The following is a 144,179-nucleotide window of genomic DNA, read 5'->3' on the forward strand; positions in this document are numbered from 1 at the left end:
GTTAACAGAGAGTTGTAAGAACTCTGGCTTCTGGAATTTCCTGAGTTTTGAGTGCTTGACTTTATGACTTGGTACTGCACCAAAACTAAAACTTCTTTATAAAGAAAAAGGCAACAACATGTTTTCTTTGGGATTTTTCTACATGCTTTTGACTTCCTCAGTACATCTTATAAATTGCCTAAGCACAACCTTACACCTCTGTCTAACACTGGCTAAACAGAGAGATAACAAGAAGGCCTCAGCAAACAATAATCTGTCATACACCATATTGCAGAGTACAGTGTGTTCCAGCTAGCTAGACCACTACTTTTCACCTACTTTCCATCTGCTGCTCTCTCTAATCCTCATGCATTAGGGCATGCCAGTCTGCTCTCTAAGTCTTAGTAGCTCCTTGCTCCTATAAAATTCAGACTTAAGTACAAAATGCCTTTAAAAATGTGACATACAAAAGTGGACATATGGCTTTATGAATCTGGACAAGGAATTTATACTTACTGTACTTACCTTTGTATTCACTCTTGCCTCTTGTATGTTTAGACATGAGCTTTCCACTGCAAGAGCTCTGTGCACACTCCTGATTAATGCTAAATCATAAGGTTACTTCAAAGTTGGTGCGCAGACTACAGGTGTCATAATCTCCTGAAACTCAAATCCTACCAGCTGTCTACTTATCCTAGCAGCTTCCCTGACGTTCAAGATACTGAGAGGCGATGCACGCAAGCCTCATGTACTATTATTTATTCCTCTGCTTAACAAGGAAGGAGGCCCAACACAGACTCCTACAGTGCAAGAAAACAAAGGGGCGTGGGGCGTCTTAGTTTATGGCCAGACTAATACACATTTAGTCTCACCAAGGACAACATCAGTGTGAACACAGATTATGTGCTTGTCATGCACCTTACAGAAAGGAGCCCCAGCTGCTGCAGCACAACAATGAATCAGAAACACACTCAGAAGCAAGGTGGGGTTGGAATTCTTTTAATGGATTAATAGAAAGTAAAAAACCTGCTTGCCCTCGTTATTTTTTACTTATATTTTTTTACTTTATCAAATAGCTTCTGTTGGATTTCATACATATAGAGCTCAGACAGACAACCAAAGAAAACATCATTGTTACTGCTGTTTCCATATACATGCAAGGCAATTTTAAAATTTATTTTAAAAGTGTTCCAGGGCTTCTCTCCTTGAATAGCATCAGAGTCCTTACAACAATACTGTGTAATTCTCAAATGTGCTTTGTTTCACTGACATAGAACATATAAACCAGACTAGAAAGTAGTCTATTGTGCGGGTCCCATATAAAGATATGAAATATATCTGATGCATGATATGAGAGTAAATAGCAAACAAAAACTAGAAGATTGCTTCAGTACCCAATCAAAATAGTATAGAGAGCTACCAGAAAGAAAATAAGCCAGGTTGAAAAGAAACTTCACAAGCACAAAAGCTATCCTGCACAAAGAAACAAATTAAGCATGTGTGCTTCTAAATCTCATCCTATTTTGAGGAATTTAATCATGGATAAGCCTTTTGCTGCCACCTGTACAGAAATCAATGAACAGAGTACTTCAGGGCAGTGAAAATAAGTAGGATACCAAACAGCTGAACTAACAGACATTAATCAAACCAGGAATCCAAACTTTTATGCAGTAAAGGCTTTATCCATGCTCATTCTTGCAGATGACAAGTTTAATTGCTATTCAGTAACATTCATTTTCATGTGAAATTTTTTTTATTTTAACTTTGGCCTCTCATCTACCCAGTATAGAAATTACACAAGTCTAAGTGGCAGGTGTCAGAGAACAAACCTGTGGTAGAACCACTCAGTTGTTTCCAGAGCTCTGGAGAGACTGCTAATGCGATGAGGGTGCTCACAACCCTCTTATGCTGAGATGACAAACTTTTTCTCTGTGAAAAGTAGAGTTTTCCTGAATGCCAGAGAGGCCTGCCAGAGCAGAGTCCTGGAGGACCACTGACATCTGGTGGTCACTTCACTCTAAAGAAGGCTAAGTCATATATATTTAAATTTACTATGACTTGACAAAATAACATTTTACAGGTGGTCTGACAGAAATGCATGCCAGGGAGGAATTAAGTTACAGGTCTTACTCTGTGTTTATTTACTTAGTGGAATTTGATAGCTACAAGTAAATGCAACACACAAACTCAGTTAAAGCTGCCAGTACATTAATAGTATTGTTGGATTAAACCCACTCTAGAGATAATAAAGCTTTTCCACATAGAGACATTTAATTCAACAAGTTCTTGAGAACCACTGGATCATGAAATAGAATTATATAAAACTGTCTTTTTTACAAATAAAAAAGTGCATTGTTTCCAAGGTAAAATGTTTCTTATTACTGGGAAGGAGTAATGAGATTTAGGTCTACTTTTGCTGGACAACTAGCACAATATTAAATAATAAGCAGAAGTATCCAGTAATTTTATCCATATTGATATGCATTAGAAGGTGAGACTGCCCAGACAGAAACTGCCTAAGTTCTTTCCAGCAAACTTGAGATGATCTCCTTCACACCTAAATGCAATTCTGCAGGGAGACCACAGACACCAGCACTGGACCAAAATGTACTTAGGTCTGTTAGCACTGATTGTTGATAGGCAAACACTTAAAGATATGCTTTGTTTGTTGCATCTATGTACAACTTGTAAACAAAACTCTGAGGCTTTCAAACATTCATCAAGCATACAAAAGTCTTACTAAACTGTCATGAGAATTTTCAGCCCTTCCAAATGCTTTTTTTGCTGCAAAATGATTCAAAGTCTTCTTTCAGGTAAATGTACATTTCTTGTTGAAATGGAAGATCATTTCAAAACTAATAAAATTCACAACATCTGCTGAGTAATAGGAAGTAATCAAATTGTTTTTCTACACCTTTCCTGCACGCTACAAGAGGGCAGTTTTGCAAAAAATCAGCAGTACAAATTGTTTCCAAACTTTCTGTGTTTTTCACTTATCATCAACATGACCCCTATCCATAAGTAAAAGGATTACTAAATTACAGCTTTACCTTAAATCTAGGCTACCTAACCAGACTGATAGATAGTGAACTATTTTTAATTACTTATACAAAAAGGCATTGCTCTGCATATGTTTTCTAGTTGGCTGTGGCACGTTGTGGACAAGCATTTAATAGAGACACGTGCAATTGCTAATGTTGCCAAGAAGTGTGCAAAAATAGCCAGTGCTCAGAGTGAAACACGAAAGGGTACACAGGACACTCACACGGAGGCAACTGTATCAAAGAAACCCAAAGAAAGCAGCAAATGTGCACCAAGATAGTTTGATTTGATTCTGCCAGAGTTTGAGGCTGAGTCTGGAAGTCTTTCAAAAGACAGGTTTCAGGTGTTTTGCTCCTATTTGTATTTCAGCAAAATTCTAGTAACTGTTGTCCAGTGATGCCTCTGGAGAATTTCACTTGTGTGGTACATAAATCACTGATGTTCTTACCTGTTTCAGGTCTTTTCCTGTACTGATGCATGAACATACGCTTACAGAAGTGGCTTCACAAGATTACTTTTTAACATGTTCCTAAAGGTCCAACTGCAAATCAACAGACAATAATCAGTACAGAGAAAGTTGCTCTTGTACACAACAGGCACAATGTTCTAATTAAATCTTACTCTGAGTATTTAAAGTAAGAGCAATTTTCAGTATTTTAACAATGCTGGTTTCTGCACAATAATGCATTTCATCTACAGTGAAAAGCTGTCACATTGCTGCATATCTATTCAATAAAAGCATTTTAATTAGGTCAGCTACTGGGTAAAGGAGACAATAACCACTTAAATGAAGCACTGTCACAGTTATAGGCCCTTGGCTGAAAAGTACATCTCTTCTTTCCTTTGTCATCCTCCCAACTCATATTTTTGAAAAATATCTCAGCATCGCCAACCCAATTAAACATCAGCAGGAGATGATTACTCTGTGGCAATGTTCTAATTCACAGACATAATCGTTCTTCTATGCTTATATTTTATTGAAGATATTTTCCTGGGGGGCAGAGATGCCCTCCACTCACCACCAGGGACAGACAAGGTCTAAAAATAATTTTGCCTGGTTCTAATTGATAGCACCATGTTGGCAAATCTCTTCCGAAGACACAGGAAAGCAAGATAGCCCACCCCTGCCAGCATGCTGACCAGCAGGGTGGTGCCAAGAACCCTGGGAGCCCTTTTCTTGGCCACACGGAATGCTGTTGGCAGGACAGCTGAGATTAATATATTGTTGACGTGTCCCAAAACTTTGTAAAATGCTTTTCTCTTCATGACACGCTCATAATAAGCTTCCAAGTTGGGTCGCTTTCCATTTCCCCAGTTTCTTCTTGCTAATCCCAGAAACTTCAGGCGATGTAATGTGACAGCAAGTGACACATCTGCCAGACTGAAGAAATCACCACAGAGCCAAGGCTGATTTCCATCTTCTAAGCAGAGATAAAACATAAAGCATACTAATAAGCACATTTAGTTCAGTGCTACTTCAAAGTACCATCTAATAAAGAGCAACAGCGCTTCAGCTAAAATATGACTTTAATGAATAAACATTTTCCTAATCCCTGTCCATTCTTTGTACAATCTTGTAAAGTCTTAGGCTCAGCAGCCCGGCCTACATTTGTTAAGGAAAAAAAGATCCCCATTCCAGGTTCATAAATTAAAACCCACAGTAAACACTTATTTTCCTCAACTAGATTTCTCAAATCTGGATTAAATTAGACAGGATTGGAAAGGAGGAAGGCAGTTTAGTTTTTACTGAAAAGCTACCACTTGTCTGAAGAATTTATCATCTTGCCTGCGTCACTCAGCTCTGTGGCATTCACTCAGGAACTAACTCCAGCTAACTTTTTGGAGGCTTTCAAGCCAAAATGAAATGAATCAAATGACTGACTTGCACCAAACACATCAACCCATTGAGATGACAGAATTTGTCGCCCTGTGTCTCTTTTGTGTCTCTTAGACCCCAAGTTATGGGGGTTTTGTACTGAGATGTTTGAGAAAGGACAAATATTCACACAGCCACCGCTAGTCAGGTGCACAGATGGAGACCCCAGGTACCCTCCCCAGTCAAAGGAAAGAGGTCAGTCTTCCTGGGATGGCTCAGAGCAGGCACCGCCAGACAGTGCCACAAGTCACTGTCAGCAATCTGAACCACCACCAAAGCGCTGACATGTAATGACTATACCAAGAGCTCTTGAAACCCAGGATATGAAACTTGACAGCCAGTATAGCTACCATAGTTGCCAGCATAAGTACCCTGCTCTAGCCTAGATCTCGAATAGGGAGGATTGTGGTAGGGGACTTGGGAAAAGCTCCCCCGAACATGCCTTGGGAGGAGGCTGTTGCGTAGATTCCTGCCTCCAAGCTGCCCATCAAACCTACCACTCCCCTCATGTTATGTAACCGTCAGTTATGCCCACCTTTATGTCAATCACTTTTGTACTTGCCCTTAATTCTAGAATGTTCTTAAGTTCTTTGTCTGCAATTGGTTCTTCCCCGGTTACCGCCCCCTTCCCTTATTCCCATTTGTTGTACCCCTATTATCCCATCCCAACTCCTCCTCCTAACCCTATTCCTATTGGACCCTTTGTACCCTGTCCCTCCTACTTGCTACCTGATATAAGTCCTACCCCGCCCCTTATTCGGGGCTCTCGGAGCCAGCTCCCTTTCTGTGAGCTGTCTACCTGCACCCCTTCGCTCAGTCCCTGACACTTAGCCCTCAGAGATTAAAGCTGCTTCGAAGCCAACCCGCCTTCGGCTGGAGATTTCTTTATTCCACCGTCCCTGCTCCCCGGGATCTCCATTCACTGGAGAGCAACCTGACAGGGGACCCCAGGGACAGAGGACTATGCTGTTCTCATCTCATTTGTAACTTAAGCAATTCATCCCACACAGCATGCATGGAAAAATGCTGGCACTAACACTCAGCAGCACCTCTCTGGAAACAATTTTGCAATCTCCTTTCCAACACATTTTCCACCAGAGAAAAGCAACAGTTTGGCACAAAGCTGGTACCAGTCCATTTTAACTGGTTATGTAGGTCTGGAAGAAAGACTTCTGTAGAAAATGAGTTTATCCTAGGTTGCTGAAAGCATACCTGGGAATTCATCCAGTGCATTAAATAAGATGATGGAAAAGACCTAAGAATCTATCCTGCATGAAAGAAAGATGCCTGCAGTGGCAGTAGTAGTAGTTGAGGGATTCAAGCAACTGCAAGAGAAGCAGAAGCTCTTAGTTTTACCAGGACCTGAAGAAGTACAGATCACAAACCTCCAAAGTAGTAATACCTCAGACAAAATTCCAAGAAGCAATAGTCCCATGTTTCACAAAATCCTGTGATCCAAGAAGCTTTCATAAGCTCATCAATACTATCAGTTGACTCCTTGGAAAGGCTACTTAGCAGAGAAATGAAAGGGGTTGCTGGAAATGGTGGCAGACATAGTTTGCTGAACAAAATCCTTCCATCCTTTACGAGTTAAAATATTTTATGTGATTCTTTCACTGTTGAGTCAGTAGAAAACTTAATCTAGATTTTCAACTGCTGATTCAAACCTACAGTTGTGATAGTAACCAGCAATTATTACAACAGCTATTTATAGAGCTAAATGCAAAAAGTTATTGATTTGAGCAGATGCAGTTGATATTGACTGATGCTTCATGCAGTTCCCAGTGAAGTCAGGGGAAGGACTCCTATTAGCACCACTGGGAGCTGAACACACTGTGAATAAGCAGAAGGCTAATCCCATTTAAACAGAATTTAGGATGCTGACATGGTTAAGTGCCTGTGGGTATAGATCAGGGGGAAGGTCAGCATTGCAGATGTCCTTGTAAGAGTGTGTTACAGACCTGCTAGCCACCACAAAGAAGCAGAGGATGCATTATTGTAAATGCAGGCAAACCCAATGGGAAGAAATGACGATGTCTGACCCAATTCAGAAGGCTGAGTGATTTATTACAACTATGCTAAAATACGTTAATATACTATATAAAAAGGAAGATACTAAAACTACATACTATTTTCTCTAACTCTAACACAACTCGTGACCCTCTCTCAAGAGTCCAGACACAGGTGGATTGGATTGGCCATCAGGCTCAAACAATCCTCACCAGAATCCAATCAAGCACTCACTCCAGGTAAACAATTCTCCAAACACATTCCCCATTGGAAAAACAAGGAGCAGAAATGGAAATTGTTTTTGTTTTCATTTCTCTCTGTGCACTTCTATGAAAAATCCTGAGAAGGAGAGAAAGGTGCTTGCCACAATGCACTCTACAGGAGACTGGCAGAAGTCTCTCAGTTTCCAGCCCTTGTACTTGTGGGGAATTTCAGCTTGCCAGATGCCTGCTGAAAATACAACACAGTGGAGAGGAGCAGTCTAGGAGATTTCTGGAGTGTGTGGAAGAAAACTTACTCACAACTGGAGGACTCATGGGTGATGTGGTGGTCAGTGCCCATCTTGGGCATAGCAACCATGAAATGATGGAGTTTTCAGTTCTGGGTGAAGTAAGGAAAGGCACCAGCAGAACTGTCACCTTGGACGTCTGCCAGGCAGACTTTGGATGTGGGAGTCAGTTGTCCTGGGTTGATTGTATGATACTTTTATCCCCAATTGTCTGTTCTGTTTATGCTGAATAATAAGTTTTGTACCTTTAAGACTTGTTCCAGAAGTGAAGAGGGGGGAGAAGAAGCGCGGAGTTTGTTTTCAGAAACTGCACTCACTCCTCATTTCTGCTCCTTCTGTTGTCTGCAGACAGACAGACAGTGAGACAGAGCTTGCCTTTGCTTTTCTAGTTAGTTCTCTCAAGGAACTAACTAGAAGCAAAGTTCCCTGGACTGTGGCTTTTCCTTTTCTTCAGACCTGCTCAAACCTGCTCTGGACTGATGACTCTAGGGTGATGAGGGAGCTGGCAGATGAGTTTACGAAGACGCTCTCCATCATTTATCAAGAGTCATGGATCACTGATGAGGTTCCAGATGATTGGAAATTGGCCAATGTGACATCTGTTTATAAAAAAGGTATGAAGGAGGATCCTGGTAATTACAGGCCGGTTAGCCTGACCTCAGTACCAGGTAAGATAATGAAGCTGCTCATACTGAGTGCTATCACACAGCACTTACAGGATGGCCAGGGTATCAGACCCAGCCAGCATGGGTTTATGAAGGGTAGGTCATGTCTGACCAACCTGGTCTCCTTCTATGAACAGGTGACCCATCTGGTGGATGCAGGAAAGGCTGTGGATGTGTCTATTTGGGCTCCAGCAAGACCTTTGATACTGTCTCCCACAGCACACTCCTGAAGAAGCTGGCAGCCCACGGCTTGTACAGGAGCACTCTTCACTGGGTTCAGAACTGGCTGGTTGGCCGGGCCCAGAGAATGGTGGTGAACGGTGCTGCATCCAGATGGGGCCAGCCACCAGTGGTGCCCCTCAGGGGTCTGTGCTGGGACCAGTTCTATTTAAAATTTTTAGAGATGACATGGATGAGGGCATTGAGTCCTTCATTAGTAAATTTGACACTAAGCTGGGAGCTTAGTCCCTTGACAGTGCCCAGGCAGAAAGGGACCTGGGGGTGCTGGTTGACAGCCGGTTGGATATAAGCCAGCAATGTGCCTCAGTGGCCAAGAAGACCAGTGGCATACTGGCCTGCATGAGGAATTGTGTGGCCAGCAGGAGCAGGGAGGTCACCCTTCCCCTGTACTCAGTGCTGGTGAGGCCACATCTTGAGTGCTGTGTCCAGCTCTGGGCCCCTGAGCTTAAGAAGGATATTGAGATGCTTGAACGCATCCAGAGGAGGGCACCAATGCTGGTGAAGGACTTGGAGCACAAGCCCAGTGAGGAACGTTTGAAGGAGCTGGGGTTGTTTACCCTGGAGTGGAGGAGGCTTAGAGGTGACCTTATTGTTCTTACAGCTTCCTGAAGGGAGGTTGTAGACAGGTGGGGGTTGACCTCTTCCACCGGGCAGCAACTGACAGAACAAGAGGGCACAGTCTCAAGCTGCATCAGGGAAGGTACAGGTTGGATATTAGGAAAATAATTTTCACCAAAAGAATAATAAAGTACTGGAATTGTCTTCCCATGGAGGTGGTAGAATCACCATCTCTGGATGTTTTTAAAAAAAAGACTGGACATGGCACCTGATCCATAGTCTGGTTGAGGTATTAGGGCATAGGTTGGACTTGATGATCTTAGAGGTGTCTTCCAACCTCATTATTCTGTGATTCTGTGAACACCCAGAAGAGCTCTGGCAGCTCACACCTGTGGCCCAGCAGGCCAGGCCTGGGCTGTGGCATTTCCAGCACTGGAGGCACTGACGATAAGAGACTGAGTGAGCTGAGCTGCAGCCTGGGGAGGGAACTTTCTGAGTCTGTCTCTCTGCAGCAAGAAGTTTTATTGTTTAACATTGTTTAGGTTTTCTTGTTTAACAAACGTTTTTTTCCACTTTTCTCCAAAGAGGTATTTTTCTCAAACCAGTTGTGGGGAGGGGCTGATTGAATCTGCTTCCTAGAGGAACCCCTTTGAGTATTCTTGCCCAAATTTGCCCTGAGTCAGGACACAGTCCTGAAAGACAAAGTAGTACAGGAAGGACAGGCAAGATTTAAGGAGGAATTCTTAAAAGTACAGCAACAAGTTGTCCTCATATGCTGTCAGGGAAAAAGACCAGCCTGGTGAAACAGGGAATTTAGGTTGGAATTCAGGGTAAAAAGGACTTTGTCTCACCTCTGGCTGGAGTGGCGTACTACAAGGATGGATGTCATGAGGTTGTGCAGAAGAAAATTAGAAAGAAAGCAAGACTTGAATTTAATTTGGGCACTGCAATTAAAGACAACAAAAACAGTTTTAGTAAATACACTGGCAGCAAAAGGAGGGCTAAGGAGTGTCAACCCTTTGCTGGATGAAAGGGAAAACATAGTGGGGGATGAGGAAAAGCCTGATGCACTTAATACCTTCTTTGCCTCAGTCTTTAACACCAAAACCTGTGGTTCTCAGGATATCCAGCTCTCAGAGATGGAAGTTGGTGATAGGGAGCTGAGTGAAGCCCCTACAACCTTGGAGAAAATGGTTAGTGACCTGTTATGCCACTTAGACACCCACAAGCCTATGGGTAAAGATGGGATGTGCCCAAGAGTAAGAAGGGAGCTGCCAAGACTTTGCCAGTTATTTCAATTATTTACCAGCAATCCTGGTTAACCTGAAGTCTCTGTTGCCTGGAACTTAGCAATTGTAATACCCATCTACAAGAAGGGTCAGAAGGAGGATCCAGGAAACTACAGACCTGTCATCCTGACCTTGGTACTGGGAAATGTCATGGAGCAGATTGTCCTGAGTGTTACTACCTGGCATTTGCAGGATAACCAGGGGAACAGGCCCAGCCAGAATGAGTTTACAAAGGCAGGTCTTGTTTGGCCAACCTGAATTTCTTCCACAACCAGTGACATGCTTACTGGATGAGGGAAAGACTGTGGATATTATCTAGACATCTGTAAACTTTTGACCTGTCTCCCAGAGCATTCTCCTGGGTAAACTGGCTGGGTGGGTACATTCTTCATTAAGTGAAAAACTGGTTGGATGTCCAGGCCCAGGGAGTGGTGGTGAATGGAGTTATATGCAGTTGGTGGCTGGTCACTAGTGGGGTTCCCCAGGGCTCAGTATTTGGGCCAGTCCAGGATGAGAGGAAATGGCCCTAACTTACACCAGATGAGGCTCCAATTAGATATTGGAAATATTTTTTACTGAAAAAGTGGTCAGACATTGGAATATGTTGCCCAGGGCAGCAGACAGCAGGATATGGTTTAGGTGTGTTTATGATGGTGCTGGGTTGACAGTCAGACTAGATAATCTTGAAAGTCTCTTTCAACATTGATGATTCTGTGATTCTGAAAAATTTGACTTTCATTTGGGTGAAGGCAGGTAACAGGACCGCTTTCCAAGAGGTTGAGGGAAAAGATTTGCTTAATGATTAGAGCAATTATTCAGATTGCTTATTCTGCATATACCACAAGTATCAGCAGAGTAGCTGCACAAGATTATAATAAATCTGTATTAAACATTAAGGTTGTAATCATTATAGTGAGCTGAAGCCTACATCTATTACCAAAAACCTAATCAGCAATCTGTAGTGGGTTTTTTTTCTGATTTTGTTGATTAAAATACTAAAAAATTGTGTAGCTAATTACACTCATTTTGCTGAAACAATGAGAACTCTCTGACTGGAACAGTTAAATTAAGCTAGTATTTAAAACTGTATTGATCCCTTCTGTGAATTATAGATCACTATATACTAAAAGTATCAAATCCAATGCATTAAAAATTGTTTTATGATGGTGCTGTCAACAAGTTTACTCAGTATCCTCAAACAGAAATATTAACAGGATTTAGCAAGAAAGATTCCTTACCTGGTGTTTCCTCATTTCGCCGCTGCAATTCAGTCTCAACCTGATCCAAAACTTTTTCCAGTTCATCCAGTATTTTCTTTAGGTATTTTATATTGTCGTGATCCAGCAGTTTAGACTAAATAGACATACAGGTTAGTGTTTTAATCATCATACAGAGTTTATGCTTTTATCAGAGAAGCTTATAGGATACTACTGTGTTTGTTCATAAAATGTGATTATTTTCTCTACATAGTCGGATGGATACTACATGGATACTGGCGACAGTTCAGAAAACAGAAGAAAACTTGAGAGATGCTAGATATTAAGGTTTGCCTACCTCTGCAGGGTGCTCAACAGCCCGACACCAGCACTGATGTGTATTTACCTTTTAAGTCAGTGGGACCAGTCCAGTACTTCAGCACACACTTGTAGTGTGTAGCTGATCTGAAGACAGACTGTTTCATGCCTTGAAGGGTTAAACCACTGCATGACATTACTGATAATGACAAGTGAAACAAATGTTTATATTGTGACCAAAAAATCTAACACTAACAAGCTCATAATAAAGGGGTCCATACAAAGGGGTTTAATACCTTAAGGCGCTTCTGTTTTGCTATATAGGCATCTTGAAGGTCTGGATTTTCTTCTGCAAGTTTCTTCAATTCTGATTCTGTGTTACTTATTTGGCCTAATTAAAAAAGATTTTAAAAAATAAAAAAACACAAAGCAAACACAAAAAAGAATGACAAATATTAGATATCCAAATATACTCATAATGCAATCTACAGGAACTGATTGATCGCCTGTGTAAAATATCATACCAAGAAAATTGGAAGTGCTGCTTCAATACAGCATCTGCACCAAGCTAGGATTTAAATACATTTTGGAAAATGTGAATGCTTTTAAATTGACCCACCACACCTTCACCTCATCAGTTTGTAATGTGACAGTGCTGGTAGGCCCACACTGAGATTTCTTGTCACTGTAGGTCATAGGCATAATTTCACAGCAAAATCCTAAATGCCACTGAATAGGGAGCCAAGGTGTTTTCATTCAGCTAAAATCTGATGCCAGTCTGTGATCCTTTTGGAAATGTTCTTAATGAATTGTGTGCATGTCCTAGAAGAACATTCATTACATGATTTAAAGAAGGAATGATGTGAAAAGTTTAAGTTAATTGTACTGATTTCTACTATGTGTGTATAGTCTTTTCCTTAAAATGGGGCTTTGCTTGAAAATGCCATACTTATAAACCTAGAATACCAAAAGACAGTGGTTTATAAATCTTCTAAAAAAAAGTATTTCTAATCATAAAATGAAAACAAAAGAATAATTATAGAGCATGAATCACCTCTCACTTGTATTTGATAATAAATTTAGTTACAATTAAGCCTGATAAATTAAATGGATAAAAATTCCTTCTAGAGAATAACAAACTCACTTTTTTATATATTCATTTCAACATGACTGTGAAAGCCATCCTTCAATATAGTGTATGAAGAATTTGAACAATGTACCCATACAACTAAAATTTTATGTATGCAATTAATTACTTACTTGGATTTGGTATGCATAAACATAATACACAACTGGCTCATGCCTTATTATATCTAGCAGTCTGGAAAAAAATGGTGTTTCAAGCTGAAAATGAAACCATCTCCAACCAGGAGAAGTTTGAACATGCAAAGAAATTTTTAAGAAACATCCACAAAAAAACCCATCCATTTCAAAAACTGCTTCAAATCAAAAAATGTACGCTATGCTTTAAGCATGAAAATATAAGAATCCATCCCAATTTAGATGAGCAATAATGTTAGCTCTGCCAGTATGAACATGTGCAAACTGAGAACAATTTATTTAAACTAGAAGCTAGAGCGGAAGAACATATACAGAAAGAAAAGCAGAAGACAATGTTGTGAAGTGAACTGTAATAAAACCACTGATTATTACCATGTGAAAACAGAAAAACTATCACAATGCCTATGAGTAAAGCACAACTATTCAAAAAACAGTTAGCATCCACATTTAGGAAAAAAACCAAATCAAAACCACAAAACCAGACAATGCACTGAAGTAAGAGAATAATTCATGTTCTTGGACAAGGGGCAGAGGGTTTAAATCAGAGATAGATTTAGATTAGATATGAAGAAAAAATTATTTTCTTTGAGGGTGGTGAGGGACTGAAAAAGATTGCCCAGAGATTCTGGACTCCCTATCCCTAGAAGTGTCCAAGGCCAGGATGCACGGGGCTCGGAACAGCCTGGTCTAGTAGAAGGTGTCCCTGCCTAGATCAGGGACATTGAAACTGCATGATCCTTAAGATCCCTTCCAACCTAGGCTATTCTATGATCCTATCATTTTATGACCCTATGATTCTGTGTTACTTAAGTAACATCAATCATGCAACTATACGGAAAATTAGCTGCCTGCCTTCACTTCTGACAACATAACATTGTGGCTAGTAAGAGAACTGACTTACCAGAAATTTTAAGGAGGAGGATAAGACATTTTGTTGGAAATTTGATTTCATAAGCTAACAATATCACCGTTTATGATATAATGGATTTACTAATAGTATAGATGTATTACATTTCAAAGACACTGCAGTATTTGGCTTTGTTCTACAGAGCATTCTAAAACACCATACAAAAAAAAAATCAATGCTATATAAACCACTGACACTGACAAAAAAATTTCAGAGATCTCAGAATGTAATAGTAAACAGGGAATCATCATCCAGTTGTGCTGGCAGGAGTTGATACTTGTCCTAGAACTACTTAGTTCTTTTGTGATACATTGAAGGAAACATAAAGACATCAATTAAAAGGCAGCCATGGTACAAAAATTATCTCCATAGACACCTCAAAAATAACACTTCCTCTTTCCCATTTTCAAATCCCAACAGAATAAAAAAGTAAAACAAAAAGTATATGCACAAATCATCACAGACTGCAACTAAAATTCATAAACTGTGCTCAGTATTTTGTGTTTAAGGTGGACTTAAGAAAGAAGATTAATGTAATACAGCAACCTAGTAAGTCATGGACATTCAGAGCTACACCAGTACATACTACGGATTCTGCTGGTAGCATAGGCTGGAATCATGGAGTCCACTGTTAACTCAGGGTGCAGGATGCAGCCGTGTGTGTAGGCATCCATAGGCAAGGAGTCTAAAAGCTCCCTGTAATGTTGCACCCTTGGATAATACATGCTCCCTTCTTCTGGCATCAATCTTGGTACTTCCTCTGCAAAACAAAGTAAAAAATAAAGATAAGAAGAATCATATAATTGACCAAATTTCATTCAGGCATGTCCAGCTGGGACAGGTGACACAGCCACAGGTAAGAAAGCTTCACTTGCTCCCAGGTATATAACTCAGTGGTGTGATTGCAGCTCAGAGAAATGTTTATTTGTAGTTAATTTTTAAATGTTTTATAATTCCAATTCCTATCTAGCAATCCACACAAACATGTATTTAAGAGGCTTTCAAATCAGAAAACCACTCTCAGCTCTGTTACATACATCTAGGAATGAGTGACCATGACATACAACCCTATAATGCTCTCACAGTTGGGGACAGCTGAGATCCCAGGAAATTTTTATGGCTGAAATGTTTCTGTTCCTGCAATGACGTAAAAAATACAGTACAGGAATCCTACACAAAGCATGTCTGGAAGGTTTCCTGCACATCCATCAGTTTTACCCTACCCTTGATCTACCTGGGCCCCAACTACTTTTTTGACTAAAATACAGCACAAATTATGTTCACTCAACAATGAAGTTTTCTTCATGCCTAAAAAATTGCAGTGCTAAATCCCTGAAATACAAAATGCTGCCATCTTCACACCTATACAAAATACAATTCTGCATTTCCTTCAAAAAGTGAGGCAGGTTTTTTGTTGGTGTTTGTTTTTTTGGTTTTTTTTTTTTAACAGTACAGGCACAAAGAAATTCAAAACCCTGCACATGATCACTTCCAAGTCTTCTCTTCCTTCTTTTTTACCTCTTCATTCCATTTTGGCTCCAAAAAAATGTTGTTCATTCTACTTCCATTGTTCTACAGAAGATTATTCTGAAATTAAGCATGTTTCTTCTCATCTCACAGAGAATCTGGACCTCCTTGACAAAGGCAGTCATGCAGCTCTGCTCAGTATGTTATTTTTCATGGCAGTGTCATGCCAGGGTTAGTGCAGCATGGTGCTGCTCCCATTCCTTGCCTCTCCATCCTTCCTGAAGGGCTAAGGAGGACAGTTATAGGTTTTACTTATAAAGGTTTACTCATGAAGGTGCTGGAAAGCCCTCCACTAATTTTAGAGGAACACGTTTTCAACCCAAACTGTTAGCTATTAAGAGAGCCCGTTTACTTTTATTCTGCCCTGAACGAAGAGCCCCTTCAGCGACATAGAGCTGCCCCCAGCATTGCTGCAGCCGACAGGGTGAGGGGAAGAACGACATACTGAAATGCCTGTGCGATTACCATCTACAAACGTCGCTTCGAGGTAATCAATAATCTGCGTTGCCTCACAAATGATGTTTTCCCCATGGATCAGGACGGGTACTTCTCCAGAGGAACTCAAGCGCATGAACCACGGCTCGTTGTGCTCGCTCAGCGGCAGGTTCACATCGCGCTCCTCGCACTTCAGCTCCTTCTCGGCTATTGCCAACCGCACCTGGAACGGCACCGCCGGGGTCACCCGGGCAGCATCCCCGGCGGGGCAGCATCCCCGGCGGGGCAGCATCCCCGGCGGGGCAGCATCCCCGGCGGGGCAGCATCCCCGGCGGGGCAGCATCCCCGGCGGGGCAGCATCCCCGGCGGGGCAGCATCCCCGCCGGGGCAGCATCCCCGCCGGGGCAGCATCCCCGCCGGGGCAGCATCCCCGCCGGGGCAGCATCCCCGCCGGGGCAGCATCCCCGCCGGGGCAGCATCCCCGCCCGGCGGCTCTCCCGGCCCCGCCTCGGCTCACCCATGGCCGCCCTCCTCCATCCTCCATCCCCATCCCTCCACGCCCCACGCCGATGTCGCCGCGGGCGCGCAGGGGCTGTGGGCACTGCGGGAGGCGGCGATCCGGGGCCCCGCGCCCCCGCCCACCCCTCACCTTCTGCGAGGAGAAGGACTGCGTCCAGTGGTACAGCACCAGCGGCGCCATGCCCGGCCCGGCCCGGCCCGGCTCGGCCCGCGGCGCCGGGCGGGGCAGGAGGCAGCGCGGGCGCGGAGCGGCGGCCGTGCCCGCCCCGCGCTGATCCGCTCTTGGAAATTACCCGAAGGGGATGCCCAGGGGATGCGGGGGACAGCGCCGTCTGCCCCCCACCCTCAGTGCTCGGACAGCCCTTCCGGAGGGGAGACCGCCTGCAAAGCAGTCTGCAGCATCCCCTAAGGAAGCGCAGGAAGATGGATGCGCAAGTAGAAAAGGTCACATGGCAGGATTTAGCCTTTTATAATTATTTGGGTTTTGTTTGGTGGGGGTTTTTTTTTGTTTGTTTGTTTTTTAAACCAGTGCTTCCAGTATGAATTTCAGGGACATCGGCAACACATGCCTGGAGAAAAAAAAAAAAAAAAAAAAAAAAAAAAAAATTACCATAAGTCATCTGAATTGGACCCTGCTGGCTAAATGAGTTTATTGCAAAATGAGTCATAGCAAGAAGGAACAAAGCTTTTGAATAACTTCCTGTGCCTCCAGATGTATTCTTTCAATCTCAAGACATAAAGTTGTTTGGTTTTTTTCTAGACAAAATTACAAAATCTAGCCGTTTTGTAGGGCTTTTTTAATTTTCCCTGTGTGTAGCAAGGTCCTTTCTGAAAAGCATTTGATAACGAACACTGGCTTACATCATCAGGAAATGCCTCCTCTGTATCTTATGCTGGAGATAGTTTAGAAATGTGATTGCTGAGAGTAACATTAGACATTATCAGCAACAGCAGGCAAATTTTAGCATAGTAAAAAAGCACAGTGAGATTACAGAGTGCAGAGTATTGTTCTCTTCATTCTGACTGCTCAATTTCCAGTAAAGGTGACTACTTCAGATAGGCCTGATAATTCGGTCTCATGTGCCATTTCTATATAACAGATGAACCTCATGATTAGTATCTTAAAGACCTGAACCTAATATGTTGAGAGCTGTATCCCAATAACAAGAACATATAAGGGAAATTTTTACTAATGTTAAGCCAGGGAATGGATTTAAGTCACTGAAACAAGGTAATGGACAAATCTTATAAATAAAAAGGAAAAAAATAAAAAAGCCATCTTCCAGTCCTGTACAGGTCATGGAAGTGGGCACAAAGGTAGACCCATGCCTTCCTCAGAGACCACTCCCTGCTAGAGTCACAAGCCAAAATAATCTCTTTAGGTCATGTATGGTGAGAGGCTTCTCACAAATCCCAGCTGATGGCAACCAGTGTTACTGATGGTAAATCCCACATTTAGGGGAATTTAATTTAATTGTTAGTCTTCAAAAAGTTGGAGAATATTCTTAGAACTGAAAACAAGAATGCAGTTGATGGTCTTATGGCTGGATTTACTTCTCTTTAAGATACATGTCTAAGGTAAGAGTGCTGGAACATCCTCTCATGCACAAGGGCTTTAACCTGTGACTCACCAATATATGGATATTCTCACAGGTCCCTGCCTAGGCTGCTGTACAGCTGTTCCTCACAGCTAGATCTTACTCAAGGGAAAGAACTGGGAACTCTTTTTTAAAATTTACACGAACTAAGCACTCTTTCAGGTGTCTGTTTTGCTTTATTTTTTCCCCTTAATTTTGTCTTTAAATCAAAATGCTGTCATTTTGTCAATTACTATATAGACCACTACTCTGTTTCTCTTGGTACAGCTAATTAATTTAATATCACACATGGACTTCTGTATTTGAGTTACATTTTGTAACCTGGTTTAAATGCCTAGAAAGGCAAGGAAATGTATGTATCTTATAACACAATAAACAAAGAAGGACCAGTGAGAACAGTATTTCCTTCAGACTTGTTCAGACAGAGCACCTGCAATCATATACAGGTGATCCTTCTTCCTAACCTAGTCATCCATATTGCTATGAAACACAGAAAGGAATACTGACCAGTTAGAGCAGGTCCAGAGAACGAGATGATTAGGGGGATGGAGCACCTTTCCTATGAGGAAACACTAGAAGGATTAGGATTGTTCACCCTGGAAAAAAGAAGGCTTACAGGTTGCCAAATCGGGGCCTTCAGTACCCGAAGAGAGCCTACAGGAAAGACTAAGAGGGACTTTTTACAAGCACATGTAGTGACAGGACAAGAGGGAGTGGCTTCAAACTGAAAGAAAGTAGGTTTAGATTAGTTATTAGGATGAGATTCTTTACTGTGAGGGTGGTGAGGCACTGGAACAAGTTGCCCAAAGAAGCTGTGAACTCTCCATCCCAAGAAACTTTAAGGCCAGATTGGAAGTGGCTCTGAACAACCTGGTCTAGTTGAAAGTGTCCTTGCCCATGGCAGGGGTGCTGGAAGTGGATGATCTTTAACCCTAAGCCATTCTATGATTCCCTGATAAATACCACCCGATGTCCATGTTTATATCCTGGTTCTGCTGAAGGAAGGGGTGCCTGCGGCTGGGAACCCTCCAGCCCGACAGGGATGTTCCCACGCCTGACCACACGAGGCCTCCCTTTTCCAAAATACGGTGCACGGAACCTTCCTTCTTCCAGAGATGAAGAAAAAGGGACGAATGATTCCTTTCTCTTCAGAATGAGCCCCTATCCATCCACCTGTGTCTGCCCCTCTACCTTCTCATACCCACAGAAAAGCAAGCAAAAGGGCCAGATCATGAAAAAGCTCACCACAACCTGGGAACACCTTTCTCCACAAGCATTTACACAAGGCTTTACATAACCAAAAGTCTCCTTAAAGGAATGTTTAATTTGTGCCATAAATACACAAGCAGCACAAATGCAATTCTGGCTGGCAGCTTGTGGCTTCAAGCAGACCCCTAGCTCTGTGTGATAAATCATTTTTCCCACCACACTGATGTTCTTGCCCTGTTTCTTTGCATGGCCTCTCTTGGGCCTTTTTTAGCATCCTATAAACATCTACAAAAATATGCGTATATATGCATGCCCCTCTACAAGTTTTTTTAATGCACATATTTTTACACCATGGAAAGAAAATAGCATTTACATCTAATGATAAAAATAAAAACCATTCTGATAAACAGTTATATAAATTGGGTCAAAGATCTAGAAATCAGTATTCTGTTAATCAGTTTTCTTTCTTCCCTTTTCACTCCATGTTATTAACAAGATAGACATAGGTCAGATGTGTCATTAAAGAAATTGATGCAAGTAAAAAAAAACAACTGTTTTTTTATATCAGATCAATTCATTCTGCATATTAAAACCCAAATTTATTAGACTACAGGGGCAAAAAAAAAAATCATTTTTTTTTCTCTATGCAGCCAGAGCCATTATAGCTGAAAATTAGCTGGATTCTGTGTATGAATAATTAACAGATGCATTGGTTCAGTTCCAAGTGCAGAACCAGCCTAATTGACAGCGTTACAGGAGTTAAGACTGGTTGGGAAAGTAAGGCAGGTTCTGTTCTGGACCTTCTGTCATCAATGCTTATTGACTAAATTCCACTGGCAGATGCTGCTTTACTGGTGATGATATGAGTCAAAACAACATAGCACTGAACTCAGGTACACAGCTGAGACTTAATACTGACACAAGAATGCACAAGAACTTTCTTTAGCGTGACTGAAAAATTAGATATGCAACTATATAGAAAGTGAGAACAGCATTATGTCTTGATAGTCACAGATGAGACTGTGTCCTAATTTAACTGTATATACAACCACGGAGTGATGGCAATTCTAGATAGCTGATTCATGTTCTCAGGAAGTATAATTACTCAGTTACCATTTTACATCCAGCAAAATCAACTTATAACAGAATATATTTAGTCACTTTCAAAGTTACTTAATATATCATACTAGGTTTTCTTCAGGGATTTCACCACAAAATTCTGCCAAATTTTCCCTAAATACTAAAGTATTCCTGTTCCATGCAGGAGTTTCATATGTAAATGCTTCAGAAATACTGTTTAATAATTAATTTCTATATAAAATTTTTAGAAGTTTTATAGTAAGCTATTTCAAAATAATTATTAGTAATTTTGATGTAACAAAAATATTAATAGCTCTAATGATATATTAGAACTCAAACTCAACAATTTTGATGATTGGAATGAATTTTCCTGAAATATGAGGCATTTAATGCACACACAGAAAGATATTTAACATATTTTCATAAGGAGAAAAAAGTGTGGTTTCTTAGCTATAAACCTTAAAATCTAGGTATTAACATTAAAGCTTTATCAAGTCTATTCCTCCTCAAGCTTTTATGTAAACAACATCTTTACAATAAAATCTAACATATCAGCCAAATTCAAACAATGACATTTTTTTTATACTTGCCCAATGTTTGTTGCCTCTGTGCACATGTGTAATATGATGGCTCACAAACTTGGATCATTACCAAGCTTTTAGGAACAATTCTGGATCGTCACTTCACATATTTCTTCTTCCCTCACACTAACTTAGATGAATAACCCACAACAGTGAAAACTTTTTACCTCTGTGCATACCATTCAGGTGTTGATTTTTATATTGGTTTTAATCTAACAGTGATGACATTTTGTTTGTACAGCACTCTCTGGCACACTGGCTTTTGGTTGCCCACTAAAAATCACATATTACCACAACACAAACTATGAATGTAAGAAATATTCCAGCTTCCAGCTATTTTTGCCTGTGGGCAAAACCAGAGTGCACAACTTTGACCTTGTAACATAGATTGGACAGATGCTGAAGGAAAGTCCACCAAAATTAGAGGGGTGATTTGTACTGGCTTCAGTGGGTCCTATACCAGCTCTTAGGCCAGTTCAGATACTATTACAATCCCACTGTAAAATATAAATATCCACTAACTGGATGACACCAAAACACAGAAAGCCTTAAGAAAATCTAAGGAGTTAAATACAATTTTGTAAAATGTCCTTGAAGTCTCGTAGTATTTCTGACTGGAAAACAGTTTTAAAAATCTTTCCTGAAAAATTATAGAGATCTGATTCTTTCCATCCCTAAAACAAACTCAAACTTTAATAATTTACAAAAATTTCTAACTTTCTATTGGAAATGTGAACACTTTGATAAATTAATTTGTAAATAAGTTTAAACATTTAATATTTTTCCAGAAAACTGCTCAGAAAAATAGCTTTAAGATGCTTTAAAGCATAATCATGTACTTCCACACCTTGTTATTGACAAGTAAAAACTAAGGGCCACGAAGGAAGATCCATTTTTTTAAACAACATTAATCACAGTGACAACATAGAAATATAGCAATTATTTGAATGAGAAAATGCTTGTTTCTTCAGCCTCTTGCTGTTTGCTCATTATGTTTCTGCAAGCTGGACTAAAACTTAAACACACAAAATATTTCAATTAGACTCCTTGAAATCTCACTTCATTTCAGACATCTGTGTTAGACAGAAGTAAAAAAAAAGGTGTTTTGAAAAGCTTAGATCATCATCTGTCCCAGAGAACCCTGCATCAGCACAGCAGCAGGGATGGAGGCTGCTCTGTCCTGGGCCACCATGGGCTCCACATCACCACAGGAAAATCATGGTTGCTGCCTGGGCAATGCAGCTCACAAGTGCTCAGGTGTGGGGTGGGAGCCATGAGTGTAGATAAGATATTTTCTTTTGCTAAGACTTTTTTCCCTTCAATCTAAATCGCATAATTTATGCATCACTATTGCATTGTGTTTTCAAATTACAGTACAGCAGAAACAACAAGGAAATCGTAGTGGTCAATTATGATACATCAATTTACTGTACATTTACTGAATTTTGAAAACTAATTAATTCTTACTGCTTGAAATAAAAGAACAGCAGACTATAAAAGAGGTGATTAAATTCACTATCAAATAGCATGCAAACATAACATTCACCTAACTCCTCTCAGTAAGGAAGACCCTCATTTGTGAAAGTAAAAATAGGACAAGATACAGTTTTGGGCAGCAAGAGATCTGGGCACTGAATCACTGTCCATGTTCTTTTGGCACTGACTGAAACATGCTGGCATGATTTTTTCTCAACTACATAACGTCACTCACAAATAGAGAACAAATACCAGAGCTACTGCTCTGAAAACACACATCCCCTATCACATATAAAGAAATCTCAATGAGATTTTCTTAAGGAATACAGAGGTAGGATATTAGCGCCAGCTGAAGGCAGGAATACTTGTTATTGAGTACTATTACTATTTATTGAGTTATCTGGAGAGGAAAAAAAAAGCACTATACAGAGAGAGGGATGAATTTAAATCCCCTGTGTGTAACTGATACAAATGAAAGTATGAAGTTGTCCCTGTGCCCTGTGCGAGCTGAGGGGAGAAGTGAGGGCAGCAGGTGATGGTATGTGTCTGAAATAACAAACCCTCTCCACTAACACCCGAGCTAATGCACCAGTGCGGGGGCAAAGCCAGAGGAGAGAAGTTGCAGAAGCTGAAATGAGCTTTTCAAATTTTACACAGACGTGCAAACTGGTGGGGGGTGGAGGAAGACACAGTGTCTTAATTCCTCTAGTGTCCTGTCAAGTCCATGGGGCAGAGCATAAAGGCAGAAGGTGACCTGTGTGTTACAGTCCTCAGAGCAAAACACTATAAAAGCACAAAAGTTATATTAACTTGAGTCAGATATGAAGAGAGCTTTGGGACAAGGCAGTAAGAATATTTGTTTGGCCCAGCAGGATAATCTATCAAGATGAAGAAATTGACAGTGTTTAATTCTTGGCCTTGAATAATTAAAATTTCCCCTCTAATGTGCTAGATAGGCCACTGCCACAGACCTTCAGAGCTATCTTAATTCATTTCAATATATTGCACAAAGTGAGAAATAACTGAAACTTGAAAAAAAAAAATTAATCTCAGCTTCTCTCTGATTTCACTTTACAATACATTTCAATTCCAGTTTTGACATTGTGTGTGACCCAAGACAGTTGAACAAAGAGCTGGTTTTCAGTTCATGTTTCCTCCTCTACAAAAGCTTCATGCTTTAGCAGTTCTAAGTCACTGGAAAACATAAGGTAACATGAAACAGCAGTCTTAACAAATACAGGGTTCATATCTCGGAGCAGTGTTTTCATACTGTGATTAAATTTGTATTCCCCCTAAACTGTGTTTTGTTTGAACTCCATGCCTTGTGATCCCGTTTCCTCCCATTTTCTTGATGTCAGCTATTTCAGTGCTGGCAGAAGATCCCTCTGAATTGCAGCTGCATTTGTAAATGTTTCATCAAAGGCCTGAAGGTCTGGTAAGCAGCAGACCCGGTGGGTGCTACGAATGTGATCTGGGTCTATCTCGGGGAGGAACAGCATGACCGTATTTACTGCCGATGCTATTCTGGGGGCTGGATGACGTGCTTCTCCCCTCTGCCTGAGCAACACTTGCCCATTCGTCTTTCAACACTCACTCCCAGCATGACAGGATGAAATAAAACAAAATTTACTGGTAGCAAGCATACTTGCATATTGAAGACTTCCATTCTAACAAGTTCAAGCACGCACACAGTCTTATTTCAATATTCATGTTAAAGATTTTGTACTCTAGGTAGATACGATTTTAGGTTCCACTTAAAAAAAATAAAACCATAAGAAGATAAAGAAAAGTATTACCTCATAAAATAATTCAAATTATTACGGGGGCACAAGCTTATTTGTCCCCATATAAATGAACCCTTAACCCGGATGGTGGTAACACAGTAGCTCCAGCTCTATACAACACTTCCAAATGTGGACAGCAGCTGTGTCTCCCAAAAACTGTGAAAGAAGGGAGGAAAATTCTGTATTTGTTAAAGCAATTGTGCACCTAGGATTACCTTTTCCAAACTGAAACTCATTCAATAGCAAGCTAAATGAGCCAGGCACTTCCAGTCATTGATTAAACCCAACCTATCTATGCTAGACGTTGTAAGAGAAAGGAGTAAAAAAATTTAATAACCCAAACAAATTAAAAAAAACAACAAAATTTCTGATTAAAATAAAAGGCTATAATTTTGCCAATATGATTTTTTAAATCTAGAAACATGCCACTGACATCAAATAGCACAAAAGATCACATTTTCTTTTTTTTTCATCTCTTAAACCTATACAAATACTTTTCAGCACTAGAACTGGAGAATTACAAAGTTGCATGGTGCCAGATTAATTCCCTTTCTGGTTACTGAAATTTAAGGTAAGAACATCCTGACATCATAAATTTTCAAAATTGGCTGATATTTTTAAAATATTTAATTTGGCCTAATTTTTCAAATATGCAACTAGCTGGATCTGATTTAAAGTTTCATTAGACAAAAACTGCAGTCTCAAACTTACATAAAACTATATTCCCTTACAGGTGAAGGCAAAACTGCAAACCCCAGCTTCTAACTTTAGCATGTTGTATCACAGAAACAGTCCTCCAGCTCTATTAAATTTTTGTTTTCATGGCAGAACTTCTTATAAGCAAAAACAGCAGCTAGATATCTGTGGATGAATGAACAAAATTTTTGCAATGCTATCACATGAAATAAGGGAATTTCAAAATCAGTTTTACTGCTCAAATTGGCTGAAAAAAAAACTTTGTACCTTACATAACCAAATGCTTTGTACCTTACATAACCAAATACCATACAGGTTATTGACAAATTTTTAAATTAACAACCTAAAACAGAAACTAAAGTGATTTTAGGCATACCTACAAGTGAACAATTTAGTGATGAATACAGGCCTAACTAAACACAAATTATTATTCTGTAAGTCAATTGCATTTATTATGCATTCAGATATAAGAGAACATCATATAATCGTTTTTCAAATACAGTGTATTATTAGGAGGACATAGATTCCATGATTAGAGCAGACACTGTCAGAGAAGAGATATTTTCATATTCTGCAGAAATCTTAGATTAAATTCCACCGTTACATACTTAATACAAAGTATAGGTGATTTACAAAAAGTAATGTTCAACTAATTATCAATTAATGGATAATTTTTCATAAAGATCCTTTTGAACAAGATCATAAATGTCTACATAAAAGGATGTTATTTACTATGACAACTGCAGTTTCTAAAGGATGATACTTTGATAAAAAGCACTACAAAACCTGGTTTAGACTCTACAGCTAGAGAAATAAAAACCAAAACTTACTTTTAAACAAAATTTAAGGCTTAAAACTCTCCAAATCATACAGTTTGTTTTTAGGAAAAAATACTGCAAATACTAATTTATCCATTGTCTATCTTGTACTTGCCAGAAACACATAACACAGATATACATAACTTACTCACATGCAGAGCTGCAAACACAAATTCATGTGAATTCACCAAAACAATAGCAAAAAAACTATTCTGCACCGGCACAACACAGGTTGTTGGTTGCATTGTTGGTTGTGTCTTCCAAAGTGCAGAATCTAATCTTTAAGTGAAATTTCAGTGGACAAGTACAAAACCATTTTGCAGCAATGTGGTATTATAATAAGAGCATTTGCTAAGAAAGCCAGTTTTCAGGATGCAGAGGAGGCTGATATTGTAATCCACACAGGGAACAGGTTTCTTCATCATATAAAAACATCATGTTACAAGCACTAAAATGGCCAATAGAAGAGAAGCAAATGAAGAATAAATGAAATCTCATACCAGCTGGTAGGTTTAATTCATTGGTTAGGCTGATTATGATGCACTAACCCTTGCTATATTCTTTTATATAAACTTAAATATCAAAATACATTAAGGTATTTGACTTGCATGTTAGCTCTGGTGAGAAAAATTTTCTTCCCTGGGACAAATATTCCTGAAGAAGCAGAAGAAACTTATCAATAGGGTGCACTGCTCAACTCAGGCATAAAAGCATCTGTTTGTCTTTTACTGTTTTATCAAAAAATCAGAGTTAGAGTAATCCGCATTATCCTCACCAAAGTTTAAGCAGATTGAGGGAGTGCCTTTCTATTAATGGTCTTTACAGCACAGCCTACTTAGCCCTATGGTAATGTCCTCCAAATTCCTCTATTGCAGACTTTGTTAATGGAAACATATCTCAAAAGTGACTATACTGCACCCAAAATATTCATATTACATTCAGTATCAAACAGCAAAACCCTCAGTTTTTGCACCTCTGGTAGCACTTGTCTTATTTTCTCCACCATAAACTAAAAAACCCCAAACAAAAAAAAAAAAAACACCAACAAACTCCAAACATTGTCATATTTAGAATGACAATGACTTTCAGATAATTTCTCAAATGGATTCACTCGGAAGAACCAATTATCTGAGGTATAAGAAGCACCAGCACTAATTCATTGGTGAAAGGCAACAGTTGTTTGTTCTCATCCAGTACAGCAAAACAGGAGTGTGACATTAACCAAAGCCTTCAAAATGTCCTTTAAAATTAGAAATATCTAATTGCTATTTTAACATTATCACCACTCATTTAAAAAAAATCAATTTTTATAAGAAAAACACAAAGAAATTCACAAGATGAATTTTGTCCATGTTAAGACAAAATTAGGTGTGAGTGCAGACAGACATATGGCCTCATCCCTATTTCTGATAAAATCTGCCTGATAAAATCAAGGCAGATCATAACAAGCTGCAAACTCCAGGGAGTAGCTGAAGAACTGTGGCTCCTACAGAAGCTGAGATGGATGCCTTCTTTGAGGTGAACTCACCATTGCAAAGGTCCCCTGGTCTGACCTGCAGAACTCTGGTCTCCTTCACTGGAGTCACATGAAACAGAAACACTGCAGAGCTGTCTGTTTGATGAAGGAATTCTCTTTACCAGAGCTCTGTGAAGGTCTGTAATCACTGGTGATGAAAATGCTAACTAATAAAGGAGGATTTTCAATTAATAAGTGGCCTAAAACATGGCAAAAAGCCTAGATTGCTGGGAAGATATAAGTGGTATATAACTCTCAATAGAGGTATTCAAAAAAATTAGCATCATGGTGAGCAGGAAGCCCACTGAACATTTTTTTCATAAGGTATTAAAGCAGTATGTATGAAAATTATTTAATTCATTAGCTAATTTACATGAAAATTACCAGAGAAATTAAGATCTCAAAAGAATGTTATTCTTTTTAGAGAATGTTATTCTCTAAAAATAGCGCAGCCACAAAGTACACATCCAGGCAGAAGAGAGATGCTTTGCACATCTCTAACAAATAAATATTAAACAACCCCAATTCTTACCTGATGCGAGAGTTAATACAATTAGAAAAGCTTCAATCAGGTTTTGGTCCTCCTCAGGCACCTTGAAAATCTGTAGGACATGGCAATGTAGGACTCAGGAGCTTTGGGTGCTGCTGCTATATCATCAAAGCACAGGACAGAGCAAACATGGGGGACTTCAACAACCAAGGGACCTGTTGGGAAGGTACTACAGGATCATTACAGTACAGAATCATAGAATGGCTTGGGTTGGAAGGGTCCATAAAAAACCACCCACTTCCAACCTCCCTACCATGGGCAGGGACAAGGTTGCTCAGAGCCACTTCCAACCTGGCCTTGAACATTTCTCAGGATGGGGAGTCCACAGCTCTTCCAGGCAACCTGGTACAGTGCCTCACCAAGCTCACAGTAAAGAATTTCTTCCTATATCTAAATTAAACCTACATTCTTTCAGTTTGAAGTCATTCCCCTTGTCCTGTCACTACAAAATCTTTTATATAGTCTCCATGCTTCTTGTAGCCTTCCCTCAGGTACTGGAAGGCTGTCGTACAAGGAAAAGTTTTGTTATTGAGCAGATATGTGACTACAACAAATATGGAATATCTCTTTTTCAACCAGCAGTGGGCAAACTGACTGAAAGTGCAAGACTGAAGGCAACTTGGGTGAAAGATGATGGAGAAAAAGTTATTTGTAATTCCTAGAAAAAGAGAATGGAATTCCAAACAAGGTGAACAGTAAAGCTGCCAGCTTTTCTGTATGCTTTCAATTGCATTAGGGAAATTGTTTGCATAGATGCTCTGAAAAGAGAGCAATGGATTCAGCTTTAAGAGCAAAATAAAAATAAATCTTTCTGCTGGATTATTTTTAAGCTGGATTGGTTTCCTGATCCAAATCACAGCTCACTGAAGAAACAGTTGTGCTGGCAGCACAGAGGGTTGGGGGGCATGAGACTATCTCAAGCCAGTACCTCCCAAGACTGCCCTGTAAAACACACAAACTTAAGATTTGGTCTCTACTAGGTTTTATTATAAAGCCCAAAGAGGGAAATCTATAAATATAATGTGAATATAATGTGAAAATAGTGTGAAGGGCATAAACAGAAACTACCTCGATGAAAAGGGAAAATAAGATTAGTATCATGAGATAAACTTGACTAAATTGAGAACTCTTTGAGGATCCTGAAACAGTAGAAGTATACACAAGTAAAAGGTAGGTCAGATTACTAAAGGATGATTTTTAGGGAAGAGTAGAAGTATGCAGGGACAAAATCAAAAAGGGCAAATCACTGAATGAATCTTAGTTAGGAACAGAAAAGGAAACAGACAGCCCTAGAGGAGGAGGAGGACGACGACAAAGGGAAGAGCTGTACCGCTGCTCAGGGGAAAAAAAAGCTTTCAGACACACCAGTGAGATAAACCAAAGTGCTAAAAGCTTTTCTGTTTCAGCCTTCACTATAAAAGATATTTTATATTTTGACCTCAGCAAAGCTACTGATGTTTGTTAAACGTGATTTAAGTAAAGCTGTAAGAGTCTACACATGGTTTATAGTTACTAAGTAATGGTTATTAATTATTAAGTCCCAAGCCTGAAGGATGTATGAAATGTATATTGAATATTAAAGCATTTATACCAAATAAATATTTGTACCAAATACTTTAATATTCAATACCTTCATGAATAACTTTGATCTTGGAAGAGCTCAGTTATTGCACATGCCAAAGTGCAAACTGTTAAAATTCTGTGAGGAACTGTAATGTGGAATTAAAACTGAAAATTAAATTGGGAGCATAATCTCAAAGGGGAAAAAAAGAGTGTGCTAGTGAAAACCTGCTAAGTGAAATTCAACTTCACTAATAGAAAGTGGCAAGCAACTAGTTAAACAGTATTCTATGGGAAAGGATTAGGACAACAGCAAATCGCAAACTGAAGATGTGTTTTTACACATCATCTTGTTGTGTGGAGGAGAACAGAATTACCATAGTGCCAATTCCTGGCAGCAGTGTAAAAAGAATAATGCCATTTGGGAATCACAGAGAATTACGCTACTTTTATATGAAACAATATTAGCCAAATAGTGTGGTTTGTATTTGAAATCAGACTTTATCTAATTATGTTATTAGTTGCTAAAGTCCAGACAATAGCAACTGGGACAATCATGAGGTCTACAAGAAAATAATGCATTATAAACCCTCCTTAGGCTAAAGAAAAATGCTCAAGCAAGACTAGACAAGCCATTTTCAGAAATGGGAATTTGCTCCAAAGGGGAAATCCATAAACCTTTCCCATCTTCCCCAAGGAAACAAGACTTGAACTACAGCAGTTTCACAATTCCTATCACCATTTAGGAAAAATTTACTGGGGATAAATCTGATTTTCTAAGTATCTTCCTATAATAATAATCTATATAATCTGAATGCTGATTTAAGGCAATCACTGGTATGACACTTTTCCTCATATCAAGTGTTATAATACAAAATAAATAAGGAGTTAGATTCTTTTCTTCTTTATAAACTGATTACGGTATAGTGATTCACTCGTTTTTGTTCTGTAGATACATATTTTAAAAAAACCCAAACCAACCAACAACACAACTCCAAATGTTGACAAGATCCAGGAACAATATATCATATTTTTCCACTATAATAAAATATTGTAGTATCTTTATACTTTAAGAAAAATCATTTCAACACACTGTACCTTATTTGAATGGAGATTTCTGTTACTGTTAAAATCACTTCAAAGACAAAGGTGTTCAACATAAATGCTGCATTTCCTTAAAAACAAAATGCATTTTTATTTAAAATCTAATTCAGTTGCTTGGAACAATGCTGAAAATAGAAGTCTGGGTACAGAACATACTCATCCTGTTTTCATATTAGAAGAGGATCTGTATTTTTGCTTTTTTCTAAGCTTTATCAGCACTTTTGCAAATAAAATAATAACTGTATTCACTGAGTAAGCACAGTATCTCTGGAATTAAATATACTGTCTTACTTGCTAGGTCCCAACTTCAACTGTGAGGTAGAACTGACACTGATACACCTATTCATAACACAGCATTGCTCAAATATTATAGCAGATTTTTTTAAAAAAAAACTCTAGAATTACTGCTTCATTATTTACACTAACTTACATGGATTTACAGTGTATAAGGAAAAAGTGTTATGTTCCTGTTCTAGAAGTCAGACAAAATTACTTGTGTTAAAGTTATACAGAACTATGTTTAAAAACTTTAACATAGACTCCAGACACAAAACTTGGCATAAAAGTTGAGGCTATTCCTACAGAGCCAGAAAAGACCTACTTGCCTTTGAAATTTCTACACTAAGAGATTTGTACTATCTTTACTTCTGTATTTCTGCCTCCCACACAGCAGTTCTGTGTGTGAACTCCTCCAATACAACGTGTGAGGCGTGGAGCTCATCAGTGAAACATCCTGCCTCCATTCTGCAAAGCACTCAAGAACAGACTTTGGAGCTTTGCTTTATTTGAGCACAGATATGTTGCAGATGTTTAATTTAAAGCTCATGTGTATTCCCACTGAAGTAAATGGGATTACTAAAGTACTTAAAGTAATTCCCTGCTGAATCAGGCTTTTAAGAGTAAGAATAAATGTGCCTAATTTTTATTCATGCATCAGATATCTATAGACTAATAGTTTGAACTCAGCAGTTTTGTATCCAAATAATATTAGATGTCTGGAGTTAATATTAAATGTCTGTATCTTCACCTGCTGCACCTTCCCTCCCTATAGCAAGGACCTTTTTAAATATAACCCTGCAGCACAGTTTTTGCATACATACTGTGTCATCAGGTACTCATGTTTTGCATACATATAGTGTCATCAGACTAGTGCTGTGATGACTTCTTTGTAAATAATTAATAAACTGCACCTGGCCCTTGTATTTTTTGAGTATTACATGCATGAAAGATTTCAGAAAAGAACTCTAGTAATGTAGATTTAAAAAGTAGTAGAATTAATTCCATTTACTTTGGACAAAAGGGAAACTCATTCATATACCTGTAACTGCTTAGTTCCTGCATCTGTGGAGTTGTAGAGTAATTTTTAATTTAATTCTGGGAAGAAGGAAAGGAAACAAAGTCTGTGGATCTAAGGTATTTAACATATACATGCTAAAGGTTGAATATGAGCATTACTTACACTGTGGCCAGAAGCAAATATGATGTGGCTTGAACTGAAGTTGAGACCTGTCAATGCAAAATCTGTTAGCAAAAAAAGAAAACCCAACCAAAAAAAAACCAAAAAATTAATTTACAATCTCATCAGCAATGAGACACCTGTGGCTTCTTACATCATCAAGACCTGTCTAAGTGATGCTGGGAGTTCTCTGCAAAGCACTTCTATTCTCATATCTATTAAAATTTATCCCCCGCTGAAAATATAATAAGAGAAGGCTGGCAGCGATGAATTTATCTTGCCATCAAGCATCAAGTTAATTTAAATTGATTACCTCATTTAAATAAGTACACCTGGAAATATCAACCACATGCAAAATTACCACTGATTTTAGCATCATTTGCAGGTCACGACACACATATGATAACAAAAGAAAAATAACATGATTCCTTCCTGAAATTTGCACAGTTCATCTCTGGCCCACCTGATCTTGTTGGTTCAGCTAATCTAGTATTAAAATCTGAACAATTTAAATCAAGGGGGTAAAACAAAGCACTAATAGGCAGATGCCTATTTAATTTTTGCAATGCTACATCTTCTACTGTAAAGATATTAGAACTTAAGGCAGCCCTGATTAGCTATAGGTTTGGGATACCCTAAGAGACAGAGCATCCACAGCTTTAGGGATAAACAATTCATCGCTAAGTAACAGTACAGTAACACATCAGGGCTGCAATTACCCCAGTCTTTACAAAAGCAAATCCAGTCATTTACCAATACTGAGCCAAAAGAGATACCCAGCTTGGCAAAGGATTTGCACAACTGTGATTATTGTCTCGGCAGAGGGACAAAGCTGGTCCTTCAAAGAAACAGCTCAGATCCACAGAGGAGCTGGGCAAATCTCCCATTCCCTCACCAGAGCACCTCTTCCACTGCCGAAGAGCAGCAGCACCATCTGGATTTGCTAATCCATTTTCACACCTCACCTCTGCTCCCCTCCGTGCTGGTTGTGTTCTGGCTGTGCACAGGGCACAGAATTGTTGTCCAAGGCAATTCTGACTTTACACCTCATTTATGCACACAGCACCCAGAAACACCATGCAATGCAACAGTAGCCCCATAACAGACATACCCAATGCTCAGCAGCTCCAGTTCAATTGTGACAACTTCAAAAAAGTCTGCTCATATAAAAAATAACATGCAGTTATGAATAGGCAACATCCATGCCTAGAAAATTCTACACCAGTATAAATTATTATGCATGCTGACTTCCAACAGGTGGTTCTCCAAACCATACAGTGTTTCAATATTCCCTAATGGTGTTCAAACATTACAGGGCTTTATCTTCTGTCGGAAGAAAGAAAACAGGAAATAAATTGAGTGAAAATAGTAAACTCCTCAAAGAACATGCATTGTCACCACTATTGTTTCCAATCTTTTTCTTGAGGAAGAAATGCAAGGCATGTAGGGCATAAAACTCATTAAGCTCAAGCAATACACAGAGAATACTGCACTGTATCTTCTTCAGCAATCCCACCCACTGCAATATTTTCAGACTTCCCCTCCATTTGCAATAACAGCTTTCCAAAAATACCATATTGCAGTGAAGGTCTGTCCTTAACTTCAGCACACTTTGAAGCCTTGTCCAAAGATACGTGGAAGACTGCATGTCTGTGTTACAGAAACAACATTTTTGTCTGGTTTGTACGCTCCAAAACAATGGAACAAAATTTTCTGGGCTCAAAGGGGCATTGAAAGCTTCTCCATCTTCTTGTGAAAAGGCACAAGTCTTTGACTGTGTCCTTTTGTCTTTGTACATATGCACCGAAATGTGTGCACTGTCTTCTACCGCCACGTGTTCAAGCAGAACTAGAAATCCTCTTACAGCACAGAAAGAAGGCTTTGAAGCACACACTTCTTATGATGACAGGAGACAACAGTATCAGTTATGGCGCCCAGCTCTCCCCTAGAAAGAGCAGAAATACTTTCCCACTAAACTGTGTAAACCTGGCATAAAAATGTACACGGAAGAGTGTGTTGTGAAGCACAAAGTTTGAAAATTTATTCATGTAACATGGGTATGTTTAATATGTGCAGTACGTTAATTTCATTTAGGTCTAAGACAAAACTGCTTACATTTGGGCTGAATTTGGCAGATTTCTGGAGCTTGACCATTTCAATTTCTAATGTCTTGAATTCAAATCTTCCACTTGCAATTATATTTCTAGCTACTAAGATAGCCATTATTTCTCCGCTTTTCCAAATAATCTGTGTCCAGATAGTACCATGACCCATGATTAACAAATATGAATCATGCTTCTAACAAAATCCCCATTGAAAAAGGTTTTCTTTCATATTTTTTTCCAGTCCTGGTCTGTGACTGTGAAAGAACAGAAAGCCAGGACACCATGACAGAAGCTTTCAGTCCCTTCCCCGCTATTCTCTCTGCAATTTCTATGCTTGTGTATTTCTCCTGTTATTTGTCCTTACAATTTTTTATCTGATTATCAAATATCTGGCAAAGAAGTACTTGGCAGCATTTAGAGCTCTTCAGTCGCTTGATGACCGCGGAGCTTATGGCATAATAAGAGGCTCCTAATGAAGTTCCCAGCCGTGCTGTCCATGAAAAGCCTCAATACCACTCACGTTCTTTTTGCCCCGTATTTCTCCACCCCTGGAACTTGGTGGCCTCCATATATGATTTGGAAAATGAACAAAACACAACTTGGTTGTGCTCTTTATGCACAATTTCGGCTTAAACCTCGTCTTCAAGCTCAGGGCAAGTAAGAAATAAATAAAAATTAAAAAAGAAAAACCCAAACAAACCAAAAAACAAAACAAAACAAAGAATCACAAGTATCACTCGGAAGCCCTCTCTTTTTGCCTACTTGTTGCAGGTGCTAGCAGGTGTAGCATCAACCTGCCCGGGACCCCGAGGGGCGGGCAGGGCCGAGGCGGGCCAGGGCACGGAGCCACCGCCGCCCCCCGGGCATGGCGGGGCCCCGGCCCGGCCCGGCCCGGCCCGGCCTGCGCGCTCCCGGCGCGCCCCGCCCCGGGCCGCGCGCCCCCGACCAGCGTGGGGGCACCTTTTCCCGGGAGCAGAAAGCACGCGGAGACCGCCCCGGGAGCGAGCGGGCCACGGCGGCTGCTCCCGGGGATCAGCCCGCCCCGGCGCGGCCGCAGCCCCAGCCCGCCCCAGGGCGCGCACCTGCCCCGCGGCAGCGGCGCGGCCACACCGGGGGCGGGCCCGGGCTGAGCGGAGGGGCGGGCGGGGAGGAGCGGGGGGCGGGCGCCGCTCGCCGCCGCGGGGCTGCGGCTGGGCTGGGCGCGGGCGGCCGGCCGGCGGAGCGCTCGCAGTCGCGGGAACGCCGGGGCTGTCGGTCGGGCGGCGGGCGGGAAGGGAAGGCAAGGCAAGGCAGGCGGAGCAGGGAAGGCGGGCGGGAGGCGGCGGCGGCGCCGCGCTCGCCCCGCTGCCCTGGATGACGGGCGGCCGGTTCGACTTCGACGATGGCGGCACCTACTGCGGCGGCTGGGAGGACGGTAAAGCCCACGGGCACGGCATTTGCACCGGCCCCAAGGGGCAGGGCGAGTATGCCGGCTCCTGGTCCCACGGCTTCGAGGTGGCGGGCGGCTACACCTGGCCCAGCGGCAACACCTACCTGGGCTACTGGGCGCAGGGCAAGCGCCACGGGCTGGGCGTGGAGACGAAGGGCAGGTGGATGTACCGCGGCGAGTGGTCTCACGGTTTCAAGGGGCGCTACGGGGTGCGGCAGAGCCTCAGCACGCCGGCCCGCTACGAGGGCACCTGGAGCAACGGGCTGCAGGACGGATACGGCGTGGAGACCTACGGGGACGGAGGTGGGCGCCGGCGGGGGGCGCCCCGCGCGCGGCGGCGCCGCGGCGGGCGGGCATGGGGGTGGGGGGCCGCGCCTGCGTGGGCGCGCCGCGGGCAGGGCCCGTCCTTCACCCCGCGCTCGGACCGCCGCCCTCGCACCGCGGTCGCTTCTCCTGCCCCTGCCCGCGGCCGTGCGCCTTTCCCGGCAACGTTCGCTCGGCGCCCCCGAGGCCCCGCTGGCGGCGGGGGAGCGCCACAGGTGCCTGGCGCCCGCCCCGCCCCGCTCCGCGAGGAGCCGGCTGCGCTCCGAGCGCGCTGAGCTGTCCGGACTCAGCGCTTTCTCCCGGCCAGCTGGTAGAAATCCGCATTACGGCCGCCTGCAGACGGCTTTCCTTTCTCCCCGCCGAGGCGGCTCACGGGCTCCCTGCCCGAGGCAGCGATGGCCGGGTGGCCGCGCCCGGCCCGGGGAGCGCAGGCACCGCGAGCCCCGGCACCTCGCCCCCCGCGCACCGCGTTCGTGCGGGAACGGCGAGAACCTGTTACAATGGAGCCCTTGTGTCGCGCTGGCGTGCGGGCTTTGTGCGCTCGGCTTGTAAACAGGAGGCTGGAGCTAATGGAGTGGGGACGCAGCTTGCGTAAAATCAATGAAACTTGGGTCCACCCTCGTATCATAACTCCCGTCTTTACCGAAATACGGGGTAGTTTGAAGCATTCTGTTCAAAGCAGGAGGTGTGCAGTGCAGTCGCACAGACCTGCCTCTCACACCCTTCCCCACGACAAAGCCGGTGTCCCAGGGCTGAGCCCGCGGTGGGCTGCGGGGCGGCCGCGGCGGTTCGCGCTCTGCTGAAGGAGGCAGCGGTCACCTCGGGGTGCAGTGAGGTTAGCGAGCCCTGGAGCTTACCTGGGCGCTCGCTCACAGTTCTTGCACCTCTGTCACTTCATGCTCTGCGCGATAAATAAGCTTAATACTCTTCAATTCAGCCTTTGCTGCTGTAATGTCATTGGCCTCGCTGGAAGTGCCACCTGCAACTTCTGTAGAGTTGCTCTTCACCTAGGAACAAGGGGGCAGGTTTGGTCTGTTGTACAGGAGGAAAAACGGGTCTCAGTTTTAGGACTAGAGAGTTGCTGGGGTTTTTTTTTACAGAAATGCTGCTTGCTTCAGGGTTCAGAAACGTGTTCAGTTAACAGGCAAGTAATAGAATTTACCAAAATCAGAGGTACTGTTCACGTAATGTGGCTAAAGGACTGACCCATGTATCAGCTCTCAGCTGATGCTTTTGCTGGTTTCTTCAAAGAATTTTGTCTCATCATCTCTGGTCAAACTTTCAGGAGAATTGGTATTTTTGTATTAAGCAGAAAATTAGATATTTGCAGTTGGGCTCCTATTTTTTTCTTTTCCAAAATAGAAAATGTAGCAAGTTGGTAAGATTCAGTTCTTTCAGACAAGGAGATGTGCAGTGGGTTTTTTACCTTTCTGTCCCCTTGTTTAGAGATATTTGTAGCTGTCCAAAAATTGTTTCCTGGTGTGGAAAGTTCTGCTATCCAAAGGCAGCTATGTTTGTGGATGAATAAAAATAAAATAAAATTTTTAAAAATACACCACCAAAATCAAAGTATGGAAGCGATCAGAATTTCAATTTCACTTTCATCACACAATGCACTTTTCATTTTTATTATATTTGTTTTGGCTAATTGCGAGCAGTGGCTTTTTTTTTCCCTCTCCCTTCCCTTCTGGAAAAGTAGATTGCCATTCCAGTAAATCTTCTAGAAATCATTTTCTCAAATTGAAGTTGTTTTAATCCTTTTTTCTTTAGGTTTCTTGTGGTTTAAAAAAAAAATCTTAATATAGTGCTGGTTATTGGAGGTAAATTCTCTCAATATTTAGACTTGGAACAACATATGAAGGATCCAGTTCACACCCTTAGCTGAAATCTGTTGTCATGACTCGCGTTTTGCATGTTGCAGCTCATACAAACAGAGGGTGTGAAGTCCCATTGATTTTAATGAAAGTAGTCATGAATGAAGCAGAGCAATACGTCATAGATGTTTGCAGATGTGCTTTTGTTTCCATGCTCTGGGAACAATAGATGTATTTGCACACCAGAACAACATCTGAAATGGGTTTATAAGGAAACCAGATTTACACATGTATCTTTAACATAATTTAAAACAGTTGCAGGAAAACTCTCTTCATGAATACCAGAGAATACCAGTATAGAGAAATAACTCATTAGACTATGCCAGTTTATTTTCAAACTCACTATAATGCTAGCTTTATAATGCTAGCTCTTTGCTGCTAGCTTTTTGGGGTTTTTGTTTGTTTGTTTGTTTTAGTATATCCCCATGCATTGGTGGCATTATGAGATATCATTGAAGGAGGGAAAAGGAAAATAAGCATTTGACTGTGTTCCTCAGTTTTGCACACAACACTTTTCATGACATGAGTAATATATATCATGCTGTGTTTAGATGCTTAAAATTGTCACTCAGTCAAATCTCTGAGGAAAACACTGTGACTTATAAACCATGATACTTCATTCATTGCATGTGATTACATTGGGCTTTCAAGTGGCCCATCTATCTGTCCCCTGCAGCAATCTGGGTTTTTGTTCCTCCTTTAAACCTCCTAGGTTTTGTTAATCTGTGTGAAGACGCAAAACCTACCAGAGGAGCGACTGTGGCCTAATTTGAAACTTCAGTATGTTTAAATTGGTTATTTATGGTCCTTCCAACATCAGCAAAAACCAATTGCATGTTGTCATTCCACAGAGGGAGAACGGGAAAAAAACACCCTGAAGCAAAGGTCACATATGTTCATTGATTTCTGTGAGGTCTTCTTTCTAGGTCTATGCTTATTTAATATTTGAGTGAAAAATGCACGCAAAAGTTCTAATGCAACAACTTTTTTAAACTACAGAATATCTAAGTAAAGCATAAGAGCAAGTGGAGTAATTAAATGGGTCCTTGACCCCTCAGTTTTTTTTCAGAGTGTAGTTTTAAATTTTAGCTGCAAGTGGGCAATGACATTTACAGCTGTAAGATGCACCAAGGGTGTTTTAGAAGGGATGGCACACTGTAACTAAGGAAACAGATTATGAAATTATATCTTAGAACAACTTGCCAACAAAAAGAAAAGGGAAAAAATTACACTTTATAATAGCTCTGAGGCTCAGAATATGAACACCTTTTCAAGAGAACCAATTAAACACCAGATGAATGGTCAGCAGTTGTGGCTGAATGTTTCTTGAGTTACAAAAAGGATAGTAAGCCTAGCTTTTGAAAAATTAGTGCTAAACAATGTTACTATTTTATGGTCAAATATAATTTTTAATTATGTTGTTAATTGCAGTGTTAATTAAAATTTTGATAATTGACCTTTAGAGGAACTGCTTTGAACTATCCTGTAAGGTGAAACAGAATATGGTGTGTTTGTTGATGTATCATTCATATTTATCTCTATCTATAGAGACAGGTAAATACTGCAAATGTTTTCATTGTCATATATGGGAAAAGCTTTTTCATCATGTCTTATACATTATTGTATTTAATTATATTGCAATATACCTTGTCTTGCTTGTTTAAAGATTTCTAAAATGTATGGAATAAGGTGATGCAGTTAAAGTCTGATATAGTCAGTCAAATTACTGTACAAGATTCCTATATCTACATTCTGGACACTCTCTCCATATGTCATTAAAACACTTTTCCTTTAAAATGTGAGTTGAAAAACCAAGGAAAACTAGTTGGCTTTTCAGTATTAGTATCAGAAGCCTTTCTACTGACAGATCTGTGATGACAGAAATGATAAGTTACCTGCTACACTGCATAAGACTCAGCCTAAATATCTCATACTTTTTAAAGACAAAATGAGTATGAATCTTCCGTTTTCTTTTTTACTGTTTTCTCTTTAGAAGAAGCTGGCATTGATTTTATTTCCCCAATAAAAAGGAAAATTGGACTAGTGGATAGCAGCATATTAATTGTTCTTGTTTTAATGCCCTTAAGGGAAGCAGAAAACACTTCCCTTCTTTCTAGAGTAGTGAAAAATACAAGTCCTAAATTAATTCAGTATTTTTGCGCTTTCCATTGAACACATGTTTATTAATTAAAATATTAGTAAGAAAAAGAGGCTGACCCTTTATACTTCTTTAAAATTCCGTACTGAAATAGTTGATTGTGCTTAAAGTCTGATGTAAGCAGCATGGAGAGCAATAATTATGAGATGCTGCTCTAATGTAATATTGTAGTATAATCAAAATTAAACTTAGATTTGTTATTTCAAAATTAAATTAACAAATGCAGAACAATAAAGTGGTTATACTTTAACAATAAGTGTATTTAGCCAGATTCTTAGTTACAGTATATCATCAGAGATCCCAGAAATAATTAGGGGCAAAATGAAGTAATTTGTGCTCATAAAATATTAATGTATTTCCAGGAATTTACTGTTTATTAAAACAACAAAAAAAAATAGATTGTGGTTGTATATTTGCAGTATTTACAGAACATCAGTGCTTTGTGCTCATGTTTCTATTTGTTCTTCCCCATATGCTGTGTTTTTTAAAATAATCATGTTCCTAGATTCAGCACCCTTACAACCAGTGCAGTAGTAGGTATCCAGGATACAGAGAATGAGAAAGAAACTAAGAAAGTTATTTGTTTGTGTCAGCAGCCATCTGTTAAAACCTTCCACTTGGTAGAATTTTCTACCAACATGAAATAGTTATGTTTTGGAACCTATCTAGTATTTTATAATAGCAAAAACAGACTTAGCAAATTTAATTATGTGTTAACACTGAAATACAAGTTAGCAGAAGAGGTAAAGAGTAAGGCAGTACTTGACCGATGTGGACACATACACAACCAAACCAGTAGGTATATATAAAATTTTTGTAAAAATATTTGTGAAGTACCTGCAGTTAAAGATGTAGATCCAAGATCCATTTGCTTTGAGATTCAATCACTGAATTTGACATTTGATATTTAGTTCTCTGAATAGTTAATAGGTGCTCCAGTTGAAGCCAATCAAAATCTTAAAAAAATTAAAGATTGCTTATTCATCCCTCTGTAAAAAATATTCAAAATAGCCTTAAAAATAAAACCAAAAACTCAGCACTAGCTGGGTGAGCATTTTCATTTTAAGAAGCTTAAAGTAGTTTAGTGGGAATTAGAGTGAAATTACATCACAAAATAAGTTATCTTCTACTTGCTAGTTACCGTATCCATGCAACCTTCCTTTGGAGCCTCTGGTAGAAATGGCCTTCAGGCAGCAGACACTGGCAAGTGCCAAAATGAAAATGCCTTTCAAGAATATAAGAAGAAAAATTGCTGTAGTAATCTGATAAAGGTGGGGTTTGGCTCCAGTGCAACTTTGCATGGTCATCTATGACTTTTCATATCGTATACCATATTCCCTCCTTACATTGCTGTTTAAAACTTTTTACAAGAGTAGTTACGATTAAATGTTTGCTAGAATGTTGTGCAATGTTGTGTTACTGCCTTGCCTTTCTTCACGTACTGCAGAACAACTAAAAGGCAAAAAAAAGGCTAAAGAATTAATGCTTTTGATCCCTCTGTCAGAACATAAGGCAGAATGCAGTGCATGTTTATGTACTGGGGATACCAGAAAGTGTTGGTATGAAGAACTCATAAGGAAAAAAGGGGTCCTAAGGTTTTGTTCATTCATTCAAATCTGCACAAAATTTTTAAAAGATTTAATTTTACAATGGAGGTTTATGACAGTGGATCCAAGAGCCCATCTGAAAACAATCTGTCCAATAACTCCTGACAAGGTGAGGTCTGTAGTCACCTTAAACCCACAATAACAGAATGGTTACTTTTCCTACTTGCTCTTTCTGTGGGCAGCTGGGAACAAGAGCTGTAAGTGTCCTGCTTTCTCCCTTCTCTCTAGCCCTCTCTTCCTCTTCAGCTGACTACATATAATGTGTGTCTGTTTCTGCTGGCCACATTCCTATCAGTCCTCCTTAAAAAAATGTTGAGAGAGTCCTACTTTAGAAATTTCTCCCAATTTTTTGTCTCCCGGACAGATCCATTAAAAAATGCTTATGATTATAGTTATTGTGTTACTTGCCAAAATAAATCAGCTGTGAAAGGGAAGGATTTGCTTAAAATAATTTATAAGAAAAGCAAGTAACAAAAGTAGTTTGTCTGTGTCCTGTGCATCTCTTCTTGCCAAAATCAGAGCTGGCAATGTAGTGTTTCTTGTAGCATATTTGATGGAGAGGGCTAGGTAAACTGCTTCCTAAATTTAACTTCTTATTACTTTGAAAGGTACCTACCAGGGGCAGTGGACAGGAGGGATGAGACATGGATACGGTGTACGTCAGAGTGTACCCTATGGCATGGCCACTGTGATCCGTTCACCTCTCCGAACATCTCTGGCGTCACTTCGAAGTGAGCAGAGCAATGGCACTGTTCTGCATGACGTCACTTCTGACAGTCCGGCTGGAACAAGAGGAGGATTTGTGCTCAATTTTCACAGTGATCCAGAAGCCATGGGCATTAAGAAAAAAGGAGGCTTATTCAGAAGAGGATCCCTTCTTGGTAGTATAAAACTTAGAAAATCGGAGTCTAGGTCATCGATATCTAGCAAACGGAGCTCTGTAAGGAGCGATGCTGCTATGAGCAGGATTAGTTCTAGTGATGCCAACTCTACGATTAGTTTTGGAGATGGTGACTGTGATTATAGCCCTCTGGAAGACCATGTTGATGCTACCACTACAGAAGCCTATATGGGTGAATGGAAGAACGACAAGCGCAGCGGTTTTGGTATCAGTGAGCGTTCAAATGGTATGAAATACGAAGGAGAGTGGCTGAATAACAGGAGGCATGGATATGGATGTACCATGTTTCCAGATGGCACCAAAGAAGAGGGAAAGTACAAAAATAACATTTTGGTCCGTGGAATAAGAAAGCAACTTATACCAATACGAAACACAAAAACTAGAGAAAAGGTGGATAGAGCAATAGAGGGTGCACAGCGAGCAGCTGCCATGGCAAGAACCAAAGTGGAAATTGCAACCTCAAGGTAAGTTATCAAATAGAAGTTTATAAACCTTTGTGTTAGTGAACACTTGCTGACATTTCAGTTTCACGTGTGTAGCTCTGTTGACTTTAGTAGCATTACGCATGTGAAACTTAGAATTTCGGCTCATTTGAGTAAATATTTTGTGTTTGTTCCACAATATATTGTAAAAGCAAATTTCTGTTCTTGATACATGTCTGCTTTCTCTCAAGACCTGCTGCATTATGCCTTTAAATCTGTTTGGAAAATAAAACTGGTGAGGAAAGTAGTGAATGATACGGGGCATATGAGGTAAAGTTTGAATATTTTCCCATAACCATGCTCCAGTTATGCTTATGTTATTCCCAGGTTTTTTGGTAGCATCTGAAACTCACTGAAGTTGCCCATTTGACAATAGGCATCTTAAGATGCATCCCTTTTTCTGAGAAACGGTGGTAGGAACAGCATAAGAATAATGGTCAAGGATGTTGTGCTTAGAGGCTGTTGATTTGGTTGCCAGGGCAGTATCTGCTGAAAGAGTTCTTTATGAGGACCCTTCCATTTTGGAGCATGCTTCTCCTCAACTCATCTGATCATACAACCACCACATCAGATAGTGGAGGTCAGCTCTCCCTGTGCCTCTGACAAATTTTTGAGATGGGAGAAATGTATGGGTATTGGTAGTGGAGGTAGTGGAAGAAAGTGTAATTTTCCCTTTGAATTGCTAACCAACAACCAAGCAAAGTTGCTTGAAATGGAATTATTGCAAATTAAATCAGTACAGACAATTTTAATTGGTTTTATTGTTAAGTTTGAGAGCTCTTTAAAAAGCTATTTCATTTTTATTGCCTTCCAATAAGTTTCTGTGGCAGTTTATCTATTGATAGCTTTCGTTTGTTTCCTCAGGCAGGCTTTTCTTGAAATATGCTTTGAATAAAAAAAAAAAAAAGAGCCCAGAATGTGCATAAAAGAAAATCTTCACACTATTTTAGAAAGTGGATTTCACATTACTCTTCGAGCTTAACAACTGCTTCCTAATTTAGTATGGTCACTAGTGTGTCCCCAGTGACTACCCTTTTCCTGACAGTTCTAAGAAATACAGAAAATACAAAAAACTGCTTAACTGGGAGAGCTTGAATATATAAAATGCTCACGGCAAGAGGTAGTTGAGACACTGAGATGAAGAATCTAGCATACCGTTAAAGGATCTTTCTGAGAACTAGTCATGTAAGTAACAAAAGTGTAGCATATGCTTGGTTACTTCTATAAGTATATATAAGGCATTATATGATAGCATACCATATTAGTAAAGCAGATCAGTAATACCTAACTTTAAGAAAGTACTAGGTCCCATTCATGTTATGTCACTACATAATAAGCCCTAGTTTTAACAGAAAAAAACCTGGGTGGGATGTGTGGAAAGGGGGAGCTACCCTCTGAGTCTGTGTAAAGCTACTAAAAAGCTGTTGTCTTGAGACCATTACATTCCAAGACATGGTGTATGCACTTCCTCTTCAAGAAGTGTCTCTGAAGTGTTTTGTTTGCTTTTCCTTCCCTTTGCTTTTAGGTGGAGGACAGAGTTCGAATTGCTTCTTTTGGAACAATTTATCAAAACAATGTTGATTTCTTGAAAATATGTTTTTGAAGTTGTAGTGCAGCAGAAGTCGTAGTGCATCTGTGACCAGGGGCAGTCTCTCCCTTTGGTTTCTCAGCTAAAAATCTCTCTGAAACACTCCCATGACTACCAGGATAGACAGCAAGATCACAGATTCAGGTGTTCTCTCTTTTTAGTAGCCACTGCACCAACTGTGCTGACACTGATTCAAAGGCCGAGAGACCTGACACCAAGCTGGGCAACATCAGGCACGAAGGTAACATTAGCTTCTACTTCTCAGGGCATGTTGGACTCCCTTAGTAAGAAGGACAAGGCCTCTCCTATCTCACAAATTTTCAGACTTGTTTTGAGCATCTACCAGTAGGAGCAAGGCCATGGGCCCTGGTGACTTAAAGAACTGACTTTCCCAAACTATCTTTACCAAGTTTTTACCAAACTGATATATTAATAATACAGTAATTCTTTGAACCGTAGCATTCTTGCAATGTCTTCCTAGATGAATATGAGGAGGGAGGTCTTGTCTGTTTCCTGACAATTACTACTGCACAAAAAAGCCTAGGAGAAGTGCCTTCTGTAATTTGTCTAATGTGTAATAAATACAAAGGTGGTTCTGCCCATGTGGCATAACCTCTCTGCACAGTGGCCTTCTGTGTTTCAGACTGGACAGATATCAGCAGCACTTTGTGCTTGCTGTAGATTTCCATTCCCTTAGTTGAAGAACTCACTAGATAGACCTTTTCTCACCCCAAAAACCATTGAACCAAAGAGGTAGAAATCTTAACTCTCATCCAGATACCTTCCTTTTCAGTGCAGCTTGGAGTTGTATGCTATTCTTCCTGCATTGTTTATTCCCAAAATATTTGTTCAGCCAAATGGACACACACCATACTCCTCTTGATAGCTCCCTGCTGGTCATGACAGGCTAGGCTGGTAGTTTGACCTGTGACAGATGTCCAAATAGTCTTCAACGAGACCAGCCACTGTTTTGCTTTATATTCCCAATGTCTTTTTATGTCTCAAAGTCATCTTCAGTAATCTGTGTAATCTTCCTTTGTCTAAAGTGACAGTTTTATACACAAAGGAAAATATAAAAGTTGGGATAAGTAGTGCTTCTCTGAACCTGAAGTTACATTGGCTCTCCTGACTTAACTTTTGAGTTTTTGAGCTATTTGTACTGAGGTGTTTTGAAAATTACAGCAGCATTTTGCAAAAGATAGCAGATTGCAACATTATGTGATGTATAAAAAACTGCTGTATCTGGGAAATAATTACTAGCTTCTGCTACACAGGTGTGTATTCAAAACAGATTAGAAATTAGCAATGAATATTTTTTTTAATTACAGTGCAGCTTAATGGATTTGATTGTGTATTAGTTTTACCAGCTGTATTGAAGGAAAAATGTTTTGCCATAAATATAAAAATCACAGAATTTGAGAAACTTCAAAAGTATGTTCATTACTTTCCCTTTTCAAAACTTTTAAGGTGCCTTTAAAAAAATATCATTATTATGGAGAGTAATTCAAATTCATCTTTAATGCATTGTGCTAATAGCAGTCAGGTTTATATACCTTATTTGGAGTCATCCTCTCTAAGACAAGCTGCTTTCCAGAAATATTTGATTATTCTCTATACATGTGAAGTGCTTTAAATGCTGGAAGATGTACTTTCGGAAGATATTAAAAAGCCCCATGTGTTGACTCAACAAGAGTCAAGTGGAAACTCATTTTGAGGATATCATATACTTCTCACTGTAGGGATTTTGAACTTCCTTTTCATCACTGTCATGTGTCTCATTCAAAGGGGATATCCCTCTGCAGTTCAATATAAACTGGAATTAGATTAGGGCACATCTTTCATAGTATGAAAATTACTTAAGTTTTCATTATATTGTATGATATTAACTTTGCCTTCATCAACACTTATGTACAGTAAAAAACTGTATTGTTTCTGAAATTAATTTTCAGAGTTTGAACATAAACTTACCTTATAATACTCAGTGTCACAGGGTGTTTTTGAAATACATCAGTCCTGTAAGTAAACATGAAGCAGTGGAAGGTGAAGGAATGATGTTTGTTTACTAACAACCCTTCATGTTCCGTCTTCTTTCAGAAAAGTGAATTTTAAGCATTCAGAATTGAGCATCTAGAGCCAGGCCTTTTTCTTTTCTTTCAAGTATTTTCTAGCTCATTCTCCCCTTAAAAGGTATTTTCCTTTAAGTGTCAACTCTCTGAGAAAAACAAACTTTGCAAAGACACAGAGGGACATGATAAAAATACAGTCAGGGTAAGAAACATGAACCAGAACATAGTGTATGAAGGAAAAGGGAGAAAGAAATCAAAAGTGAAAAATATTTCCGTGTTGCTACTTTCTTTACATTTAATTGAACTTTCAGGTCATAAAACAGAATCAAGAATTTAAACTTCTCCTTTTTCACAGAAGCTAAATACTTACAATTACTTTAAAGTTTTTAGTGAGTTTTAAGTGAAGTGTATGTATTGTCATAATATGCCATAAGAACTTGTGACCACCTTAAAAGCAATATTGTAATGGGCTCTCATTACATGAGCACCTGAGATTTGGTGAAGCATAATGGTTCCTTTGTGTTAGGCACTGCACAAACAAATTATGCTGTCTGGAGACCTTGCAGTCTGTGAAAATGGCAGTGCCCAACAGATGAAAAGAAGCTGGTAAAAGACTGGATTGGGAGAACAAGATAACAGTAAAATCAATATCTTGCTATTAATAGTATGGAGCAGTTCCTCCTTGTTAATTAGCTGTCTGTGCTCAGACAGCAGTGACTAGCAAGCCTCTAGTCACTCTAGTGCTCCTTTTAAGTGGAACACTGAAGGGGGATTAACTGGCATCTTCTGCAGTGATTTCTTTTTCAGAGCAGCTTTTTTAGACAGCTCAGTTTTATTTTTAACATGTTTGTGTCCAAGTCCACAGATGCTAGAGCTAAATTTCAGCTTTTATTTTTTTAATAGAAACTACTGAAACCTGGGTTGTGATCCTGTCTCACAAGCAGGCTGCTTTGTTCTGCATGGCTCCCAAAGAGTCTTGAGCTGTTAGAAGTGGGAGCAAGAGGAAGGTGCAGCTGGATTGACTTGGTACTGGAGACCCGGAATAACAATTTTGTTTGGGAGTGAACCCACCTTCACAGCATGGACTTTCTTGGGTCCCTGCTCTTCCTTGCAGTCATCATGGCCTGGAACCAGATGTGGGTAATGTCCAATGCTGAGGATGAGTCAGAGAACTCCAGGTTACCCTGAGTCCTGGCCTGGTGCTGCCCTAGCCTGGGTTTGGGGACTTGGCATTGGTTTCAATTTGCTAGGCAGCACCTCTGGTTCACAGCTGTCCACCCCAGAGTGTCAGAACCTGTGGTATGTAAATGAACCCAGGATTGTAGAAAGTCTCTGTCTTTCAACCCTGCTGCCAAAGAAGAAGTAGTAAATTGCCTGTGCTGGTTTTCAAGGTTGTTTATTCTTGCTTATCTCTAACATGTTCTGCTGCCCTGCTGCAGGTCTGTCCTGCAGCGTGCGGGGCTCTGCCCCTCAGTGGGATGTTACAAACATTATATACCAGAAACTATGTGTGCTATATTTACAATAATGTACAATAATCTATCATCTACGTTGAACAGTGTGTCCCCAGTCTAAACCAATAGAAAAATGCCAACGCTACAGTGAAACATGGAGGGTATGCAGAAGAAAAAGGACAAGGCATGCCCAATTTCCTCCATCTTGCCTCCTTTGAAGCCCTTATCTAGAATCTGAAAATTCTACTTTTGCACCCGTGCCACACTAATTATTGCTTATATCAAACACTCAGAGCTTGTAATTCATCCTGTAAGTCTGAAAACTCTTTTCCATGGACAGAGATCAGAGACAGTGTCTCTCGGGGCTCTGTACAGGGGGGTTCCTGACCCCCTTGTCAGTGTCCCAGACCAGAGCACCCATGCCCACAGTACAGCAGTTACTTAAGAACCCACTGCTTCTATTTTTCCTAACTTTGATTCAGAGTAAGCTTCAGTATGCTGTGCTGCATGGTGGGGTTGTGTAGAGCGTGTGGAAGTCTCAGGAAACAGTACTAGGTGGTTTATTAGGCAGGTCCTTTGTTGTGTTCATTGCCTTGTGTGACCAGTGTGCTCAGCTTGACCCGAACAAACTGTGATTTCTAGGGAGAGATGAAATTACACACATGTGATAATACAGTTTGTGTCCACACTAGAAGGCAGCTGCCCATCATTCCAAAAAGCATGGAATTATTTGTGCCACACACAGCTTTCCATGATGGATTTAGCTGACTCTACCACTCTCACTTTACTCAAGAAACTAAACTGGACACTTGCAAGCCTGGTGCCTCACACGCCTTGGAGATGCTTTACTTATTATAGCTGAAATATGAACATTGTGTTTAGGAATAGGATCCAGCAAATACCAAAGGTATTTTTATAAGACTGCTTGCTTCAGTACAAAAAGCTGCCTGAGGTTCAAAATGAAATCACTTTTAATCGATTTGCTATATAGTTTGTTTGAAGATAACAAATGAAATGCTGTGGTAAAACTTAAAATAGGTCTTGAGCTACTATAGATAGTAACTTTAAAGTTAATTCTGCATTCTTTATAGAAAACCAAAATGTTCTTTGATTCCTGTGGGAGTAACACCACTAACTTCATTGGGGCACATATTCCCTCAGATTTCAAACACAACTTATTGGTAAAAGAACATAATCTTGTACTAATCCTCAGTTTTTTGCTGGGGAATTAATAATACACCAGTGTAAAACATACAAATCAGATAACATCACTATTTTGTTTTTTACTTTCCTAGCATTTAATGCACCAAGATTACATGGCTGAAAATATGCAAAATTAGTCCTGTAGCATCTCTTAGCTTGAAATTTTAAAAAGCCTCTAGTATTTAGTTTTTTATCAAATTACCTATATCCAAATATACCTGCCTACAGCCATAAGCTTAATAGGGATTTAAGTTTTTTTAAAGCAGTTCTGGTGTGTATCCGGTCTTACCTTGTGTTTGTTAATACAAACAGAATTGTTACTTGAGAGTTGCTTTTCTACATTGTTTGAAATCAGGAGATGGCTAGTACAAGATTGGAAATATTCAGTGCTTTCAGAACATAAATTAAACAATGCTGCACGACTGCTTTTAAAATAACCTTCTAAGAAAGCCTTTTTTTCTGTACAAACATTCTTGAAATATTCTTTATTCGGATGCAAGGGTTTTTTCCCCCAATTTCCAGAGCACTTAATTCAGAAGCAGAGTCAATTTTTGCAGTAGTAGCCCAGCAGATGTACATTACAACATTAAGGCTTTTTTTTAAATGATACTGGGATACACAAAGAGACTAATATTTTTTTGTAGCCACAGAAGATGAGTTGTTAGGCAAATTCTCCCCTTAGTTTTTATACAGCATGTCAGTTTTGATGTGCATTACAACAATTGTTCAAAAGCTAAGCTGCAAATAGCATCTGTCTCTACTGACTTGCAGGAGAGTTTCTGTGATGGAGATACATACCCATTTAAAAACCAAAATCTGGATCATTTGTACTGGTTAGTCATGCATGAACTGTAGAGTTAAGTAATTAGATTTACGTTATTTATTTTTTTATAAAAATACTCTCAAAACCAAAAAGATATTTTGTATTTCTGCTATATCCAGTACAACTGCATACATACATCTAGTGGTACTAGTTGGAGCTTGAGTAATTTACTTGATGTTTTGCTCAAAGACTAAATCAACTCATATAGAACATTCCCAGCTTATTTCTTCCAAGGGATAAGAAACCTTGCTATCATCTAACTGTAACATTGTTAAACAGTATTCTGTAGAGTACCATGTTTCTCACGGAACAGCTACAGCAGAAAAATACTCATTAAAATGATTAATTCATGCCCCCTACATTGATTTAATTTTATATTTGCCAAATAACAATTGATTCATTTTCTCAAAACGGGTGTAGTTCAATGAGTTGTACTGTTTGTTTGAATACTAATGGATAAGTGATACATATTTTGACTTCTCTTCACATTTCTTGTGGTTAATAAATTTTTCTGCTTTATGTAACAGATGTTGGTACATACTTGCGTACACTGACCTGCATTCTTTTGCCTGTCTCACTGTGATCTTCTTATTTCAGTACTCCTCTGTTTGCACTTTGTTTTTCTGCTTTCTTGTTCTTCTGCAGTTCTTTGCTATCATTGTCTGTGGAGATAGAGGCACAATCTCTTTGTGTCTAGGGTCCAGGAAAAAAATTCTCCACTAAAGTTTGCCTCCCTCAAACCCATGTAAGCATTTAACATCTGAAACAACCTATTGATTATTCCTGTTGTCTTCTCAAGATTTAGTATTCTCAGATCTGCTGAATAGAGGTAGTCTCCCAAGAGTTCATTCCCAAGGTCACCTTAAAGCTACTTATAAATAAAGTTAGAGTTGTTCTGCTTTACACGTCACTCTTACAGTTAAATTGAACTTCATCCGCCATTATGAGTGATCAGTGAGTTCTGTGCAGCCCTTCATGGCAGTTGTACCTCAGACTTCCCTGATGCTGCCATTCACAAATTCAGTCACTTGGCTGTTCAAGGTTTTCCTTGGCATTTTTTTAATAATGTGGGTTCTCAGCCCTGTGCCCAGGGTATCCAGTGTTAAACCACAGGTGGGTGAAGCAGTCATTTAGTCTGTCCTATTATGTTCTGTTTCTGAATTAATTTTTTATTCACTTAAGTTCTTCTTCTTTCTCATTATTTTTTTAGTCTTTATTTCCAGACTTTTTTGATGAGGAATGCTATACTTCGGTCCTACATTGAAAGTAGGGATTGATGAGCAATGATGGTATTACTGTTTTGCATTTTAAAGCCAGAAATTTCTTTCTAGTATTTGGCTAAAATGAAATCAGTTAAATGTGAATTTTCAGCTGTTTTATTCTAGGGGGTTAAGAAGACAGGTATCTACATCTCTTTTCTATTCCCACTCTGAATAAGGTGGGTAAGGCTTGTTTAGTTACCTTACTGCTATAATGCAGCATCTCCACTTCCCGCTTGCCTCAGATGTTACTGGCAAATATAAGAAGAGGCAGAGGTCATTTATTTTGCTGCTGCTTTAGATTTCCTTTCTGGCTTTGGGGTGAATAATTTCAGATACTTCTCTGAATTTTTAGACTACTTCATAAATAAAGGTATTGGATCATTAGACTCTTAGTTTTGCAAAAAAACTTAAAATCCAAATGTGGGAACAAGCAAGACTCAAAAGATTGTCACTGTTGAGGTGGCCTGTAGGCAGATATCAGCATGCGTCTCAGCCCTAGTGTGTTCTGATCTGGAGCCAGGATTTCATACCTGTTGCTTTTCAAAAACTTGATTTCCACAGGGAAAAGAAAGAAGACCAAGAAATCTGGATGATCACTAAACTGAAGTGACTTCCTAGGATCTGGCTCTGTGTGTGTGCACGCATGTGTGTGTGTGTTCTGCCCAAGTTCACTTTTTAAGCTCCTTTGCTTGCAGGAATTTGTGATATCAGTTGTATAAGCATTTTAGGAATATCCTAGAAACAAAGAATATAATTCCAAGCGCTAAGATACAAAACATATTTCACAAAAAATAAGGGAACCATCCCTGAAAGTGCTTAAATTACATGTAGACGTGGTACTTAGGGACTTGGTTTAGTGCTGGACTTGGCAGGTGGATTAACTTTGGACTTGATGATCTCAAGGTGTTTTGCCACCTGAACAATTCTGTGGTTCTGTAAGCAAAAGTTAAGACTGTAACCAGACAGGTGCCAGTTGTCCGAGTGCTTTGTGAAGATGCAGTGGTGAACCACATTAAGCATATGGGTGTCTCTTTTCCATTGGGAGTCCTGCCTCTACCTTAATGTGTCTTGATGAAGGGCTTATTTTCAGTTTTACTGAAAATATAATGACTTTTCTTGTTTTAAATGTTTCTAAATTTGTTACCATTCACAGCATCATTTTCTGCTTTAGAGAAGAGTTCAGTTTTGGAAATCGCAGATTAGCAATAAAGGGGGGAATGGCATAATTTCTATAAGGCGGTGACTTACTATGATACTCAGAAATGTTTAATTTGTACAAATCTGTTGGAGTATTAGTCAGTGGTTTATTGTAAAAAGGCTTTCTCTTTCTTCCAGGGGTGACTAGATTCCTTGTGCAAAACTTAATCCATCTTGGGAGGTCTAATGTTGCCCAGCATTCACAGTTTCTTAAAGGTGCAGTGTATGGGTATAAATATTGTTTTATATTCTCAGTTGATAATGAAATACGAGAAAAAAATCATAATGATGTGTTACAATCCCGAGCACTGTTTGATAGTATATGTTGTATCAGTGAGCAGTGTAATTTTATTTCCTAATTCAGAGTTTATACCTGTTCCAGAAATTGATTTTAAGACAGAAATGGGACAGATAAAAATTAGTGTATATTTTGTATGTTTAAAATTTAGACCATCTGCAAGAGATGTAGTTGTATTACTTGCTCATAATTGAGCTTTATACAACTACTTGTTATCAGGAAAAGGCACCAAACATTTTCACCTCAAAGTCTGTGTCTGTGACATGCACAGATATGATGAATTTCTGATGGAAAAATTGTTGATGGAGCTCTGAGGGTGAACCTTCTTTAGCAGAAGGATTAAAGTACATAGCATTTAGCTTTTAGATTTAATGGGTTGGTGAGCAAAAAATGCAATTAGTCAAAATTGTAGTTCGGAGTAAATTTACCAAGGAGTTTGGGCTAAATCTAATTTGATATTTGCTTCAAATATAAGTTGATCAGGACATGCTTTAAATGGCTTTTAACAGTTCACTGACTATTTCCATCTTTGTAATGTAACAGATACATGATTTGAATTCACTTGCTCCTTACACTTGTGATTAGATCATTATAAATGTGATCATGAAGTCTGCATACAGTTAAGTTATGAGTTACCTGCTGAGAGATGACATGCTGCATAACATGATGAACTTTGGCTGCAGACCTCCATGGTGAGTGAGCAATATGAAGGAGCTGGTGTCTCTGTGAGCAAGGTCTCCATACAGATAGACCATCAGAGGTCTCACACACTTGTTTGAACACCTAGATTTTTGCTGTTTCCTGCAAGGATGAAGCCAGACTGGAATATTTTCAGTATAGAATACTATTAAATTTTGGACCATTATTATAAGTCCTCAGAAATGCTGAATTCTGCCCTGGTATTTGACTAGGGGTTGCACAAGGCTTGGGTCTGTGAAATGTGTGAGCTCATTTCCTCATAATGAAAGTTCTATTTATTTGCTATTTCACAACATATTTAATCAGCTTTTTGTAATAATGAAGGCATTTTTGGCTGATAGTTCAAAGAACATACTGACTGTGTCTTCATAGGTCAGTCTGAGAAAACTCAGCTTAAACTAACTGCAGAAACCCTGCCTGCTCGTTCAAGGTCCCTGAAAAGCCCTGCTTTTGTGTGTATCTAATGTGATACTTAAAGGATACTTTTTTGTGAAAAATATGACTAATTTCTCTGGAATTTGCTGGTACATGAAAATGTGGTTTTGAGCAGATGTATAACCTAGCACTGCTTAATCCATTCAAGAAAATAGTTCTGGTTTTGCAGAAGAAATTCACTTTTCAGAATTAGGGTGACAGTTTCCTCTTGCATTTTCTGCTTTTATATGCTCACTTTTAAAACCATTTCCTATCTCTCTGACTCTGAAGCCATTTATTGTCTTTTCATTAGTTTCACACCTTTGCATCTTTTTTTCTGTTCTTTGACACTGAGTTGTCTCATTTCGCAAGTAGAAGTTTCAAGGGAGGCAGAAATTCAGCCTGCTGAGGTACAAGTCAGCTGAGGAAACATTTTTTGCACAACTTTCATGCGTCCATCTATTAATAAATGAAACTTTAAAGTCGATTCAGAACTTTTGACATTAAGTACACTAGTTTGTTTCAGATTTCACTAAGGAGTGGTTTAACTCCTCTTTTTTCAATAATATTTGCTGTTTACAAAAATACTTCTGTTATCCTTTGGTGGTCCTATTCCCATACTTTCATATTAAACATGCTTTGATCTTCTCAAGATTAATATGAAATGGAATGTAAGGGGAAATTGTTTCTTTACTATTGTTTTTGAAAAAATACTCTTTCAGAAAAAATAGAAGTTGCTTCAGGTTTCCCAGATAGTATAAACTACCACTGTGCAACTCAGAATTACCTACACACTTCAATATTTGATTCTCTTGAGGTGTCATCAGGTTGTTTTGCATTATGAGATTCCTATTTGAAGTGTTTCTGTAAAAGTTTTCCTTCTTTGTTGTGGTTCTTCTCTTCAATTACTTACGTGTTAGTGTCACCCATTCCCAATCCCTGATAAACTTTCCTTAGAAATAGATGCTGTTAAAAATAATTTGAGATAATTTTTTGTTTTCTAGATGATGTAAATTCCTTGTCAATATCCTCATGTTTTGACCCTGTTATTGCTATCAGTGTAATGCATTTTCTTCTCTTGGAAAGAAATGCATTAGATGGATTAGCAAAGCACTAAAAATATCTTTGCTTAACCACCAAATTATATAACCATCTGATTTCTGTTGTCTGCTGGTCTCATGCTGTGGTACAGTTTAGAAATCTACATTTTATAATCTACATCAAGTGAAAAAAGTTTTTTATTAACATCATATCTTTCATAGTATCAAATATAACTTTTTTTTTAGGCATCATTCTTTATTCAAAAAGTAGGGTTTACTGAAAGCTTTTGTTAACTCTGCTCACTTCAAAATTTGACTTTTATACCGTATATTTCTTCTATTTTTTAATCACTCTGGGGTGGTATGTCTGGTATTTACTTTGGGTCTGTTGCTTGTTTTGGCAGAGAGGTATTTTTAAATGATTAGTATTTTAGATCAGATATCCTGCTGAGGGCCATGGTACACTAAAATAGGATGAGTAGCTTTTCTGGAAAGTTCCTTATGTATGCAAGAGAAGATTTGATCACCATGACCTGGTTTAAAACTAAATGTCACATTTTTCTGCACTTGCTGTATCATGTGTAATAAACGGTTTTCCAGAGCTGATCTGTCTCAGAGGCCAAGACTGAAATAATTAATCTTCCCTTACATTAATTATTTTTTTTTAATATTTACAGTATTTTCCTCCAAATTTACTGTGAAGATCTATAGTGATTTATCTTTTAGTTTGCTACTGCAGTATTTGACTGTACAAGTAGGACTAGTAGTAAGGTGATGCCATAACTTAGTTTGCAGCAGTGAGTGAAGAAAAAAGAGGCTCACTTTAAGCATGTAGATAGCTGACTGAAGTGCTCATCATAAATGTTTGTGATGAGATAACTTTGATGGTAGTATTTTATTTTCCTGTGTCCAGATCATGTTGTATTGCTCCCTGCAAAAGGGCTGTAAGGTTTTGTTCCTTGTGAATGTGACGAGAGAAGTCTGTCTTGACCTTCTCCTAAGGTCAACCAAGTGTCACCTTAGTCTGCAGTTACATCCTTTCCTGCTGTTTGTTTTTCTATTGTGTAGCTTTAATTGAAAAGAAAAAAACTTGAATGCATGAAAAAAGGAAATTATGCCATCAGAGCAATCACTTTGTATCTAAGGGAAAAGACCCAACATATAATCAGCTGGCTAAAGGGCATGAGAACATCCTGAAGGGTAATTGGGCACCTTTTGTTGAAATACTCTTGATATATCCCATTAACTTGTTCAGTGTTGCTCAGAAACAATTCCTATAGACAGAAGCACATTGCTGGGCCTTTGTTCAGTGCCAAAAGCTGCAGTTATCAGTGCACAGCCTCATCTTAAAGCTGGTACTGTTCATGTACTGCTTCTGGAAGAGTATGTATGCAACGGGTTCAAACTTCTCATGACCTGGGTTTTTTTTGTGCTCTCACCCATGATGTTCTTTACAAGTGAGTGGGAGAAATGTCTGGCTTTTTCAGATCCTTCTCTCAGTTGCTCCATACCTGCAGTAATTTTTCTTATAGAGTACGAGTAGAGACTTGAAGATGGTACCAGTTGTTTCTGATGGGACAACTTAATATTGCACGTCTATTTGTTTTCAGTCCATTTGGTCTGGAATATTGGTCTCCACATGTTCCATCTCATCTTTTAAGTTGCACAGACTCTAGGGTCTTTTCATCATCCATGTTTTAAATCACTGAAATGGTGGAACTTAGTCTACTTGTGATCATGCAATTATTAGCAAAATGTATTCACTAATAATAAGAGGAGCAGTAGAGGTTTTTTGGAAGGTTGTTGTTATGTTTTATGTCAGTAATACCATCTTTATAAGCATTCTGCTGGTAAGAATAAACAAGTCTGTTGGGGATTTTTTTTCTCCTGCTTTTTCCCACAACTTACCAGGAAAGAAATTACAGATTTTTAGTCTTCAAGTCTCTAGTTTCTTCTCAAAAGGAAATAATTAACCACAGCCCATGGATGTTGTGATGTATGCAATTGCTTCTAGCCACAAGAGAGAATGGTATGGAAGCATTGTTTTGGTCTCTTCTGTCTTTCTGCTGCTTAAATATGCCAAATATTTTTGCCAAAGAAAATGGGCATGCATTTTATAACAAAAACCCCAAAATATAGATACAAGCATTATGTTGAATCTAGTGAATAAAGCAGGGGCTTCAAGAGTGAGCATATTACAGTTACAGCCCTATATTCTTCAATAGCAAGAACAAGGAAAGATGGGCATGATTCAGATTATGGTATTTCAGAGCGAAAGCAGGAGGTTTCAGTAGGGGGGTCCTTGCATCCATAGGTGTGTATTTGTAACATTAATATGAGAAAATTATTTTCTTATTAAATTGATTTGAAATAGACAACCAGAAGGGTGATAATATTGTGGGATTTTAATATGAAAATAGGCAAATGTTTTCTTATTATAATTTTAAATTTATATATTTTATATATTATAATATATATTTATTATATATATTTTAAATGTATTTATTATATGTATTATAATACATATTATAATTTATAATTTTCATGACCCTGAAGGACACTTTAAAGTGTACTTTATTAATCCTAGAGGGTAGTTACGAAATAAAGTTCTAGTGAGACTATAGTAGCAATGTAAGGTGTTCGGTTTTTATTGCGCCTGTCATTCTGAAGGAATGAGGTGATGTTTCATGCTCTGATCAGCAATCTCTCATAACTGTTGCTTGGCAAATTCTGAAATGAAGAGAAGCTGGAAGGGAATATGTGGCTTGCTGCTCAGTAGATAAAGGGAGAAAATTGGTCAAGACTTGAAAACATTCACCCTACTACTATAATAGTTCCTGTGATGTTACTTTCTTTAGGCGCAGAGAAGACATCCCTTTCTAATCAAAGAGCAGACAAACGGCTTATAGTCCACTTGCTTTGGACTTTACTTACTCCTGTTGCTTTGGAGGATAAAAGGGTGAGCTGATCATGACATAGGCCTCTGGTGAAATAAGAAATGTTGACCATGCTGACATCAACAGCAGAACTCCCACTGGGTCCAGTGATAGCAGGATGTCACTGATAGTACACTGCTCGTTGTGAGCTTCATGTTTTATGGGAGTCAGAGGCAGTGGAAAGGCCAAAGTCAAGATAATTGACATTCCCAGCTGGTTCAGGAAGGGATAATCAAATACAGAGACAGTTCAGTTACCACTGAAGGAAACTTTTAGGTTCTCAGTATGCTGTGGACTTCTCCTAATTTCCAGAAGAACTAAAATTCAATTATTTTATGAATTCCAGAGGAACTAATGGTACCTTCTGAAACTGAGTCTTTTCCCTTTGTAAATAATGAAGTTTCTGTGATGAATTCATATGTCACAGACATTTGTCTGCTGTTACTCATGCTGAATGCTACACTGTTCTGCATACTGTCCCCAAAACCTGAGATTTGAGTATGGTACAGCTCAATATGAATAAGGGTGACAGAATTTATTCTAGAAAGACATGTCAGGTCACTTGCTGAGGAAGTCCATATTTCTGGAATTTAGGTGAGGATTTGCTCTGAAAAGTAACTGGGTATATAACTGTGCTTTATTGCTTTACTAGTGAATCTGATTTCTGCATTTACATGCATGTAAATTAGATTGTAAACATACATGTAAACCAGATTACATGGTTTGCAGTGGAAATAGCTGATTATAGACGTTACTGCTTCTTTATTCTTTTTGCAGTACAGCTTCTTGTGTGTTGCAAAGGTGTGTACTAGCTAACCAGGTAAATACATCTTATCTGAGTGAGTTTTAACAGAATTTTAATCATGATTTGTTTTCCTCAGCTTTACTTGTTCAGCCCCTTTTATGGAAGGTCATCTAGGCAGTGGTGCCAAACTTTCCCTGGCTAGATGCATGTGTCATTTACCTAGTGGCAAGGAAAGCTAGGTGGGTTATTGCATGTGCAGTGCATCAAAGGCTTCCAAGGAGAAGAGCGTGTTGAAGCCATTCAGACAGCTGGCTCCCGGCTGTGCTTTTCCCCAAAGGATCTTTAGAAGCGGGTGTGGAATGTGCTGTGAAATTCTGGTAGAGTCAGCCAGACAGCCCTGTGGTAGAGGCAGCAGCTCTGGGAAGGATAATGATCAGGAATGGGCTGCTGTTACTTCCAGAGTAAATTAGTTGGCAGTCCACCTGTGCTGCTCCTCCCCGGAGATTTGTCCAGTCAAAAGCCAGCCCTGGGTTTGGCGAATTGGTTTAGTGAGGTTCATATGCTCCCAGGCCACAGGCCACAGTTCATCCAATGGGTCTGAACAACAGGGCTTGGTTATGCGGGTTTGCTTTCCAAGCATGACATAAGCTTTAGTGTGAGCTTTCAGCAAGAGTTAGTTACAGAGGGGTGCCATGTTAGAAATACCTGACCTGGGAACAAGTATTCCTTTAGGTGTGTATGAAAGAGAGACAGAGGGATGTGGTGAGTGTATAAGCACAAATTCTTGTTTTATGTCAAGCTTGTGCACCAACTCCCTGTGCATACCAAGAAAAGTGCAGCCTAGTCTAGATGACCTGCTTTTAAGGATGAAATCTGATGAAAACTGTGTTCTTCTGCAGCATTGAAAGCCATGTTGCCTTGTCTTAAAAAAGCAGGATATTAACTGAGTGTTTCAGCTAACTCAATTAATGGCACTGTACAATGCAGAGTGAGTTTTAATAGAATATATTGTGATTGTTCCAAAGGAAGTTAAATATGTGACATTGAGTGGGTCTCCTGTATTCAAGATCTGACCTTTTGGCAGTAGCAGTGAAATAATATACATCAGAATCTTGTTAATTCATGCTAATGACTTAGAAGACCTATCACAGATTACTTGATTTTACAACTTAGCAAGTAAGTGAAACATGATGACAAAACTTCAGGGGTGCACACTTTAACAGTATGTGCTCTGCTAATTTACCTCTATAGTAGCAGTTATGCTGTAAATATATTTGTAATACATGAGTTAGTGCACAGTAGTACTATTAATTAAAGCAGTGATGAGTTCCTGAAATGACACTGTGGTACAGCAGCCTATTATTAATTAGTTTCAGTGAACCAGGACTAATCAACTAGTTCTTTGAATGTTGAGGCCACTAAAATGGTTCTGAAATTAACAGGTGTTGGCTTTTAATATTAATAAAAATGTTCTCCCCTCATATGTGTCATGTCATTTAGAATAAATGTAGGCTAGAGCTACTTGGGAAAAGAGTTATCCTATCACAGCAATAGTATACAGGTATATATGTAAATAAAAAGTTCATAAAAAATTTTATCCTTAGGTTGAATTACTTCTAGAGCCCTAAGCCTATGCTAGTCTATGCTCACTCTTAAAATAGTAATTCCCAGGCTCATGGAACGTGACATATGTTTGACAGGCTCATGGAACATGACATGTATTCCAGTAAATTTCTTGCTGGAATAAATGTCTCCATTAGGAAATAAATGTCTCCATTACGAAAAAGTCTGCAAATTTTTCTGACCATTCTATTTCAGTCTATATCATGTTCTGTATTAAGTACTATTAAGAATGCAGTTTTGTTACTGGCAGTGTATTCTTAAATGAGAAAATAAGACTTTTTCAGTATGCCTTAGAAAATGACAGAAAGCCATTTAATAGTTGTTATGCTCTGAGTAAAAGAAGGAGTCAAAATCTGTACTGGAATCATCATATGCACTTGTTACAGTGCACTGGTGTGTCAGCAGAGAAGTCTGACCAAATAAGGCAATGCATGAGTAGAGCTTATCAGCGTTTGACAGGAATACAGTCCACTAACAGCTGATACAGTAGCCCATCTTTTCTGTGCTATCATCGTCTCTCTACATGGCACACAGATGTACATTTATCATCTGCTCGGTTGCTGATAGTGCTCAAAACAGCCCTCCACCTTTTCTTTTTAGTTAAGTGTATGCTCAAAGTAATACAAGTGAGCTGAAACCCTTAGGAAGCCAAATATTTTTATTTCTGTAAAGACATATGTGAAGTTGGCAGCTTTCAAACTTTAGAGAAGTGCACTGTGCCTTCTGCTTCTCCTACCAGATAATGTCTAGTGAATACTGTTTGATAATATGAATAAAAACCAGGAAACTTGATGCATTTTTGTGCCTTTATGGTACTACGATGCACTAAGCAATGCTTGTAAAATGTATCCGTAACTTCATGAAAGCAAGTTGTGACTGATGGTGCCTTCTTCACTCTGAGGATCTGATACTGCTCAAATTAGTGTCTAAGCTCCCAGTGATCTTTCTGGGAATAGTATTGTACCTTGCATATTCATAGGTGCTTTTAAAAATGTATCCAGAGTAAAATATCCTTAACACTGTATTGTTTTTTCCGTTATGCTGAGCTTGGTTGTCAGACTTTGTCCTTGTGTTGCGCAAGAGTTTGGGATCTGACAATTTTATCCATAAAGTTACTAGGCCAATAAATACATTATAAGATTTGTTAGCACCTGGCCTGCTACAGAATGCCCCAAAAAAATCAAACTGGTGACCTGCAAATGTGCTTTTATACTGGGAGGGGATGTAAATGTGTTTGCATATGTGTCCTTTTTCTAAGGGAATTCTGAAAGATGTCAGACTTTAAATTCTCGTAACTATGAAGACAGGTCAGTGATTTCAGAGTTCCTCCTTTTCTTGCAAATTCTAGTCATTAAACTGCAAGGCCAAGGCTGTTGAATTTCTGGCAAAAGTTTCTGTTAAAAAGGTGATCAGTACCTTTTTTATCAAGCATGAGTTTAAGACAGTATGAAAAACCCTCTTCATTTCTCTATAGCACACTTTTGTGTTCCAGCTGACTGTCATTCTTGTCAAGCAAAAAGGCAGAAAGGGATGGATGGATGTACTGTCATCTTTATTTGTGGCACTAATTTGAGTCTTTCCACATTAATCATTTTACACCTGCCTATCAAATGTGTGCCCCAAATTTCTTTGTGCACATTCAACTAAAAGTAGTCTTGATAAATTTAAGTTATTCTGATTTTACTGTAAATGCAAAACAGGATTTATAAACTTCTCCATGTAAAATCAGATCCAGTGTACTTCTACCTTTTTACCATTTATTTGTATGTACTTTCTGCCACCTAGTACTCTACTTTGGCAACTTAATATCTTGCTTATTTGTTCTTCCTTATTCCTCCATTACTGTTTTCCTGTTTCCACAACAGCATGATCAGTATTCACCCTCCCCCCCATGTCCTCCTCTGTACAGGAAGCTTGCTGGGGAATGGAGAGTGCTTGACACCATTATGAGAGCATTCTGAAGTTTCCAGGTTTGTTTTGTGGGAACCTCACATTCTGTTTAAGTATTCAACATAACTGTATGCAAAACAATCAGAGAAAGACTAAAATTCCCATAACAGTTTAGGGAAGGGTTTTCTGGTAACAGTCTTGGGAAAACATAACAGATAAATCTGAAAAGAAAGACAGTGAAGCTTTTTGTTTTGGTTTGTTCCTCCTGCTGTCTCTTCCCTAAGCTTGGAATAAAGAATCAGGTTTCTTTCCTTCAAGATATACTTTCCAATCAGGACAAAGAAGGGACTTGCAATTCTGCCAGGGGGAGAATGGTTACTTCTTGTACTGTCTAGGAGGGTACGTGCTTGAAGTATTAGTTTCTTGCACGCCACATAGTGTCACAAAAATACAATGTGCCATTTCTTAATCAGGAGCTTGTAAATCCTATTAGCATAGCAAGCACTCTTCCAAAGTTGGTTGTTTTCAAAGTGTCTTTTTTTCTTACCCAATACAATGTTTTAAAAATCCAAACCCTGCAACTTTAGCTGAGACCCATCTTCTTCAGTTCAGTAAGCTGGCTTAAATGCCCTAATGTGAGTTCACACATCAGTAGCGTTGCTGTATGCAGTATGTGTAACAGAGATGTCATTCTGTGCTCTGAGTCCATCTCTGATAATGGTCCTGAGAGAATAAGCAGTTCATTGGGATGTTTGCCAGTAGAGCATGTTGGGAGGGTTCACAGGAGATGCACAGTGTAATGGACTGTTTGCCATGTGTGTAATAGCTCCCCTCCAAAATAAAAGACTTCTACAGTGCAAGTGAGGACACTTTCAGGCTGCCTTTTTGGCACTTTCCTGCTGTGCCCAAAATACTCCATTAGTTTTCTGGAGTGTGTCTATCATACACCTGTCTGATATGCATGGAAAAAAATACGTTGTGTCCAGAGAAATAGAGAACCTGTATAGCCCTGAATTAAGTGCCATGACTGTGCATACAAGCATAATAAAGCTATTAAAATTATTTAGTCATCCAGGGCTACTTTATTTTGAGGAATTTTATTAATTACTTCCATATTTTTAATTTTAGAAAATGCATTTTGAAAGTACTTTAATTGTTGTAATCATACTAATTATGCAGACTTACAATTTTGTGATTTCTGGTTCTTTTAAAAATACTTTACTCTTTATAAATATTTTATTATATTCTCATAGCACACAAATGTATGTATCAGTCCAGGGCTCTATAAAACAGGTCTTGTAGCACCGGAATATGTTTCTATATCACAGCAAGTGTTTGGCAAGCTATACTAATACTATATTATGTATTATTAATTACACATTATTGTGGAAACTAAATGTTGATAAATAATGAACTTGAACTTCTAAGGAATAACTCATTCAATAGCAGTCTTTGAAATTGTTAAATGAGACAATATGATCAACCTTTGTAGAAATCTAGTTAAGGTCTACACTGCAGTTAAGAAATGTACCAGCTTGGCTATGGGCTCGTAACAAATTTTTAACCTGTGTCGACTTCCAGTGTGTTTCATGGTGGGTGTTTTTTGGCATATATCAAGAACTCATAAAGAGCTTAAAATTAGTGTATTTTAGAGATGTATTCTCTCTAGTTTTCTGCTGAACAGTAACTCAAAAAATAAGTGCCCCTGAGAAGGGAGTTTAGTCATCAGAGATGGTCAACCAGACCCCACAGACACTATAATATTTTCTTTGTAATAATTACTTCAGATTTAAATTTAAATATTTTCATTAAAAAGCCAAATGCATATATTAGAAAATATCCATAAATTATTTAATATTTTTTAAAAAATCAACTTTCAGACCTTCTGCTGGGAAGTTTAGAATTTGCAAGTTAGCAGCAGAGAAGGATGCCCATAAAATTACAGTTTTTAACTGTGGAAAGACATTTTTATATTGAGATGAAACGCTTAACTTTGCTATGATGAGACTATATTTTCAACATGTTATTAAAGTTTATTCTGTACTTGTATATTGTTACTGTGTAACTTTGTAAATTCCAGTAATCTATAAATTTCAGCTTTTCCTAGGAGATTCTAATTTTATTGTTCATTAACTACGATTTAGCTTTTGGATCACATTATACATTAACAAATTGAAATCCCACATGTGTAATAGATAATCCATTCAGAATTTCCTTCATTATATTGCAGTATTTACTGCTCATCCTGCAACTCCAGAAGGAGAGTCTGTGATATACAGATGTGACTTCATAGTCTTAAAATGAGTATTTTGAAGGCTTTTGTTCTGAAATTTATTTTTAAAAATTGATTTATACTTTTGAAACATTAATTCACATTCCTTTATAGTTTGGGTTAGAACAAGTAAAGAAGTTTTATGAGAAATAAATCTCTTTCAATACATTTTACCAGCTGCTCATGGACAATATTAGAATCATAGAATGGTTTGGGTTGGAATGAACCTTAAAGATCATGTAGTTCCAACCCACCTGCCATGGACAGGGAGATCTTCCACTAGACTAGGTTGCTCAGAGCTCCCTTCAGCCTGGCCTTGAATGCTCTCAGGGATGGGACATCCACAGACCTTCCCGTTCCACTGCTTTACCACCCTCTGAGTGGAGTTTCTTCCTGATAGTTAATCTAAATCTACCCTCTTTCAGTTCAAAGCCATTCCCCCTTATCCTGTAACTATCTGCCAGTGTACAAAGTCCCTCTTCCTCCTTTTCATAAGCCTCCTTAAAGGTACTGGGAGGCCACAATGGGGTTTCCTCAAAACCTCTTCTCCAGGTTGAACAGCCACAGCTCTCAGCCTGTCTTTGTAGGAAAGGTGCTCCAGCCCTCTGATGTTTTTTGTGATCCATTATTATCTCTAATGAAACTTCTAAGCTTTTGATGGATGCAGTTTTCTGGTTGTAAGCACAAACTCTGGTTTGGGGTGCCAAAGGATTTCTCATAGGTGTCCAAGTGCTACTTTGTCTAACTAGACCCAGGACCTGACATGTCCTGCTGCATGTATTGAAAGCTATAGTAAAGGAGAGGGACAGGTCCTGAGTGTATAGTCTGTGTAGTAAAGAGGCTGAGATCTGTTTTACATTGTAAATGTATACTTTTCTAAACATATTACTGCAAATGTATGGTGACATGTTATTATTTTCTCCTACAGACTGTTTAATTTGAAATATTTTGTCTGTTTCTGCTAAAGCTGAAATTACCAGAAGAAATCCCATTGCTTTTGTGATAAAAATCTCAAACTTCTATAATTATTTGTCTTCCTTTGCTATAGTTGATACTGAGGAGTGAACATTGCATTATTTTCTGGAAGGACTTTAAAGGAAGATCATTAAGAAACTTGGGTAGTTATTTGAAATGTATGTGGGAGAGGTAATCTCTGAATAACCTATTCCTCTTATGAGTAAGAGCAATCTTTTCCTTCACTATGAAAAGTATGTGAGGTTTGTAAGGGTTGTCTGTAGTGTGCTAATATGAAGGGGTACTTTTTCTCTCCTATGCTCAAGTTACAGTATGCTAAGCAAATATTTATTAACAGACCTTTAGGAGGCTGTGCAATGTCAGCAACTGAACTCGACACATCCTGGGTAGCTAGGAAGCTTACTTGCTTCCTGCCTCTCTCACAAATACCACCTTAGTTACCTCATTGTATCCTAACACCACACATTAGCTCTTTGCTTCCACTCCCAGCAAATAAACCATAATTATAGATACTGATATTCATAATCTGCTCTTTGTCTCTAATTCTTTTTCTGTGTCTCTGGGAAATTTTTTTAGCACTTTAATAACCACAGCCCCATCTTGTAGTTAGGCTTCACAGAAGCACAGAGCACACTGGGTTGGGAGGGACCCAGAAGGATCATTGAGTCCAACTCCTGGCCCTGCACAGGACAGCCCCAAGAGTTCTGACAGCATTGTCCAAACACTTCTTGAACTCTTGTGAGCTTAGTACTTGACCACTTCCCTGGGGAGCCTGTTTCAGTGCCCAGCCTTTTTCTAACAGCCAACATAAACCTCCCCTTACACAACTGCAGGCCATTCCCTTGGGTCCTGTCACTGTCACCACAGAGAAGAGATCAGAGTCTGCCCCTCCCCTTCCCCTCATGAGGAAGCTGTAGGCTGCAATGAGGTCTCCCCTCAGTCTCCTCTTCACCAGGCTGAACAGACCAAGTGATATGTGACTGTGTTAGTTGCTGCTGGGTTTTGGCTAATCATATAACAAATTATTGTAGATTTTTTTTTTGCTTCTCTGCCCTGGCATTTCACACAATTGCAACAGTTTATTTATAATTATTTCCTTACCATAGTTAATCCAGTGGTTTTTTCTGTAGTATAGCATGTTTAAAAATTACCTTTCCTTTGTGGAACCTTACTGTCTTACCTGTCCTTTGTAGTCACTTTCAGTCTTGGTGTGTGGTGGCTGTCTATTTTACAAGCTGTCTCGGTTGTTGAGGTTTTAAATAACCAGAGCAACTGGGGAAATGCTTGCTTGTGTTTTCCAGATTTTTTTTATTTTCAGGGATTCATCGCATTGTGATTCTATGTTTCTGTCACTATTTCTGTTGGCTTATTTGTAGACCCTGGTAAGATGGGTACTGCACCTGTTCCTCTAAATCTTTCTCCTCTTTTGCATCTTGTCCTTTCTTGAAAATGCAGGGTGAGAAGGGGTGAGGGAAAGAAGATCTGCCAAAGGAATTTCTCTTTCAGTGTTGTATTTCACTTTCAAGTTTTTACCTTTGTCGCTGTAAGATCATGTGCCAAAGTCTTGGCGATGCAAGGTAGAAGTTGTTAAGAATATCCTTGAGAGTGGGGGTGACCATTCAGCCTGTCTGCAGCTGCCTTCCCAGTGTCCTTGAACAGCGGGGCTTAGGAGAAGGCTGAAGGGATTGTCTGCTGATAGCAGCCCACCCCTGACTCCCAAGGGTTCTCAAACACAGCTGGGAGTGGGTAGGGATTTACTGGGTGGAAATAATGCAGATGGGAAACATCAGACTGGATGATATATACATTTTGCAGTGACAGTCTCTGTCTATCCAGTGTGCAGTGGAGTGAGGAGCCGCTACTGCCAGGTGCCTTGGTGACACGGTCTCTGCCCTGCCACAGTGGGGCATTTAGATGCCATCACTCTGTTGCAGACACAGTTATTTAGCAGCAATAGGAGAGCAAGGAAAGCATTTTTCTCCACTTTTCCATTCTCTGATTTCCTGAGTATGAGTGGTGGGCAGCAGGTTGTTGCTAAGCAGGAGGGAGCTTGCATCGGCACACACAGAGGAGCCCTGCTGTGTCCTTGGGCCAGGTGCCATGCCATGCCTCAACTGGTCCTGTGCTGATCTGCCCAAAACCAGGAATGGGCTTCAGGCTTAAGTAATGTGGTGTGTTTATTCTGAAAGATCTCAGCCATTATGCAGCAGCCATATCTGTATCTAGGGTTCAGGATATTTGAGTGCTGTGGCAGATAATGACTTATTTGCATGCGGTTTTTGTGTGCCAGTGTGAGCACCGTTGATCCCTTTTCCCTGGAGGTGCTTTTATGCAGCCCTGCTACTGACACTCATGAGTGCTTTATGTTGGCTTTTTTATGTAGTGTCTTTTGTAGTGTTTTCTTTAGCTTTTGGAAGTGATTAAACCCTTTGTACATTAATAATCTCCTTTATGTTTCTGACATAGTACTGCTAGCTAGCTTTTTTTTTCCTACTTTCTCTTAAGGTACTTTGATCATCAGGACTAGTCTGGCACCTCCTTCTTGTAGGGAGAGTGCTTTAAAAAATCCTTCACCATTTGCTGTTCTTGGCTGCATCATTCCCAACTCTTCTGAGCTGTCTTCAGAGTAATTAACCAATTCTGCATAGATGTGCATTCTCCTGTTACTGAATTTAGACTTCTACATCCTGTGTGTTGTAGGCAAAGTTTAAAGACCATTTTTCCACTTTTGGATCATGTTTAGGTAAACCTTTTTTTTGTCAAAAGCTTTACTGTTCTGCACACACCCTCTGGTCTGTAGGTAGTACAAATTCAAACTGGAAGCAGGCACCCACAATTCGTGTTTCACACTTCCTGAGTTGGTGTCCTAATTATCAGCAGAGACACAATGGATGGTCGGGACTACAAACTCTGCCTTTGGCAGTGTTTTCTGAATACTGACCATGGGCCACTCATCTGTATTTAAATGCATGGATTTAGAGCTTAAATTCTTGAAAATTTTTATGGCCTGACAAACTCATCACAGAGCTGCATAAGTACAGATGAGAGAATGTATTTTGAAATTGTCTCTGAGAATTTCCTTTAGGCAAGTTGAATTTTCCTAGTGTTTAAAGTGCTGCCCAGTACCTAAGCTGTACATCAGATTCTCCACCATTCATGATGAGAGGATATAAGTATTATTTCTAAGTATTAGGATTTTTACTCCTCATATCTAAATACTACAGCGTTGAGCTTCATAATGCTTTAGTTCTGATCCCTGTGTGTGCAGTGTAAAATGAGAGCAGTTTAAATGTGTGTTTTACCATGGCACTTTGAGGATGAAGTGTGCATGCTACAGAGATGGGGTAAAAGTAGGAAGTAAAATAACGTGTGGGTGAATGATCTCAGTGCCTGCCTCAAAGGCTGAGTACCCAACACAGCTAATGAAGACTCCAGTGTCATTCAGTTTGTCTTCAGTGGCTGCTGAACAGTTCATTGCTCGCTGTGCTGTTTTCATTTTCATATATATGAACAGTGTGGACAATACTGAAGACGGCTGAGGTAAACTTCAAGGTGATGCAAGTTACAGGTGTTGAGGGGTTTTTGTGTGCATGGAGAGGAATGGTGGAGCAGACACAGGAAAACTAGTTAAAGTGTATTTCATTATGCACACTCTTTCTATAGCACATGAAAAATAACTCCAAAGAAGGGTAGGAAAGCACATTTAAATCATATTTCTTAAATTATCCAGAGCAGTAATAGATAATGTTATATTGGTAAATACACAGTCTGTATTTCTTTTAACCAAAAGATTTATTTTAAAATAAGTTGATAATATAATTTAGGTTTTCTTTTAATACACAAATAACATTGCTAAAATCAATCAATTTATATTTTTTATTTGCTACTTCAATGGAATGTTTTATTTCTCGGTGAGACAAGCTTTTCCATGACAGCTTATGTTACTAAGCAGAATTTTTAATTAAAACCGTCATTGCATTTCTTCTGGTACTGTATTTCTTGTCTTTGCCAATAGGACTGACATATGATACTGAATATAATGTTGTAGTACTATATAATACAATTTCCACTGCATTTTTTACTGAAAGGACAGAATAAGTCACTGAACTTGAGAGTTTGAACGAATCCTGTTTACATGTGCAAGTAGGAAGAAATGATGCACCCTTCCCCCTTCATTGTTAAGTGGTAAATTGTTGCTATGGTGATCATTCTTTCCATCTCATCAGCTATAACCTGGTTTTCCACATCAACTGAATAGCTTCAAGCAACACATGATCTTTATTTTTTTATATATATCAGTTAATATTGTTTTGCTACATAGTTATTGTCTTGGGACTTAATGTCAGCAAGATGCAGTGAATGTAAGCAAGATAGTTTTAATTTTGTTATGTATAAATCTGTGTACTCATTAAAACAATCTTTGTGTAGCTGCCAAGAACTTTTTAAGTAGATTTATTAAAGGAAGCTTATTTTTGGTGTGTACAGCTGATTATTTTCCTTTCATTATTTCAGAGTCTATAGGCTTCTGTAGTAAATATGTGGGAAATCTGGTAAATCTCTGAATGTCTCAGTTAAGCAATGTTTTTTGTTACCTAAGATGATGGAAACAGGATAGTTGTAGTAAAATTTTACATAGCAGTTTTATTTCCTTGTAGTGAGTATTGGTATGTATGGGTTAAATGAAGAGAGATGCCTGTATTGTAGTGAGAGTAAGCCAGGTGACCTGTTGCAGAGTCACCAGAGGTGAAAATGGATGAATATGGTCTGTATGGGGTCCTAAGCATATACACAACAGATTTGTGTCAAGAGAAAGGGCAGAATGAGCATGAGACCCATCACAATGTTGCCTTAAAGCCAAATATGTGTTCCCTTATAACCAGCACCAGGTTTTTAATGTAATGGGTAAGCTTTATGTTATGGCAAGTTTTGTAGCCATAAGTAGGACACTGGTATATAGAATGATAAACATGTATCTCAGAATAATCTCTTTGAACTTAAGTTAATGCTTTTTAAAAACTGTCTAAACTTACTGATGTATTGTTCATTACAGTCAGTCTTCCCTTTTCTTCTAAGATGTCAAGCTCTTAAAAATGTACACATATTGTGTCCTGCATTGCTGGACAGCATATGAATAAGTCTTGTGTTTCTGATTTTACTCATGTTCCAGTTTTTGGTGTAGTTTTCTTGGTTTTAGGGTTGTTTTTTTTTGATGCAAACTTTTTCCTCTACTTTTCATCTGCGTCGCTTGTGCCTGTTTTGTGTGTCAATAAAGCAGCAAGATCATATCCTATCTCAAATGAAATTCTACATTTATTACTGGGGTTAAGATCCACAAAAGGACCTGAACAGAGAAGTATTTGAGTATGTACTATCATGTAAAATGATTCTTAATTATCTTAGATGAACATGCAAGTAGAATCTTGGTTTCTCTCCTAGTGGTCTTTTTGGGTTCTTTATAGGAAAGGAGAGGCATGTTTCTCATATCTCAAAATATTGTGCTGCCGTAGGCAAATTTCTATTAGATGTTCCTGACCTATATTTGCAGTAAGGGATGTTTTGCTAAAGAGTGTCAAATATCATCTCTCAGTAGAACAGTCTCTTAAAAGATACGGTGAAAGTTATAGTGTAAACATAAATGCACTGCCTATGCAGCCAAACTAGGAACTGGATATTTCAAGGAAGCAGGATATCTGTGCATACTGTAAGTCTTGAGGACAGCGTCTTGAATTATTGAATTGCTTAGATCTTTTGGAAATATTTACTGCATGACTCCCAAAGTATTAATCCTTTTGGCCAAAACACAGTTCACTAAGTAGCCTGAGAGAAAGTGTGCCATGGAAGTGAAGAATGTCATATTTCCTTCCAGCTGCAGAGGATGAGAAGTTACTGAGAAAGCATATTGTACAGTTGCCTGAGCCAAAACAGCAATTACAGGCTTCTTGCAGTTACTGTTTTCCTTTGCCTGATTTTATTAAGTAGTATTATGTTTTAGTTTGTGAATCATTTCATGAGCTACCTCATTCCTTAATTTCCCCTCACCAAACCTGTATAATAGTGCAGACCTATAAAAGAATATACTGTGTGAGGTACAAAGTCCTTTCACATATTTCACAATCACACAAATAGACCAGATGTACCAATCCCTTTTTTTTTGTTGTTGTTGTTGTTTTTGTTGTTTCTTTTTTGTGTGTGTGTGTGGTTTTTTTTGTTTTTTTTTTTTTGTTTTTTTTTTGTTTTTTTTTTTTTTTTTGTTTTGTTTTGTTTTTTTTTTTTTTTTTTGTTGACAGATACAATCAAATACAGCATTTGGAGCAAAAACTGGGGAAAGAGAAACAGCTACTTCATGTTTTGTTGTTGCATTTTCTGCGATAGTGTTTCCTACAAAAACAGAAATAATTATCTGAATAGGAGCTGTATGACCCAAGACCCAGTAGACCCCAGAGCTGGAAAAATAGCTGAGTATTCTTTATACCAAGCCCTTTTATTTGCTTAAGCTTCTCACCTCCTTATTTCTTTCTTAAAGTGGTTTCAAGTATGTTTTAGCCTGCAGTACCAGGAACCAGTACTGGGAATCAGCTGCAAACATGAGGCACAGACTGATGGGAGTTCAGGAATGACTGTCTGAGACTGGGAGAAGAGAAGATGGTTCCTTTCAGCTGTGCTTTTCCTTAGATCTAAACATACATGCAACTATAGCCTTTTTTTACCTGATTTTTTTTTCCTACACAGTCCCTTAAAGGGATCTAATGTGTTCCTTTGTTGTATGAGTGTAATCTGGAATTTGATGACCTGGAAAAAATGTATTCAGGCAAAATGCCAGCCAGAGAAGAGAATCCTCTGAACAGTAGGACTGTGCACATGGGCCCTAGTATTTCTTTCTATAATATTTCCTTTTAAAACAATACAGGGGGTATTTAATGCTGTTGTTTCTGAAACCGTGTACATGTTTTGATAATATGAGATTAGTTCAATACAAGACAAATATAATTTCAAATCAAAACAAGCTCATATTTGTCACATCAAAGGCCATAACTATACGTCATTCCACTCAAATTGTGAAAGTGAGCACAGGTTGCCCTGTTTATTTTTGGTAAATTCTATTTGTTTTCTGTAGGCAATATGCTGTTTATTTTGCCATTCATTAATTCAAATTCTCATGGATATAGTGGTAAATAGACTTTGGGGCTATGATGTGTGAAGATTATTTCTATCCTATTTCTTGGCAGTATTGAAATAGATTAGTGAATACAGCTACTGTATTAAACAAGTTCCATATATTAATCTATCATCCATATAATTATATAATGTATATAATCCATACGTTAATTTAATATCTGTGCAAAAAAAGGACAAATTTTTAAAATTACCAATTCGATCATTTTAAGGATAAATGTGTTCACAAGGGAGACAGTGTTCTCTCATTGCCACTCAAGTAAGTAGAGAAGCTAAAAATGCTTGACAGAGACATGTTTCTATAGGTTGAAATGTATAGCTTCAAATAGTTTAAGCTAGAAATTTTGGCGTTAAAAAATGAACATCAACACAAAAAAAACACCACCATCAGCACCCAAAAAAACCCCAAACGTATACAAAACCATCTTTTCCTCTGGGCCCTTGTCAAGAATTGAATTTTTCGTCTACCCAAAGTGCCAGGGATGCAGTGTTCTGTTTGAGTGGACATAGCACAACTCCAGAATTCAGAGACTGTCCTTAAGCCTTTTCTTGCCTCCATAATTCACAAGGATAAAGACAAAAGTGGTCCATATCAAAGATCATGTGGTACCAAAGAATTTTCTGAAGTCTATTATTTATTTTTTAAATTTATTGGTAAAATTTACTTAAAGGCTAAAAGGCTGTATTTTTCTGATTTGCAGTTTTTATTTGCTTCATATTCACTCAGTTTCTCACATACTTTCGTTTCTCTTGTTTGTCCCAATGTGTAGCAGTTAGCTGCTTTCACAGTTTAATTGTTGCTGAGCATGTTTTGTTTCCTTACTAACCTGTTTGTCTTCTTGCCTTTTAACATTTCTGATGTCTAACACAAGCCTGACACTGTTAAGAGGCAATACCATTGTTCGGGGAACTTGCTTAAACAACATATGCTTTGTTCCTTTTAAGCACTCTGAAAAAATGTCATCTGAAGGATAACAGAGAGAAAAATTGTCAGATCTTTCGTAAATATTTTTATCTGAAATAAGTGGTACTGCTTCTGTGTTCCACAGCCTTTCATCACGGCAAATTATGAGAGAGAAATACTATTTTTTCCCATACAAAAAGGGAAAGGAAAAAAAAAAAAAAAAAAAAAAAAAAAAAGTCTTTTAATTTAAAAGAGTGATTTGGAGTAGGTAAATCAGCAGACAGCACCAATGCAGAGATTGTTTTCCTTAGCTAAATTATTTTTTAGCTGTGTAAAATTCCCTTTATATAAAATATTCTGGATTAATTATGTATAGTTCATTCATGAACTTTCGGAATAACTGCCTTTTCCTAGTGTGTTTTGAAAGGTCTTTATGCAGAGAAGGAAGTTAGCTTCATGATTTACTCAAACTGTTACATTTTACAGTGAAAACAAAGCTTATTCTGAAATAATTTTCAGATGTAGGAAAGAAGACTAGAAGGATAGCATTATTATTAGGCATTATGCCATGTTAATTGATCCAAATAACATACTTTTTTTAGTTCAGTTTAATTCAAGGGTAGATGGATACTAGATATCTCTTTAAAAAAATAAAAAGTAAGGGTATTTCAGTTTCTGGATTCCAAAGTTCACTTTGTCAAAGTTTCTAAAGCTTGGGTTAGATGTAATTCATAGTCTTTAATTCAGATATATTGTAGGAGGAAAACTAATTAGCTGGAAATTGACTCTTCTTTGCATAATTAGCCTATCTCCAACAGGGCTAAATTCAGCTCTGACATACACTGGCAAAATTCTCATTCACACAGCAGCAGCAGTGCAGTACATCATGCTCCAGTCTCACCAGATGGCACTTCTTCAGGTGTGTGTCACTGTAGGCACTCACACACCTCAGCCAGGTTAGACAATGGAAGCTGGTCAGTTTGCTTTCAATAGCAGCATATTTTCTGGACCTACAGCCAGCTTATCCCTTTTATACTTCCATGCAGAATAGCAAAGTACAAGATGTGTAAAGCTTCCAAGTAGAAGAATAGCATAAAAAGGGCCTTATTTCCCTCTCACTGTGAGAGCATGTGATGGATATTGAAAATGTTTGCTATCAACCCAAACATTCTCTAAACTTCCAGAACATACAGAATCATGACTCTACCCAGACCTGTTATTCTCTGGTTCAGATGCCCCCAGCCTGATAATCTTAAACTTTAAATTTAGTCCACTTTTCAGTTAACATATACTTCCTGCACAAGATAAAAAAGTCAACAATTCTTCTACTAGGGAAACTGCATGTTCAGATGTTCTGTATGTCTGCCCTTATCTGCAGTAATTCACAGAATATGAGGTTGATGACTGAAACTGTCTTCTGCAGCAGCTCATGGCCTCATCAAACCTTAAGCAAGCTCCAGCATTTCGACTGCAAGCAATTACTGTCCATTAAGTACACCACTGAGAGGACTAATACCAACTGCCAGAGCAAAATGTCACAGAATAATAAAGAGTTAGCAACATACTGATGCCCTTACACCCTGCTGAGGTATAAAAATTTCAGAATGATAGCACCGCTGATGCTCCCAACATGGACATTAGTAGCCATAGTTACTGCAGCATGGGTAACTCATCATTGATCCCAGTTTCAGGGAGATAGATCCATTTAATGTGGCCCATCACTGAGTTTGAGACAGCAGCTAGCCCAAATTAAAATTGTAGTACCAAATGCACTTTATATCTATACAATGTTACTGAAAGAGGTTTGGTTTTCTGGTCTTTGCCCTCCCCACTGAACTGGGAACTCTTCCCGTGTGCTGAATTTTCTACCCAATCCCAGCTTATTTGGCATCTTATGATAGTGTCTTGTGAGTGTTTCTCAGGATTGATTGAAAGAGAGCAATTCAGCTGTCAACTGCTGTTTCACTTTTTCCACTGTTGAGAATTGGTCTGCACCAATTGGAGACAATAGTCTCACCCTGTCATCCTCTGAGGGCTTTACCATTGAGGAATGTGTATGTAGAAGAATTGGGTCTCATGACACATCACTAATGAGTGTGGAGATTCAGAAGACTGAGGCATACATCGATGGTTAGCATCAGGGAAGTCATGGCAACTTCTTCCTCATGCAGGGTTGTCTTCCATATTAATGGGTGACTGCTGGATTCAGTGAAAACAGTGTAGTAGGCACAAGCCAAAGAGACGAGATTTGTAGAGCAAGGCAGAAAAAAGAGCTTGAATATTTTTAGAGTGACTCCAATTGAGCCTCCTAAGTTGTGTTAGAGGCATTCTGACAAGCAGAAGCATCTAAGGACAAGGACACCAAATAACTTGACCTTTCTATGTGGAAACTGTATTTCAGCTTTGCTACAGCTCTTTGGCTGACTGCTAAGTCTTGCAGGCAAGAAATCATCATTTCTTGTAGGGTGGGAAGACACCTTGTTTGCGTGACAGTGAAGAGCTCAGTTTTGGTGAAACAAAAGGGTCCAGCATTAGCCAAGTAGCTTTGCAGGAATAAATGGACACATTGGATTTCCTGAGCATTTATCATATAACTGTGTAGTTTCCGGTGCTCTGGAGGAAGTGTGACTTTTTTAGAGCATGGAGATTTGGTACCATAGACTCACTAAAAGAACTGAGATCTCGTGCCCTGGGGAGTGGGGGAGCAACACACATATTCCCTAACCTAGGCTGTATAGTTACCAAAACAATTGTCCTAGCATTGGAAACATTATTGCAAATGTTTCTGCATTGCTGCTGTGGTAGGTAACCTTCCTTGTTCTTTGACATATTCTTGTTTCTGGGGTAACCTGATAGATTTAATAAAAAAGCAGGTAACTCTTTTTAACCAACACTAGAAAATACAGTCTCTCACACCCCATCTTGCCCTGTTCCCTCAAGACTTATTGTTTGGATCTCAGATTACTGGGTCTTTAAATGCCATTTTTCCTGACTAGTCCACTCAGTTTCAATTTTCCATGCCAAAAACATTTTTATTTCTTCTCCTTCTCCAAAGACTTTTTTTTTTTTTTTTCTGTGAAGTCTTTCTCAAAAAAAATTTATCCTCTTGTTTCATGTAAGATCTTTAGATGAGGGTCCTACTTTCTTGTCTCTGGAATCTGTATTTTCTCAAGGTAGATAAGAAAGAGAGTTTCTTTCCTCTCCAAAAAAAAAAAAAAAAAAAAAATTCAAAGTTCTCCCCATGCTGTCTCACTTGTAGGCTGGTAATACTTTATTTTATCATACCATGTTTAAAGTGTAAGATTATTGTATTTTTCGGGCATTTTTACAGAGGTAGTGCAGGATATATCTGAATTTTTATCATTAAAGGATGCTGCATCTAGAATTTTCCCATGATGCTCACACTCTATAAAACATTTGATGTGTTTAAAATAAGGAACTCACTTCTGGTTTACACTGTAGTGATACGTGACACAGTGTGACCTATATGCTTGCTGTCCAGATATTACAGAGTTGAACAGAACTGCCATTTGAATTGTTACTCAGATCTATTAAAAGTGAATAAAAGATGCTGGTTTTCTCTGCAGTGAGGGCTTTCCTCACAGACTTAGAGAAACATTGAGTTTCGGCACATATAAACTCTGATCCAAGTACATAAAGACCCTACACCTAAGAACTCCTAAAAGCTTTCTTTGTATGTCTGTCCATTCTGTGGAATGCCAGGCTTGGTTGTCAGGTAGAAATCCCATACTCCCAAAATGACCCTTCAAAAAGAGGTCATTTGTATCTTATTTTCTCAGTATTTGAATACTGAAAACAGGACTCTGCTACTAGAAATGTCGACCATTAAAGCAGAAGTAGTTTGGAAGATTTTGTAGCTGGACTCACTTGAATAAGAGGTAGAAAAAGAAACTGCCAAAAGCAAATTTCATCCTCTGCTGAAGCATCTCTTCATAACTGCTAGCAAACTAACTCATTGCAGTAGTTCAGCAAGTATTTTAAGCACTGGAGTTCGTAGCAAAAGTTTGGTTCATTTCAGGAGGACTTCCACTACACATCTATCTCACAGAGAGTGTAAATTTTATTTGTTTGTTTATTTATTTATTTATTTATTTAATAAGATAGCAGAGTAAGTCTCCACTTTTTACAAAATTATTTCACCTTTCCAATGAGAAAGCATATTCCATGTGCATCTACTTGCTGCTGGAGCATGCTCGTGCCAGAGCAGCAAGACTGCTAATGGAACACACCCTCACATTTTATTCAAGAGTATCAACTAAGCATAATATGAGGTCATATTCCATGTTCAGTAGACATGCACTGCATCAGTAGATCTAGCTGGAATTATGACATTTGTTGAGGGAGAGATTTTTATTACTGTTATTATTTTGCTAATTACATAAAATGGGTTAATCTTTGAATTACCTTGCACTGATCATATTGAATTATCAAATTCTCCAAGAAAGCATGTGTTCATTTTCCCTGCCCTTCCAGTGGATCTTAAAGTATGTCCTCCATTCCTCCTTTAAGCCCCCAGCAATGCAGGCTTCAGCAGAAGAACTAAGGCATGACTGAAGCCTTCCCAGTTGATGATCTTCATATTTCCCTGTGGGATTCATAAAATAAGATACTTACTCAGGTGAAAGTGGATCAGTACAGATTCCAGGAAGGACCATCTTTGTATACAATCTGACAAAATAAGTTGTTGTTTCAGTGATTTAACCCAGGGAAAACAAGGGTCCAGGAAAATCTTAAAGCAGGTTTCCAGTACCCAAAAGGGGCCTGCAGGAAAAGAGGGGAGGAACTCTTTTATCAGTGAGTATAGTGATAAGATGGTTTCAAACAGAAGATTTATGTAGGGTATTTTAGGGATAGATTTAGATTACATATTAAAAAGAAATTTTTTACTGTGAGGGTGGACAGATGATGGAACAGGTGGCTCAAAGAAATTATGGGTGCCCCATCCCTGGAAGTGTCCAAGGTGAGGCTGGATGGAGCTTTGAGCAACCTGGTATGGTAGAAGGTGATCCTGGCCATGGCAGGGGGTTGAAGCTGGATGATTTTTAAGGTCTCTTCCAACCCAAACCACTCTATGATTTTGTGATCCTAGGATAATTCATCCAGCCCACAGGGTTATTCCAGGACACTGCTTTCCCAGAATTTATCAGGCCTTTCCCTGCCAAGATACATGCCCTTGACATGGTGAGGCTGCTTTAATGTCCTCAGGAAAAGTAGCAGGTGCAAATATTTTCCTGTCACTCCCTGGTGTTCAGACCCTTGCAGTTACCACTGGCTGTCAGCAACAGGAATTGCTCGAGTAGCAGCACTTACTCCTGTAGTGTTATTTATTGAAGCCATAATAGTGCAGGACTTAGCTGGGTGTGTGTTTAGTCATGGCCAGCACTTCTGGAAAGCACTGCCATGTGCATGCAGCCCCGTTATTCGGTGCAGATAGAGCAATGCTTCTGGCAAGCCTTGGTAGCCCTGCTATGCGAAAGGGAGCAACATGTGGCTCTTCTCTGATGCTCTTAAAAACTCAAATACCTGCAGTTTAGAAAGGTGACGTTACTAGGAGACTCATTTTTGAGGCTCAGGAAGTGCTTGCCAATCTTGATCTCAAGCACCAGCTCTCAATATTGGGCCTCAGTAGGAGCAGGTTTTTGGTGGGAGAGGAAGCATGTGGTGTTGCCTAAGAGAAGTTTCTTGTCTTGCCACCTGTCCCAGTGTCACAGTTGTGTCCGTAAAACCTATCAACCTTGGGAAGTCTGATACATCTGTGTTTGTGTGAAGAGAGGGCAAAGAGACATTAGGACTGACTCTTTTGGGATTTGCTTTCTTTTTCATGGCGTGCAGCTTAAAATTCTGCTATTAGTAACTCCAAAAAGAAAGCGCTTGCTTTTCAGAGGAGACTAGAAGAGAATGTCAAGGCTCCAGGCAAGGCCTGTGATAAGAAGGAATTAAAAAAAAAAAAAAAAAAAAAAAAGGAAGCAAATAGACCATGACCAGCTCTTTTCAGAAGGTCTAAAACAGTAGACTTTCCTAAGTCTAGAGTACGTTGTTGCTCTCATGAATGGTTACTGCTAAATATGTAATACAACGACAAATCCTCAGCTTTACTGTGCAGATCTGCATGACTTCAGCTGAACAAAGCAGTCAAGGACTGCTCTAAGCAGGAACAAATAAGCTGCTGTGAACTCTCAGCAGTCTCTGGATGCCACAAAAGCCTTTTGGGCATCTAGGCAAGATCATCAGCCCTATGTGAACCAGAACAGAGCAACATTCCTGGGTTTTCAATTTTTTCTGGTAGCTGATAGGATGTGGTGGTTGTTTATTCAAAGCTATATTGGCAGCATTATAGATAACTACAGAGAGAAAACATGTGCATAGATGTTTATTGGAGGGGGGTATGTGTATCAGAGAAGATTATTTTAAAGCTGTTAACTGCATTTGTCATAAAGTCAGGTTTTGCATTTCCTTCATGCTGGAGATAGCAAAACCTGTGAAATAGCTGTCAGCTGCCCTATGTCTGAAATGATCTGGTGTTATTTTCAATCTGCATTGCTCTTTAATTAAGAGGAATTATATGTTTACAGTTGGAAGTATCATCAAAGTTTTTCCTCTGCTTGTTTAACCTGTTTGGTTTCTTGATGTTTAATATATAATATGAACAGCCTGATTTGTATCTGTCAGCCTGGAGAAAAGGCAAATTACTTATAGCCATCCCTACACTTGAGTACTTGTCTTTCATGGAGAGCTTAGGCCCTTTCTAATTAAGCTACTCAATTGTAATATATGTGTTTTCTGTTATTTACATATTCCTGTGAATTTTTTAACAGTTATCTTTAAATAACTGAAAAAGGAAGAACTTATTCGAGAGAGGTTTGCTAGACATATTTCTATCAATGCTTTTTTTTCTGGACATCTGGCACCTAATCAGGGAACAGAAATGAACCATGCAAAGAAAGATAAGCCCAATTTAGTTTTGGCTCTTAGATTGCTAAGGACACAAAAAGTAAATTTAAACACAGTTAATGCCTTTAGAAGGCTAAGAGTATTGCACTAGATTTTAATGCCTAAAGATTTAAAAAAGCTGTTAAAAAAACTCTGTAACATTGCCACAGATTATTTGAATTCATGGCAATATGTTTATCATTTAAATAGTTTCATTGCACCAAACTTTTTTTTGTTACAAGTGCATACATGCCACTATTCTATCTCATAAAAATGTATTTTGTTCGTAACTATATTCTAGGCAATATTTTCATTTTGTATTATTTTCTAGACAATTTTGCGCAATGCACAAAGCTCTTCAATGTTTATTCCATGGCCATTGTGTCCTTTCTGTTCTCATTTGTTATGAAGATTTTAATTTCATAATATTACTTTATTTTGAGAAAATGTAAGCAAATGTGTGTGCTGAACTTTTGTAACGGAGAAAACCAAATAAGCAAATAAGATACTAAACAGCAATATAGTAAGTACAGACTGTCAAAGTCATTTAGAAAAAGAATGAAGCATGCTCCCAGAAGTACTTATGAGTGGGGAGTTTATCTTGCACTTTTTGAAGCCAGTAAACTCCACAGAATTTTAACTAATTTTGCACGTTTCCCCTCTTGTTTCTGGGAATGTAGTTCTCATCCAACAAGTGTGGTGCAAGTTACATATATTTTGGTGTTCAGAGAGATCAGATGTTGGTCTTATATTACACAAGTTACTTTCCAAAAGTTTTGGTATTCTTTGTAAAATATCTCTAACACTGTGGACTTCTTTTTCCTTGAAATTAAAAAAAAAATATTAAAAAAACACATCTACTCTGTATAAGGGAGAGATTAAAGGATACATTGTCATGGATGACATTTGACATAGTTTTTCTGAGTAAGTTTACTGATTAGTAGAGTTTTCAAAAGTTTTCTAACTATAATTATTCTATCAAAAAAAACATTCTGAATAATGACATTTGATGTCACATTTTGGGATTTTTTTTTAAGTAATTTAAAGTGGTAAAAATCAGTAGAACACTGAAAAAGACAATGTTTTGAATAGATAAAACAGTCCATTTGCACACAAAACAATTTCCTAATCTCTTCTTGTAAGCTTTTCTTATTTTTCATCTAGCTGTTTCCCTGGAACAATGTTATTGCTATCTTATACTTAAGAGTGTAGAACAGCTTCCAGATATTGGTGCTGATGATAGCAGTCATCATACCTATATTTTATTTTATTTTATTTTATTTTATTTTATTTTATTTTATTTTATTATTTTCCCAGATGGAGAACAGTTTTTAAAAAAAAAAAAAAATCTGTGGTGAGGGGAAGTGCAATGCACTAAACATACCTTACAAATTATCTAAGCAAATGATCACAGTGGTCCGTGCATTCCTATTTCCTTGAATGTGCAAAATCATTATTACATTAAGTTCTTCTTTTCATGAAACTTGTATACTATGATGAAAGGAAGATAAACATATTTATCTCCTTTTTGTTTTTCTTCACTTAACTATATCATCAAGAGCAGCTGAAGCTCAAGGGGTTATCTTTTCTCATGCTTCCAGCTAGATTCAGAAGCTCTCTTCAGCTAAACAATACAATTTGCTTTAGTGATTGGAAACAACAAATTGTTTGCAGCTATTCCCTTATCCCTTACAAAAATTAGTCCCTTCTTGTCTGCAGGAATTAATATTATGGGTTCAGGAAACTGGAAGAAAATACTGCTTACTAAGGAGGCTTAGTAGTAAAATATAATAGAATACAATCTGTCCAATAAAGCAAGATAGATAAATATACATCAAAATCTATGTGACAATAAAATACTGTCAATGACTCACCATTGGCAAAAATGGGAGAAAACCCTCAATGAGCATAGTATACAAAATTGTATTTTGTCCAAAGTGTACATTTTCCCAGAGGAAAACTTGCATTCTGTTTGAAGGCATGGTGCTGATCATGATGAAATTGAAGACTGTGCCATATTTAACATATAGCGAGGTGGGTGTCAATCTTTTCTCACAGGTAGCAAGCAAGAAGACAAGAGGAAACAACCTCAGCCTGCAATAGGGGAGGTTTAGATTGGATATTAGGAAAAAAAACCTTCACCTAAAGGTTGCCAACCATTGGAACAGGCTGCTCAGGGGTGTGGTTAAGTCACCATCCCTGGTGGTATTTAAAAGACTTCTGGATGTGGGGCACTAAGAGATGTGGTTTAGTGGCAGACAGTCTTGGAAGTCTTTGGTTAATGGTTGGAGTTGATGGTCGTAAATGTCTTTTCCAGCCTAAATGATTCTGTGATTTTTGTGCCAGTGCTATGGTCAAGTAAATCAATATGAAAGAAAACTCATTCATTCAAACTACTGACAGTGTAGTTTAAGCATCATCACATGAAAAGCCAGCTCCTTTTTACAGCAGCAGAGTATCTGGTGTGCCTATAAATAATGCTAGGCTAGTGGGACACCTAAAGTTAAGGAGAGTGCCATGTAAAACAGCCTCTCTAGTGATGCAAATTCAAACAGCAGTTCAAAAAAACTTTGTAAATTCAGACATCTCCATGTGAGTTTTTTCCAAATAGGTGAGCAAGAGTGAGGGCCTGAAAGACTAGGGAGATTGAACTAATTTATGTCAATTGTTGAAAGTGGATTTTCAGAAATACATTTTATTTAGGATGCTGTCCTTTATTTATCTAAAAAAATCTGAACCACTGTGTATATGTGATTGCTTTTACAGAAATTACTACTTTGGCACTCCTGAGTTGCTGAGCTCTTCTGGGTTTATTACTATGGACCCTAGAGGTCTGAAGGAGAATACAAATATGTTCTAAATCTTGGCATAAGAAGGCAGCTGATTCCTCAACAAGCACCTAGATTGATGTTTGCCATATTTGTAGGCACAGCAGGGCATGTTTATGCTCAGCACTGCAGGAGTCTGACATTTGTACAGTTCAGAGATCCAAACTGAAAAAGTTTCTTATTTTAATGGAGTAAGATGGGTGTCTCCAATTAGATGATTAGAGCCTTCTGTCTGAAATACCTAATGTAAACAGTCCCAAAATCAACTAATCTCACTTCCTGTAAACAAAAGACTATGTAATTCTTTTCTCAGAAAATGGATTAAAGAGCACTTTATTATAGTGCTTAATATCATTGCAAAGGCTTGGAAATATCCGTCATTTTCTCTCTAAAATACACCCATAAGGTTTCAAGGTTGACTGTGCCCAAATTCAGCTTCTAGTCATGGGAGCAGTTGTATCTTCTCTTCCTCTCTAATTCTTCCCCATACTCCACTGTCAGACACCTGTGTGTACACCTTTGTAAGTGGCCTCTCAGTGGTTTTTTTTTTCAAGAGCGAGTAGATAAAAGGCTCAAAAAGTGTAAGTCAAAAAGCTTGTCTTTTTAGATCCACAGTTATTCTGTGGTCCTGACATTACTTTTTCCTTCTTGGGATGTGGATGAGCTGGGCCTCATTATCATAATCCAGCATCCATAAAACCTTTTGTAGTTTTATGGATGCTGGATTATGTAGTAAAGCAAAAACAAATTCCTTAGTTTATATTTGATTTTTGTCTCTAAATGTATCAAGTGCACATTAACACTTCCTTTTGTGGCAGTGTGTGGGACCGGCCAGCAGGGTGTCATCTGTCTTTGTGCTGCTTTCCATGGCCTCTCCAAATTGGCTAGATTTTTGTTTCCCAGTGTTTTGTTTTGGTACACTTAAATGCAGTGAGGTTTGGAGTTGCTACAATTGAACTCCATTTTACAGTAAACTGTAGATTACAATAACTTTAGGTTACAGTAAATTGTCCTTGGGGTTTTTCAGAATTCAGAAGTTGTGTAACCTGCCAGCTCTACCGCAGTATTAGCTTGTATTGAGACATTCTAAAAGTGAAATATTAAACAATTCTGGAACAACAAACTAACTCCTAAGGTAAAAAGGACATGGTCAGCTGTTTTCTTTGATGTCTTCTACGTTGTCTTTGAAATGTGCCACAGTTAGCTTTTAATCCATTTTGATGTACTTCATTAATTGCTTGTAATTTATGCTACTGTTTGAATACATTGCCATAGGCTAAAAAATCAGAAACCTTAATAAAATAGTTCAAGTATGTTAAATCAAGGTAAACAAGATAAGGTACATGACCCATAATCTTTACATGTGTTTGGCAAAATACTTCATTAAAGTATGATGTCTGGCACAATACACTGTTAGCCTGTAAATCTCTGTGGACATACACCAAATCTATTTATGCTGTTATTTATGCCTAAAACTGACATCTGGTTTACCAGTCACTAGCCCCAGGTTATGTTTTCAAGTACTGAAATGAGGTTGGCTGTTTGCCAAGCGTAAGGAATTTCCTTAATTTTTCAGGCATTACTAACTAAAGATCAGTGGTTTTTAAGTTCCTCTGAGTAAGGACTGAAAAATATGAAAAATTAATTTAGGCTGGGAAGGAGGAGTTTTCAGAAGCAAATTCTATTAGGTAAGGTGATACAGATTGATGTGCCAGCAGTGTTTGCATAATAGACCTGCTCATGCTTTACTACAACAGACTTCACTGGTAGTACCAAGCTAGTCCAGTAACTGAGTGAAGTTAGTTCATAAAGAAGAGTGGCAGGTTGAGTTTAAAAATCAGCAAAGTACAAAGGAGGTAGATAAAGTAGCTGAGGGCATATGTCTCATTTTGTTAATTCAATCTGGAGTTTAGGATTGCTTTAAATTACTTATTGCTTGAAGCTGTTGTATTACATTATCTATTAGTCAGTCTTTTTCCTCTTTCAATTCCTCTCAGACACCCCCATTTCTTGCTGGTATTCAGCAAGTGACCTACCCTCACTTTTAAGCTATTACAGCAATGAGTTGCCGAGAGTTATGAAGCCAGGAGTTCTTAGGTAGCTCTACAGAGTCATGTATTTTTAATTCTACCATAGCAGAATATTGGTTCTTATCCAGTATTATCACTGAAAGAAGCTGAGAAGAATGATTGTCACACTTGATAAATGCCAGTCTCTCACTTGTAATGTTAAAAAATGCATAGATGTTCTATATAATTAAGCATTCATTATAGATAATATCAGGAGAATATAGAAATAATATGGGGCAAAGAAAAAATTTGTCTACCAAAGAACTTCCCTTAAAGTCTTTCATTCCAGCTCATTTTACCTAGAAATGCTACAGATCTGTGTACCAATTTTACCAGAACTTGGTTTTGCAGATTGTGAGGTTTTTCTTTGACAGATAGAAACAAATGTGAAAGTGTTGAAAAGCTTTATACTTGGGGGAAAAACCTCAGCATAATACTCTCTGCTTCCTGGAACAATCACTGCATTTTAGAATTTAGGAAGGTAGGATTTTTTTTAGAGAATTTGAGTTTCAAGAAGGATAGTAATTGGTAATGTTACATACACAGTATATAATGTTACACAGATAAACCTGATAGCTGTCAATGATAAAAAACATCTCTTGAGAACTTCATGTAGGTTTGGTCATTACTGATATTTTTATTCTTACAATATGGAAATCTGTTAATTTAACATTGTAAGTATTACTAGTTTAGGATAATGTGATAGGAGCATAATTATGTGTCATATATTTGGCAAATAGAAAGCAAAATTATTTTTATAATTTTAAGAAATAGAAAGAAAACTCCTGGAAAGCTTTATGCTGGATTCACTGTGTTTAATAAAATCTGAAGAATGTAACAAAGTAAACATATGCTGTTTACATTTTTAGTTGACTCTGAATGAGGCAGCATTACAAGTGCGTTGAAGGATACCATGGAAATACAAAATAATCTGGAGGGTAATGGACAGCTCTAAATGGGTTTTAAATTTAGATAAGCATTACATAATGCATTCCAGGCACATGGCATTATATATAAGCATTGTTGCTGCAGAAAGGGAGATAATATTGTTTAAGCTCTTCAAACCTCAGCACTCCTCCTTCAAGTTACTTTCATACATAAATAGATAGAAATCTGCCCATAGTATTGCTGAAAGAAGCTGCTTGTAAGAAGACTCTGGCTCTGTGCTTATAATTTTTGAGTGTAGTTAATACGATGTGTTCCTGTCTACCTACCCAGTGAAACCCAGAAAAGAAAGTTATCAATGGTGATAACAGTTGTCCCACAATCTAGAAAACTTAGGCTGCTCTAAAAATCACACCCTGGTATGCAGTTTCTCAGGTTTTCAGTCAGGCATTGCTCCCCTAGCCCTCACTCACTGATTACAGAGACTGATGGTATCTGGTGCTTATCAGGTATCAACCAGGTATCTGTAGGGACTCCACATGCTGCCATGTGGTACCAGGACTCCCCATGAGCTATAGCTACAAATTCTTTTTTAATGTAAGTACAGTTTGGTTCCTGCCACAGATTACAACTTAATTTGTAGCCCCTGCCTTCATTAAATTTACCATTGCTGTGCATTCATTAGGGAAGTGGTAGATTGTCCATCTAAATGTGAATTGGTTTTGGTAAATACTTTAATTTTTGTATTCATGTGAAAGCTTTCAAGTGTGTGTTTGCCACATCATGTGGAATATTAATGATAGTCCTGATATTTTCTGGGACAAATACACATATAACCATACAGTAATTCAAAAGTTACTAGTATGTATTAGGTATTGCAGTTGCTGAAAAATAATTTTTTACAAAGAGCTGGCTATTCACTTAAAGTCATTAAAGATCCTTTGCTATGGATTAGAATGCAGCATTGTAAAGCAGGTTACTTATCTTTCTGTACTCTTTTGCAATCCGTGGATTGCTGCCTTCTTTCCTGCATAATTTCTATTTTGCTGCTGAAACATGAGATCAATCCTTCCTGGAAAAAATCTACCGCAGTCTTTTTCTTGGCTGGCGAGAGAAAAGGAGACTTTTTTTTTGCGTTTTGCTTTCAAGAGTTCTCATAAAGATCTCTTGTCATAACAAAGGACAGAGAGTTCCCTGGAGGAAAAAATCAACTCTCAAGTAGATGGTGGTCATTCAGTTGTGGGTCATTTTGACATGCTATGTCATAGACTTAAATTTCTATGAATAATTGCTGATAGCAAACAAAACTTGGAGACCCTACAGTGACAAATTTGCTCCCAAAATGGAAGGTAAAGAAAGCTTTCCAAAACTATGGGAAGCATAAATGGAGCAAATAGATTCTATTTCTGCTTGGATAGTTCTCCTTTACAAACCCTGTCATTCAAAACTAAAATATTTCTCCATAGTTTCTGGTAATACTAGTCTGATAGTGTGTGGGTCAGTTCAAGGCAGAATAAAACAAGTACAGACAAAACGTAGTATCAAGCAGCAGTAATTGTAAGCAAGTCATCTGGAAAACACACAGGCAGATCAAATGTGGAAGTCAGTATAAAAAACCCAGGGAAATAAATAGCAACAGAAAAATTATTTGAGTCTGACGCTTAGAATTAAGTGTGCGTGCAAGAAGTTAAGAAATTATCTAAGTATGCAGTTGCGAATGGGGATGATAAAATGCACGCAGCTGAAGTTATCCAGTGGAGCAGGCAGATGCCAAGGTGACAAACAGCAAACAATTGCGGAGAGCCGCGGCCGGGCAGTGCGCGGAGCCGCTGCTCCGCGCGGGGCTCGGCTCTGCCGCGTCCTCCCGTTCGCCGGGGCAAGGGGCGGGCCGGAAAGCGTCTCGGCACGGCATGTGTGCGCTCCGCGGCCTGGCATGTGTGCGCTCCGCGGCCTGGCTGGCCGGGGCCTGGCATGGTGCGCTCCGCGGCCTGGCATGGTGCGCTCCGCGGCCTGGCATGGTGCGCTCCGCGGCCTGGCATGGTGCGCTCCGCAGCCTGGCATGGTGCGCTCCGCAGCCTGGCATGGTGCGCTCCGCGGCCTGGCTGGCCGGGGCCTGGCATGGTGCGCTCCGCGGCCTGGCATGGTGCGCTCCGCGGCCTGGCTGGCCGGGGCCTGCCCCGGAGCGCGAACACGGTGCGTGCCTTGCCCTGCAGGGCTGGGCTCCCAGCCCTGAGCCCTGCTCCGTGTGTGGCTGCAGGACACGCCTTGGCAGTGCCGCTCCCGTTCTGCTCTGCTGGACTACGAAAGGGGCAGAGCAGCGGGAAGTGCGAGCTGAGAAAAGAGCTGTGAGATGAGGCAGCCAAGGAAAGCTGTGCTCATTTACCTTCTGTTCCTTTGGCTTCTTCCTCTTGTGACCTGCTCTGCCCAGCTTCATATGACAGAGTTGCACTGGCTTCTTACTCATGTCACCACTTAATTTCTTAACTAATTGATATTGCACTTTTCAACAGAATGTCTGTTTTGCTTTTCGTATATAATAGTAGAGAAAATTCATGGGCATCAATAAATAAATGTATTATCCAGGCAATATGCTTTCCTGGTGCTGTTTTTTTAGTATATTAGCTTTTAAAATGTCTGTCTTAGCAGTAGCAATAGTATTAGACTATTTTTATATGGGAGTAGTCTGGTTGTTCTTTCATCACAAAAAGATGACCAGTGTCTAGTTTATCTATGAGCAGACTACATTATTGTCTCACAGAACAATGTCCCAGTGCTAGGACTGCTTCATTAGGTTTATGCTACATAGACATAATTATGCAGGAGCTAAGAATAGCTCATCTAATTGAAAATAATGATTGTAGAGAAACAACGGGTTTGATTACTGGTACTAAGCAGGAACATACCATACACCCATTCATGAACTGCACAGAACACATATGGGATTTATGCAGTGTATTTGTTTTTATTAACAGTTTCTTTCCCCCTTCCTGAGCACAAAACAAAGGTGTTACAATTCATTTGCTCATTATCTTTTTTTCTCACAGGCCTAGGGGGACCTTCAAGAAGGCAGCATAGGCTAATATTTATCTAGTAAATTATGACAAGCTAAGCTTTGAAAGAACATTCAACATTTATCCCCACACACATTTTAGGGAGGATGTAACTTAAATAAATCTTCTCCAGGCACCACAGATGAAACTGTCTATGTGGTTTTTTATGTCTGTGTTTATACTAGTACCCTACGGGATTAAACATCCTTTTAGAAATGCAAAGTCTGGCATACTGTTAATCTCTCGATGCTCATTCTGGTTAATGCTAACATTTAATTCTTCTTTTATCTAAAACACAAAGAACCCTTCTTTATGTCTTGAAAATTAAACTGAATATTAACAGTGAAGTTGTTAGGAATTTTCATTTATTTAATTGCTGTTCATTGCTGTTACCAGGCACATAGGATAAAATTTGTTGTTACTGTTGTCCTGCTAACTAATTCTTTCCGTACTTCTGTGTCAGTTTTCTACTAGAATGTTATGAGAAATGTGATGAGATGACAAAATTTAATGTATTTGGTTTAGAAATGTTAGTAATATCTTTAGAATCTCAAAATATTCTACTGGTTTGTCGTGTTTTGCTTCCCCTCTGTTCTAAACAGCCATTTCATAGCTCTAGGCTATGTGCTAATGCTGTAGAAGCACAGAGAGATCACTACTATCAGGAATTTTTAAACAGATGACTGTGTGGAAAATGAAGTAGAGAGGGAAGATGGGACATGAAGTGATGCAAACCTGCAGTAACACAACTATCAATTTGCTGTCCGGAATCATAGGCCTTTGCGGAAGCTGTTCTTGGGGGTTTTTGAGAAATAGCAAGAAAAAAGTGGAAGCAGAGTGCAGATTGCTTTACCAGAGTATTCCATACTGTTTTCTTGGCTTCAGAAAAGTTGCCTTTTCAGATTGTTTTTGGATTTGAAATTCAGTGAGTTACAAGTATTTAGGACAGTTAAGTTCCCATTTCTACAAAAGCCTCTTGAAATGTTAAACACATTTTCCAGGCTATTCCTTACCAACATGATCTGATTGTGGAAGACATTTTCTAATTTTTGGGCCAATATACTTGAATTTTGCCCTTCAGAAATTTCCACAGGGCACCTGGCACTGACCCAGAATTAACTTTGAAATGTGGTGAAGGTAGTAGCATTCCTCAGTCCCTTTGAACACCAGGTGTCCTGAACTCCCAAACCCTGTTTAGGAGTCAGTGTGGTAGCCCAGTCTGACCTTCTGTACACTCCTGTACACATTCTGGTAACATGTAAATAAATCCTAATCCTGTGTTTCTCAGATACTAGTCTTTCCTTCTATTTAGAAATTTTAATTACAAGCCTGGGCTGTAAATTGTGTTCCTGCAAGTAAATATGATCCAAGGATGAACAGGACTAAAGAGCTGCGAGGAATAGTGATTTGATCCTGAAATACTTCACTGATTTGAAGTTCCTCACAACAATTGCCTAAGTGCACTGTACAGGATAGTGTATAATAGCTGAGGTCCTTTGCTCTCACATGCTTGATGCACCTGTTAAAGACTCTCTGCATATAAATTGTTTTCTGCTTTGTACAGAACTGCACATGCAAGAGCTAAAGCTGATGCTGCGGATCAGGCTGCTCAGGCTGCTCGCCAGGAATGCGATATTGCAAGAGCAGTTGCCAGAGAACTTTCACCAAATTTCTACCAACCAGGTAATTGTAGATTGGGGTTTTATGTGACTGTTTGTTTTATTGCAGTGAAAATGTTTTGTGTTAAGTTAAAGTGTTGATTCCATCTTGAATTGTTGTATTTTATACAGAAGGAAGTCGTGTATGTCATGAAGAGTGTACATTGCTCAAGGAGATTTTATTTTCCATTTTTAATAATTTGATGATTATTTCTTTGTATGAAAACAGTTTAGTGTTGAAAAGTCAGTATCAAGCATATAACTTTGGCTCAGATTAATAGTTTACTCAGGATGGTATCAAAGACTTCAGCAATCATAAATTGACAGAAATTTGGATTAATTCTATAATGTGTTTATTAGTGGGAAGAGCTATAGGTTTTTTACTGTCCAGTGGAATTCCTGACAGTCTTGGTTGGCTAAAGTCTGAATTTTGGAGAATGCTTTACTGTTAGACATGCACAACCTGTAAGGGAATATTCCTCTGTTATGCCTGGGGTGCTCTGTAGAACATTAGTCCCATATTCACAATGGCATAGAAGTAATCTGTCCCACTTGCATCAGCATTGCAGCCCATTTTCATCTGTCACAGGGCTTGGAAAGTTGCTATAGGAAGAAGCAAAGTTGGTTTTGCTTTGTTTTTCTGCTGTATTTCCATGAGGTTCATATTTCTGTGTACTGTTCTTTAGCTTAAAATTGGATAGATAAAATGGAACTCCATTTGCCAGTTTAGTGTCTTCTCATGTCTGCCCTTTCTTTCACCTGTCAAATTGGGTTGAGTCATATCTTGTTATTACTTTCCAAGGATCTGCCTGTACTCGCATGCTAATACAGATTATAGCTCTGAGGTTCATTTTCACTTACTGTCATTTTCTGCTCTCCTTGTTTCAGACAGAAACTTATCTTAAATGCACCCATATAGTGAGTGGAGGCTATAATGACCCACAAAAGCAAAGAACCACATTCTGAACATTTTCTAATAACACACCTATTTACTTCAACTTTTTAGTTCAAATGGTCACTATATATAACTTATTACTAAATCTTTCCTATCAGTTACCTTATAGAATACTTATTGTTTTCTTTATTCCTAAGTATTTGGTTGTAGAAAAACAATGTGTTTTGGGATTGAGGACCTCTCTTTGTATTCATTTAGTGCCTAAGTCAAGGATTGTTCACCTGATTGGAATTTTCATTCCCTTTACCAATCTTGCAGACTTTCTCTGTACGCATCCTGATATAAATTCATCTTTTTTGAACATGGCAGTCCAGAACTACTGGCAAAACTGAACAGAACTATTTCCAGTAGTAAGACTTTACTAGCTTTAAAACAGTATAAAGACGTACTTTTCACTGTTGGGAATTATCTTAGTGCTACCTCTCCTCTGGATTTATATTATTGGCCCATACTTACTGGTGTTGTAGTCAAATCTTTTTCATTTTCCATTATTTCATTCTCCACCAGCTGAAGAAATCCCAGTTTACAGCAGCGGGCCATCTTACCATTCATAAATTCAGAAGTGATAACCTTAGCCATGCAAAGAATTGAAGTATTTGGAAAGAAACTCTTTGAAAGCTGCCAAACCCTTCAAATAAAGAAATTACTAGAGTACTCAAGTGAAAATGCCAACATCTGACAGTGTGAAATTTGACACAAAGAAATCACCCAGATCAAGAATTCTCAGGTGTCTTTTTACTCCTCACCACAGAAATTGAAGTGGCGTTGCTGACAGACCAGCTGAGATATAGGAGAGAAGGTGTGGGGTCTTTTTTCCTCTCATTTGAAACTTCTATTCTGTTTATAGAAGAGGAGAGTTTGTATCCCTTCCTCAAGCAAAGCTGGATATGTGTGGAATGACACAGGAAAGCATTTCTCAAAGTTTACTTAGTCTGTTCTCTGTGTGGAAGCATCTCTCAGATAGCTCCTAGAAAAAGATAAATATACCTTTACTGGACTCTAAATTTTGAAGTCTGTAATTGTTTCCAAGATAGTCAAATACAGCATATTTGTATACATTTGAAAAAAAATCTATTCCCATTACGTAAACAACTTTTAAATGCCAAGGTGTTAACTAAGTCTCAGTTATCCCAAATAAACTCCTGCAAACCACCAGGTTCACAAGTTATTGTGATGATTTCAAGTACTGTCATGTCTGAGGTGCTTTCCAGGCTAGATGTACATGATACCTTTTTCAGATACTTTTTCTGTGTGGTACCTGTTAACCCACTTACTTGTACACATACTTGTTTGTTCAAGCATTTCCCAAGTCATACCTAGAGTAACTGGACAGTGTTACTGTTAGCTTTTGTCATTTATGGTAAAAAAATAGATAAATATTTCTAAGTATTTACATTCACTCCCACAAACAGAAGTAAATATCTGCTTTTCAAATAGCATTTTTCATGTATTTGAATGAAAAGAAGGTAACTGTTATTGCTTCCTAGTAACAACTTCTTGGTTTTCTTTTGTTGCTTGAGGTTTTTATTTTTACAATATCTGTAAGCGCTGCTAAAAGGTATCAGTAAGAGTTCTGTCTCATTCTCTGAAACTATAGTTAAGTGAAAGCTTTCCGTTGTACTATATTGTCTTGAAAATAGGTTGTGATGAGAAAGTAATTTTGCTCTTGTTTCTTTAACTGCTTAGTATGGTAGGCAAGCATGCTGTCAGCAGTATATTATATAGCATATCAACAAGCTCTTGAAACAGAGACAAAAAGAAGTGAAATACAAATACCGCTCTTTAAATAACAAAAGCATTCTTTTCTGTCTTAATGAGTGATCTCTGAATTACTTGTAGCCTAAAACCATTTCAATATCTGAAAACTTTTTGATAAAGCTCTTAAATTTCAGGTTCTTAAAAAGCAGTTTTCTGGGCCATATAGCCTAGTATTACACACAAATTATAATTACAGTGAATATTCATTATTCATTGTACCATGGCAGTTCATACTTTCCAAATACTTCCTCTCATGTTTCACCTTTAAGTTCATTAAGACATTCCTGAGAAGTTGCCAAGAGACTCTACCTTTTTAATGTAGTTTAAAAGGAGAATAAAGCAGTAGGATGCAAAGTAGCATCCAGCAGGTGAGAATAATAAAGTGCCGTAGAAATCTTGAGATTCATGTCTCCCAGTGATTGATTGCCTTAGTATTTGCATATAAGGAAAGCCAAGTATGACTGAAAAGGTCAGAGCCATAGTGTAAGGACTTAAACAAGGTTGCACAGAACTGTTTTCCGTGAATTTGTTCACACTGTTCTTGGGTGAGACCCTGCTTCTACTTTTGTGGTAGCAGATATTTGGCTAGTGATTAATAAATAGGGGGTTGTGTGTCTTTGCAGAACCCTACCCACAAGGCTCTGCATTTTGACGGTTCAACAAACATTGTACTCTTTATAGAGACCATATTTTACTGGCCCTTTATCAGCAAACAAAACAAATTTTGAGAAATCTCAGCTCTGACCTGGTTTGTTTCCTCCAGGCATCACTAAACTTGTGGATGTGTCAAAAGAGAGCACACCAGGACAGGAAACAAATGAAAACTGAGTCATAGCCTAATTCAAGGGAGTCATCCAGGGACAGTTTGAAATCTGTCTTTGCTTAAACAAAAAAATAAGTGCATTTTTGTGTCTCTTGTTAAAACCTAGAGAAGAACAAATGACTGATGGAATACTGTATCAAAGGTGTAACAGAAAAGAAAGGTTTTTGACACTCAGTGAAAAGGGGCAATATTGTTCCAGTCTTGCACAAGGTTAGTGGATGCTTAACTGACACATTCATTCTAAATTCACAGACTGTCCTTAGGATGTGGTCTTGTAAACACACAGTCAGAAGGTAAACTGAAGTATGGACTTGCACAGACTGGACAGCTAAGCCATAATTGTCTGTGTGCATATATATCCTGCAGCAAATGGATACTGCTCTTTCATTCAGTTTGAATGAATAACATTTGATTAAATGAAAGAAGGGTACAACTGCTTTGCTGCAGGGTAAGAGCAGTCTGGGCACTTTACCACAGAGTAGTTAAGGTCTGGAAATTCAGATCTGAATTGTTTTCTGGCAGATTATTTGTCAGGCCAACCAGCTGGCAGATGAACATACATGGATCAACAGAACAATTCATCCAGCCTTTGACCTCCTAAACAAGACATGAGAGAAATCAGGGAGCAATTTATAAATTAAAGCTGTCCAAGTTTAGAGATGGACAGAATTTCTTTAGCTGAAATTAATGAGCAAAGACTTCCTTATTATAAGAGTAAGAATTTGGCAAAATTTACTAGTATTTTTTGCTATAAGATTTGGTTACTGTTAAAGTGTCAGTATTAGCATGCTGAACATTATTATTTTCAGAAATAAGCATTTTAGGTTTATTACAAGGCTATTTGTAATGGCCACTAATGCCTTAAAGAGAAACTGTGGTTTACATTCTCTTTTGACTAGTGGTAGATGTCTGTAGCTTAAGAAGAAAAAACATCCTTCCCATCTTCCTCTTCTCATTTCCACCTCCTCAAGTTCTCAAAATGCAAACTCCATATGGACAGGAAAGAGAGATTTCTGGCTGATGCTAATTAACTGGAATGTCCTGGCTAAATGCATGTGTGCCAGACCAGAGAGTTTTATTTAAAAAGCCAATTACAATGAGCATTTTGCCTGATTAAAGTTACCAGCCATGCCATCAGTTTGTGCCTTAAAGCATATGGAAGCTCACTCATTAATCTTAGTCATACAAGAGCCTGTTCATTTTCTGAATTTATTCTACATATTCATTATCCTCAAAGATCTGTTACTGGTTTTCTTGCTATGCCATTTTTTCTCTACAATTTATTGCTTCTATCCTCTTCTACAGAGCTCTGGAGAAGCCAGAGCCTATACACATATCCTAATGCACTTCTGTTGTATACAGTAATCAAAGAAAGAAGGTGTATTAAAAGAAAAGGAGCCTATTTCAAGCTTTATTCTTGTTCTCCCCTTTCTTTTTATAAATCATGTGATACCAGTCTTCGCAACATGACTTCCAGATTTATCACCTGTCTCACCAAGCCCTAGCTACAGATGCCCCCACCTTTCCTTCCACATTTTTCCTTTTGCCCAGGGTGAGGGCCACCCAGCTTGCTAGGAGTCCGCATCCATCCTGATGCACTGCCTAACACGCCTGCTGGCTCAACCCACTCCACAGTGTTCCTGCAATGCATCTGGGACAGGAGAGCGTGCCTGGGAGAAGGCAAAGCAAAGAGAGTTTGCAGAGGCATAACCTTACTTCTTCAGGATGCTTTCTCAGTCTCTCCAAGATACTTTTGAGTCACATAATCAAGTTATTTGCTTAGGAAAAAAATATTCCTTATTAGTCTTGAGCAAATAAACTTATAAAACTAATAACAGAGAACCAGTTTCCTGTAGAGAGATAAAGCTGTTACAATCACTGTAATGTTCACAGACTTGCATAAGTAGTGAGCTAGTTAATTTGCATCCAGATGAAATCCATGGTTGCTTAGTAAAGGCTGCAGGATCTGACTACGAAACTAGTTAGAAGCCTGGACTAACTTCAGTGCTGTCTCAGCTGTGTTGCTATCTTGAAGTAACTTTTCATATTCTAGCCTAGGTGTATGTATCCTATCTGGCACTATGGGAGTGTTAATTACAGGTATAGTCTGAAAGAGGGAGGTCAGTGCTTCCTTTCTCCTGTTAAAAATCATTCATTTGCTTTGAAAAAGAACCATTCCTTCCAGGACACTGTTGGCCTGCTTCAGTGAATTTCTATATTGGTCTGTCATGGTGTCCAGCCAAGGACAAGATGAAGTAGGGTCTATCACATGGGAGTATTATCACAGTGTCAAAATTTCCATTATAAATCCTATTTATAACCGTGTCATAAATATTTCTTCCATGTTGAAATTCAGCTAGCAGTGCTAATTTTCAGTCTAATATGGTGATCTGTTTTGAATGGATTTTATTATTTTATTATACTAGTGGAGATTTAAATTATGTTTAAAAGGTTAGGCTTCTCCTGTTACACTTTTAACATATGATGTAGACCATTAGAGAAAAATAATCTTTGCAGCTGCATTCTGTGTTTGTCAAGGCCACAGAAATAGATGGCTAATATACATGACCTTTTATTCCGAGAAAGTGTGCAAAATTTAAGACTTACTTAAAATTAGAGAGACCCTGGGGAGATACCGAAAAAAGAAAAATCTAATTCATACTATAGACCTGAATAATGTAATGTTCAGTATGATGTGGAAGACTATGTTGAGCATTTGGAGGAGATGAATATTTCTGCCTATTAGTTCAGTAATAGTTTTTTATTCAGATAATTGTCTGAGCAGGAGTAAAATCTGGAGCTGAAACACAGCCAGCATGGAATTGGTGGTGAAATTAAACAGGATGAAAATTGTAAAAGAAAAGTAAAGAGTCCAATAACAGAATAATTGGAGGTTATTTTCCTTGAAAGTGTGGTTTAAAAATGAAAGAAAGATATGGGTGAATTAAAAGGATAAATCATAGATGTTGAGACTTGTTCCAGAAGAGAATGGTCACCTATGTCAAAGGAGGGTAAGAGTGGAGTACTGATACTGAAATATGGCTAAGAAAATCACAGAGGCTCCTCAAAAAGTATCAGGTGAAGAGCATAAAATATTTTGTCAGAGGTAGTTGCTAAACTGAAGAGTATAGGATAGATTTGGAGGAGAGGAGCAGTAAATGGATATTGCAAACTTAGACTTGAGAAATGAAAACTTAGAGTCTTAATGGGGAAGGGAAGAAATGACACTGTGTGAGGTCAGAATGGTAAGTGGCATGATGAGTGGAGTTTCTCTTAAAATGCAAAAGAGTAAGAACGTATTAGAAAGAAGCCAGACTTGGATGCAAGACTAGGCAGCTCACATACCCTAGTTTTACCAGAATTAAATTGATTGTTGTATTTTTCCAGTTCTGGCATTTGCAGTGCTGCAGCCACTCCAGGCTCTCACACTTTATAATTAATTTCTCTGCTAGATACAATAAATTAATTTTGCTGGAAGTTTGGTACAGCTTAATGAGTACTGGTTTTGAAAAATACTGGATTGACCCTCAACCCTCCAAGAAAATTCATAAAGCCATATATTTCAAAAGCAGTAAATTTCAAGTCTCTTTATTTTACTCCTGTTCATAATTTCCAGTGTATTTTCTATAAACACAAGGCGATAAAGGAGATTTCTAAAAAAATTAGGTCTGACATCATATTGTATAATCATGAACCCCTTAGAAATATCTGGTGTTTTAATTAAAGGTAATAATGCATCTCTAGATCTGTAGAATCAGTGGAGTCTGAAACTGACTAGTTTTTTCCATGTTATTTTGCCTATCTATATCTATGCCTATATATTCAAGAGTTATTTTGGTTGGTTGCCGACATACATGTATTTACTGTCTTCCTGGTTTTGAGCCTTTTTGGAAGATATTCCACAGGTATAAGAAATGCTGGCATCTACAACCCAAGCCATGAGTGCATATCTGAAGCTCTGCCTTTTTCTGGAGTGGAAGAACAGAACGGTGTTCTCAGAAAAGCAGGCACTGTCTCTTTATGAAATAAGGATTTTAAAAGAGGCAAAGGTTAGAAGAGCTTTGGCAAAAATTTCACTTGTTTATTGAATTTACTGAAAAACAGTTCTTAAGACAGGCAGACAGCCTTGGCCAGTTGGACAGCAGACATGAACCTGCTCCTGTTGAAGTCAGTTGCCAAACTCCCATGGAACAGGATGATAGCCATGCATTTGAAATGAAATAAAAGAAGTAAGAGAAGTAGCTAATACCCATCCAGGTTGTATATACAGAAGCATGTCATGGAGAATGGTCCCTTCTCTGCATGATCCCAGTGACACTGAGTCTGAAATACTGTGTAGAACTTTGGGGATCATCATGTCAGAAAGATCTGGACACACTGGGAGAAATGTAAAGAAGTGTGAATTCTACTGAGTAAAGACAGTTATTATGTCACATTAACAGTCACTCTCTATATTTAAAATTCATAGTCTCAGAGACTATGCAGATGCAATGAGAACTGGATTACAGCCTTCCACTTCTGCCTATCCTTTAGAAGCTTAAAAAAACCTACTTTGCAGTTAACAGCTGCCCCAGTGCAGTTCAGATGAAGTAAAGTAGTCTCTAGGTTTTCTGTGAAAAAGCTAAAAATTTACCTTCTCAGTTATCTCCTGTTAAGCAGCCTGAAGGCTTAGAAGCATTCAAGTAGATTATAGTGCATGTGTTATTTGGCTGGAATCATTCACATTAAATACAATGTCTGTGTATTATCTACCCTGGAAAAATGAAGCCTGTCCTAGATACAGGAGTCATATGCATCACCATGTAATCTTGACAGATATTTTTTTGAAGTTCTGTCAGTATTCATCAACAGAAAAGCAGGGTAAGTAAAGCAAGGCATGATTAAGATTGCTGGTCACAAGCAATTTCTGTGTCCATAAGCTAATGTGCCAGTGAGGTGTTAGAGATAGTTGTGCAGCACTCGTAAGTGCTCTCTACCAGGTAAGATAAATTTCTTACATTTTTCTGATATTGAATCCAGAAGTATAAAGGCTTACACACTGCTATGCAGATACAGTTGGGAAATGTTGCTCTGTTTTGGAAATACCACAGCTACTTCAGTCACCTGCTAAAGCAACTGCTTTAGCAACAGGAATGGAGCAGAGATTGGGTACACAGAATTCATTGGTCTTGGTGCTGACTCCAGGCAGTTTTTGAAATTCATTAGTGTGTATATGTCTGCACTTTAATGATGCATTTGCAAACCTTTAGAGGAAGAAAATCTTAATTTTAGGGATTCTTTTATGAATCTCTCCTTATGATTCTTTAGTTATTGGATAGTACAAAAATGCAAATTGCAAAAACACTGTTTAGGTTCTGTATGCAGGTGTGTTAATGGTAGGGTAACTGAAATTAATTTCAGATTTGGAGGAACTGACATGGAGAGAAGAGGCAGTCTGGTTTTCTTTCCAGTAGAAATTGCATTAATATCTGTTTCATCATCCTACTGCTAGACTCACAAGTTTGTGATGTTGCCTACGATGTGACTTGTTTGGCTGAAGTCCATTTCCTTTTCTGTTGCCATTGCTGTTGCTGGCAGCTCAAGTGTGCTTGAGTAGATGTTTTGGTATTTTCCAAAAGCATTGTGAGATAACATGGTGTCATATGCTTTTCAACAAATACCTGTGTGAAATGCAGAGACACTAGCAGTAAATTAGTCAGGTCACACCAAGAACTGTATTGTGCTGTGTAAATATCACAGCAGAGTAAGCAGAGAGGCATAAAAACTAGCATTGGGTTTGGCCAAGGTGTGTGTCTCTGTATGTGGGGCTAGTAAATTAGTAACTCAAGGCTTTGGATCTCATTCTAGTCTGTGTCAGGAAGCATTTGGTAGGGGTTTTGAGAAGGTTGTGTCACCTTCATTGATGTCAAACTCCGGAAAATAAAGCATTGGCAGATATTTTAAATATGGTAGATACACATTCCAGCAAAACTATGCAGAAGTTCAGGGTACTGCACAAAACTGTTTCCTAGGTATAAAGTAGCAACCTTGATATGCAAAAATTTATGTGTTTGTGGTTCTTCTGATCAAGACACTTAATAAGCAATTTATGCAGTGAATACTTTCTGTCGGTCCTTATCTTTACTTAGCAAGAAGGGAAGGTTGCATTTCCATTTGCTTTGAAGCCTGCTTGTATTCAGTGATGCTACCTTTTAAAGTTAGTCCTAGGTGGACTAGGACTCCTCGGGGAAACGTGTATTCTGACTTTTTCATCACTGAATGATGATGTGGCTTTGTCAGGTTGTGGCAACAGTAAAATATCACCTTATATTCTATCTATTTGTCATATGTTTTGGTCATGTTGGTTGTGCATGGTTTCAAAGACAGCGGGCTGCCAGATCAAATCAGAGCAGTTCCATAAACTAAACACATGTAGGCAGCAACCTCCATGACACTCATGGATTTAGTGAGTAGCTGCTGGCACATGTTGGCTGCAGTCTTGCCTCCAGTCCAGCGTGAGAAGGAAGACCACCAGGAATACTGCTTAAGGAAGCAGCAGTGCTAACAACAGATTGGGAAGCCCTGAAAGTGTAAGCTGGAGAAAACTTTGGCAAAGGGAAGATATCTTCAAAGAGGGAGGAGTAAGAAGTGAAGATTTGCAATTAAGAATGAATGAAAAAAGATTCTAAACATTATATTTCGGAGTATTTTTTGGATTGTGCAAAAAAAAAAAAAAAAAAAAAAACAGGACTCCTTCTTGTTTGCATTGTAGTTTGTTTATCTAGGCCACCATGATACTTCCATCCTGGTAAATGAAGTCCAGGATTAAAAAAAAAGGGATTTTAAGGCAGCCAAATGGAATTTTAAAATTGATCCAGGAAAGATTTTTTTATTTGCCCATAGCTAGGGAAGCTGCTTAATAACATTTAAAATGCTGATCATACCTCACCAAAATGCAGTTGCCATCAGAGGCTAAAAGTTAAATCAGCCATCCAGACTTGGATTTCTTCTACATCTCACAAGACAGTGTCAACAATCCCTTCCATTTCAATTTTTTTTTTTCTCTCTTTGTGACATGCTTTGTTTTTAAGCTTTAGCTAATGTGGTTTTTTATTCTCTAAAATATTCTCAAGTATTTTAAATAAAGTCATTATTCCAGGTGGCATAACCAACTTCAGATGCAGCTGAAACAGGGCAGCCATGCCTACATACGTGTTTTTGAATTAAGGAATTCCTACATAACTTATCCGTGCATCAATAAGAGTAAGACATTTCTTACGTTGCTGCACATTGACCCAACCATGATGGAGCTGCACTATTCCATGCCCTATTGCTGGATCACTGCATTCATGAGAAGGGTACTGCAGATACCTGGAGTGATAACCTCTTAAAATACCTTTAAGAAGACTTTCTCTGCCAGGAGAGTGGTCAAACACTGGAACAGGCATTTTCTAGAGGGGTGATTGATGCCTCAGGCTTGTCAGTGTTCTAGTGGTATTTAAACAATGCCCTTAGTAACAGGCTTTAACTTTTGCTCAGCTCTGAATTACTCAGTGACTTGGACAGGATGATTGTCCTAAGTCCCTTTTGACTTAGGAAATGTTCTGTTCTATTCTACTCATACCTAAGTCAAGCAGAAGTGTTCTCTCGGAGCCCTATTGCTCTTTAAGTACCTTGCCTTATATCCTTTAATATCTCTGGCAATAATTTTTAATTTCCAGACCTATTTAGTCCCAGTTCAGTCTACCAAACATTACTAAAACAATAATCATATCTCTGTTCCACTGAGTTCATCAACACATTTTGCACATGGCATTGCACAGGCCTCCATTCAGTTGGGCTGAATTCAAGCCAGCAGCCTAGCACTTAAGAGGTTTTTTTTGTTCCCTGTTACCAGTGTAACAGTTAGGAAATTAAGAACAAAACAGAGGAAGTACTAATAATATTAATTATAGTTCTTCCCCCTCCTTTCATATGTCCCCAGTGAAGAAATAATAATAAACCCTATCTTTCTAAAATTTACTGAACATAGTTATTTGCACTTCCATAATGACTCACTGAATCATTTATTTTAAGAGATTGATAATTGATTTTATATTTCTTCGCCTACAGTTACCATCCTGAGGAATTCTTTTATACTGGATGTCCTATCCTGAAAAAGCCTAACATAAGGAAGAAAGATCTTATATTAATTGATCCTCTGATTGATCACTTGTCTTTTCAAAGTTTTATTAAGTTTATCAGTATAGCAAAGAAATCTTATTGTGAGAGCATGCATATTGTTGCCGACAGTGGCACATTAGAAAACCATCAAAAACATCAGAAGATAAGCCAAATGGTTTTCACTGGCTTATTTGACAAACAGTATATATCAACCTGCAGTACCAACACTAAAGTATACATTTTCCTTTTTTAGTACACTTCGTTTAAATACCAAAGTCTTAAGCTTTTGCTTCAATATCATGCTCTGGATTTGTATTAGGGCATAATCTGCCATAAGAAACTTATTCCTCATTTATTATTTCCTTCTCTCTTTGGATTTAGATTTGGCTTTTTCAGCAAGAAGACATTTATGGTAGGCAACAAACTTATGGCTAAAGTGCTGTGTAGAGTTTTGATTACTCAGGAGACTTACACTCCCTTCCTAGTTTTGACAAAGGCTTTCTCTGTACCTTTAGGTTTGTCAAAGATTTAGCAGAGCTTTTAGCCTGTTAGGACTTTATTCACAGCGGTGCACCAAATCCAGAAAGGTTATTCAGATGAAACATGTGCTTTGGGTCATTATTTCCTTTTGGGTTAGCTCCCCCATCACTAAAATGGGCTATTGGTATAAGCTTTAGTTTTCATTTATAGATTGGGAATTTTTCAGATTAGAAATTCTCTCCTATTTTTGTAGAAATGTTGAGTAGTTCCCTAAAAAGAGGCATCTAATCTTGGAAGGTTTGCGTATAGACTGCAGTGTCCTGGTTGAGCAAGTAACTTTGATTGTGTCACCATTACCCCACAGACATTTGTTAAACATTGCAGTGAAAATGGAGCATCCTTCCACTAACAGTTCATACACGTAAACAAAATTGGAAAGTGAAGTAGGTGATTCATATTTGGAATTTATCTATAAGTACAACATGAATTTTCTCATAAGGATGAATTTATAATACTGTTCTTATTTGGATTGCTCTTTATATCCCTGTCTGTTAACTCTCTATGTAGCACTAAAGATAGGTTACGTCACATAACGTGCTCCTCAGTTTGAAAAGCAGAAATAAGCATCTGTTTATCTAATAAGAACTTCTAACATACCTTGAAATTGAATCACATCACTCAACATCAATAGTACTTTAAATATTATATTCTTAAAAGATTATGTTCTGGAGCCTGCATTAGTAGCATTACAGTCTTTTTTTGCTTTTGAGTAGACCAAAAACAATTGTAATGTGAAATGCTTATTTTTCCTGAATTGTAAGAACAGTAAGATGTTTATAAAATCACTGATGCAATTGCATGTATGCTTTTTCCCTCAGTATCCTAGATGTATTCTGCCATCCCTCTCAAGCTTCGTGTTTCATTCTGCTCTGATGAAGCACGAGGACTCTTCTTAGCCATCTTGGGAAAGTGTCTGCATTTACAGTGTCCTGCAAGATGACATTTTCAGATGCTCCTTGAGCCACAATCCTGCAACAGCCCTATGCCGCCAATACATGTGTCTCACTAGGCCATGGGGGAAAGCATGTGGCTGTCACCTCTTTAAAAATGCTGTGGCAGTACCAAGGCATCCTTCTCTTCTCATTTACAGGGCTGGCTGTGCTGTCACATCACTTACTAGAGCCCTTCCAGGAGGAAGGACATATTACATAAGAAATTCACAAAAAATTCTAGATTTAGAGCAACCATCAGTGCATCTTCAACCACAGCAAAGCTTCCTTCACCCCACAGCCATCACTAAAATGCTGTTCAAGCTGACCACCAGGCTGTGTGAGACTCTGCATATCTTGCACACAAACACACAGTCCTTTGGCTTTCAAAGGATGTTCTCCCCAAATGCTGGCTAACTCACACTTCAATGGTGCCATCCAGTTACTGGCATCACAACAAGTGTGTGAGCCAAAACTACCCCGTGGCTGACCTTTAAAGATGCATCAGTTTTGATCCAGTGGTAGCACAGCCACCATGTTACTGTAAGAAAACACACAGGTTCATCTTAGCTTTACTTGGTTAGATGACATCTCTTGGTTACGCTTTCCAGGTTCTCCTCAGGCACTGAGATGTATCATGCCTAGATCTACTGCTTGCTTGAACTGCAAACTGAAGAACCAGAGTGCCATGTTTATTTCCTGGTCAGATAATCCCACTTTACCCTCAAATTCTATTCTCTTGCTCATTAAGATCAGCCAGCTAAGAAATGTTACAGGAAAGGATGTTAGTGACTCTCTTTGCAAATTCCCTTGGCCCTTGTTTCTTTAAATTTGTGCTGTAGATTGCTCTTAGAATGAATAACTCCCTTACCCATGTCTGTAGAGTCATGTCTTTACAAAGGGGATAAGGTAAATCCTGACAGCTCTTAGTCCTTAGAAGGGAGTGGGAGCTGAGTTCTTGCTGCTTGGTTTGGACAGATGCACAAAACCATTGTATTGGATACAGTGAACAGACATTTTAAAAGGATTTGGACAAGCTCCAAAGCGAACTTCAGCAAAGGGCCAAGAATTTCAGTGTTGGAAAGACTTGCCTGACAAGATTGGAGGCAAGGGATATATCTCTAATAACCATATATGATTTTCTGGGGGTGGGAGGGAGGGCTGCTGTGCTGTATTAAGGCAGTGGCTGAACATCTGGTCAGACACCCTCAGATGTTCCATGGATGTAACATTCTCTGGTGAGAGCTCAGTGTCACATAGGACAAAATATTTCCAATTACCCAGTGAAAGTCTGGCATTTTTAGCCTGTTGACACTTAACTTCTTTGGGAAACTCCAGGTTATATTTTTGTTTTGCTTTTTAAGTTTTTTGCTTTGCACTCCACAAGTCTCTTGGGGAGACATGGGCAGCTGAGACCATGCGTTCCTTTCTATTTTCAAAAATTCCAGCAGCTTGGAGGTCTCTTGATGAGAGGGATTTTCTCTGGCCATCTTTAGGAGGCTTTTAGTTGATTGCAGGAAAGGGTGGAGAGGGATGGCATTTTTGAGGTCATTTCTGATGTCATTTTCTGATATTTTCTTTATGCAAGTGTCTTCAGTTTGTCAAATGCTGTCAGATATTAGTAAAAGTCAAGTCTTTACATATATGAGGCAGTGCAGAGTATGTCACAGTGAATTTTCAGAATTTAGGCAGCATTGTAAGACTGAAGAGATAGTGCTCCAATTGGATGCTTTGACCACAGCAGTCATAAAGAGCGAGCAAATGTGAATATGGATCTGTCCATAATAAATAATCATTCCAATTTGACAGCTCCATGGCTTGGGCTTAAAGATTAGTCAGAGCTCTTTTAGCTATCCTTTTCTCTTTACACCCTTAATTATATCTAATGTGAAGAGGTATGAAAAAGAAAGTTTATGCATGTTGAACCCCTCAGCATTTCCTTATGTACCTCAGCAAAGATGGAAAGAAATCCCCAGCGCAATGGAGAATTTTTTGAATGGTGATCATACCTGTAACTTTATATATGGAAACTCTTAATTTGTGTTGTGCTGCCTTTCCCTTTTACCAGGAAAAAGCTGTGAATCAAGCCTCTAGTTCTCTCCCTCTGTGCAGGCTTAACTCCTCAAAACTTCCTCCTCAAATGTCATTTGAGAACAAATCCTGGCTTGTCTATGTCTAGCCTTTCTTAACAGCTCCCTATTTCCACCCCTGGTTTTCAGAGATGCCAAAAATGTTTCCTGCTCAAAAGACCTTGCATGCCGAGTAATTCTTCTTCTCAGCAATGCTTACTTACCAGATGACTCAGTAACTTCCCAAAGCTTCATGCTGCTCTTCCTTCCTCTCATCTTCGCACTGCGTCGATATGCATATGCTTCTGGCATCTGTAAAAACACTGTATCTGCCTAGCACAGTTAGGGCCTCCTCTAAACTCAAAAGCAGAAAAATGTGTGCAGACATTCTTCTCTGGGCACAGAATTTCTCTATGACTTAAAGCGCAGATAAGCCTCACTTAGAGAAGGGTAAAGAAATCAAAGGAAATTTGTGGTGCTAGCAAGGATAGAAGTGAAGAAATGGTTGTAATGTGTTTTTCAGAAGCTATTTTTGAAAATACAGGAAGATTGTTGGCAGTTCTTTGTTCACAGAGCTCCCCAACTTATGACTTCTTAGGGGAAACTAATCCTGAAATCTGAAATGTGACCTCTAGGAAGTAAAGCAGAAAACATTGCCGACAATGCATACAGATTTACAGAAGATTTGTTTCTTCATCAGTGTTTGCTCAAGTCTTACCATTAAACAATCAAATCTGAGAACCAAAACTTGGAGCAGAGCATATCAGCCAGTTTCTGTTTATGTTAGCAGCTGTACAGATACGCACTTTGAAGAGTCCTAGTAGTGAATGTGCATATGGGCATTTAGCTAGAATTTGGGGAGAGGATGTTCTTCACACTTACTGCTCTCTAAGTATTTTCCTGATGTATGTAAAAGAATTTGTATTTCTGCCTTTTAAGCAGAAATTGTATTAGTGACTAGAGTGGTTAACCTGGGTGTTCATGTGGGAGTGATTGGTTCTGGAAGACAAAGCCAGCATGTGAGAGTTCAAGGCACTTACAGGTTTATATAAGACAAGCTGACCTTCACCCAAAGGGGGAAAAAGCCATTGAAGCCCTTTTTCTTGTAGCTTCTAAGAACAATAGAGATATTTCATTCTCATTGTTAACTATCTACATATCAAAGAGGTACTCTGATCATGAGAAGTTAAATCAGTGAGGGTAATCAAACAAAACATCCCTCAAAACTTGCCTCTCAGAAAAGGAATGGTAGATGATGTAAGGTTAATCAATCTTCAGCCACTCAGACCTGACTCAGGAGTAATTTACATACCATGGCCCTTTGAAAAGCTGAAGATGTAGAGTGACTGAGCCAAGTTAGTAACTAGTTCCAAGAATTACCAAAAAACTACTGTAACTCCTGTGCCTGAGCAATTTGGAGTAAATCCCTGTGGATGTCAATGAACTGTTGGTAACATATACCCCTGCCTGCATTTTAGCAAGGCAGTGCAGTCTGACATCCCAGTGCAATAGTTTTACTGTGAACTTTGTTTTGATCTTAATATTTCTGTTACACTGTTTTTCAGGACCTGATTATATCAAACAAAAATTTCAAGAAGGAATGGATGCAAAAGAAAAATCTGAAGAAAAAGGTCAGGAGAAACCACCCAGCCCAAAAGAGTCACCTCACTTTTATCGAAAAGGTACTACACCCCCTCGAACCCCAGAAGCAAGCCCAAGAAATAGTCCTCCTCTTTCTTCTGAGACTTCTCCTTCAAAACAACTGAAAAGGCAAAGCTCCAATTCTGGGGCAAGACTCAGTCAAGAAAAAAAGCTTTTAGCCACTGAGAATATAACACCCACAACTAACAAGCCTTTATATTCAAAAGCACCAGTGAAGGAGGAAGCAGCTGGGAAACACCAGCCAAAGTTCTCAGCCCAGCACAATGCCAGCAGCACAGAGAATGGGGAGCTGCATGGTCACTACCATGGCTATTACGTAAAAATGAATCCAACAGCACTTCCACAGGAGCTCAGGGAAGAAGATGAATATGCCAACCCTTCACCATCAACACTTGCACGGATACCACCCTCTCAGAAGCCAAGTCCCGCTAGATCTGGGGGTAAGCCAGATGCCAAAGAAAACAAGCCTGACATAAAAGTTAAGAAACCAGAATTTGCTGCACCAAAGAACCCAGCTAATAATGAGTCACATTCAGCAATGGAGAAAGAAGTAGGAAACAGCTCGGTAAGTACAATAAGAAACACTTTTGCTTTTACTGCCACTGTGCCTCCGTGTGCTGAGCTTTGCAATCTAAGAACTGTCAAATCTTCATCTGGATACAGTTTGCTAGCTAAAACCCACTTCACCTGGAGTGAGGAAGAAATAGTCCAGTCTGGAATGAGCAAAGGAGTTTTAAAACTGAACTTTCAGATCAGTGTTAATCTTAATTTCATTATTATTTTAAAATAATAAAATTATTAATAGCTATGCAGAAAAGGAGTGATGACTAGTAGCATTTCTATTTCATGTTAGAAGAAAAAACCAGGGTATGAAATTCAGAATCTCTGATGATGTTTCTGTGATTTTTGGGCCAAGAGAAACTCAAGGAAGCATTAGTTTTGCATACTAAAGTTAACCTTTAGTGAATGAAGAGTTCTAGATAATAGTCATAATGTTTCTCTTTTATAAGCATTGTTTCTTTGAGTCATTTTTGGTGGTACTCTACAAAACCAATAGTGTGTCATTATTGATGGGATAAAAGAATGACCCATTTAAAGAGATCCAGATACCCTAGTACTGACTGCAAACACTTGAATAATTGGCATCTGACTTCATTGATAACAAATTTAGAAATAAAGAGGGGGAGTAATTTCCAACCAACATGGATTGTAAGTGTTCTTGTCAAACAAGTTTGATGTCTTCAGGTGTGGCAGAAGAATCATCATCTCAATCAAGAAGGTAACTTGATTTGCTTTTGCATGGTCATGTATTCTGACAAGGAAACCAGGGTAATGCAAAGGTCAAGTGTCACATTAAAAGAATTTTTTTTAATTGACTGATGATTCTCAAAAAGTAATTAGAAAACCATCACTTACTTGATATTATTCTGGTGAGGTCATTCTTATATTAATTCTGTTACTCTAATCACATTCTTGTTAATGACATACAAGAGGGCATGAGAATATTGTCCCTGAAGTTTATAGAAGACATAGAGACCAGGAGAGTGGTCTAAAATGAAGGCAAATACAAGCTCATGCAAATCAACTACTAAGAAAGCTGAAAGTATAATTATCCATGGCAGCACAGCAAAATATAATATTGTATATGAAAGACAATTTATAAAGCCTGGCACTGCAGGATCAGAACTGGATATGGTTGGTGGATCAGGAGCAAGAGAGAAAACTGAACATGAACTCCCAGTCTGCTGCTGTTGTTCAGAGATGTTAATATAATCCTTAGATTTATCAACAGAAAAGATTAAGCAGGAGTACATGGTAGTCTGTTCTATCTGCTTTTGGCACAGGTGCAACCACTTCTGGGATAAAATAGTGTCTGTAAATCAGGGATTTAAAATGAGAAAAAAACCTTGAGGGGAAGTCATACAAAGAACTTCAAGAATGATTAAAACATATCTTGCAGTGAAAGATTCAAGGTACAAAAACCCCTGACGAACTAAATCACTTTCTGTAAGTGTGTTTTATAAAACAGTTTCCCAGGTTAGCAAGGAAATATGCAAACAGCTAGAAAGATAAAAGTCTTGTTTTAAGTTGATTTTAATGTTCTTGATTAAATGTGCCATCAGTTTTCAGATGTCAGGGTTTTGGAGTAGTTTGATAATGAGCGTTTTGCCAGGATGATATTCTCTGGGTCTGCTTGACGTATTTGTTCTGTTCTGTACAGATCAAAGTAGATGTTCACAGAAGTTTTGTAATCTGCAAATCTGTATTACAGCTGATATCAGCCCTTTAACCTTTCAAATCTCACAGATATTACTCCTATGTAGGGTAATACAAATCTGACAGGCTTGGAAATGTTGAGTGAGCATGTACAAATTCTAGGCTGAATTGTAATTGTTTTTTAGCTCTGGTGAAAATAAGTCACTAGAAGTAGTCCTTATTTTTCCTTCATTCCAAATAATATTTTGGAGCTGAGGGAGGCTTCATCTTCACAAGTAAGCTACCTGAACAGCAGCTTATTTACCTTCTAGAATAATCAGGATAAGTACCATGAACCTACAGACTGTTATCACAAAAGGTGTAAAAATGATGAGATATTGTGCATTAGCTACTGTTTGTTCACTGATTTATTTCCCAGTGATATCTGGGAACTCTTAAGTCACTCTACTTCATTTGGAGCATCCTAATTGCATTATTCTTACTACCAGCATTCCAATATGGAAGGAAGGTAGATTTTAGGAATTCATTTTCATTGTAACAGTATCTTAAGATGTATGTAGATGTATGTGTGTGTTTTTCAAAGATTCTAGTTTTCTATATGTGTTTGTAAATTTGCCCTTATAGACTAAATTTCCTACATGCTTCTTTCTTCAGAATGCTGGGAGTAAAAATGCTGAACTGCTTAAGGCAAAAAAGAGTAGCCTACGGGCATTGCAGTCTGAGGGAGGAACAGGACAGAATGACTGCTAACTTTGACAAAGACTTTTAATTTTCAGTATCACCTTTCAGCTTCAGAAAAACAGTAGCTTGTTCTGCAGTGCCCCTGGACTGAGCTCAACAGTGTGTTGGAATTACGCATGGAATCATAGAACAGTTTGGGTTGGAAACGACCTTAAAAGATCATCTAGTTTCAACTCTCCTGCCATGGGCAGGGACACCTTCCACTAGACTGGGTTGCTTAGAGCCCCATCCAGCCTGGCCTTAAACATTTTCAGGGATGAGGCATCCACAGTTCCTCTGGGCAACCTGTGCCGGTGCCTCATCACTGTCACAGTAAAGAATTTCTTGGTAATATTCCTAATTTAATCTTTTCTAGTTTAAAACCATTCTCCCTTTTCCTAATTAATGTACTTTTCCTTATCCCAGATGCTTCTGAATGTTGAGAGGCATCAGAATTCTGGAGTTGCATTGGGGAATTAATTTATTTCAGTAAGAAGCTGCAGTTGCTTTTTAGTTATTCTGAAGAATTATTTTGGTATGCTTTGAAAGTAAGTCTGCCTTAGATCCTCCATAGAAGTTCTAAAATATATTTGTTAAGAAATATAAAGAGAAAAGAACTCCCACTATCATGGAAAGAGAATGATAAAACATGGTTTTGGAATGCAAAAAAATGAATCCATTAACATTTATCGAGCACTTTTGTTAGATTCTCTGAAAGTGCTGTATAAAATTGTGTTGTTCTTTTTCCAGGTTTCCATTGATAACATAGAGCACAGTTACAGAAGGGAAGATTCTCAGTTCTTCCTTCTGTGTGTCTAAATCAGAGCCATTCCTCATACCTTAATGAAATATCAGCTTTAATTTGGATTAAGAACTTCAAACTACTTCATCTGCAGCAAAGCTTGTAGCAGCTTGTTTTAGTTATCAAATTAATGTTTCATATTTTCTGTGAATGTTACATCCTTAGGAATGTCTTCGAGTATCATCTGTTCAATAAGTTAGTTATAGGAAAGTCTTGATTCTTAGATATCCCCATTTCTGGAATTATACTTGAAAAATACCAGCACTTACTTTTTATGCCACACATATAAGTGTGTTTCTCTGTTTACTTACTCCCTAATGTTCAAAAATCAAAGTTCAAAATTATTCCAGAGCTTGTAATAGTCACAGTTTTATCAAGGTGAATTCCTGCATACAGCACAATGACAAAGTCGCCTGTCATTTCTGAGAAATAAATCACCCCTCTTTCACTGAGAATGAGGGTCCTTCACATTTTCTGCAGTGTGAAGTGTTCACAGAGACCCTTGACCACAAACCAGTACTGCTGTTTCTAACTGGTCATTAGCAGGTTCCAGCCCCAGTTTCAGCTTTCATGCTGCTGTCCTACCTTGAATACGGGTTGATTGGAGATTCTCTTGGATTTGAGTGAAAAATAGGATTGAATTTCACAAAACACTATTGTAGTGTACATTCATGAATACACTTTTTATTTCTGGTATGTGTCCGTGTGTTGCCCTAGGACAAATAATAAGCCTGAGCTCAAGTGTTTTACTCAGCTGTAATTTTTTTTCATTTGACAGGTAAAGATTTTTAAACACACAGTGTTTAGCCTGGTTTTTACCTGAATATTACCCAGGGATTCTACTCCCATCTTTTTATTCAAGTCTCGTATTTTTGTTCACCTAACATCCATTTAGTAAGGGCTGTAAATACCATGATGTTTGAAAAATAGATTAGTATTTGCCTGATCCTAAAAAAAAACCTCTGAGCAAGAACTTTATGCTAAATTTAATGGACATTCCTTATGCTAAATTTAATGGACATTCCTAATGCAATGGTATTACAAGCCTAGTCTTTTATTTCCAGGCACTACATTTTAGGAAAATAACTTTCTTCCCCAAATGGAAACTAATTATATGGTTGTATTTTGAACTACAGAAATGTCTAACTTTCAAGAAGCTGAAAGGGTAAATTCAAGCAGGACTGCAGGTTTTCTACTACAGCTTCTGTAGTGCACCTGTTCTAGTCACTCTAGGAGTGTTCAAACTAATTTTGGGTTTTGCTATTTTAAGTCCTTGCGGGACACTAAAGTCTTACTTGTGGTATTTGTCTTAAAGCATTAAATGCTTATTTCCTAGGGGTCTATAAAACAGGTGGTAGTTCATTGCATAATAACTGTGTGCTTCATAAATGTTGTTTGATCATTTTAGTGTATCAGGAAATCCTGATTTGGGCTCAAGGGTATAGTGATGAGAAGGTGAAACACAATGCACATAGCAGGCCAAAGAACATGAGCTTTACTTCTTTGTATAAAGAGATATCATTGTGATATTTCATTACCATGAAGAGGTAACATATTTTTCTATGATCATGTGAACTCACCAGCCCAGTTCTTTAGGTGTCACTTGCTTCTGTTTTGTGGATGAGACTTGTTGATTCAGAGCATAACCCCAGGGGCTTTTAGTCTAATTGATCTAATTTTGTTGTGGTGAGATTATTATTATTATACCTAACCTGACTGACAGATACATCAAAAGAGAAATCACCTTCTCCTCCAAGCTTAATTGGAGCCTGAGACTGTGCACTAATAATACCAAGAGACTGCCATTAGAGCTGCAGTCCCAATTTGGCAATCAGCAAAAATCTGTCTTGCAGCTACCAGGATGCTGTTCCACGATGTAGTTCAGGTAATTAACAAGTTCTTGGTTCCTGTGAAGGCAACATAGGTTCCAATTTTTTTAAGTTGCAATAAATAAATGTTATTTTCATAGATGTTGTTTTCAAATATGCAAAATCCTAGATAGCCAAATCCCGAAAAATTTTAATGGTACTTGGCAGTGATCTTCTCAATTCCTTGCAATTCCTGGTGCAGTATAACTAAAATCTTCAGATGTGATTCGAGCCTCTAAAGGAACCATTGACCTGATTTGAATCACATGGTCAATCCCTATTAGAATCATAGAATTATGGAACCCCAGAGTGTTTGGGTTGGAAGGGACATTTAAAGACCATCTGGTTCCAACCCTTGTGCCATGGGCAGAGACACCTTCCACCAGACCAGGTTGCTCAAAGCCCCATCCAACACTTCCAGTCATGGGGCAACCACAGCTTCTTTGGGCAACCTGTTCCAGTGCCTAACACCAGAAAGAAAGATGCTGAACCCACATCTTAGTGGAAATGAATAGTGTAATCAAATCACACACTTGTGTAGAGAGCAAGGCTGCTCACAGTGCTGTGGTAACTATGTCTGGAGCTGTGCTTTCTTTTTATGCCTGTTCTCTGCCCCCGTGTGTCTTGTATGCTTTGGCACATGGTGAGTCACTTCCACTAAGGAGGAAGGAACATGGTTCCACTTCTGTTCTGTGACCTGATGGTTGAAACATACCACTGGTAAGTGGGAGCTTGTTATTCAAAATCACTTTGACTAAGGTGTCATTAAACCTGGTCTAAACAGTTTTGCAGTGAATATTTTAGACATTTCACCATTAAGCAAAATGAGAGTGCTACTGCCAATACCGTTGCCCCTGTGGCATAATTTAATTGGCATCCTGATAATCTCAATCAGTGTCTGAACTTGAGCACGTGCTTTTCAGCGTGTGAGCAGACGCCTCGGAGTTGGTGCAAAGGGAGCTTGATGGCTGTTGTGGATAGAAGTGCAGGTGAGGTTTAGGCTCACTAGAGCTTTAAGCAGTACCTGACATAATGTATTTTGTGGCTTACTCAACATCTGGCCTGCCATCTGAGCTACTGTGTAAAGGTGTGTTCTGACAGAAGGTGTTCAGTGAGACTGTTCCAGGAGTCCATGTGATACAATAATGACAAAAGTACTTTTCCACAGCTTCCCAGTTACACTGTTGCAGCAAATTACTAATAGCAAGTTCTTATACTTTTGCATTTCAGAAATTATATAGCTGATGTTAGCATTGTGTTGTCATGAAGGATAATGAACTTCTCCAAGGCATGCCTTATGTGAAAAGTGAAAATACTATATCATTTCTCATTCAGTATATACCTTCTTAGGCAAGCTAGTGATTCTTGTGTAGCTCACAAGATAGTTTTCTGCACAGATTTTCTAGTGGGCTTTGTGATTGGTGATTTAGGAGAGTATTGTCTCAATGAAGTTTCTCTGCTTCTGCTTACAGTGCAACTGTAAAATAAAAGAGTATTAAAATATTTGTAAAATCATGTTGTGATACACCAGATATGTTAAAGGCAGAGGAGAATTGAGAATTTTCATCTGTTGGGACATCCTTTCAAGTTGATCATTAGAAAGCATCCATTTAAAAACTAAAAAAAAATATCCAAAATTGCTAAAAATAATTTAAAACTGTTCTCTGGTTTCACAAAAATACTAAAATTGTGTAATTATTTACATTGTCTAACCAATTTTAGCTCTAGCTAGGATTGGAAGGAGTTTTTATACTTTTCAATTCTTGAATACATAGGTCTTTAACATAAGTGTCTGAGTAAATCAAAATAAGTTTAATTTTGCACCTGTAAAATGCATTTTAATCTGTAATTCAAACAGGTTTGGTGCAATGGTAAGTAAATTTTCCTTTCTATTTGAGTTATCAAAAATGTGTATTCTTTTAATAAAGCATCTTTATTATGTCTGTTTTGAAATGGGTTGGAACTGGAAAAGTAACCCACTGTAAGGATGAAGAGCAGCGCCCTGGCTTCCCTAAAGTTCTTGGTTTTGCTTTTATTTTAAGCTGACATTCTTTTTGTGTTGATGGCTTTCTTTTCATTTGTTGATGCAGTTGTGTTTGTCAAGTGGCTTAATCCCAGTGTGATTAGGAGCAGAGAACTAATGTACTTTCACCTGTGTTTATCCAGCTCATTTTCACACAGATGATGTTTATCTCACCTGAGTATCGATGGTAGTGACTGTGTTTCAGCAGCAGGGTCTGCTTCCTTCAGAGCAAGGTCAAAATCTATAGAAGTTGTGAAGTTGGGTCTTTTTCATTGCTGTGCCTATGTGGAAGGTTGCATTAATTCTAATACCTTTATTTTATTTTCAGGGCCCTAACTCAGTCATGATCGCCCTGGTAATGCTGTTGAATATTGGTTTAGCCATTCTTTTTGTCCATTTTCTAACTTGATTGGAATTAGGAAAGGTAAGAAAAGTCTCACTTTCATATAAAATCACCATATTCACCCCACCTTAAATAATAAAGATTTAATTTCTTCACATACTTTTAATGTTCTCCACTTTAATTTTAGCTATGCCTGAATGTGATTCAACATAGTTATTTAATATTGTAACTGTTTTGACCCTTCAGTGAAGTCATGACAACTAGTGGTGTTAGCCCACAGTTCTCTGCAGTTGTGTCATCAGCCTTTTAAATGGCACCTGTCATACTCAGACACAGGGAAGGAGGCTTGGAATTAGGATGGGACGCAAGAGAGATGAAACTTGGAAAATTCAGCCAGGGGCCCAGATCAGTTTCTCTGCTGATGGCTCGTGGCTTTGGGGTCCTCTGAAAGCTGAAGCAAGCAGCCATGTTGGAAAACAAACAAAATAATCTGCTGAAGCAGCCCCGCCAGTGAAGCGCGTTGGCTTGTCCATCTGTTCCAGCAGAGTGTGACTAAACTGGAAATGTACGGAGCTGCACTTTTTGTTGATGGAAGTTAACAGCTGCCTTACTATTTTACCGTCTGATGTTTTTAGTGGGGAGATGGGAAAACGACTGCCAGAGGAATGTGGTCAGAGGATTCTGTTGCTGTGGAAGTGATTCCAGCGTTCACTCCTATCTCATTAGAAGAAATAGTTAGCAACATCAGTCACCAGTCTTATTCCATTACCTGCTGCTTTTAACATCTCCTGCAGTGTTCTGGGAGATCGAATTTCATTTGCCTGTGCATGATTCTGTTCATTTGTTGTTTATGAAATTTGATGTATAGCCATAAGTAGTGTTTAGTCCAGCCTGGAGAAACCTACCAGTTCTGCCTAGCAGCCGAAGCCGAAAATCAAATATATTTTCCTAGTCCAGGGATAAAATTCTTAAATTCATTTTCTTAAACCTGAAGAGTCATTTTGCATGAAGGTTCATTAAATAATACACCATTACTGCAAAATTTAAGATACTACTGTCTTCCTTAAAATGCTCAAATACTTATGCTGATACCAAGCAAAATCTTTCATAATGAAAAAAAAAAAAAAAGAGAATCTTACATACTGGTACAAGCACTTTCTAAACAGGAAATAGAATATCAAAGTAACCCAAGAAAGGTGAGATACAGGGTTTGCATGTTGACTTTTTCTTTCTTTTTTTCTTAATTCTGGTGCTTGGTAATTGGTGATTTGAATTATTATGTTGCAACCCTGAGGTATTTTGACAGCAGTTAAAATAAAGTCTTGTCTGGGTGCACTTTAATGCCAATGACAGTTAGCTAATGCTCATAATAAATCATGACTTTAAAATGCTATATTTGTGTTGAATACATTCAGGTAGAGCATTTTAAAATGTTAAGTGATTGTTTATCGATTTGATGCCTTCAGTGTCTTTAACGTCCATTCATAATTTTACCTCAGCATTAAAAAGCCTCAAATTTTTCATTTGCAAAGTTTGTCTTAAGTAGTTTCATAGCCCTTTGTTCAAACAATGTGATCACGTTTCTTTTTTTTATGTGCCATTATACTGTAATTATTGTACCCTATATTAATGAAATGCATGCTTATTTATTGAAGATATGTGGTGTGATCATTTGGCAAGCAAAAACTTTAAAGCTGCAAAAAGCAAAGGGCTTGTATTACAGTTTATTTTATCTCTATTAGAGAATCTTTCATACAGTATAGTTTTTGAACCTGTTTGTAAACTTTCTAAGTTTTTGCATGATTTATTGGGCATCATTCTTGCAAAATACATTAGCTATTTTTTGATGCAGCATAGTAGAGTACCATAGGTGTGGACTGAATGTTGTGCAGCGAAGCAGCTCCGAGCAGGGCAGTAACACCGTGGTGTTTTTTACAGAAGTATGTTGAGAATCCTGTGTTTTGGCCAGTGTGGATAAAGAAGAAAGCAGAAAGAGAGCAAATGAAAATAAAACTTGTATATTTATTTTTAAAGAAAATACAACAACAAAGTTTAAATTGTGTTTTAAATTTAGGAAAGTAATTTTTAAATAAGAACAAAATTTTAAAAGTTACTGTGTAAGCCTTGAATTAATGGATGAAATGTTCCATCCCACTGTTAAATCATCCCCTGTCTCCTTATGTGGAGAGGTAATTTTGTAACTGACATATTTAATTCCTATTAAATGTTTATTTAAAATACTTTATGCTCTGGAAATAATGGGTAACAAAGCTTATGAAAAATGTTTATAAATTTAAGTAAGCATGTTAGTACCATTTATAAATATGTATGATTTATAAGCTTTTTTAAAACAAAGCTCAAACAAATTGTTGGTATTTTTCTAAAACGTGCACAGTTGTATTTTACATGAAAGGCTATTTATAATTGGTTGTTATACTGTACACTACATTTTGGACAGCACAATGAAGCCTGCCAATGTACTTAAAAATGTCATTTTGTCTATTTAAAGTTTCTTGCTGTCAAAGAATGAACTCTTTATCTATGAGTTTCTCTATTTATAATTCTTGACCCAAAATGTACAATGTACAGTTTTCACAACTGTATTTGCTCTAATAAAAATAAATTGGTTATTAATAGAGTTTCAGACTACTTTTTCCTGTTTATGAATTACTTTGTTCACTCTTTTTCTAACTAATGAAATAAACAGGAGTGAAGCAGGAAAATGGGTGAAATTCTAGTCCCTTTGATATAATTGTGAGTTACTGTTTTCAACAAAAGTGATTCTGGAAAACAATTAAAAATAAATTAAACCAAAAAAGTCAAGCTTCCCTTTGTGTCTTCTTTTATCTTCCAATAAAGGATTTTGTGTCTTTATAAGTGTAGTATCTTAAATACACTCCCACTACAAGATGGTTTGATCAATTTTGTTTTCATTTGTGAGTGACTGATCAATTAACAGCTGCTCTTGTAGGGGATTTTTTTTGGGGGGGGGCCTTACTGCTCCTCAGGATCTTCATAGGTTCAAAATTAACTTGAAGTTTGTGAGCCAATATTTACAGGGAAAGTTTTCCCTTTTTCTTAAAACCACAATATTTGATGAACTATTCAATTAGCTACAAATTTTATTTTCCATTATTCCAATTCATACTAGTAGCCAACTGTACTGACATCCTAATCTTTAGTTGAAGAGGAGAGCAATTTTTATTAGTAGTTCCTATGTAATGGAAATATATTTTTAGAAAGTAGTCATTAATGTCTTGTTCTTTAAAGTAATTCTACAAGCATGAATCTTACCTTTAAGAATTTTTATTTTCTGCACAATGCCTGCTCCCTAAAGAAAATCTTTCGGTCTTTAAGGAGAGGAAAATGCATTCTCAAGAAAAATTAACATAAATAACTTTAATGCCAAAAAATTTTAAAGTCAACTTCAGTGAAATTATTATTTTCTGACATTTATGATCCACAGTCTATATGTTCAGAAATGAAACTAAAGTGTCCATGAAATACTTCTTAAGGTGTATGAATGTGATTATATACTCAGGCATATAAAAATCTGAACTGCAAAGAGCAAAAGATGTGCATGGAAATAGAAGAAGAAAGTTCTTATAATTTTCAAGCCATTTCCCATCTGAGATGACTTTACCAGTGTCCACACATCTGTTGTGCCTAAATAAAACAAACCCGTGGACACAGTACAATTTAATGCTTCAACTTTTGCTCCAGCATGAAAACTTTCACCCCACTTCCAGCAAGGAAAGCTTTTCTCAGTCGAAGCAGTTCCTCCTGGCACAGTTGTGTGTTGCCTGCAGTGAGCAATGAGCTCTGTCACCCTCGAATCTGGGGCCTGGCTTCTTGGCCAGCTCCAGTTCTCCGGACAAACCATATGCACAGTGCACTTGGACAGCGAGTCAGCAAGGCTGAGGTAAAAGGGGAAGCTGTCATAGCTTCTAGTTTGCCTTTCCATCAGAAAAGCAATAAGGAACATTAAGAGTTCCAGAGGAATTGTTGGCATTTGCTTTCCAAAAGGAGGGGTTCACTTCTAGAGTAGAAATTTTGAGACATGGCTACAACTTGCCTTTCAGCTACGAATGTGCATTTTAAAAATCACGAATAACAGCCTAGTGCTGACTTTAAAAGAAGCAAACACCTCTTCATGAGAGTTAAATTAAAAATTTTGAAATATTTATTTACATAACTTCTAATGATGTTCTGTGATTACATATTTATTAAATACTCTGTTAAGATACACAATATGAAAAGATCCTGACAATAACATAGATACAATTCAACACATGCTGGGCCTCACTAACAGTCTTAGTTATTAATAAAACATGGTTTTGAATTGTATCTGAATGGTTTTACTCACAGTTCATTTGAACTCTTTAGTCAGGGAAGACGGTTCTACAGGCCATTCTGCTATGGAAATGTAATTCAGTAAACAAATCAAATTAAGGGAGATTAAATAAGACTTTCAAATTAAGTAGCCTTCTCATTCTCTCAATTAATATTCACAGAAACAGCCAAAAATAGAAATTATGTTACGTCTGAGCAAGAAGCTGTGTACGCCAGCATGCTATAGCTGAGCCATCTACGGTATCTGTCTGTTTTTTCCCTACTCCACATAGAAACTGCAAACTAAGAAACATTACACCTCCCACCATTGTAGGAGGTAAATACAATTCCTATACTAAACATTTTTAAGAAAAACAGTCTATAATGTCTGTGACTATAAACTAGAAGGAAAAAAGCCACTTCCTTTATCTGAACAGTTTTATGTTGTGACCGTGATGGTAAGAGCAGAACAAATTCCCGATGCCCCTAAAACCAATAGCAAAAATAAAGCTGGTAGCAGAATTTGATAACAATCACTCACGTTTCTTCCTTTTATTTGCTACCAAGAGGGGATGGGGAGAGAACAGGGAACAGACCCCTTTTTTTAACCCAATAATCTAAATTTGATCATGCCAGTATGTGCTTGCTTCAGCTAATGTTTCTCACAATCTGTTGGGACTGGTTATCTATGAGATTTTAGGTACAAACTGGCAGCATATTGAACGTCATTTCTTCAAGAGGGTATTGAGTTTTTCTCAGTAATGAAAAAAAAAAACCAGGATTTCCCTTACCTCCAGTGAAAATGGGTTCGGTGGTATTTTCACTATGCCATCACTAATTTTAGTTTTTTTAATTATCTTCTGTCCTTCACTGCCAGTGTCCACCCACCTCCCAGTTCTGACCAATTCAACTTAATCAGTTTTGCCTTGCATGTGGACATTGCCTCAAGACTTCAGCTGCTCACTCCAGAAATTTGTGTTTTCCATGGGCCACTTGCTCATAGTTTTCAGCTTTCTGTGGCTGTGCAGCCCATCTCTCCTGCAGTTTGCCCACAACAAACTGCATGTGGCATATCACAGTTTCCATGGGTCCATTCTCTGCGTACTGTCAGTGCTGGTTTATGCAACTATATTATAATTTCAAATCTCTTCTCATTGTCTCCAGTGTCAGGACAGTGATTTAAATGCAGTGCGTGGTAACTGAAAAGAAAAATACTGGAAGTGATGCCATACACAGAGATTTCTGATGGCTCTTTGGAATTCGTAGAAACCGAGGTAATGCTGACATAATTAGGAAAAAAAATCTGGTATCAGCTGGGTTGGGAATTCCTCTACAAATACCCACACTAAGATTGGGGAAAAGATTGGCCATGCAGCTGAAGCTGATTCTCAAATCAGAAGAGCAAGGAGCCTGAGGATTGTGATTTCCTGGGATGGTGCAGTAGGATGATTTCTGGACCTGAGATAGATACATGTGGATTGTTGGATGGAATAAAATACCTCCTGTATTGGAAATCTGGGGTTACTCTCCTGCCTGAGCTTACATATGTCTTCCTCCATGTCTTATACTGATTAATCAGGCAGCTCTGTAGAAGTTGGGTCACATATATTTACACAAGGCCTAGATTTTATGTTCATAAGTGACTTCAATACTAATTAAGAGCAATAAATGATAGGTGAATCGTAGGCTTTAAGCCATGGGCTTTGAGATCTCCTTTTTTATGTAGATTTCTCAACATAAAAAGACTGGGAAAAAAATACAGAATAGAGTCAAAGAGTAGAATTTCAGATGTTGTCTTTCACAGTAATAGGTATGTTAATCCATGACAGTACCTGAATTCCTTTGAGATCATACATTAATTGGAGAAAGAGATGTGTCTTTCTCAACTTTGTAGTCTGGTTCACTGAATAGCAGCTTGACAGAGACACTGTATTAGACCACAAAACACAGATACTGACCAAGAGTTTTGAGAATGGCTGCCTGTATTTGATGCCTTAAGTTCTAACTTTCATTTTTCCCAGATTCTGTGCTGCCTAGGTGTGTAGCTCTGAGCTTCATATCAAATATCAGTAAGCTCTCTTCAGAGTAGTTAGACAAAACAATCCTTTTCCAGCTTGAGACCAAAGACAACCCTTACGAGTTTCAGGTCCAAAAGTATAAACAACAAAGAACTGAGGGGAGCAAAAAAGAACAATGGGACTTCATTACCTGAAGCTGTAATTGGACAAGTAATTCCAATATGCAAATGGACCAAAACTTACAAAAGTGAGAGGGCTGGCTGGACTCTTGTACTGCCCAAGGTGTATCCATTGAGGCCTTTTAATAAATACCTACTTTATTCTTTAACTCCATCTAGCCTCTGTTCTAGGTCAGCCTTATCAAGGCATATTTAGGTTTCTTCATCTACACCTAATGATCTAAATTTAAACATTTCCCAACTTCTGAACACCCCATGGTTAGTATTCAGAGACATTTTGGGAAAGGGAGAAGTCAGATATTACACTGAAAACTGCAGTCCATGAAAGTGTTAACTCTGGCCTACAAAATGTGCCAAAAGTTGAAAGCATTTAGATCTGGGTTTTGAATCAGTCATTGGAACTAGAGGCTGTGATTTTGGGATTTCAGTCAGAATGCAAATCTAGATCTGATTCATAAGGCGTATAAGTGAACTACTTGAACCAGGAGTGCTGTTAAGGAAGGGGCTGGAGGGAGAGGGAGTTACTTAAAATCAGGCTGCTGTAACTCTGGGTTAATTAAACCATTACATTCTGTACTTTTGGAACAGTGTCATTAGCTTTATTTAACAGCAATTTGACTATATTCAGGATGTGTTCCACAGAATACCTCAGAAAGCATCATCATTCAATGTAATGGTGCTTAATTACTTACCCAGTTTTAGCTGCGAAGTACTTTTATCATGTAATACCACCAAGTCTTCAAAAATATCGTAAAGCTGCCTTCCATTTAATTATGACAGCTCAGTTCTAGATTTTGTTTAGGCCACTGACGAGAAACTCACTAAAGGATGGGATCGGCTACCATGGAAACAGTGAAGACAGAAGAGCACCAGCAGCATTTCACAGGGGCTAGGACTAAAAAAGATTTTCTGCAAAGAGAAGGTAATTGAAAGACATTTACATCACAGTGGATGGCTTCCATGCATTCCTGCCATTCCAAGACAACACATTCCTGGCATAGGCTGCAACAAGCCTCCACTTGCACCAATGATACACAGCAGAACAGGCATTGTCAGAAAGATTGGAAATTAATCTTTAGGAACAAGAATGTATCAACATGTTGAAATCTAAAGCAGAAGAAAGAGGAAAGCATGGGGAAAAGGAATAAAGGGTAAAGGAGAAGCTATGAGGATCCTATATGCATTAAAAGGGAGGGGAAGAGATTGTTTATAGGGGAAAAATACTAAGGAAATGGAAAATACTGGACCTAGAAGACATTTGTTAGATAGGAATATGAATGGGATAGAAGACTGAGAAGTCACCATCCACAGCTGCTCTAGAAAGCTGCTTTCCAGGCCCACAGGGATTAAGAAAAAAACAGATGGACTTAAATTGCATGAAAATTGTGATCCAAATTGAGCATTTAGAAAAATTCTCCAATTGTAAGAATAATATCTTTGAATTATATTACCATGGTAATTTATTTACTCTGAACAAGATTACATATTGAAAGATTGCTGAATGTCCATTAATGGCCTATTTTCTGTCATTCTATGGTGATTATTATGGAATGTGAAAATTATACAGAGGTGTGGTGGGAAGGAACTGGGGACAAGAGGATGAGTTCTTTACTTACAGAAGAAACTTAAATGAGAGTGTACTGCAGGAATAAAGTAGGAGGATGTTTGGACAAGGCAGATGGGAGGAACGAGAAAACATGAGCCGTGGAGAGTGAAGTATGTCGGGGTTGACAGAAGGCACACAAGAGCAAAGGGAATAAATGGGCAAAGCCCACAAATGCAGGGTTGCAGTGCAGGAAGGAATACAGATAGGAAGTGGGCTGGGAAGCCTTAGACAGCCCTGCAAGAACAGCACACTGAAGCACAGCAAAAATGGCTTAGGACACAAAGACATAAAGCAACAGCAAGGAAGCATCAGGTGTTCAGCAACACCACAGGGGTCCATCTTTGTCATTTTATCAGCTGAAGATACTCAGTGGACTTTGATACATTTTTTAAATTGTAGAAATAACTGAAGTTATCAGGAAGCCTCCTTTTTAAATGTTTAGGGAAACATCTGTGTCTGAAATCTGCAAAAAACAACAGCTTGCTGTTACAGCAGGCTGGCTTGAGTTCCACTGAAAAGAGTCAGTTATTAAGACATGGTAGCAGTGCATTTTATAACTCCTTGTGTAAAATTTCTCCAAGAAGAGTATTTTACAATGGGAGTTTCCTACTCTTCATAAAGATGGGATAAAGCAAACAAACAGAAAATATAACCACTGCATAATCTTATTAGCTATTTGAAAAGTACCTTAATGCAAATCTGCAGGTTTATGTCTGCGAACATCTCAAACTTCAGTGATCTCAGACTACAGAAATGTTGTTGGTATTTACAGTGATTCGCTGCTGTACCAAATGTTGCATATGCTCTATAGACTGTGGTGTTGTGAGTCACACAAATTACGTAACATTTGGAAATACATTCAGTCATCTGCCTGCTACAGAAATATTGCTAACAGATTTTTCACTCCCTTTTATCTCTACAGTCCTTATCACCCCTGTTAAATGTTATTTTCATGCAACTTCCTCAAGGGGAGATGACTCAGTGAGAGAGTAAACTATAATGCTCCATTGACACCAATGGCCATATGTGCTGGTAATCAGGTGCTGCTCCTTGACACAGCTAGCAGTTGCATTGGGGTTTAATTGTATCCAGAGTGCTATTTCTTTCTACATACTAGTGCAGACGTCACCAAGAACAGGGTGAGAACATAACCAGTGGAAGGCACCATCAGCTATGCAGCCCTCCTTCCAAACAAATAACAGCTCTCCAAAGCACCAGCATTGCCTCCTGACCAACCATGCTGAGAGGAAATATGGGCTCTTCCCTAAAGGTGAACAAATGTAGGGCCAAGGACAACTTGTAGCCACAGACCCCTTCTAGTAAACCAGACTTCAGTCAATCCCCTCTGATTACCTGAGTGCCAATTAGTTTGTGCCAGGTCCTCAAAAGGCTGTGTGGGCACCTGCACACCTTTGAGGATTTAGGGCTTCATCCAAGCCCCACTTCTTTCATGGAAGGTGGGGTTGGATGGCAGGGTTTGTTGCTGGAGTTGTTGGAGTTTGCTGGAGATTTTGCATACACGCACGTGCATGCACTTCTTGTCTGGTGTCCATCCTTCTCAGGCAACAAGGAACAGCAGTTCTACTGTCTGCTGCCAGTAATTGGTCATTTCTCCCCATCAAGCAGCCTGAAGGCAGCAGAGACATTTCAGAGACTCAGCATAGACGTGTGAACTTCATCCTTTACCCTGGAGACTGAGCACTTCTGAGTCCATTGCTGCCAGACAGGTAAAAAAATACAGGATGCATAGAGCATATAGACAGCTATAAAGTCTACCATTAATGCTTCTGTTCACTTGTACAAACGTCTTTTTTTAATTATTTTAGGCATCAAGGCAGGTTGTTTGGTTGCATAAATTGCAGGTCTTCAGGGATTGGCATAAAAAATGTCAATCACAGGCTTTGGCTGCCAGGAATAGGGACTGCTAAGTGTTCAGATAGGTGAGATGTCATCTTGCGAAGAAAAAAAGCAGAAAGAAAAATATTTTCAATTCACCTTATGACTAGTAGTTAATTGGCTGACATTTCAAAACCCTTGTGTTCACACATCTCACATTCTTCACACTAAATGAAAGAGACTGAAAACACTGAAGAAAATGTATTTGCAGGCATAGGAAGAAGCATCATTTGAGTTTATTTTGGATGGAAATGACAAGTACTTTTTGGTCATGTTTATGAGTCCGAGAACCTCAAAGCCCATTTGTGTGCAGCGGTATTATGTACACAGGGGCCGAGCCTGCGTCTCTAGGCCAGCAAGACAGGCTGCACACAAACGCCCTACTGAGGACACCCTCTGTGTGGGCACAAGGCTTCTTTCAGTTCACTCTTTGGACGGCATTCCAGCTGCCAGCCAGCTGTAGGTGCAAGCTTTAGGGCAGAGGAGTGGTGGTGTGACCTACGGCTGGGAGCTGGAGCAGCCTGGGCTGGGGCAGAGGCCTCCTGGCACCTCCACTTGCCCCAGCAGCCCCGGGTCTAGAGCACTCCCTGTGTCCTGGAGAGGGCAGTGGTGAATGGTGGTGCCAACAGGAGACCTGCACACGTGCCTGGCTCCTACAGCCACCCAGAGCTCAGTGCTTGCAGCGTGCCATTAATGGTTTGAATGTCACAGCAGGAACCAGCTGTTGCATCTAGGCACCTAAGGGGGATTTTCAGTATTCCAGATATGCCTCTGTTGAAGCCCTCTTGAACTACTGTGAAAATGCTGGTGGCAGAGTAAAATAAATTGGAAGGAGAGCATAAAAAGTTGCCACTTGGAAGACAGAAACAAGAGGCGATTCCGTCCTTACAGTTCGTGCACGTGACTTGGGAATAAGGCTGGCAGCCAAAACTGCCCGATTGTGCCTATCAAGTGTCCCTGTGTTGGGAGGGAATGTCCTGAGGAGCTGGCTGGCCACTGACATTTGGAAAATGAATGAATTGTGCTTGCCAGGTGCTTGAGAACAACATTTGGCATGAAATAGCTGGCATGACATGAGTTTGCAGGCAGTGTTTTATTTCCTATTCTTCTAGACCTTCCCATTGTATCAAGAGACTAAACAGGAACCCATTTCAGAGGGCATCAAATACTCCAAGGAGATGGTTACAGATATATTTGCAATATATTAATTTTATTAAGATATTTAAGTAGAGTAGGATTGCATTTGGAATATTATCCCAAATAATAACAGCAGTGGAGACCTGAAATGGATCTGGGATGCATGCTGTGGAGACACTGGGAAAATCTGGGAAAAGTCAAGGTAAGAAAATGTGAAAATAACTCTGTTATTTCCGGAATTTATGAAAAAGGTGAACAAATTTTGCAGACCTGAGATATCACTGTTGTTTATAGACCTGCTTTAATTAGGAACAGGGTCTGCTCACTGCTCTCTGCCATCCTTTCCTTTTCCCTTTTGTGTTCTGTTGTTTTGGTTTGGTTTTTTTTTTAATGCCACTCCAACTAACTTTAATACTTACCATAGCAGAGGTAATTGACATCAAGCATAGATCAGACTCCAGAACAACCTTTGAATCCTTAGTGGTCTGTGTGTCTTATAGAAGACACTTTGTTCTGGAAGCCACAGGTGCTGCTTGTGGCAGATCTACAGTAGACAGACCATTTTAACCTACCTTTGTTGCATTACTCAAGTCACATAAGGTAGAAACTTAATATACTAAGTTAGTGGTAATGGTGATTAATCTGTATCTTTTATAAACTGTAGGAAATTCAATGGCAATTAACAAAGTTGATGTATTGCTGGAGAGGAGTGCTTATTAGCTGATTTGCTTTCTTATAAGCAAAATTACTTGCTTTGAAAGAATCTTGACTGGCAACTTTAGATGAATGATGCAGGTAGAAAAGCCAGGCCAGAAACATGAGCTACCTATTTCCTCCTGACATACTAAGGTCAGCCTGGCTCACCTGAGTTTTTCCATATTCTTCAAAGATCCACATAATTTGGCCCTTTGGTGTTTAAAACAAATAGGAATCAGCAATCCAAATTGTAGCATTTTATTAATGAATATGTAAGAGTTTACACTGATATTTCTTTTTAATGCTGAGAAGCAAATTTCAGTCAGGACATGGGTACAAAATGTGCTGCACTGTCACAGCTCCAAAGAGAGGCAGCAGAAGGGCTCGATAGTGAACATTCACACCATTCAGCCCAGGAGACTTCAAAGGTCTAAATTGTCATCCTGCTTTCAAATTAGTGATTTAAAATTTAGAAATTGGAGGCTTAACCTCAGCCTTTCCTTCTTCTCCCTCTGGCTCATCAGTAAATTTCTGATATTTACTAAATATCTGTTTGTTTAAAGACAGAAAGATGCTGCATGTTGTTTCTCTTTGGCTTCACGTACAGGATTCTTGTCAGGATTGTATGACTTCAGAATGAGTACCATCCACTGGAAAAGTTCAGGTACACAAACACATTAGGTGATTTACCTTCTCCCACTGACACCTTTACTGTTTTCACCAGGAAGAACATGAAATTTAGGAAGCTTTTATACCACATAAACAAAATCAGAATATCACAAGCACATAAATGATACTTGGAATCTAATAAAAAGGTGATGATTTATTACATTAATTTAATTGCATTGAGGATGTAATTAATATCTGCTTAATTATAGAGTTACTGTTACAAGAGAATAACTAAACATTCATCCAAATGCAGGAACACTGTCTTTTCAGGAAAAAGGGACATTTGCAGGACAATCTTCAGCTTCTTTTCAATCAAGATGAAACAATGAAATACAATTAATCTTTCTTTTTTTTAACCACCTTTGTAAAATAAATCCTTAATAAATCTACATCTAAACATTCAGCAAAATTCAAGTAAAGCTTTGCAGAACCCAAGGCTCTGGGCATATCACAGAATTTTTAGAGTTGGAAGGGATCTCTAGAGGTCATCTAGTCTAGCCTTCCTGCCAAGGCAGGGTTACCTGAAGCAGGTGACATGTAAACATGTCCAGGTTGGTTTTGAATGTCTCCAGACAGGGAGACTCCACAATCTCCCTGAGCAGCCTGTTCCAGTGCTCTGCCACCCTCAGTGTAAAGAGGTTCTCCCTCATGGAGGTGGAACACACTTCTTGTGTTTTAGTTTATGGCCATTGCTCCTCATCCGGTCACTGGGCATCACTGATGAGAATCTGACACCATCCACTTCTCACCCCCCTTTGAGGTATTTATATGTAGTGATGAGATCCTCTCTCAGTCTTCTCCAGACTAAGCAGGCCCAGCTCCTGCAGTCTCTTCTCATAAGAGGTGCTCCAGTCTCCTTTTGGCCCCTGCTGGACCCCCTCCAGTAGCTCCCTGTCTTTCTTGCACTGAGGGGCCCATACACCGGGGTGGATTTTGGTATGTTCATACTTGACATAGAAACAGAAGCCTTTCTGCTAACAAATTGGAGACAGCAGTTGCAGAGGGACCTGAACTTCACTGAAAGGAGAGAGGTGAGCTTTCATGTCACTGTGCCAGACCTGCAGTAATTGGTGGTCAAGGTGCAATGCTGCACCAGCACCCCGAAGCGCCAGAGTTTGCGCAGCACATCCCACACTCAGGAGCTCTGTGCTTGCAGCTTCCACCCTCGGCACTTTAAACCCCTGTGAGCTGTGCCACCTGCCCTGAAGCTAAGCCAAGAGGCTCCTGCTTCCAGCACTGAGAGCACACTAACAGAACAAGCCTATCCAAGCAATGGAACTAAAGGGTTCCATAACCTCCATGGAGGGAAGGGCCACAATGGGCAGCTTTGTCAGCAGCTAAGATCTGCAGCTGTGACAGCAACCAAAAGTACATTTAATCCTTGCCCAAAAGGTCTCACACGAGAACTGCTCTGCCTCCATCCTACGAGGGGTTGTCCCTGCTATCCGTGGCAGTCAAAGGGGAGATCCCATCACACACACAACTGTGCTTCAGCCTTTAAATGGAGACTTCATGCTAAGACTCCCTCCAGCTGGGACAAAAAAGCTGAAAGCTATCAAAACCAAACTTCAGATCCTTTACTTTAGTCATTCATAGGACCTCCTGACCAGAACTCCCTGCCAGCATGGCCAGAGGGCATTGGGCATGTCTGCTCCATGGTTACATTCACTGATAGTTGTGTGCTTCCACAGTCATGTTGCTGAGACTTTCGAGTTTATTTCATCTAGCCAGTGCTCATCTATTTTCCACAGTATTTTGAAACTGCCTGGCATCAGAATTCTTGCTATTTATAGTTTTACATGCAACTTAATATTTACTTCAACCTCCAATAGGGGTGCTTATTGTAAATGTCAGCAGATTATGTACTATGGCAAATTAATTAGTTATGTAATTATTCTCTTTTTAGGGAGGAGAGACTGTTAATACTTGTTGGATTACTTGAGCATTATGAATCCTTTGAAGTTGTCAGCATTTTTGAATCTTTATTTCAGGACATGCAACTTTAAAGCAAGAGTGCAAATAATACCTCAGAGCTTAGGCATAAAGAGAATTATTTTGTTTAACTCAGGTATTAACAGTACTTTGTCTCAAATGAACATTTCAGTTGTGCTAAATTGCAATGAAATTCCAGTTGTAGCATATAAGATGGGAACATTTAATTTATTGATGAATTTTATTATGGTGACTATCTGCTATGTTAATAATGATAAGACTGAAATAAAATATCACTAGCTGTTACCAACCAGCTAAACAACAGTAATTTTTTCCACTTGTGCCTTAAAATAAATTATAAAAAGAGAAGGATGAATACTGAAATAAATAAATACACATGGTTTTGTACTTTAACCCCCTCTGATGTTTTTGGAGTATAGTTACTTTTATTTATTTTAACAGGACAAATATGTATGCAAATGAATGATTGCTAGAAAATGCATAACTTTTAAAAGGATACCATTCCATTGAAATGTGACAGACTACATTCACACAGCCAACAGCACAATTTAAAAATTATTAAAAATTAGCCACAAAACCTGGGTGCTTGCAAAGTTGGCACACACACAATGGATTTTTGGTACAGGGTGCTGAAGGGGTCTTATATTTGGCAATGGAGAGACCTCACTGAAATTTCGTCACTACTGGAGGCCCTACTATGCAGCCAGATGTGCAGAGCAGTAGTAGAGACAAGTTCCCTAGGATGGGAAAGATGGGACAGATTCAATACTCTTATTTTGTAGCTGTAGAGCTCAGAAGTAAATAATGTGTGTTTCTTTGTTGTCATCACTTAGCATCTATTTGGAGATGCAGATTTTTTCTGTCCAGTATAATTTTACTTTAGCCCTCTCCAGCTGAGAAACAAAGGATTTGTTGTTTTGTTACCAGACTGTCAGTCCACCCTACTTGTAAAAACACCTCAAGATCGAGAAGGATGGGAAGCTGTCAGGAAACAGCCCAAAACTGCAAAGCGAGGCTGGGCTGGAGAAAACACATCTGAAGGAGCTGTCCCCAGTGGGGATGGCTGGGGCAGACCTAAGACCCAGCCCAGAAAAGCACACAAGCAGGAAATCAGGGAAACAGATGGAGCTGTGAGACAGGGAGAGGGCAGGGTGCAAATCTGGTGAGCTAAGCAAACGGGCACCATTGTTCCTAAACCCAAGAAGTTCTTCTACCGGAAAGATTACAGATGGAAATTAACATCCAAGCTCTTTGGTGTCCTGAAATCACTGCACTCAGGGGTCCCATTGAGGGATGTGGAAGCCCAGCTTCCCTTCTTAGAAATAATGGAGTCAGGAGGGTATTTTTGCCATTAGATTTATCTGTCCGAAAAAACAATATCCTTGGCATACACAGAACAACCTGCAGGAGCTCCTGGCTGGGACCAGACACGTCTCCCTGGTGGATCCCCTGCCTGCAGCTTCCCGAGTTCCCTGTGAGGGTGCTGTACAACAAAAATCCAGCTCAGAAACACACTCTGCTCCCATTTGAGGACTTGTTTGATTTTAATTCAGTTCTTCTGCAGACACAGAAGGAACATGAAGATTATCTTCTAGCTGAGGCCCTACGAGATGGCACAATTTCAATAGCAGAGCTGTAAGTTCACTGCTTGTTGGTTCTGCTTGTTCAGTCATCATTGCACAGTTACATCAGCATCAAGACAGCTATAGTAGGAAGGGAAAAATAATTTGCACTGTCTTGTTGTATACTGGTTTGCATATATTCAGCAAAATAGCTGTCTAGTACTGGGAATTATTAGTGAATTTAAATCACTATTTCAATTATCATTACTTCATTGATACTCTTCATTAACTTCAAGACATCCTGAGAGTCAGGCACAGTGTAGCACTGTTCAGGAAAATGAACAAACCACAGGCAGCTCTGTTAAGCCAGTTTTTCATCTCAAGGCTATTAAAGACTTCAGAGAGGCGGCATCCCCATTACTGAGATGAGAAATTGGATCATCAGCTGATCTGGATGATGTGATTGGACATGGTCTCTTCTTCTCATAGCAAGTCAGCATTTAGCTATAAAAAGCGAATCCCAAGAGATCTTCAAATTAACAATAAAAGCTTCAGAATCTATAATAGCACTGTAAGTACTTGGACTGAGTTTATCATGCAAAAAAAAAAAAAAAAAAAAGGCCAAATTTATAGTTTTAAGACCAAATTGTATGTTCTACATTCTGGATTTTTAAATATACCTGAATAGGTTTGAATAGTTCTGCCAATAACTATACAAGTGTTAAAGTACAGGCTCTTTTCTGATGTCTCTGAGTTATATGGTTCTGACACAATTTAAAATGAGATATGCAAAAACCATATCACATATGTACTCAGCAGGAAGGAAGCTCATGTGCTATGTGCTGCTATGCTTTCTCAGAAGAGAGAAAGGATATCAGTCCATTTGAAATATAATATTTAGCAAATTGCCTTGAAAGCAAGAATTGCAAAGAACCTGTTTCCAACATGTATATACATTTTCAGTCCCTTCAAGACTTAGGAAATCATGTCTCTTGATTGTATGGACAGTAATTGATATCCTAAGACCAGAGGAATGTAAAAATTCATATATTTTTGACCATTTCATCAAGCTTATATTTACATTTAAGTTACCATCTATTTGATCGCCTACTAAATTAGTGTCAGCTAATCAATCTGAACATAATTTAGAAAGTTCTTCAGTATAATCTCAGAAACAACAATCCCTCTACACATTTAATTATTTTAGAAGCCACATGTATTGGTCTGAAGTAAATAAAAGACCTGCTATATAAATAAAATAGAAAATTGTAATTCTAGCCATAGAAATAACTAGGTACTAACTGAACTCTCCCTGATTATATAGTTCACTCATGGCAGATGGTGTTGTCACAAAGAATTATGAGTTTTGTAGTTTGAACTCTCCTGCAAATCACTCTAGGATGGAACATAATTAGACTTCCAGCCAGCACAGGTGCCTTTACCCTCAGCTCCTTCTCACAAACCTGGAGATTATTGCTGGGGGCCCAGGACAGGTTCAGCTGAAAGCTACTATCTCTCAGCTCATCAAAGTGATGCCATCAGGGTGCCTCACAGAAAACCAGTCTGCAAAGCATCTCTTGGAGTAAGCTCAGGAGGTTCATGTCCATTTCTTGCAGCTACAACCACACTGCACCAGCAGCACCTACAATGCTTCTAGGGTGTCTGCTCAGCCTGGTCCCAAACCTCCCCAGGGAAACAAAATTCCCCTACTTCGTTTGGCAGGCTGTGCAGGAAGTCCACATGGGAAAAAAAAAAAATGTTTGCAATATCTAAACTCATTTATGTTCACACATTTCAGATGAGATTGTTTTAAATTCACTGGAATGAGCACTCAAGCAGAGTTAAGTTTCAGAAAACTCATGACCAGTCCAAGATGTAAGATTGTTTAAATAGATACTCTTAAACAGGCCTATACTAAAGATGGGTTAAAAACCTCTGTCTTATGATGATGTTTTTCAGCAGCTCCAGTGAGAAGGAGGTTCTTGTTGAAAGGTTACTTGTCCTACCTCTTCTCTACCTTGTGACAGAGCCTGTGATAGAGACGTCTTGCAAACTATTGATCAAGATTTATTCTGTGCTTGTGATTTGAGAATTTTACTTTCCTCTAATGTGTTAAACTTCTGAACATTTTCTTTCTCTATTCCTCCTATATAATGCAAAAATCAAGCTACTTAATAAAATATTTCAGATCTGCATGTCTTACTTTGAATCAAAATACTGCTTAGGGAGAAAGAGGAACAGATGCTGAAGATAAAAAATCTCAATCACTCTGAGCTGAAGTCTGGCAGTTGCCATCAATATGGATCTTATGACGCTGCTTCCAAAAATGGAGAATATACGTTAGCCACATTTTTTTTCTGTACGTAATAGTAGTGTTATTCTTGCAGTAGTTTTGACTTAACCTGATATTTGGTACTTTCTGACAAAGATTGTTACGTAAGATGCTGTGAGCTTTCAATCTGTTGATGCATTGCTTTCTGGAAGTGGGTATATTTTAGTGGTAAGTGTAAGGGATAGACAAACAGAGGCAGAAATCTGAAAAAAAAAATCTCATAATTGGGCACTACTGCATACCCAGTGGGGAGTCTTTTTGTACCCCTGAATCACAGGCATGCTCTTCCCACAACATGTGGCATGTTGTTTAAATGTGCTTAAATTTTGTTAAAATGTGCCACTGTTGTTTAGCCCCAGCCAGCAACTAAGCCTCACACTGCCACTTATTCACACCCCCACCAGCGGGATCAGGGAGAGAGGATCAGTAGAGTAAAAGTAGAAAACATCTTGTGGGTTGAGATGAAGACAGTTTAATAGGTAAAGCAAAAGCCTCACACACAGGCAAAGAAAAACAAGGAATTCATTTATATCTTCCCACAGGCAGGCAGGTGTTCAACCACCTCCAGGATAGCAGAGCTCCATCACATAAAATGGTGACTTGGGAAGACAAATGCCATCACTCTTCCCTTCCTTCTTCCCCCATCTCTATATGCTGAGCATGCTGCCATATTGTCTGGAATATCCCTGTGGTCCATTAGGATCAGTTGTTCTGGCTGTGCCCACTCTCAGCTCCTTGTGCACCCCCAGTCTCCTTGCTGGTGGGATGGGGTGAGGAGCAGAAAAGACCTTGTCTCTGTGTAAGCCATGCTCAGCAATAACAAAAGCATCCTTGTGTTATCAGCACTGTTTCCAGCACAAATCTAAAACAGCCCCACACCAGCTACTGTGAAGAAAATTAACTCTGCCTCAGCCAAAACCAGCTGAATCTCTTTATAACTGTCCTGGAATAAAATGTGCAGTCCTTGTTCAACAACACATTTGGGGACACGAGCAGTTAATATACACAAGGAATCAAAATCCTGGTATTGCCAGGCTTTGAAGGTTGTGATGCTGAGCCAAATTAACAATCTGGGTTGTGCAGCACATAACCATGCTCTTGCTTTAGAGCACTGTGACCAGAGCTGCGGGTCACTTCAGTGCTCAGGGACATTGGCTTGTGTGGGGGCTTGCAGGGCCACATAATGGGATTTTCATAGCCCTCGTGACATAACCCACAGGTAATACCCACCAAACAAAAAGGAATAGAGAATGAGTGGCTTTTGAGAAAGTAAATCAATGTGGGATTGATTTCTCTGTGCATCCTGCCAGCTTCCTAGAGAAGTCTACATTACTGGCTTTCTGGAAGCTAACAGGAATAATCCAACAGGAATGGGAAATTTTTCTCAAACTAATTCCATAAGGCACCATCTCCCAGAGACAGCACGATGTATTTATCTTTGAATCTCAAAAGCTAGAGAAGAGAAGGGACCAGTTTTATTTTAGGCTTGGGGGAAAGTATGAGGAATCAGGGGGAAATGCACTAGTACCTACCTTCTCAAGGTCTGGTCAGCTGCCTGCAGCACCACACCCCAAGCAATTGAGGCCAAGTAAAGTGTCAGTTGTCCTTTGTCAAAACAAAGAGAAGAGAGAGGACTCTCCATCAGGCATCTCGTTCTAAGAATTCAAAGCATATTTTTATGGATGCAGTGAAACATTCTCTGGATGCATGTTTGTACTTAAATGTGCCTAATCTCTCTAAAAATGTCCATCCACAGTGAACTATAAACCATGGCTTTTTCCTGACTGCAGAGGTTGAAAAAACCACAGCATTTAGAGTCATAGAATCACAGAATCACAAAATATGCTGAGTTGGAAGGAACCCATCAGGATCATTGAGTCCAGTTCCTGGTCCCACACAGGACACCTCAAGAGTCACATCATGTGCCTGAGAGCATTGTCCAAACAATTCCTGAACTCTGTCAGGTTTAGTGCTTGACCACTTTCCTGAGGAGCCTGTTCCAGTGCCCAAACACCCTCTGGTGAAGAACCTTTTCCTGCTATCTAATCCAGTCCTCCCCAGCTCAGCTACATGCCCTTTCCTTAAACCCTGTCACTGATAACAATAGTGAAGAGATTGGAACTTGAGGATACAAATCCTCATCTTTAATTACTATTGTAGGCACATGTTTCTCTGGAGTTAAATATGAACTTCTAGAAGAAGTTTGTAGCAGAACAGCTTGTTGGAAACTACGTGAGTCTTGCCTGGCTATGGCTGGAGAAGTCCAGCTGTCAAACCCCACATCAGCTTTTCAGGCTTTGGTCTCCTTCTTTCTCTTTACACTACCTATATGTCAACCATCCAGCTGTCAGATCTCATTTTCCTATTGCAAATCATGGGCTATTTCAGATTCACAGCAATTTCATTCATATCTGCTAGGTGCTAGGACCAGACAGTGAGACTTAACTCTTGAAGACTCTCTACTGCATTTCATTTAAAGGAAAAGGAAAAAAAAAAAGTGTTGCTCTCCTTTGGTTACAATGATAATATTTTTAAGCTGAAAGTCCAGAGAGAAAAGAAAAGCAGGACTGTACTCTATTTCAAAATATCATCATTTGAATGTTCTGATTCAAGCATTTTTAATGTCTAGGACTGGCAACTCTATAATGTAACTACACACTTTTAGCTCACAAGCTGTACATCTAGAAGGAAAGTAGTTTAATTAGCTTAAGGATCACTTAATATGTTTCTTTAAAAAATGTGGAAAGAGTGTCTCAGTTCATATTTTGCTGTCAGAACAACTCTGACATAAAAAACAAGGAGGATACCCTGATTTCAGATTTTGCTTCTTTATGCATTATGCTCATGTCTCATAACTTCTTACCAATAATTAAAATGCCAAATACTGTATTTTTTCTTTACCCCATTGGTTTATTGATTTTGATACTGAAGTAGAACTCCCATGGATGTCAGTAAGACCAGCAAAAAACCAAAATGGTTTTACAACAGAGCTCAAGTGATTAAATTATCCTTTTTCCTTTTTTTTCCTTTTAAAGAGGGCTGCAATCTGTTTTTAGAAAGATTATGATCCAGTTCAGACACTAAAACCACTACTTCTTTATCCCAAAAAGAGACATTATTTTCCTGTAACACAATTTCCCCAAGCATTGAAATAAAATTGTATTTAATCTGGAGAATTCAGAGTCAATATGCTTACAAAATCAGATTTCTAATAACATTTCAAAGGACTTTATTTTGGTTTTCTCTCTTCAGAGCTTGTGAGCTTCAGAATGCACAAATGTCCTGCACTTTATTTCCACCCGCAGGACTATAAAACAGAGTTCTGCAACTTAACAATAATAGTAATGAAAACAAGCCTGTCTCTCGATAGTGCTTCCAAGACCTTTAACAATCTGTGTATCTTTTGCATCACCAATGAGTCCTGGGCTGACACTCTGCAAGATCCAGCAGCTTCCCAAAAATCTCTTTCTAGTAGAGTATGCAAGCTTGATGCATTGATATAATTGAACTTCCTTTTCTTCATGTGCATGTTTTGCCCTTGTCAGCACTGAATATCATCTGCCTTTCTTGACATGTTGCTGTGAGGTCTGGAGATCACACTGTGGCTTTGCACAATCAATTCTTTTAGAATATTCTGGATGGTTTTGTATCTTTTGCAAAAATGTTCTGTTATTTTCTCCATTTTCCTGTAAATGTAAAAGTATATTAAGGTCCTAGTGATGTTCCACTGGTTAGTAGCATTTACTGTTTAAACTGGTTGTCTACATAATCTCTGCATCCCAATCCTCACAAATTCCTTAAAAATAAATTGCTAAAGCTGTGGTGCTCTCTTTGGTCTGCCTGTCAATTTCCCAAATCCATGGTAACTGGTATATTGGGTTTCCATGGCGAGGTTTTGGTGGGGGGGAGCCACAGGGATGGCTTCTGTGAAAAGCTGCCAGAAGCCTTCCCAATATCTGACGGAGCCAAGGCCAGCTGGCTCCAGGACAGATCTGCTGCCAGCCAAGCCTGAGCCCACCAGCAGCTGTGTTAGCACCGCTGGGGTGCAGATGGAAGGTGAGGAAAAAGCTCTTGCACAGAAGCAGCTGCAGCAAGAGAAGAGTGAGAGCGCGTGAGAGGAGCAGCAGCTCTGCACACACCCAGGTCAGTGCAGGAGGAGGGGCAGGAGGTGCTCCAGGCAGCGCAGCTGGGATTCCTCTGCAGCCCGTGGTGATGCCCACGGTGAAGCAGCTCTGCCCCTGCGGCCCGTGGGGGACGGCAGAGATCCTCCTGCAGCTCATGGAAGATTCCTCAGTGGAGCAGGTGGTGCCTGAGAGGAGGCTGTGGCCCTGTGGGAAGCCCACTTTGGAGCAGGCTCCTGGCAGGACCTGTGGCCCCAAGAAGAGAGCAGCCCACTCTGAAATAGTTTTGCTAGTGGGAATTGTCACTGCATGGGAAGGACCCATGCTGCAGGAGCTGGTGGAAGACTGTCTCCTTTGTGAGGAACTCCACATCATGGCAGAGGGAGAGTATGAGGTGTCCTTAAGGAGAGGCAGAGACAACATGGGATGAGTTATGTCTGTAACCTCCATTCCCCATCCCCCTGCGACACTGGGGGACAGACTGTAGAGGTTTTGTAAGAAAAGTGAAGCCTGTGAAGAGCGGGTCAAGGTGTTTTAAGATTTGGTTTTATTTCTCAGTTTCCTACTCTGATTTCATTGATAATAAATTAAATTCATTTCCACATTGTGAGAACCCTGGGTTTAGTTTGGGGTCTCGTGTGGTGGTAAAGTCTCTCCTCCAACACGTGCGTCCAAAGAAAATCTCTGCAGCCTTTTGATGTTCGGTCTCAAGGCAGTTTATTGTTAGTTATCTAAACAATTGTCTTCTCGGGCTGCAGCTGTTTGGTCAGCGGCCTGGGCAGAGGCACACACACACCCTGACATTCTCTCTGTCTGCTGTCTTCTTTGTCTCTCTCCCCCCACCCAGGGCTGCTGCTATCTTTTATAAGATATATTACATATTACATGTTTACAGTTATTCCCCAATACCTACTACCTATATTACCAAGTGCTTTTCTACTCTAAACCAATCTGTGAGTGCCAACATCACCAAGAACATGGAGGCAAGGAAGAAGAAGGAGGAAGAACAGGATCAGCCCACTTTCCTCCATCTTAGAACTTCTGACCCCCATGTACAAAATAACAACCCCCCTGTACAGGTGCTAAACCCCCCCTGTACAATACTAAAAAAATTTCCCCTCTGTTTTGTAGCTACTTTTACTATACTATCTAACCTTTTGTGACTGCTTGTTCCACCTTCAAAGTTGGTAACTCATTCCATGGCTCAAACTCAAAATCACAGCTGTTTCCAGCTGTCTGCCGTGATCTAAAATGCTTCTGACCAAGGCCTGGAACCTCTAAAAATATCTGAGAGACATTTTGAGTTCCCACACCACATGTTGAATGTTTTGCCCGTTTCAGTAGTTGGTGAGTGATCTCTCCCTGTCCTGATCTTGACAATTTCATTTTCTCTCCCCTGCCCTGCTGAGGAGGTGATAGAAAGAGTGGCTGTGGTGGGCATGTGCTGTCCAGCCATGGTCAACCCACTACTACTGGTGAAATTTTGCAAGTGAGAAGAGCATAAGGCTAGGAAGCAGATGAGGGTGATGCTCAAAATGTCAGGATTTTTCCTGTTGACAGAAAAATACTTTTCTAATCTGTCTCACTTATGTACATGATATTATCACCAGAATACAGAGTTCACAAAGAGACTTGAGACAGCTCTCCCTGTATTTATGGCAAGATTTAAAGGAAAAAATATTGGAATTTCCTTTATAACAGGGCTCATAACATTATCAAGCCCAAGATCTCACTGAGCATATGTGGGTTTTTTAACTTGCTGTCCACAGAGAGCTCAAAGACTGTTGCCAAAGGGTCTGAAAGGTCTCTTTTCAGTAGTGTTTACTCTGTGGAGGCTGAAGACAACACTGGGAAATTTCAAGGGGATACAAACCTAAGTAACCTTGTACAGAATAAATCAGAAGACAGGTAGAATAAAGGCCTTGGGTTTCTATTCACCCTTAGAAATAATTAGAGGTAGCACTGAGCAGATAGGTTTAATGTAGATAAGGAGACACCTGTGGACTTCATTTTGCTGAAGACTCGGCTCTGGTGTCGCACTGCTCGAGCTGTCAGAAGCAGCACCAGAGACAAGAGAACCTACACGAGGGACAGAGCCCTGCAGCTACTGGCAGAAGCTCAGAAGGTCAGTGACAGAACTCAGAGGAGACATCACTCTTCCAGTCTCCCTCTCACTGCTTTCCCAGTCCTTCATTTCCTGGGTTTTCCTGTAGTCTGGGAGTCTCGTTTTTCAAGGCAGCATGAAGGAACCAGCACACAGGAACTCAGGAGGCATCAATCTCGGAATAACCCATTGTTGAGCTTCAGCTGCTTCCTGATACCTTTACTGGGCACTTACCTGGTTTGTTCACCAGCACCCTGCCTGTCAACCACAGAGAAAAACAAGCAATGAAGAAAAACAACTCTAAGGAAGAAAGCAGAAATGTAGAGGAGAACCAAGATTTTTTTTTTTTTTGTCTATTCTTTGCCAACTATTCTTTCCAACCCATGAAAAATATAAAGTGACATGTAAGATGCAAAGAATTTCTAGTTACATTATGAAAAAGTACACTTCATTTATGCTGTGTCAGTTGCAATTGGAGTCTAGTCCTTCTCTTGAGCTGTGAAAGCAAGAAAGCCCAACCCTTAATTACTACATGCTGCCTCTGCTGCAAGAAATACCATGTGTTTTTAAAAAAAATAATTGATGGTTTTGTCATTCATGTAACTTAAGACTTCAACCACTTGATGAATCAATTGTTCAATTAAGTTGTCTCTTGACTTCCCAAGCTTGTCAGTTGAGCAAAAACATGCTTGGCTTCTCCCCTGTTCACAGTAAGGGCTTACATGTATTTTTGTTTCAGTATGAGGACATTTCTAATGCCTGGAGATACGTGTTGTAGGAAGAAGGCTGTGCTTTGCAGTTCACTTGATCCAGTGCAATTTGATTCCATCATATGAATCAAAGAACTGGAAATCATTGATGAACTGAGTGTATTAAATTAACATTCTAATAAGCACATTTCTTTGTGAAAAAAACAAGCCAATGCTCTCTACTTAGGTTTAGAATATGGAGAAAATATGTTTCTGAGAATTTAACGCTATAGATTTGAAAGAAAAAAACTAGATTTAAACAAAAATGCTTTAGAAGAAAAATTGACCTTTCAGTCACTTCTGAACATTACCACTATTTTACAAAGTAAACACTGTAATTTAACAGTTATCCAAAGATTTGGCTCATGGCCCACTAAAAGGAGCCCTGCCCTGAGCCTGCCCTGTGTGACTCGAGACAGGCACAGAGCAGGCAGGAAGCTGTGACCAGGGAATGTGAGGCCAGAGCAGGTTCCAGGCACTGCTTGTGCAGGAGTCTCACCTCCTTTCTCCTCCCCTCCAGCCCTGGCAGGATGAGTGCCTGGCATCCGTGTCCACCAGGCTGCTGGCTTGACCTCCTCAAAAGAGCTGGGTGACCAGTGGCTCCCCAAAATTTGATGCTCCTTGTTCACATGGGCTGACACCAAACTGAGTAGGTGCACGGAGAACACCTTGGGGTCAAGAGCCTCTTCTCCTTCACCTTCTCAGCAGAGAATCAAAAAGCCATTTGTCTTTATGGTAGGATATTTCCACGGGAAGAGCTAATCAATGAGGACAAGAAGGAAGAGCTCAGCTGGTGTACACATGCCTAACTAATACCAGCCCAAGATCTGGCTTGGAGCATGTCGTCCTAATATTTTCTATCAGTTAGGAAAGATGAGCTTTTTTTCACTCATCACTTCCCAGCACAAGAGAAGAAATATTTAAACCAGTGCTGGTGTGCTGCTGGGCACTGAGGATGCCAAGAGCAGGAGGAACACTCCTCAGGGCACTACAGCTTGGATAAAGTCCTGCTTACCCTACTGCCAGAGTGGCAGAGATTCTTGACTCTATTTCAGAATTGCTGTTTGCAAACAATTTGAGGGAGATCCTAAATGATTTCTTAAGGGTACAAGGTACAACAGAAGCCAGTGCTTATATAGAATAAACAAAGCACTGCACATTTTCTCTCCTCTTTCTGCATGCATGGATCACACTCCATTCAAATTAGAAATAAAGGAGAACAAAGAATATATTCAATATCAAGTTTTGTGCATCAAAGTAACTGTTCTAAGTTTTTTCCAAATATCAAAAGATGCCCATATGGCACAAAAACAACCTAAAAATGGTACAGAAAAAGAAGAATCATATTCACTGCAGCAAAATAATGATAGCAGTTGAGAAATGAACAGATGTCTATGGCTCAGAATTTTGAAATTTGTTGCTCTGTCACAGTGACATTTGCAGTATGGTAACAATAATTCTATAATTTGATCATCGACTTGAATTGCTTTTATTTTTAGCATTTGAATGGTATAGAATCTTACTAAAACAGTTTTGAGACATACCTGCTAAGTACTTTTTTAACAAATTCCAAATTACATATCCTTAAAAAAAACACCAAAGAACCCAGTATATGTGATTCAAAAACACACGGTGAAAGTTTTCTAGAAAGAAAATATAGGAAGCCAGTGATTCATCATGGAGATGATGAGTCTGCCATAACAGCAGTACCATGGCAGTGTTGCCAGATCTTCTCTCCATATCTGAAGATATCTGAATTTTGGGTTCTTTCTCTTTTTTTTTTTCTCCTAAGACACAAGCTTTTCCACTGACAATTTCAGATATACATTTCTGAATAACACTGCTTGTCTCTGCAGCCATTTACCAGAGAAAGGTTATAAAAACACTTACATAAAATAGGTAATTGCTATTCTTGTGTTATAAACAATGAACTAATCAGCTATACTTACCTTTCTCTAGCCAAAACCCTTTAATCTACAATTTTTTTTTTCAATTATTTATAAAGTCCCACTTGCAGTGTGGTCACTAACATAGTAAGTCATTTTAAAACAAAGCCAAGCATTAGCTAGACTTGTTCAGTAATTGCAATTGATGAATTATTTTTCTAAGATATCTAAAGAAGTAATCTTTTTACATACACAAATAAGTCTAACCTAGGCTATTCCATCTGTACATTTGTCTCCTAGACTAGCCATCCTCAAATCATTTATTATTATTCCATTTTTCTGTCACTTCAGGCTTTCCAAATCATCAACTCAGCTTCTGTTGCAGAGATTAAGGCCTGTGGGGTTTGGGGTTGCTCACTTCATGCAAAACAACAGAGACTTCTGAACAGCAAAGGTAGTCAGAACATGACAAAGGATATTAATCAACAATAGGCACTGAACTTACATTTTGCTATATCTATACAGATCTGTTTCCAAAAGCACTGAGTACCTCCCCCTTTCAGCAATTTTACTGATGCTTGTGAAAAAGCTCTTTTTAAAACTAGACAATTTTTGGAAGGAATTGTGGATATGAAGAGATGCTGGTTTGATTTATTGGAGACTTGATGTTGGTTTTGTATAACATATTCCATATAGCCATCATTTTGGCTGCAAATTTAATTTATATTGGCTTCTTATTTGCATTCAAATAAATGCATTTAGATTACTAAATTCAAACTCCATGATTTAAGAGCCATTTCAGCATGGCCTGAACTCCCAGACCCTTCATTCACAGGTGTATCCTTGAGCAGTAGTGGCAAAAACAAAAGCAGCAGCAACCCAAGTTCCCTGGTGGAGCAGTGGCACAAGGACACAAGGATATGAAACCTCACTCTTCTCCAGTGTTCCTTTTCACAGGCTGAACCAATTGCTGCCAAACCCCAGTCAGTGTCAAACACCCCAGCTACAGCCAGGATATTGCATTTTCCATCTAGCCACTAAATCTGACCTGGCAATAACCTGGTCTACCCACTTACCTTTCCCCATCCACTTCCCTCTTTTTGCACAAGGACTTGATGTCTATCATGCTGAGGCTTTAATTGGTGGTGGGTTTCGCATACAGGCTTCATAAAAGTTTTCTCTAGGTACCTGCAAGTTTATTACCAATTTCTTATAGAAACACAAAAGAGACCTTTCAGTACCCTATAGTTTTCCCACTCTGATGAAAAAAACCCATGCTGTGTACCGTGTTTTTATTAACTGCTTTTATTCATAATTATTCCTGCAAAAGCTTTATTAAAAGGAGGATAAAACATTCTCTGGCGCTTTCTCCTCTTCTTCCTTAGGCTCACACATCCTTTTTTCCTCTAAGTTATGCTGGCAGGCTC

The 144,179-nt window shown here is 38.9% G+C and overlaps 2 protein-coding genes across 7 annotated transcripts; one reads left to right on the forward strand and one right to left on the reverse strand.

The window, feature by feature from the left end:
- Positions 1–962: 962 nt before the first annotated feature.
- On the reverse strand, positions 963–16,782 carry GDAP1 (ganglioside induced differentiation associated protein 1). 2 transcript variants are annotated; one of them, XM_021530588.3, is made up of 6 exons: positions 16,644–16,782; positions 15,862–16,054; positions 14,456–14,629; positions 11,978–12,072; positions 11,406–11,520; positions 963–4,442 (listed from the first exon to the last, which is right to left on the reverse strand). In XM_021530588.3, exons 2-6 carry the CDS (start codon positions 15,965–15,967, stop codon positions 4,060–4,062), a joined length of 873 nt encoding a protein of 290 aa, XP_021386263.2. In that variant the 5' UTR covers positions 15,968–16,054; positions 16,644–16,782; the 3' UTR covers positions 963–4,059. The 2 variants fall into 2 exon arrangements, with proteins under 2 accessions (XP_021386263.2, XP_021386262.2); XM_021530587.3 differs by lacking the exon at positions 16,644–16,782 and adding an exon at positions 16,481–16,588.
- Positions 16,783–35,068: 18,286 nt separating this feature from the next.
- JPH1 (junctophilin 1) lies at positions 35,069–118,335 on the forward strand. Of its 5 annotated transcripts, none has more exons than XM_021530589.2 (6): positions 35,069–35,615; positions 41,884–42,640; positions 90,568–90,686; positions 107,443–108,104; positions 115,498–115,593; positions 115,700–118,335. In XM_021530589.2, exons 1-5 carry the CDS (start codon positions 35,237–35,239, stop codon positions 115,576–115,578), a joined length of 1,998 nt encoding a protein of 665 aa, XP_021386264.1. In that variant the 5' UTR covers positions 35,069–35,236; the 3' UTR covers positions 115,579–115,593; positions 115,700–118,335. The 5 variants fall into 5 exon arrangements, with proteins under 5 accessions (XP_021386264.1, XP_021386265.1, XP_021386267.1 ...); XM_021530590.2 differs by having other exon boundaries at positions 115,759–118,335; XM_021530592.2 differs by having other exon boundaries at positions 116,148–118,335.
- Positions 118,336–144,179: the final 25,844 nt, after the last annotated feature.

The sequence above is a fragment of the Lonchura striata genome, chromosome 1 (genome assembly GCF_046129695.1).
Source record: "Lonchura striata isolate bLonStr1 chromosome 1, bLonStr1.mat, whole genome shotgun sequence".
NCBI classification, from domain to species: Eukaryota; Metazoa; Chordata; class Aves; order Passeriformes; family Estrildidae; genus Lonchura; species Lonchura striata.

Excerpts from the sequence above, each read along its gene's own strand:
- JPH1 (XM_021530589.2), top strand. The coding sequence starts at position 35,237 with ATGACGGGCGGCCGGTTCGACTTCGACGATGGCGGCACCTACTGCGGC. Across the intron at positions 42,641-90,567 it reads GTGGAAATTGCAACCTCAAG|AACTGCACATGCAAGAGCTA; the intron begins GTAAGTTATCAA and ends TGCTTTGTACAG. Across the intron at positions 90,687-107,442 it reads ACCAAATTTCTACCAACCAG|GACCTGATTATATCAAACAA; the intron begins GTAATTGTAGAT and ends ACTGTTTTTCAG.
- GDAP1 (XM_021530587.3), bottom strand. The coding sequence starts at position 16,531 with ATGGCGCCGCTGGTGCTGTACCACTGGACGCAGTCCTTCTCCTCGCAG. Across the intron at positions 12,073-14,455 it reads TGCTACCAGCAGAATCCGTA|GCCAAATAAGTAACACAGAA; the intron begins GTATGTACTGGT and ends TTTTTTAATTAG. Across the intron at positions 4,443-11,405 it reads GCGAAATGAGGAAACACCAG|AAGATGGAAATCAGCCTTGG; the intron begins GTAAGGAATCTT and ends ATCTCTGCTTAG.